Source organism: Malus sylvestris, chromosome 3 (assembly GCF_916048215.2).
Source record: "Malus sylvestris chromosome 3, drMalSylv7.2, whole genome shotgun sequence".
NCBI classification, from domain to species: domain Eukaryota; kingdom Viridiplantae; phylum Streptophyta; class Magnoliopsida; order Rosales; family Rosaceae; genus Malus; species Malus sylvestris.
In genome coordinates this window covers 13,388,893-13,533,071 of record NC_062262.1, presented here as the reverse complement: position 1 = coordinate 13,533,071, position 144,179 = coordinate 13,388,893, and the positions used below count along the sequence as shown (strand labels likewise).

At 37.7% G+C, this 144,179-nt stretch overlaps 6 protein-coding genes, 1 long non-coding RNA gene and 1 other non-coding gene across 19 annotated transcripts; 2 read left to right on the top strand and 6 right to left on the bottom strand.

Moving 5' to 3' along the window:
- Nucleotides 1-29,355: 29,355 nt before the first annotated feature.
- LOC126616466 (uncharacterized protein C227.17c-like) lies at nucleotides 29,356-34,687 on the bottom strand. 2 transcript variants are annotated; one of them, XM_050284529.1, is made up of 4 exons: nucleotides 34,663-34,687; nucleotides 34,085-34,426; nucleotides 32,415-32,533; nucleotides 29,356-29,650 (listed from the first exon to the last, which is right to left on the bottom strand). In XM_050284529.1, exons 2-4 carry the CDS (start codon nucleotides 34,140-34,142, stop codon nucleotides 29,537-29,539), a joined length of 291 nt encoding a protein of 96 aa, XP_050140486.1. In that variant the 5' UTR covers nucleotides 34,143-34,426; nucleotides 34,663-34,687; the 3' UTR covers nucleotides 29,356-29,536. The 2 variants fall into 2 exon arrangements, with proteins under 2 accessions (XP_050140486.1, XP_050140484.1); XM_050284527.1 differs by lacking the exons at nucleotides 34,085-34,426; nucleotides 34,663-34,687 and adding an exon at nucleotides 33,008-33,414.
- A 627-nt stretch (nucleotides 34,688-35,314) lies between these two features.
- On the top strand, nucleotides 35,315-42,552 carry LOC126616467 (uncharacterized). 7 transcript variants are annotated; one of them, XR_007621168.1, is made up of 3 exons: nucleotides 35,315-35,760; nucleotides 36,299-36,462; nucleotides 36,634-42,552. It is a non-coding gene; the product is annotated as an uncharacterized LOC126616467 (long non-coding RNA). The 7 variants fall into 7 exon arrangements; XR_007621165.1 differs by having other exon boundaries at nucleotides 35,315-36,113; XR_007621167.1 differs by having other exon boundaries at nucleotides 35,315-36,462; nucleotides 36,634-36,760; nucleotides 36,968-42,552.
- A 4,100-nt stretch (nucleotides 42,553-46,652) lies between these two features.
- LOC126616459 (DDT domain-containing protein PTM-like) lies at nucleotides 46,653-62,855 on the top strand. 3 transcript variants are annotated; one of them, XM_050284517.1, is made up of 11 exons: nucleotides 46,653-46,799; nucleotides 46,949-47,920; nucleotides 48,142-48,819; nucleotides 57,188-57,494; nucleotides 57,579-58,337; nucleotides 59,307-59,595; nucleotides 59,680-59,840; nucleotides 59,977-60,443; nucleotides 60,538-60,566; nucleotides 60,778-61,260; nucleotides 61,374-62,855. In XM_050284517.1, exons 2-11 carry the CDS (start codon nucleotides 47,100-47,102, stop codon nucleotides 62,306-62,308), a joined length of 4,929 nt encoding a protein of 1,642 aa, XP_050140474.1. In that variant the 5' UTR covers nucleotides 46,653-46,799; nucleotides 46,949-47,099; the 3' UTR covers nucleotides 62,309-62,855. The 3 variants fall into 3 exon arrangements, with proteins under 3 accessions (XP_050140474.1, XP_050140472.1, XP_050140471.1); XM_050284515.1 differs by having other exon boundaries at nucleotides 57,188-58,337; nucleotides 59,716-59,840; XM_050284514.1 differs by having other exon boundaries at nucleotides 57,188-58,337.
- Nucleotides 62,856-64,628: 1,773 nt separating this feature from the next.
- LOC126615359 (AP-2 complex subunit alpha-1-like) lies at nucleotides 64,629-78,089 on the bottom strand. The gene is made up of 27 exons (XM_050283184.1): nucleotides 77,587-78,089; nucleotides 74,729-74,860; nucleotides 73,905-74,030; nucleotides 73,570-73,632; nucleotides 73,395-73,492; nucleotides 73,084-73,291; nucleotides 72,345-72,416; nucleotides 72,171-72,263; nucleotides 71,487-71,588; nucleotides 71,194-71,291; nucleotides 70,941-71,022; nucleotides 70,743-70,831; nucleotides 69,778-69,883; nucleotides 69,630-69,695; nucleotides 68,512-68,618; nucleotides 68,313-68,417; nucleotides 67,990-68,110; nucleotides 67,696-67,878; nucleotides 67,318-67,554; nucleotides 66,979-67,059; nucleotides 66,680-66,844; nucleotides 66,485-66,571; nucleotides 66,259-66,384; nucleotides 65,795-65,875; nucleotides 65,641-65,712; nucleotides 65,312-65,391; nucleotides 64,629-65,240 (listed from the first exon to the last, which is right to left on the bottom strand). The coding sequence occupies exons 1-27, from the start codon at nucleotides 77,716-77,718 to the stop codon at nucleotides 65,093-65,095; spliced, it is 3,060 nt and encodes a 1,019-aa protein (XP_050139141.1). The 5' UTR covers nucleotides 77,719-78,089; the 3' UTR covers nucleotides 64,629-65,092.
- A 6,181-nt stretch (nucleotides 78,090-84,270) lies between these two features.
- On the bottom strand, nucleotides 84,271-88,814 carry LOC126616743 (protein RETICULATA-RELATED 1, chloroplastic-like). Of its 2 annotated transcripts, XR_007621247.1 has the most exons (8): nucleotides 88,259-88,814; nucleotides 88,043-88,141; nucleotides 87,628-87,848; nucleotides 87,031-87,100; nucleotides 86,685-86,764; nucleotides 85,560-85,624; nucleotides 84,529-84,798; nucleotides 84,271-84,493 (listed from the first exon to the last, which is right to left on the bottom strand). XR_007621247.1 is itself a non-coding variant. In XM_050284840.1 (7 exons), the coding sequence occupies exons 1-7, from the start codon at nucleotides 88,775-88,777 to the stop codon at nucleotides 84,605-84,607; spliced, it is 1,248 nt and encodes a 415-aa protein (XP_050140797.1). In that variant the 5' UTR covers nucleotides 88,778-88,814; the 3' UTR covers nucleotides 84,271-84,604. The 2 variants fall into 2 exon arrangements, 1 of the variants encoding a protein (XP_050140797.1); XM_050284840.1 differs by having other exon boundaries at nucleotides 84,271-84,798.
- Nucleotides 88,815-89,048: 234 nt separating this feature from the next.
- TRNAS-GCU (transfer RNA serine (anticodon GCU)) lies at nucleotides 89,049-89,130 on the bottom strand. The gene has a single exon. It is a non-coding gene; the product is annotated as a tRNA-Ser (tRNA).
- Nucleotides 89,131-92,465: 3,335 nt separating this feature from the next.
- On the bottom strand, nucleotides 92,466-97,237 carry LOC126615843 (BTB/POZ domain-containing protein At3g44820-like). The gene is made up of 3 exons (XM_050283753.1): nucleotides 96,390-97,237; nucleotides 95,247-95,316; nucleotides 92,466-94,732 (listed from the first exon to the last, which is right to left on the bottom strand). Exons 1-3 carry the CDS (start codon nucleotides 96,437-96,439, stop codon nucleotides 92,954-92,956), a joined length of 1,899 nt encoding a protein of 632 aa, XP_050139710.1. The 5' UTR covers nucleotides 96,440-97,237; the 3' UTR covers nucleotides 92,466-92,953.
- Nucleotides 97,238-100,898: 3,661 nt separating this feature from the next.
- Nucleotides 100,899-103,257, bottom strand: LOC126615844 (BTB/POZ domain-containing protein At3g44820-like). 2 transcript variants are annotated; one of them, XM_050283755.1, is made up of 2 exons: nucleotides 103,047-103,257; nucleotides 100,899-101,688 (listed from the first exon to the last, which is right to left on the bottom strand). In XM_050283755.1, the coding sequence occupies exons 1-2, from the start codon at nucleotides 103,107-103,109 to the stop codon at nucleotides 101,062-101,064; spliced, it is 690 nt and encodes a 229-aa protein (XP_050139712.1). In that variant the 5' UTR covers nucleotides 103,110-103,257; the 3' UTR covers nucleotides 100,899-101,061. The 2 variants fall into 2 exon arrangements, with proteins under 2 accessions (XP_050139712.1, XP_050139713.1); XM_050283756.1 differs by having other exon boundaries at nucleotides 100,899-101,643.
- Between the last annotated feature and the right edge of the window lie 40,922 nt (nucleotides 103,258-144,179).

The window sequence follows — 144,179 nt, the reverse complement described above, 5'->3', positions numbered from 1 at the left end:
TATTGTATTTTGTGTTCTTGCACGTACCTATTTTTTGAACCTGAAGTTTAACTAAAATTGAACATGTAGTTTCAAATTCAATGCTTTTAAACTTGAAGTTTTCATACAAAACATACACTCATGAAACCTGAAGTTTTCATGAAAATTAAACCAAACCATGTCAATAGAACTCAAAATGTTCTACTTTATGTCTATAGATCTTTATTTCTTCCCTCCATTGCAGCGTCATGTCAAACCTAAATAAACTCGACTTTACCGCCCTTGAAGTCTCTAAAAATCTACCTAAAATGGGTCCTAGATGTGAAGCTCCATCTCACCACCAAAATCCTTAGAGTTACTATTGCAAAGGCTGTGGATGAACCGGTTGATGAAACTGACAAAGCCACAACCATGATCTTCATCTGAACGTATATGCACGACACATTACAAACCGAATACCTTACCAAAAGGATTTACACAATATTTGGCTTGTTTGGCAGAGTGCTCTGATCGCCAGAAAGATATCTTTTTGCCTAAAGTAAGACAAGACTGGCGGCATTTACGCTTCCAAGACTTCAAGTTTATGAATGAGTATAACTTTGAAGTTTGTCGAATTCAACCACTTCTAAAGTTCTGTAATGCGGATTTGACTGAATAAAATATTCTGGAGAAAACCTATTCAACTTTTTATCCACTAATTTTTTCATGCAGTAACACTATAAGGCAAAGAAATTCACTATGTTTTCACATTTGATCTCTAACTTACTACTTACTAAAAAGGAAAACTAAATTTTGATGAAGAATCATCATGAAGGAAAAATTTTGTCCTAGCTAAGAACAAGTAAGAACATTTGAATACATATGCAAACTATTAACATATTAAAGTAGGCATGCATTCAAAAACAATTCATAAAACCCATGACTTTCAAAGCCTAGTATATGGTGAACCATTAAACTCTTTAACAACATTAAAGAGAAGGAAAGATTTAGAGTTTCTTTACCCTTGAAGCTCATCCTTGATTACACAAGGGATTCACCCAAGTGGAGGGCCTTCAAGTCACCTCCTTGCTTCTTGGATCTTCCTTGTGATTTTCCTCCTTTTAGTACTCCTTTGCTTCTTTGAGGATTTGAGGATTTGTTCTCCAAAACATCAAAAGCTTGATGTCTCTAAGTCTCTTCACCAAGGATGTGATGTGAAGATGAAATGGATGACTTAGGGAAGAAGAGATTGCTAGCTATTCCTTCCCTAGGTGGCCGGCCTCTTTTGAGAAAATGAGAGAAAATGTTTCACCTCATTTCACCAAGAAAAACCCTAAATGAAAATAAAGCTATAAAGTTGAATTTATACTTCATCACATGTGAGTGGCAAACTTGTAATTAATCCAAGTTTGACACTTCTCACCCTAATGGCCGGCCATATCAAATTGATTGGGCTAATAGCCCATTTTGTTTTAGTTGTCATACAACTTAAACATAATGGGCCTTGTGGACCAAAACGCTTTTGGGCCCCGAAACCCAAAACCAACATATAAGCCCAATACAAACATTTCGTATAATTAATTAACTAATTAATTAACCTTGACCATTCTTCAATTAAACCTTTAATTGCTTATCCATTTCATTTAATTTCTTCACCAACATCCTTACTCGGTGTACGATCCATTAGGTTCCATTTAGCGAGGTAGTGGGCGATTGTTACTCTTAACGATCAATTGTGAATTGAAACCACATTTCAATTCTCCCTTAAAATTAGTGTTTGCTAATCTTTAGGGTTTCCACAAACCATGAGTGACACCTAGCAGCATATCATGGTTACCCAAGCTAAGTAGAAGTGGTTGGAGAACCTATCCAGTTATAACTACAATGCAATACGGTCCTTCTCTAATACAATACTCTTAATCACATTGTTTCAGGTGATAGTTTGTTTCATGTCTACTATCCAATGTGATACTTATCTATATGATTCAATTGAATATGATTTGGAACAAACTTCCTAAGTCATATTCATATGCTTTGGCCAAAGACTCTCGAATCATATCTTAGAGTATTCTCCTTCCACCATGGAAGGTTAGAGATTCCTTGTTGTGCATTCATATGCCTACATGACTAGGTAGCTTGACCACAACAATGTCGTGGACACTCCAATGGAATGCCTTTGACATGATCAAAGATCAAGGACCTAACCATTAGACATCAATGATGCCTCAAGTCAAAGGACTACTTTGCATATTGCAACTTTCGAGTTCTTACATGACATGTATGTTCGAACTCTCTTTTGATCGTTGTTCAGTGTACTCGATCACTCTTTCGAACACCTATGTGTTTGCCTTAGTGTCCAACACTAAATGACATGAGACTAGTCATACTCACGCTTGAGTCGACATAACACATACTAACCTTAGCGGATTGTCAATGCCCAATTGGCAATCCTATGGCTAGGAACGTTTTAGGAATGAACATAAGAGAAAGGTCTCGATAATCTAACTTACTTAAATCACTTATCTCTTAGATCAAATACATTCCTTGGATTCCCTTATTGCTTAAACACATGATACAATAAATAGTGATTAACAATAAGCTTTGCCCTTCATTAAACATATAAAAGTTTAATACAATAAGTATTCCAAAAGCTATTACATCAAATGAGTGGCTTTGTGGGCATACTTCCAACACATCAAGCTAGACCTACTGGCTTCAACGTTGGGCCTAAAAAGCATGCCACCACTTCTCAAGGCCATAAGGGATGCAAGAAGCGTTATGGCTGTGGAAAAAAAAAGTCGAACCTTTAACCAGGCCCAAGGTCAACAAAGCAAAGTCCTACTAAAAGATGCCTAACCTTCCAAATACAAGAATAAGGCAAAATTCAAACCTATCAACCTTTTACTGATATTGATATATGTTACCGGTGTGGTTGCAAAGAACTTTGATCCTGCGTTTGTCAAGTTTCCCCTCAAGCTATTGCTAAGTATCATTTATATCGTTACAAGATTGAGACAAACTTTCCACGAGTGGATAATCTCGTAGACCATCGTAGAGGATTTTGATTTTCATGAGACATCTGCTATGATGGAAGATTAGGTTAGTTTTTTTAGATATGTTGGATGAGGTTCCCCTAGTGGCTGAACCCACTAATGGTCAGACCCCTTATTTTTCAAGGTTTAGTTTTTTCGAACAATTTTCTATAGATTTGGATTAATTTTTTTTATTAGTGTTTTGTTTTAAACATTTGGATAATTAATTGATTGGATGGACTTTGAATTTTTCCTTAAAAATGTGACCTATTCAATTAATTTATTTTTTGGTATATCTTGCAAATAAGATAGTTGTCTAGAAGATGGTGAAACCACGCACACCATCTTGCGTGGCCGCCACTATTTTATTAACTTCATACATAAAAAAATCACCTTTGACAATATTTTTAGGTCCATTCAACCCAATTGAGGGGTATAGCACTGCCTATATCCTGTTGTCGATTAGTATTGAATTAACCATTAAAAAGGCACTTTCTCACCCTGTTTTGGAAGAATGTTGTTGAACTTTTAAGGATATTTGAGAGAATAACTATCATGTTAAAATCACTGAAAAGAATGGGTCGGGATACATTTGTATCACTTCATATAAATATAACTATAAATGTATTCCTGAGAAGATGGAATGCATCCCAAATGGATTGTATATCACAAACATACGAGTTGTGGAGGCCCACCATGTGGTTGGCCAAGAGTCTGGGTTCCGGAGTACTTGCTTGCTTTGGCATAATCATTTGGGGCATATAGGAAGATATATGACACGTCATATCCTCAAAACATCTCACAGACAACCTCAACCAAAAGTTTGAAACTCATTCTTGAGAATATGCCATGTAAAGCTTGCTATTTGAGAAAATTGTTAACTCAATCCTCAAATACAAAGATTACCCATGACCCTCCTCCAGAGTTACTTCAGGGGATGCAAGTGGATATTTGCAAACAATTTAAATATTTTATGGTGTTGGTTGATGCAATAACATGTTGTTCACATGTTTGCTTATTGTCCACACTCAATGCTGCATGAAACTCCTAGCATAAATTATAAAGCTTAGGTGTCACCACCCTTATTATCTGGTTAAGTCAATTTGACTGGATAATGATAGGGAGTTTATGTTGCAAACCTTCGACAATTATTGTATGTCAATTGGGATTAAAGTTGAACATCATATACCTCGTTTTCAAACCCAAAATGGCCTAGCAGAAGTGTTTATAAAGCACCTTCAATTGATCTTTCGGACTGAGTCATGCACATAAGCTTCTAGTCTCTGCTTGGAGCTATGCGATTATACACACAGCCATGTTGATCAATCCAAGGCTCACCGCTACCTAAAGCTTTTTCATCGTTACAGTTGGTTACTGGGTACGAGCCTGAAATCTCGCACTTACGTGTATTTAAGTGCACCATTTATGTGCCCACAATGCTGCCACTATGTATCAAAATGAGTCATCAGATAATAATGAGAATCTATGTCGATTATGATTCACCATCAATTATTCGCTATATAAAACCCTTGACAAGGGATTTCTTTACCGCACATTTTGCAAATTGTCAGTTCGATGAGACAATCTTCTTGTCGTTAGGGGTAGATAAGAATGTTAACGTTTCTGAAGAACGCCATGAATTATCGTGGATTTACCTTACTATTTCTCATATAGATCCACACACTACACAATCTGAAACTGAAGAGTGACGTATTTTAATCTACAAATCGTTGCTGAAAACATGCCGGATGCTTTTACTAACCTAGAAAAAGTGATGAGATCACATATACCTGCTGCAACTTGGCTACAAGAAAACATCTCGCATGAAGGACGAGCCACCCCTGAACAACAGTTAGTTGCACCTGCTACTAGCCCAGTACGTTGGTGGCTAACCCATCATCTACTCCTACCCTAAAGCATGGCAAACCCATTAGTTTAAAGGATTCACAACTCGAAAGAGGATGCCCACGACACAACCTAATGAAACTAGTTTGAATATGACCATAGCCTACTCAACTGCTTCAATGCATGAGGTTATTCTAGATTATGGAAGCATCCTTGAAGAGACAAATCCACTTCCCTAGAATTGTGAGACTTCAGTCCATTATGCTAGTTTAAAATCAGAATGAGATCATAGTCGATGATGCTTTGCATACATAGTTCATATCAACATATATATATATATATATATATATATATATATATAACTATTATCTTCTTAAAATTATGAGAGTTCAGTATTTGTTCTAGTTATTCTTAAATTCATTGTTACACAAATATTCTTATAGGAGACAAATATATGAATAACAATATTCAATTATATAGTCCTTGAAGAAAAGAAAAAGTATCATATTATTTTTCTTGTAATACCAGAGGGACCAAGGAGAAAGAACATGGCATGTTTTGAGTGGGTTGTAGTGCCACTCAGCATAATATAGTGACAAGTTAAGCTCCACGCAAAATTTTCTTACAAACAAGACCTCGAAGTTTAAAATTTTGATTTAAGACTTGTAGACATTCAAGAACTCTTTCAAAATAGTATTCAATAAAAATTTTGCGGACTAATATTTTTTTTACTTTTTTTATTTTTTATTTTTTATTTTTGTGAATAGGATTAGTTTTTTGATCTGGTAAGATATAATTTATTGGAAATTCAACATGGAACAATTATTCAAAACTGATCTAGTAAGACATAATTTCCATGCCATCAGTTGCAAATATTTGCACTATGAGCCCCATAATAGGTTATGGTTTTAAGGCATGGAAATCGGTTGCATCATGACGTATTTTTTGTATCTTTATGAGACTTGTTGATGCAAAGTATTGGACCCATGAAGGTTAATCAAGAATTGCTAAGGTACGCATTGTTTAAATCTTATACTTGTAAATCTTTTCAATTTGAACTATGGTGTCAGTTTAGAGAATGAAATTTGACAACTAAAGTTTCCTTTGGACATCGAAATTGAAATGATATGAAATTGAATTTGTTATGGATGCTTAAATTCATGATAGATGCCCATAATTGTTTCTGGCAGATTACGTGACTTGATTTAAATTGGGTGAATGACACGTCTAATGGTCACCAAATGACCCTAATTTTGGATATGTTCAACATATAGATGTCTAATATGTGTCTGCAAATTTTCGTAATTTTGTACTGTGTATTTTAATTATGGTGAATTTACAAGTAACCTATGCTCGTAGACAGTTTTACTGGCAGATTGTGTTGGTCTTTTTGAGACATGACTTTAGACTACTATTTTGACCCAAAACGGCTCTATATTTTTATTTTAGAAAACTTCATTTTAATCCCTAAATAAGATTGCTTTTTCAGTAATACCGTATGTAAGATTAAAAACTAAAAATAGTCCTCCATGTCAGATTATAGTATTCCATGTCACATTTAATCATTTTTTTAATAAATTTATTGCATTTTTAGTTTCCCTATTTACCCTTATTACTCTTTAAAACCAATTAGAGAAACAAATATATAATTAATTTTTCAAGAATGCTTAATTAACTAGATCCATAATTAACATGTTTGTTATAACATAAATCTCCATGTGTTATTCCAATCAAAGAACCCAAAAAACTCAGAAACCATGATCAAACAAAAAAAGCCATAAAACTTACAAACCAAAAATCTTGTTGTATTTGGAAGAAAGAAGAAAAAAGGGGCTTTTAGATGCCAAATTGAAGGTGAATCCAGAGATAAATGAAAAAAAAATACAAATTGAGAAAATAGAATGTGAAATCACAACTTAATTGACCGTACCAAATTAATCGGACATACACTATATAGTACCTAACCGACCATACCGAATGGATAAGACCTAATTGATAGTACCTAAATGATTAAGGTACATTCATATAGGTACTATGATTTAGGTGCATTCATACAGGTACCATGATTTAGGTGCATTTATATAGGTACCATGATTTAGGTGCATTCATATAAGTACCATGGTTAAGGTGCATTTGACTTGGTACTATGATTTATGTGCATTCGACTAGGTTATATGATTTAAGCACATTAGGACATGGTTTAAGTGTATTCGATTATGTAAAATATATGATTTGGCTATTTATATTTCCTCTATGCTTTGAATGGTGATAATGAATAATTTGAATTAGGTATTTGTTAATTCTTGTAACGTATCACTAATATTTTTTTGAATTATGTTTATCATTTTAGAAAGTCAAACAATAATCAATGCCAAAAAATATGGAGCAAATTAAAATCAAATATTTAATAGGGGCATTATAGGAACCCAAAAAACGCATTAAATATTTCAAAACAAGAAAATATAAATTTTAATATTTATACTGACATGGAAATTTAGTCAAAGGACTATAATGAATATATAATCTAACATAAGGTTTTAATTGAATTTCAATCTTTATCAAGGATTAAAATGGAGAAACCCCTTTTTATTTTATGAAGATTAGTATGTCTATTTTGATCAGTATAAATTTGGTAGCAATCAAGCTTATAAATTAATTATGATTAATTCTAAAGTAAGTGTAACTCGTTGCTGAAAATTCTGTTTGACAACTTTATGTTGATTGTAATGTCTATTTTATTATGTCTAAAATATAAGGCAATTTTATTTAGGTACATACTTGAAAGAGTGTTTGCCCAAGTGGGATAATTAGTGAACAAAAATTGGGCTTCACACTCGTTTATAAACTTTGAAAACTTAGTGGGAGTTGTTCTAAAATTTTGAGCATTAAGTGGACTTGCATGAATCTATTAAAGCGTTATTCTATCTTCCATGAATTTGTGTTACTCGAATGTCTATAATATGTTTAAATTGCATGAATGGATACTTAGTATATGCGTACATTTTTCTGTTACTTGCAATCATTTAGATTTCTTGGTTGATCATTTGTTTTGAGGCTCATAAGGACTTAGCATAAATGTGGACTTATTAATACATATAAGATGGTTGTTGGATGCATGTAACAGCAGTGATTGCTTCCATGCTTAGTTGTACCTTTCATTGAGTTAATATGCATTCATTGACCAAGCAAGGCTATTCCCAAAGGCATATTTTCAAAAATATGATTTAAGTATTGACTTGCAAATTAAGTAATGATGTTGTAGATTAGTGGGAGCTTGAGTTTTGTGTTAGTAATGTCTTACATTTGCGAATGACCTATAAGGTATGTACAAAATCCATGTATTCAATTTAATCTTCAGTTGGATTCATTAAGTCACATTTTTGTGTGCTAGTCATTTATCTAATGAAACATATGTCGGATATCAAGTTGTTATCAAACTGCATACTAAATGGCATGGCATGGTCTATGCATCAATTGTGAGGATTTCCATCTGCCCGCAGGTGTTGGAAATCACCATTAAAGTAACTGGTAAAGTGCATAGATTAGTGTCAAAAAAATTTTAATTCATCTGCTTATAAGTGTTGGATTAGTTTGTTTTACGAAGCTTCTGGGTATTTTACTTGGACATATGCCTATTTGGTACTTTCAGTTGTGTCTGTTGGCTTCAAACATTGTCTGTGTGCTTGTTATTGGTCTAATGAAAGTGATGCGTGATTGTTTTGAGATGTATTCACGCCTGCAAGTTATGGTGGTTTCATTAGATGAAGGATATCTGCATTGGCAGATTTAAGGTTTCAAAGAAGCATAAAAGTGTAACTTATGTGTTACAATAAGGTGAACCTGAAATGATATAAAGTAAGACATTTTGGTTAACTTAAAGTTTATTTAAAGTTTCATCTCTTGAAGGTTCTGGATTATGTCAACCCTACAACCTTGTTAGTTCCATGTTGAGAAATGCATTTGACAGAAACTGCATTAAGGACGAGGTGTAATCATTGTTACATGGCCACTAAAGAGACATAGTCTCCAATCTCAAGTATAAACATGAATATATCATTGTATTAAAAATAGAGTTGAACACAACTCCAAACATTCCATTTTGTTCGATTTTAAGAACCGAATTGCCAAACAAAGTTTAATGGTTGGTTAAAAGGAGACAAACTTTTTAAATTCCTTCAATTTGTTGTAGACTGGGCTTGACACAAAATGGTAGCCTAACATTTAAAGAAAAAAACACTCACTTGAGTATACATCTCCAAAAGTCTAATTGTACTCAATTAAGATTTTAAAGGAGTTTATTTAATTAGAAATTGATTTTTAAGGATTTTAAAAAGTTAGTGAATTTAAGGGAATTGGAGATATTTCACTACGGATTCGGGGGTAGGGTATGGTACTAAAGGTCCTCAGACTTCCAGGCAGTTTTGTGTAGTTTAGGCATTTCAAATCTCACCGCTCCCCTTGAGAATTTCAGGAATTGACTCAAAATTTTACATAAAATCTCTAGAAATCAATAAAACTCCATCAAAATCCATAAATCCCTCAAAATCCAAATTGAATACACCCCCTTAAGTAATCGAACAAGTTCCTCGTTGCCTAATAGAGTTTGTACTAGGCACAAATATGGTATGACATAGAAGATACATCTAGAAACTCTCATATAATATAAAAATTTGTTAAATATTCGAATAGAAGGAGTCGGACATCATAGATCTGCTTATTTCCTTGATGCTAACACAGATCGAGCCTAACAAAATAAAAAAATACTAAAAAACGAAAAAGAAAATCAAACATTGACACTAGAATAGATCTTCTAAACACAAATAACAAAACAACAAAACAACAAAACAACAAAGATAAATAGAACATGCAATTAAATTCAACCAACAAAATAAATGTATATTATTAACATACCTTCTAACTAACGATGAAAGAAACTGCATTTGAAATTTTAATGCAGATACTAAGCAAATAATAGAATGACCTTAAGATCTCAAGGGAACATATGGTTAGGGTTTACAAGAGAAAGAAAAGTTGGTGGAAGAGAGATTGGTAGGGGTTTCTTGGGAAGTGAGAACAATGTTTGGCTCGGTAAGTATTTAAACTAGTGAATCAAGGGTATTTGAGGAATAACGGGGATTGTGAAGATAAGGTTGATACTTTGTTCTTCAAAATTATCGAGAGCAGGAAAATGGCGGTTGCTGGGGTTGGTGGGGTTAATGAAGGATGTATGTACATGGGTTGCAGTAGAGCAATTCTTAACAATTCAGGAATCTTTTAGGGAATTGTTATTAGCACTTCAAAAATCTTATTTGGCACTCCAAACTTTCTATAATTAGAAAGAAAAATACACATGTGAGGAGTGTAGAATGAGATTTTTTGAGTGCTAATAACAATTCTCATCTTTTAATATTAAAATTTTATTACACTTTCGCTTTTAATTTTAATTATTTCCATTTCTAATACTATTAATTAGTAATAAAATAAAATAAATTCAAGGTATATAATTAAACGTCTGTTGTAAATATAAGGTAAATAACATTTTACCTCCTTAGGTTTGGGTGCAATTGCAAAACATTTCTTTCTCATATATTTACTTATATGTCATTTCAATATCATACATCCATTAAGTTTTCGGTCAATTTAGCTGTTAAATGATAGCGTGGCAACTCCAAGTCCCACTTTTTGTTGATATGGCTGTCAAATTTGTGCCACATGGACACAGCTAATAAAAAAAATTCTAATTAACCGTTTATTAGATGAATAATGAAAAGGGTCCAGCCTACTTCTCAAGCAACCTCGCCATCTTCTTCTCTAACTCGACGATAGAATGGGCTGCTCTGGTGGTCGAAAAGAAGCTCGACAATGAAGTTTGGCCGGTTTGGAAGAAAGGGTTAACAATAAAAGTTGTTGAGCAGGTAATTAGGTCGCCATGATAGGCAAACAGCGCGGAATTTCATATGCGATTGTGAATAAAGGTGTGGCTGGGAATATAACGGTGTGGGTGTGGCTGGTAGGGTGGCCTTCGACGACTCCTCGTTCAATCAGGCACAAGTTTATGCTAAGACTTGGCATGTTATGATACAATTTAGGATGGATATGGTATGTGTGCTTTCTATTTTTTTTCTCGATTCGGCAGACTTTGGCAATTTCTGAGTTTAGTAACAAATTGTATCTTATAGGTTGTTGGTACCATACTCGACCAATCCCGAAACTACCGAGCACCGGTCAACGTTATACTGTCAAGGACCCAGAAGAGTTTCCCTCCAACCAGGAGGCCAATCACAACCCGACACGTATCGACATCAGAAGCCAATCATAACACGACATGTGTCGACATCGGAAGTCAATCACAACACGGCACGTGTCAATGTCAGAACAAGGTTAGAAACTCTCTTCAATAAAAGGAGATCATTCTTCCACAATATTTACTAATGTCATTTGTACTAAATCATTCACTAGTACTCACAAAAGGAGAGCTTGAACCTATGTACTTGTGTAAACCCTTCATAATTAATGAGAACTCCTCTACTCCGTGGACGTAGCCAATCTGGGTGAACCACATACATCTTGTGTTTGCTTCCCTATCTCTATCCATTTACATACTTATCCACACTAATGACCGAAGCAATCTAGCGAAGGTCACAAACTTAACACTTTCTGTTGTACCAAAGTCCTCACTGATTTTGTGCATCAACATTTGGCGCCGTCTGTGGGAACGACACTTATTCCCACTCTCTTCAGCTTTGTTAAGGTGGTTTCCACCATTCGTACTCTCTTTTGAACAGGCATCCCTCTCCAACATGGGGAACGAATGAAGCCACAACATGCAGAATGACACCCATCTTGCACTTGGTGCGAGGCAACGAAAGAATGAATGAAAGAGGGTTACTCTTCAAGCTAAAGTCGATAAGCTAGAAGCTCAGAACAACAAGATAGCAATGAAGAATGAGGTCCTCCAGAAGCAGTATGAGAAGCTCTTTGAGACGCTCCACGAAACTAGGCGTACTCAAACACGTGAGCTCGTTACCCCTGTGGACATCAACCATCATCTGGGTGCCCCTCAACACGGAGGGTCACCTTCCTTCGACATGGGTATCCCTAATGAGGAGCGAGCTAATCATCAGAACATTGATCAACATGAGACTTCTCTCAACCCAGCTACTTTAACCCGAAGCAGAAGAAGTGGAGGAAGACACCTCTTTACAGAAGGAGTGGAAGGATCGAAAGTCGTCTTTCACGACTATCGAGATTTCCTAAAGCAATGTCGAGACAATCTCATCCATGTAAGCTCGAAGATCAATGATCCAAGGGTCTCTGAAAGATTCGGTCTCCTTCCATGTCCCAGGCTGGCTACCAATTTAAGGAAGGGGCAACAAGTCCTAGAGAAACACGAAGGTGTAGGGAACTCAGAGATGTTCCGACAGACATACCTTGGAAGTCAGTACGGCAAGTCCAGGGAAAAATTACATGCTCTTGATCAAACCTTTATACTTCTAAGAGGAGATGGAGATTTACGAAAGAAAGCTCCAGTGGTACATGACTCCATTCAGGACCCTCTTGTCCTACAATTTCTTAAGGAAGTAAATAAGTTGAAGGCCGAACGACAAGCTGAGCTATCTGATTGGAACCAACCTAGGCATGGCCCTCTTACAAAGAGGATCCTCGACACCCGCCTCCAAGCAAAGACAAAACAAAAGCTTGGCTTGCAACTCTATACTGGAAAGGAGGACCCGATTGAACACCTTAACCTTTTTTAGTCTACCATGGCATACCGGATGCACACCGACGAAGAGCGATGTCTTCCCTTCCCTTCTACCCTCTCTGGTGGAGCTTTAAACTGGTATTGCCGTCTTCCACCTGAGACGGTAGACTCATTTAAGGAATTAAGGAAACTGTTTATTTCTCAACACATTTTCCAGACATATCGCTTACACTCTGTAAATGACTTGTACACTATTTGCCAGAAGCCAGACGAGTCATTACGTATGTATGATGGCCGCTTCAGCCATGAGTATTCCCGTTGTGCCGAGGTAGACGACAAGACTGCCTTCAAAGCCTTCACGGCAGGCTTACGTGACTGTTTCTTTAAGTACATGATCAATGCCAACACTTGGAAGACTTACTCTGAGGTGATGGCCCAGACTTATAACCATGCATCCGCCGAGGCAAGGACATATCAAGGGAAACCCCCCACAACCACCCCTTATCAGCAAGTAGAGAATGGAAGCCAGATCCAACAAAATGAGAAGTAAGGGACACTATCACGATAACCAAGGGTATCGCCATGATAATGCCCGCCCTCAGGCAGTCAACACAGTGGTCCAAACACGTGTTAGGACAAGCCCTAACCCGAGGTATGAGACATACACACCTTTGAACGCCACATGCATGGCTATTTACCCCAGCATAGCACACCTGATACCGAAGCCAATGCCGAGGTAGTTGTGTTACAAGCCCACGAAGAACACGGGCACGTTTTGCTGCTACCATGAGCATAACGGCCATGACGGCGAGAAGTGTATCACCCTTCGTGATCATATTGAAGCTTTGGCATATGAATGAAAAATTGATCAATTCCTCCTTCACCCTCCAAGGGGTAACCATAACCAACGCCAGGTGAATGTGATATATTCCATAAGCGGTGGTACACCCATATCTGAATCTTCCAATAGGGCCATGAAAAACAGCGAACGAGCTTTAAGGCCTGGCCACCAAGTGTTTCATGTGGAAGACATCAGGGGAGGTAAGTATCAAAAGCCTAACTGGGATCCAATATGTTTCTACCCTGAGGAAGAAAAAGGTATCATATACCCTCACAACGACCCACTGATCGTGGAGGCTCACATGGCCAACTTTGAAGTAAGACGAATCCTGGTAGACACGGGGGCTTCGGTCAATATCATGTTTGCTGAAGCTTTCAGGGCACTTAATGTAGTTGAACAGTTGCTCGATCGCTCAATTTCTCCTCTGATAAGCTTCTTCGGTGATATCATGCAACATATAGAGAGCATACACTTACTTTTCACCATTGGTACAGACCCTTACACAGCTACCATTACCACTAACTTCCTGGTGGTTGATTGCTCAATGGCATACAATGTCATCTTTGGACGCACAGGCATCAATGATCTCAAGGCCATAGTATCCACACATATGTTGTTGATGAAATTTCCAACCCCCTATGGCATTGGTTACATCAGAGGAGATCAACTTAGTGCACGGTCATGTTACAAAACTTCGATCAAGCAACAACACCTACCTATGCCCAAGGAAACCTTTTCTATACATGACCAAGTCATAAAGATGACTCTTTCACCCAGCAAGCATAACCCGCCGACGATCCTTGAGATGACTCTTTCACCCAGCAAGCATAACCCGCTGAAGAGCTGGAGAAGGTTTCTATCTCAAAAGATTATCCAGATCGCATGGTGAAGATTGTCACCACCTATTCGGTTGGCATGGATCTCTTTTTTACAAGAGAACACTGAGGTCTTCGCCTGGTCATACGAGGACATGCCAGGCTTCTCGCCAGATATCATCTGTCATCGCTTAAGTATTGACCCCAAGACCAAGCCAGTGAGACAGAAGTGAAGATCTTATGACGCTAAACGGTACGAGACAATGAAGGCAGAAGTTGAAAAACTCAAAGGCATAGGTTTCGTCCGCGAAGTTAATTATCCAACGTGGGAAGCAAATGTTGTCCTTGTTAAGAAGAATCCGACCAAGGAAAGTCTCCTGCTCCAAAAGGTCTTGTGGAGAATGTGTGTCGATTACACCGACCTAAATAAAGGATGCCCGAAGGATAGTTTTCCTATTCCTCTCATAGACAGACCTATAGACTTTACGGCAGGATGTGAACTCCTTAGCTTCATGGATGCTTACTCAGGATACAACCAAATCCTCATGAACCCTCCGGACCAAGAACACACAACCTTCACAACTAATAGGGGACTATATTGCTAGGGCCTAAAGAATGCAGGAGCAACTTATCAGAGACTGGTCAATTCAATGTTCACCAAACGGATTGGGAAGAGCATGGAAGTTTACGTTGATGATATGCTAGTCAAGAGCAAACATGAGGCTGAATCCCAACAAATGTGCCTTCGGCGTAGGCTCTTGCAAATTCTTAGGCTTCATGATAAGCCAACGAGGCTTGAGGCTAATCCTGAAAAGATCAAAGCAATCCTTGACATGAAGGAACCGGTAACTTCAAAAGACATCCAAAGCCTTACTGGCAAGGTGGCAGCCTTAACTAGGTTCATCTCTAAAGCCACAGACAGATGTGCTCATTTCTTCAAAGCACTTAAGGGAAGTAAGAAGTATATTACATGGACTGATGAATGTGCCGAGGCATTCAAGAACCTCAAAGACTACATGAGTAAAGCCCCTCTGCTCTCCAAACCTGAGGTTGGTGACACTCTCATTATCTATCTGTCGGTATCAGCTTCAGCAGTAAGTTTCGTTCTCATTCGAAAGAATGGTAATGTCGAACGGCATGTCTACTACGCTAACAAGGCCTTACAAGATGCAGAGACACGATACTCCAACATTGATAAATTGGCTTTAGCATTGGTCATGTCTGCTCGAAAACTTCACCCTTACTTCCAAGCACAATCCATCATCGTGCTTACCAATCATCATTTTTGAAAGATACTTCAAAGTCCTGACACTTCGGGGTGAATGATAAAATGGGCGATAGCATTAGGTGAGTTTGACATCTTCTACCAACCAAAGCCATCTGGGAAGGGCCAAGCAGTGGCAGACTTCATCGTCGATTTCACATATCCAGTTGACATTGTTTCTAAGCCTAAAAAAGTGGTTTCATTACCCTCGAAAGCTCAGAAAATAGAACCAATAGCCCTAGCATGGAGTCTATATGGTGATGGCTCGTCCAACCAACAGGGTTGTGGAGCAGGACTAGTCCTTATGACCCCTGACAAAGTGGCGATAGAGTATGCTCTTCATTTCAAATTCAAGGCGTCAAACAATGAGGCCAAATATGAAGCCCTCTTAGCAGGCTTACGTTTGGCTAAACACCTTGGGGTTAAACAAATTGATATCTACAGTGACTCCCAATTGGTGGTTAACCAGGTCACCAACAACTTTGACGCTAAGGATAGCTTCATGGCAGCATATTTGGCACAAATACAATTGTTGCTTAAGCACTTCCACTACCAGATCACCCAAATTCCTCGTGCGGCAAACAATCATGCAGATGCTTTGGCTCGCCTTGCCTCAGCGGTGGAAGACAAGATTAGGAGAAAAATTCAAGTCAAATTGTTGGCAACACCAAACACCATGGCTGTGAAAGTGTGCAACTTACAACAGGGGGATAGTTGGTTACCCCGATTTATAGATTCCTTGCTTATGGCACCCTTCCAAATGACAAAGTCCAAGCTAAGCAGATTCGATACAAAGCTACCTGTTACTTGATCATTAATGACTAACTCTACAAGCGGGGTTTTAACCTACCATACCTAAGATGCCTTACCCCAGCAGAGGCGAAAACTGTCCTTCAGGAAATACATGAAAGAGTCTACGAAGATGCCATCAGATTATCCTGCTCATGTGATAAGTGGCAACGCTATGCAACTATTCCTCACTCCCCTCCCGAGCCACTCACTCCTATGATCAGCCATTGGCCCTCCGCCCAATGAGGACTTGATTTGATTGGCCTAATGCTTGCAGGGAAAGGCAAGGTTTGCTATGCAATCATTGCAGTTGACTACTTCACAAAGTGGCCCGAAGTAGAACCCTTGGCAACCATTACTAAGGCAAAAATAGAAAACTTCATATGGAAGAACATCCTTTTGCAGATTCAGCATTCCCAATGCGATAGTCACTGACAACGGGCGACAGTTCGACAATAATAAGTTCAAGATGTTCTGCTCTAAGTTCAACATCAACTTATATTTTGCCTCCCTAGCTCATCCCCAGTCTAATGGACAAGTTGAAGCCATCAACAAAATAATCAATCGAACTTTGAAAACCAGCTTGGACAAGGCTAAAGGTTGTTGGCCAAAATTTGTACCCCAAGTTCTTTGGTCATACCGCACTTCGTATCGGACATCAACAGGAAAAACCCCATCCTCACTTGCCTTTGGTACAAAGGCAGTTATCTCAGTTGAGCTTAAGCAAGCAACGTTCCGAGTCCAGAACTATGTGCAAAGCGAAAATGACAACCAACTTACCCTCAACTTAGATCTAGTCGAGGAACACAAAAACCAGGCTCACTTAAGGAATGTCGCCTATAAGCAGCGCATCTCCAACTACTATGACTCAAGGGTCAAACCTCGTTCTTTCAAAGTGGGGGACTGGGTATTGAAGAAAATATTACTCTGCGACAGAGTCTCGAGTGAAGGAACACTTAGTCCAAACTAGGATGGACCGTTTGAAGTTGTTGTCATCAGTCGCCTTGGCTCCTACAAGCTTAGAAGCTCTGATGGCAAGACCCTTGGCCATCCATGGAACGCTAATCACTTGAAGTACTATTACAAGTAAACTCACATTGTACAAGTGTTAAGCTTCAGCCGTTCGGCATCCTATGTAACGAAGACTATTTGGCATGAATTCAATAAAGAGGTGATTTAGACAACTTAGTCATAATCCTCTTACATTCTTAGCAATGAAACACTCGGGTTCAAAGCTTCAACATGAATGCTTCCAACATGAATCAAAGTCTAAGTATATGTCAACAAGACTATACAAATAAACGAACAGCTTCACAGTATATTCGTTCAATCATACATTCTAACACATTCATATATAAGCCAACTGTGCTTCGAAAGGGTTCAACATACTTTGTGTCATTCGACACTTGCTACAATATCCCTTGACACCTTGCCTTTATTCTCACCAACTAGGTGATGAAATGTATGACCCGTACTCCAATATCATTTGGCAACTTGCCACTCACGCCACCAACCAGGTGAAGAAGGAACTCATCTTCATGCCACCAACCAAGTGATGAAATGTACAACCCATACTCTCCTTCATGCCACCAACCAGGTGAAGAAAGAACTCATCTTCATGCCACCAACCAGGTGATGAAATGTACAACCCGTACTCTCATTTATGCCACCAACCAGGTGATAAAATGTGATGAAAGGTGATGAAGGAACTCACATTCGTACCACTAACCAAGTGAGGAAAGTAACTCACCATTCATTCCACCTACCAGAAGATGAGTGGTACAACTTGTACATGTGAATTCTTAACATTCACAAATAATTAAAAACCTTCAAGCTTGACAACTCAACTAGGGGAGCACTTATGCCCAACAAGAGTTATAGTCACCAACAAAGTCTTTTTGCAAGCCAAAAAAAACTTCAGTGTATGGCATATGAAGATCAAGTTATTCAACCCTCTTACATCTACTTCAGACATTTCTCCTCTGTAAGAATGCAAACACTACAACTCGTAGAAAGCTTCACACACTCTTGATCAAGACAGTATGAAGCAAAACCAATTTATGGTGCCAACAAGAGCTTCATCAATAGAGTTCAACCACAATTCTCAAAAGCTTCACACGCTCTTGATCAAGACAGTGTGAAGCAAAACCAATTTATGGTGCCAACAAGAGCTTCATCAATGAAGGGCAACCACAATTCTCAAAAGCTTTACACACTCTTGATCAAGACAGTGTGAAACAAAACCAATTTATGGTGCCAACTAGAGCTTCATCAATGGAGGGCAACCACAATTCTCAAAAGCTTCACACACTCTTGATCAAGACAATGTGAAGCAAAACCAATTTATGTTGCCAACAAGAGCTTCATCAATAGAGGGCAACCACAATTCTCAAAAGCTTCACACACTCTTGATCAAGACAATGTGAAGCAAAACCAATTTATGGTGCCAACAAGAGCTTCATCAAAGGAGTTCAACCACAATTCTCAAAAGCTTCACACACTATTGATCAAGACAGTGTGAAGCAAAACCAATTTATGGTGCCAACAAAAGCCTCATCAAAGGAGTTCAACCACAATTCTCAAAAGCTTCATAGACTTTTGATTAAGACAATGTGAAGCAAAACCAATTTATAATGCCAACAAAAGCTTCATCAATGAAGGGCAAGCTTCATACACTCTTGATCAAGACTGTTCGAAGCAAATTCAATTTATATGGTTCATCCAAACCTTCGACCACTAAAAGGTGTGGCTTGTATCACAATCTCTTACTCAACAGTGTGGAAGCAAAATTTGCATATGTTGTCTCTTCCACATTTTCAAATTTCTAATTTTCCCAAAAAAAATTGGGGGGGGGGAATTGGGAAATTCAACAAATTTCTAGTTTTCCAAAAAAAAAAAAGGAAATTGGGAAATTCAACAAAGCTTTATCAATAGAGGACAACTTCAAATTCTCAAAAGCTTCACACTATCTTGATCAAGATAGTGTGAAGCAAAATCAATTCATGGTACCCAACAAAAGCTTCAACTCCAAAGCTTCACTTACAAAGCTTCAACACAAAAGCTTCACCTACAAAGCTTCAACTTCAAAGTTTCACCACAAAAGCTTCACCAACAAAAGCTTCACACTATCTTGATCAAGATAGTGTGAAGCAAAATCAATTCATGGTACCCAACAAAAGCTTCAACTCCAAAGTTTCACCTACAAAAACTTCAACACAAAAGCTTCACCTACAAAGTTTCAACACAAGGGCTTCACCTACAAAGCTTTAACTCCAAAGCTTCACCTACAAAGCTCCAACACAAAAGCTTCACCCACAAAAGCTTCAACACAAAAGCTTCACCTACAAAAGCTTCACCCACAATAGCTTCACCCATAGAAGCTTCACCAACGAAAGCTTCACCCATCACAAAAGTTTCACCCATAAAAGCTTCACCAACAAAAGCTTCACCCACCACAAAAGCATCACCTACAAAAGCTTCACCCATAAAAGCTTCACCAACAAAAACTTCACCTACAAAAGCTTCACCCACCACAAAAGCTTCACCAACAAAAGCTTCACCAACCACAAAAGCTTCACTCACAAAAGCTTCGCCTACAAAGCTTCAACACAAAAGCTTCACACTATCTTGATCAAGATAGTGTGAAGCAAAATCAATTCATGGTACCCAACAAAGCTTCAACCTCAAAGCTTCACCTATAAAGCTTATATATATATATTTAGAAATTCAAATATTCGAAAATTCAAAAATTCAAAAAAAAAATTAGAAAAAAAAAATTGCCTAGGCCTCCTCTTCTTTGGGCCTAACAACTTTCATAACAAATATATATGAATGAGGAGTTTTGGGGTATCACTTAGAAAGGAAATGTCTCATTCGTCAACTCCCTCGACCGAAGACTTGGGGGACTCCTACCATATGCTACTGCACCTTGATACTTGGAAGTCTCACGACCACTTAGTGACTTGGATTTTTCAAGTCTCCAACCAAGAAGTTTTCCTCACTCGGGAAATTAAGGGAGCACTACCTCAACATACATGCTTCACTCACAAAGCTTCAACATACAAGCTTCAACAAAAGAAAATATTCAAAGAACTTAGTGAAGAAAGCCTTGGTGTATTTAACACAATACGTTGAAATGAAGCAAAGCTTGTTTATTGATATCTCTGATAAGTTACAAATATGTACATATACATGAATCAAAATAAACAAACAAGAGGGAGCCTTCACAAAGGTTGATCAGAAGAAGTCTCAGCAGTCAGCAGAGCCTTAAAAAGATAAGGCACTTGAGGGTGATTATTCGGAGCCTCAGTACTAGGCAGAACCCCAGAAGGAGGAGGCACCGAAGGTTGATCATTTGGAGCTTCATTACGTGGTATATCCCCAGAAGACGAAGGCAATAAATGCCCTTGAAACAAACCCACAAACCTCTGATGATCAAGTAAAATTTGACCATCAGATTCCTGCAACTGGTTGAGCTTCCTCTTCATGTCTGTAGCATAGTCATGTGCAAGCCTGTGCAACTGATTATTCTCATGCTTGAGCCATCTGATCTCCTGTTTGAGACTTATCACTTCATCCGCCAATGATTCAACTTGGCGGGTTCGAGTAAATAGGCGTTGGGCCATATTAGACACAGAACCTGCACACTAAACATTGAGAGCCAGAGAATCCTTAACAGCCAACTCATCAGACCGTTTGGAAAGTAGTATGTTATCTTTAGGAGTGAGAAGGTTCCTGGCCACCACCGCAGCGGTCATATCATTCTTCATCACAAAGACCCCAACAGTAAGAGGACCAGTAGGGGATAAGACGAATGGGCGCCATATGTTGTCTTGAGAAGGCATGGCTGCCTCTTCACCAAAGTTCAAGTCAAAACGATAGTCGGATGGGCCAGACATTCTCAAAACTGATGAAGGAGAAATGAGGTGCAATAAATCTCTGAAGTACAAAAATAAGGGGAAAATTCCTGCAAGCAATAACTCTCTGAACGTACTTCTTGCACACAATTGGTGCCCCTATAAAAGAAATGGCAACGGGGCCATTGATTCAAAAATCGAAAAAACACCATTCTCCGGATTTCGAGAAGCAGATTTTCCTAAGTAAAATATGTCGACAATCCCCACACGCAACATCAGCTCCTCGGGTACCATAGATAACTTTGCCAAAGATCTCTAACAAAGTTTAAACACATAAATTTTGAGGGTCCAGCTACCCTACCATTACCCACAAGGGTAAAGGAATAACACCACTGCTTGATAACTAGAAAGTCCCTGTGTGTGTCAACCTCCGTGCTCCATGGCAAGGCAGACTGGCAAAAATGCCTAACCTTTACTCACATTCGAGAAAACACTCCCAACAAGATTGCTTGCTCAAAAATCAAAGAGGCACTGCTCTCCGAATTTCGAGAGCCAGACTCCCAACAGGATTACTTGCTCAAAAATCGAAGAGGCCGCCCTCCAAATCTCAAGAGCCAGACTCCCAACAAGATTACTTTCTCAAAAATCGAAAAGGCACCACTCTCCGAATCTCAAGAGCCAGACTCCCAACAGGATTACTTTCATAAAAATCGAAGAGGTACCGCTCTCCGAATCTCAAGAGCCAGACTCCCAACAAGATTGCTTTCTCAAAAATTGAAGAGGCACTGTTCTCCGAATCTCAAGAGCTAAATCTCCGACAGGATTGCTTGTTCGAAAACTGAAGAGGCACTGCTCTCCAAACTTCGAGAGCCAGATTTCCTTGGATAAAGCTTGTCTGCAATCTTCACATGCAACATCAGCTTTCCAGATACCACAGACCACTTTTTGAAAGTGCTCTAACAAAGTTAAAACACGTGAATCTTGCAGCTCCCACTACATTACTATGACCGAAAAGGGTAAAAGAACAGCGTTATTACTCGCTATTAGGACAATTCCTATATATGTCGACCTTCATCCTCCACAGCCAGGCATAAAAATGCTCAACTTTTATTCACATCCGAAAAGGCACTCCCAGCAAAGTCTCTCGAAATACTCAACTTCTTCCCCCCCCCCCGATAATACTTATGCAAACAAGCCACACCAAAGCAAGAGTATCTCATATCATCAGGGTTAAAAGCAAGAGTATCCTATATCATGTTTTTTCCCTGTCTTTTCCTTTGCCCTTGCTCTTACCTACAGGACAAGGAGAAAAAACGCAATCAGTCGAAACCTGAAATCAAACTTTCGATCTGGAACTGATTGCTCAGAATCTTTGCATGGTTGTTTACCTAACATTGCTCTCAAGTATTCATCCTCAACTATTGTCAAGGTCATGAAGTCCTTCGGCAAATACCTCAGAACAGTTGATATGATATTGATGCTTTACACTGAAGCTGCCACGCATGGATGAGTCGCTGAGAAATAGTTCTCTGAATGACCATTTAAATGCAAATGTTGCATTCCACTCCTGCATTGGGGACAAATCCTGTAAGAGATTGAAGTAGAAGATCAATGGTGAGCTGGAACATATCACTACAGCACGATGCCCTTCCTATAGAACCACACAACCCAGACAAATGAGTCTAAATCAAATCTAAACCCAACATCGTTGCCCTATCTGAAGAACTCGAAAAGCTTCAACAACCTTTTGCTGACACCATCGCCAAAGAGCAAAGCTTTGCCATACCACACCCACTACTTTGTCAACAGCAAAAGTATCCCATATCATTAGGGTCAAATGTACTCTAGATTTGATGGACTTGTTTTGACCTTCAAATTCTTGAGTCGGCCTTATACTCTGGAGGAAACCAGAAAACCCTCCAACCCAATTCAAGAATAAGCCTGTGGAAAGTTACTTCTTCAAAAGCAAAAGTATCTCATATCATCTTTTTTCCATTTGCTTCTCCTTATCCTTGTTGCTGTTTACGACACAAGGAAAAGGAGAACAATCAACCGGAAGCCAAAGTCGAACCTCCGATCCAGGTTGCTTGCTTGGAAGTCTGCTTGCTTACCTTGTCTGTTACCTCCTTCGGCAAATCTCCTAACTCAGCGACTTGGGGGACTCCTACTACATGGTTTGATCGCTCTTAACCAAGCCTGAAACTACAATTAAGCTTCAAGTGAATTTGATACATTACCTTGTGCATCTCTACCAGTTAAAGATACCACCCATGGATGGATGAAGAGTACTTCTAGAGAAGATGTCACATCTACCTATGAGACAAATAAGGCAAGTGAAGACAATACCACACTTCGATACTTAGAAGTTTTGTGATTACTCAGCAGCTTGGATCTTGCAAGTCCCCAACCAAGGAGCTTCCCTCACTCGGGAACTTAGAAGAGCACTGTTGGTACCGTACTCAACCAATCCTGAAACTACCGAGCACCGGTCAACATTATACCGTCAAGGACCCAGAAGAGTTTCCCTCCAACCAGGAGGCCAATCACAACACAACACGTGTTGACATCAAAAGCCAATCATAAAGCGACACGTGTCGACATCGGAAGTCAATCACAACACGACACGTGTCAATGTCAGAACAAAGCTAGAAACTCTCTTCTATAAAAGGAGATCATTCTCCCACAATATTTCATAGTGTCATTTGTACTAAATCATTCATTAGTACTCACAAAAGGAGAGCTTGAACCTATGTACTTGTGTAAACCCTTCACAATTAATGAGAACTCCTCTACTCCGTGGACGTAGCCAATCTGGGTGAACCACATACATCTTGTGTTTGCTTCCCTGTCTCTATCCATTTACATAATGACCGGAGCAATCTAGCGAATGTCACAAACTTAACAATTTTTGTTGTACCAAAGTCCTCACTGATTTTGTGCATCAACATAAGTGTCTTTGTTTTTAATAATTCATTTCATTTAATGGAACGGGATTTTGGTATATACTAGGAACTAGAAGAATGTCTATCAAGATTGCAAGATTAAAAGACTTCTTCTATGAGATTTTTGTTTTTTTTGTTTTTATCATTTGATTAAGCTTTCTCTCTAATGTTTTTAGGAGTGTCAGATTGCTAGAATGAAAGATGAATTGGATTTTGGGTTACTTCATTGTACTACTTTCAACTTCCTACCGTTCATTTTTGCCGCCTACAATTTCAAACACTGCATCCACTGTGTAGATGAGAGATAAGGTATGGCAACCCTTCAGAGAGAGGTAAATACAATGTAAGTTGATTCCATCCAACCAATCTCTACCCCTTGATGCAACCCACACACCCAGTCCATTCAATCCACCCATTCAAACATATGCCGCCTCTTCATCCTTCGAATAGCCATCCACCTCAAGCACCCATAGTGGCGCTCACTACACATCCACCACAAGCTACAAGCTCTTCTCCTTCACCTCTCTCTCCAACCTCAAAGACTCCCTCCCCGTCCCCAAAAACCCGATCTTCTACGAATTTTCTAAACTTTGTGCTACCACCAACAACTTCCTCTCCAAATGCCTCTTCGCCACCTCTTCACCATCTGGCGTTGCACTTTCCATGGAAAAATGTTGTCATTTTCCAGTGTAAATTCTGAGTTAAGCTCTGCGTCGATCTGACTCAAAATCAAATTTTTTATTGGTAGTGTCCACGTGGCACAAATTTGATAACCACATCAACAAAAAGGGGGAACTGATGTCGTCATGTCATCATTTAATACCTAAATTGACATAAAACTTAACAGATGCATGACATTGAAATGAAATATAAGTAAATGTATGAGATTGAAATTTTTAAAGAAGTTGTATGAGATTGTAGTTGCATCCAAACCTAATAGAGCAAACTGTAATTTACCCTTTTACATAATATGATTGTGTAAATCTGAAATAGATTTTGTATAGAATCATATGAGATCTAGAAGATCTTTCCTTATACAAGTTATATTACTTCGAAAGCAAGTTTCTCTATCCTTATCTTTTACTATAAGTAAAGGCACATGATGTGAGGAATAGCACACAAAATTGCTCAAGCCAATTTACATCTCTCCCTTTCTCTCTTTGCCACACCCCTTTATTAAAATAGGCCACAACAACTTCGCTTTATTTTATTTTTTTAAGTTTTTGCCAAATAAAAATGAGACATTTCTAGTCTAGAGCCAAAAGTTCAAATGATGCAAAAAATTATTTTGTGACTATTTGAATTGTTGACCTTCCACTCGAACAATTTCAAAAAAAAAATTGTTTTCTTGTTTAACCTATAATTGCAACTATATTTGCACTCGCATAAGTGTCTCTACCACAAAAATATCAAGTTTTTCCGGCTTTAGGGATTAAGGATTAAAACGTAGAATTTATGATTTACAAACATTCAATATTAATCTTATGTGATAAATGAAAGAAGGCATCTATTGGAACCTGACATATGTCCATACATACCCGAAAATTCTTTCACAAGTATGGAAGTTGTTGCAGTTCTAAACTCTTCAGGAATGTGATTGTGTAAATCCTAGTATAAGGGCACAATTGAGAGAGAAAATACCACCAAAAAATCACCAAATTCCACTTTTTCTTCTAGTCTTACACTTTTATAAAGTACAATTCAATATTTTATTATTTTTCCTTGAACCGTTGACATCCTTTCGTAGTCCCAAAACTACTCAATTGGGTCCTCGAAGGAACCCTAATTCACAACACTAGTTGTATATTGTATCTTGTGTTCTAGCACGTACCTATTTTTTGAACCTGAAGTTTAACTAAAATTGAACATGTAGTTTCGAATTCAATGCTTTTAAACTCAAAGTTTTCATGAAAATTAAACCAAACCATGTCTATAGAACTCAAAATGTTCTACTTTGTGTCTGTAGATCTTTATTTCTTTCGTCCATTGCAGCATCATGTCAAACCTAAACAAACTCGACTTTACCGCCCTTGAAGTCTCTAAAAAACTATCAGAAGTGGGTCCAAGATGTGAAGCTCCATCTCACCGCCAAAATCCTCAAAGTTACTATTGCAGAGGCTATAGATGAACAGGTTGATAAAACTGACAAAGCCACAACCACGATCTTCATCTGAACGTATATGCACGACGCATTACAAACCGAATACCTTGCCAAAGAGGATCTACACACTATTTGGCTTGTTTGGCACTGCACTCTGATCACCAGAAAGATATCTTTTTGCCCAAAGTAAGACAAGACTGGCAGCATTTACGCTTCTAAGACTTCAAGTTTATGGATGAGTATAACTTTGAAATTTGTCGAATTCAACCACTTCTGAAGTTCTGTAATGAGGATTTGACAGAACAAAATATTATGGAGAAAACCTATTCAACTTTTTATGCCACGAATAAAACTATAAGCATATTCCTAAGAATATGGAATGCCTCCCAGATGGATTGTATATCAAAACCATACGAGTTATGGAAGCAAACCATGTGGTTGGCCAAGTCCGGGTTCCTAAGTACTTGCTTGCTTTGGCACAATCATTTGGGACATCTAGGAAGACATATGACACATCGTATCCTCAAAACATCTCACGGACAAGCTCTACCAAAAGTGTGAAACTCATTCCTGAGAATATGCCATGTAAAGCTTGCTCTTTGAGAAAACTGTTAACTCAATCCTCAAATACAAAGATTACTCATGTCCTCCCTCTGAAGCTTCAGAGGATGCAAGGGGATATTTGCAGACAATTTAAACATTTTATGGTGTTAGTTGATGCAATAACATGTTGTTCACATGTTTGCTTACTGTCCACACGCAATGCTGCTTTTATGAAACTCCTAGCATAAATTGTAAAGCTTAGGTGTCACTTTGACTGGATAATGATAAAGAGTTTATGTTGCAGACCTTCGACAATTATCGCATGTCAATTGAGATTGAAGTTGAACATCATGCATCCTGTTTTCACACCCAAAATGGCTTAGCAGAAGTGTTTATAAAGCACCTTCAATTGATCTCTCAAATCTTAGTCATGCACACAAGCTTCTAGTCTCTGCTTAGTGCTATGCAATTCTGCACGCAGCTATGTTGATTAATCTAAGGCCCACTGTTACCTAATCTTTTTCATCGTTACAATTGGTTACTAGGTACAAGCCTGAAATCTTGCACTTACGTGTGTTTGAGTGCACCATCTATGTGCCCATAATGTCGCCACTACGTTATCAAAATGAGTCATCAGATAATAATGAGAATATATGTCGGTTATGATTCACCATCAATTATTTGCTATATAGAGCCCTTGACAAGGGATCTCTTTATAGCACGTTTTGCAAATTGTTACTTCGATGAGACAATCTTCTTGTCGTTAGAGGGAGATAAGAATGTTAACGTTCCTGAAGAACGCCATGAATTGTCGTGGATTAACCTTACTATTTCTCATCTAGATCCACACATTACACAGTCTGAAACTGAAGCGCAACGTATTTTAATCTACAGATCGTTGCTGAAAACATGCTGGATGCTTTTAGTGACCTAGGAAAAGTGACGAGGTCATATATACCTACTACAACTTGGCTGCAAGAATATATGTACCACACGTCCGTCAAAACATCTTGCATGAAGGACGAGCCACCCCTGAACAACAGTTAGTTGCACCTGCTACAGGTCCAATACATTGGTGGCTAACCAATCATCTACTCCTATCCTAAAGCATGGCAAACATGTTGGTTTAAAGGATTAACAACTCGGAAGAGGAAGCCCACGACACAACCTAATGAAACTAGTTTGAATCTGACCATAGCCTACTCAACTGCTTCAATGCATGAGGTTATTCTAGATTACGGAAGCGTCCTTGAAGAGACAAATCCACTTTCCTAGAATTGTGAGACTTCAGTCCATTTTGCTAGTTTAAAATTAGAACTAGATCATAGTCGATGATGCTTTGCACACATAGTAGTTACTAATATCATGTTGAGTGATAACATTGAACTGCTTTTCGTTGATGAATGTTAACATAGAATTGATTTGTCAAACTGAAAACAAACAATTCAGTTCGAACTTGATTCACTTGCGAAAACGTAAGGTGTTTGGGCCCGTAGTTCGAACACCTCCACATATAAAGCCCTTTGGCTGCAAGTGAGTTTTGTTAAGGAATCATAATGAGAAGAATGAGATAGTGTGATATAAGCCATACATCGTGCCACAAGACTTCTCGAGACCATAGGATTGAGTACAAAGAGACGTATTCCCCCGTAATGGACGTTATACGCTCTGGTACTTTATCTATGAGAATCTTGATACAGAAATCTATACGAAAGCTCCCAAAGGACTTACATTGACTAAATCAAATATTTCTAAACTACGTAATGTCCTCTCAATTAGATTGAGGACTTCACTCAACGGTTGAAATAATCCAAGTTGTAGTGTAACTATTTGAGTGAGTATTTGATTAGTTAGGGATATGTCAATAATACCTTATGCCCATGCGTTTTTTGCTAAAAATTGAAGTACTAAATAAACTTGAAAATAAAGCGAAGAACAATAAACAATTAAAAAGATAAATTCTAACTACTGTAGAATGGAAAGCTAGCTAGATCGATAGAATGCAAAAGTGTGGTTGATGCTTGACGTTTAACAAATGACCTAGAGGGTCCTATTCATACTATTCAAAAATACAATCAACACCGGTTACAATTTCTCCGCTTTGATTGCCTCCATTAGCCTTTGATACAATCTCTATATTTCACTCTGAAGATTTGAACTTGGAAAATTTGTTCCAAAACTCAAAAATAGGCCCAAAACATTAAATGGAAAGAGGATTTAAAAGGCCAACACATTGAACGGGCCAAGGCTAAACCGAAAAACTAACTAAAATCAAACAAAATTCTCCTAATAAAATTGAACTGACTTGACTTTCGCTCAAAATTCATAGTTTTAAAACTGAACTGAATCGAGTAAAACTCTTCGATTCGGTTCTTGGTCATACGGTCAAAGTGAGCCGAACCGGGCTGATCCGAACCTCCTATTATATTCACAAGAATTAGGGGTGGGTGAGCATAAAAATCGAGAAACCAAAAAAACCAAGATGAACCGCATTAAAGAAAAAGGGTAAAAAACCAAGTTGACTAAAAAGAGACAAAACCGCATCATGTGAGCAATACTCATCATCGGGAACGCATGCACTGATTTGCATGATTTGCAAGCGTAACAGGAAATTCCAGTCAACTTGATCAGATAATATGATATCTTTGGCATTACTCTCTTTCTACGTACTGAAAAAATATTTGATATTATTGCTACCAAAGATCAAAAATGTTTATCTGCGTCCCGTTTGTGTCTTCAAATTAACCATTTGAGTTTCCTGACAAAAATAAACAGAATTCTACAGGAACGCGCAGATCTCTCGCCGATTGTGGGGAAAAAGTTCGACGAATGCTGGACTGAATCTCAGTCATTCCACTTCATCTAAATCTCCAAATTGTTCTTTCCAGTTAACTGATGCTTCTTCTGGAGTTCGAAAAGTCCAGACGTGAGACTTGCCTTTCTCCCGAGTTTCCAAAATTTCCTGCATTAAAAAAAAGGCCAGTTTCTAATTGCCTGAAAGAAATATATATCATCGATTGACAAGCGAGACTAAATTTCAGTCATATCCCTCGGTGGCAAATAGATGTAAATTTCTTAAAAGAAAATTTTGCAGATCCTCGAACGGATGGAGGAGAGCCAACCATCTGTTTGCTTCATATTTCACTTAATGGAGGACATGGGCATGGCAAAAATGTTAACAAGCTGATCAGTGCTGGAAATGTACTTTATTGAAAACTTATGTGAAGTGATCAACTATAAACGTTGTGGACCAGTTATCCACCCTTAACGTACAAGAAGCAGGCTAGACAACAATCCACAAGCAGGTACTTAAAACTAATTTGAGTATTAAAGAACAGCTCCTCTTAATCAGTTCATATAGCCGAAAAAGATAATCCCAAAATTTAGAAAACACTGAAGCCCAAAGGAAAGGACTGCAACTTTATCCCATCACTCCATCTCAACTACCCCAATATAGTTTCCAAATATCCTTTTGACACAGCAAACCAAGAATTTTTGCTTTCTAACCACCACCCAACAAGGAAGGAACACTTTAGGGGGGGGGTCTCTACTTGAAACCAATTCACAAACAAGAATTACAATTAGCTGGAACCATCCAACTCACATTTCCTTCCCTAAACAGTAGGACTCCAGTGCACCAAATAGCCAAATCCTTTTGGTGAAACACCGTCCAGAACAAAGTGATGGTAAATTTCAATTGGCATGGGGAGAAAAATATGCAATCACTCAATAGCTGAAAATTCTGGGGTGAGTTCAGCTGTTGTGATAGTCTAGGGTCAATATTCGACTTCTATGGAGGACCAAGCCACACTGGCTCGTTTCTTGGCCCCTATTAATTGGTTTAGGTCCACAACACACAAGGAAACTACTAGTGGTGATTTACTGGCATTGGATTGAATGTTCCTCGTAGTCTAACCAACTTCAAGAACCCACAAGTCCTGCTTCATACCTTGCAATACTCGAATCTATAAAACGCTTAATTTAAAACAGTGTAATAGCCAATGTCAAGTGCTATTAAGAGCTGATTCATTTGTCTAAGGACTTAATTTCTATCAGTCTCCTATTATTTAATGAGTCTTTCAGTTTAAGGTATTCTTTATAAAGAGACTGTACAAAATAAGATGAACAAGTCCCACCCAACCCAAACTGAGATCAAATATCAAAGAGAAGAACAGTCTAGAAGAATCACACTAAGGGTAATATCATTCAATGTTTTAGACCTAGAAGCCCACAAGGAAGGAAAAAAAAATGATTGTCCTAAGGTGAAGCCACAGTGTCTTCTTTATTCTAAAACATTCCCTATTTATACTTCACCAAACCACCAAAAAGAAAAGCCAAAAAAGCACCAAAAAGAAAAGCCAAAAAAGCACAGTTTCACAAGGTGATCAATATCTTGTTAAAACCATTAACCAAAAAGAAATTGCAGAGCAAAGAGTAAAAGTTTCTTGGAATCACCCTATCCACCCCAAAGGAAGAAGCACAATGTACCAAATTTGAGTCGCAATGGAAAAAATGTAAGATGTGATCCGAATATTCACCATTAAAGCTGTATTGTATACACCAATGAAGAAACAATGAAGTGTAGGGCTTTATTTTTTTGAAACAAATCCAAGGTTTTAAGTTTTTCATGAAATCAACCAAGCAAGAATGTGAACTTTAGTAATCTTATAAGGACAAAGGGCGTGAAGGAAAGGAATATCAAGGTAAGAAAGGAAGGGCAACTAGCCCCCTGGCTAACCCAAATTCTTTTATCAGGACAACAAGGAAGAAACACAACATTGCTAATGCACAACACACTGATGAGAAAACTCATTAAACTCCCTCTTACTTATTTTGTTTACTTTCCGATAAGTCTTTTAGGATTTTAATGAGCCATTTAAAATTTCTAGCCGCCATTGAGAATTCTATTTCCCTGTAACTAAGGCTATTCCTTATAAAGCAAAATCAATATGGTTTAATGAAAAAGTATGTCATGTTAAAGGCTAGCTACACCTCCTCCTTTACTTTCTTCTCTCTGTCCTCCCTATTATTTTCTATTTTTCCAATTTCTTTAAAATCACATTGACCCTAAACTTTCTTGCTTTAAATCATATCTATTACTTAGTCCACCATAATTATCGGCAACACCCACCTTACAATGTCCTACATCATCTAGACAAACAAACACTTAGTAATCCATTAAGTATGCTAGAAGTGTATTGTTTAGTTTTAGATAGTAACTTATGCAGATGGTAAGGCTTTATATGAGGATAGCAAACACCTCAAAAATCCTTGAAACTACAACCTGGGATGAATGTATAGCTACATGCACAGAGATTTAGCAGCAGTTACCTACTAGTCAGATGATCAATTAAAACTACTATAGTGGCATTGGCATGAAGCCAAAATTGAAGGGAAAGAACAATTTATACAATAAAGTGAGACCAGTTTCAACAATGTGTCCATGTCTATGCTCTCCTACTCCATTTTGTTGTTGTGAGTGCTTGAGATTTTCTACGCAGGATGTCACACCATCAGTCCTAAGTATTTAGATTTTGGTAGACATCAACTTCTCAAAATAGGCCTTAAATTAGGGGAAACCCCAATAAAGCAATCTGATTTATAAGCCAAAGGAAAATATCGAAGTGCATGTTGTACAATTACCAATGGAAAGACACAGAAATGAAGCGGAATACATTAACGCACGGAAAAAGGATGGAAATATATAGCCAAACTCAAAATCAAACCTGCACTTCAGATGACCGCTTCGTCTTCAAAACCAAGCAATCAACCAGAGAAGTCCATTTCCCAGAACAGTTATCAAGTGACCCAAGTCTATAATACTGCTGCATCTGATGCACCGGAGCTGCCAAACACGAGTACCCATCAGCAACAATTAGCAATAAGATTTAAAGATGTTTGAAGCTTCACTGACACAAAGAATCATCCACAAAATTTAATTGTCAAAAATAAAAAAATAATAAACCCACCAAGAATTTGCTTTTATAAGCTTGTAAGACTATCAAGTTTGAAGCTTTTTTAAGTGGGCAGCAATGAAATTGCCAGAAATTACCAAACTTCATTTGTGGGCAGGAATTAAATTGGCAGTAAAACCATTTCACCAGAAATTCAATAAAACCAAGTTGAAATCGACCATATATAAAACATTTTATGAACAATTATGCAAAACCCATGTTTCTGTTGAATTAAAATTAAGTTACAAGAGCCGAAAAGTACACAAATTTGAAGGAAATCGTAGCAAAAGCGAGCCGTACAATTGTGAAATTAATTCGACCGAAATGAAAGAGGAAGAGAATGCAAAGGAGGAGGAGGAGCGTACAATAGCAAAACCAGAGGGCGTCGAAGTAGGTGGCGCACGACAATCGACGCTTTGGCGGGGAAGGTGTTTCTTCCATTGAAGACATAACTGGCTGTCTCGATTGAGGGATTACGAGGGCGCGCTCAACTGATCCCGACGCTCTCACACTTAAACAAGACAACGACCAGATCGGCCTCTTGTTTTTGCAGTTTTGTTCTTTTTATCCCGGGGAAACATTTCTGAGTCGCTTTGAATAAGTGAACAAAGCGGCCAACTTTGTCGCGACGTATTACGGATCGGAGATGAGCGAATCAGTACAATAGATCAATAGACCTTTATATTCGTTAGTGATTTTGAATAAGGAAGGACTATCATGTCCTCCTCCTTTACGCAAATGATTTAGCCTCAACTAAACATGTTGATATACTACTTGCTTCCCTAATTGATTACGAATGTGCAGCGATAATAATTCTATGAAAGTCAACTACATTTTACACCTACCAGGTTTAGAGTGATTTTTAAAATAGACCACGTAATTTCCTACTCTCCCAAAAACCCCCCAAAGGGGTGAGGACCATTACACCCAAAAACTCCTCTCATGTCCCTCATCCACCAAATTTATTGATAACAAATAAAAATAAATGAAAAAGATATGAGCAAGGGACTATGCTAATACCCACAAAGACAAAAAAAAAACGATCAACGAAAACGATAATAAAGACAAAACAAAATGTCACGAGTATGAGCAGATGCTACAAAATCTGGAATCATAAACCATAGTAATTTGCACAACTAATTGCCCCAAACGAATCTAAAGCATCTACAACCTGATTTCCTTCTCTATAAAATGTGTGTACACATAAATCGCATTTGACGAAGTTGCCAAAGACAATTATTCCAATCCACCGTAACAAACCACGAACCACTTTAGGAGCCTTAAAAAAGATAGTGAATAACCAACTTGGAGTCTATTTCAATCCATAAATGTTTCCAATCTCCGACCTAAGCTATACGCATAGCCTCAATGAAAGTAGGAATTTATGTAGCAACTGAACTTTTGAATTTTTTTGTTTGATACAAAAGCACCAAGTACCCTACCTTTCAATGAGCGAAAAAATCCCCCAAAATCCAACACGTTCATTGGCACAAGATCCATTGATGTTAACCTTGAGCCACCCAACCATTAGCAACCTCCAGATGACTAGAATAAAGGATGGAGCCACAATAGAAACAGCGAGATACCCATATTGAGAAAATAGGCAACACTAAAGAGGATGAGCTACCACTTGAAAAACACACTAGAGCCAAGTCACGAAACCGAGTAGCTAGCCACGCATAATCCAAGAAAGCAGACTTGCCCTCAAACCGAATTTGATTGCAAAGAAACCAAAGTCCCCAATAAAAGTACAAGCCACTATAATCCAAAGTTTTCAAGTAGAACTAGGAAAATATGTAAGAAAAAGTTTCAGAAATGATATTGATTGAACCACTAAAGCTATAACAACCAAGACCAAATACCAACAGTTTAAGAACGTTCCAAAAAAAATGTGAGATAGAGACTCAACAGTTGAATTACAAAATGAGCAACGAGAAACTATCGAAACTCCCATAAGTTGAGGCACTGTATTAGTAAGGAGCCAACCATGTAAAAACTTTCCAAAATAGTTAGGCTTTACCTTGGTTGAATATGATGAGACCTTTTTCCCAAAGGCACTTGGATATTAAAGTTAAGCAAGTGAGAATAAGCCTTTTTAGCTATAAGAATACCAGAGAGAGATTCACACCAACATAAAGAATCGGAAGATGTCTGAAACGTTATAGGAGTAGCTATAATTAAAGCAGCAACTTTAGGAAAAAAATTAATGAAATCTGGCGGCAATTCAATGAGAACCACATATAAAGTCTCTCACTCGTGCTTTGATTGTATAAGCAAGAGCATGAGAGGTGTTAAGATAGGAAATCAAAAGACTGCCTAACCAATTATTAGATCAAAAAGAAACTTGAGAACCATCACCTACAATCCAAATTGAATGTGAAGAAATTATAGGGAGAACCTTTTTAAAACCCAGCCACACCAATCCAGTTCGAATATGTCACGATGTGATCTTGTATAGAGACCGGATCATCCAATACATGAAACCCACACAAACTGATGCCAAAGATTGATGAAACTTTTTGAATTTCACAATAGAGTGAAAAATTTTAGTATTCCTATTCCCTAGAGATAACCAAAGAACTCAAGATTTATCCTTCAAATGCGTTTTTTGTAACCGAAGAACCTCATGTACAAGCCCTCGGGCTTGCATTTCTCGTGCAACTCTTGTTGACATGTGGCTCGATATAAATCTTGGTCAATTACTTTGTATTGGTTATCCTTGTTTTTCTCTCCATCACAAACTTGTTTATGGCTTTACGTATTAGAAGGCAAACCATTTGTTTTGTAATAAAAGGAGCTCACGTAGAAATAATTTGTGTGAGCCAATTTGTGAGATTCTTCTTTGTACATTTGTTATCTCAATCAATTAATAAATTGAGAGTTATTTCTTTCATTTTATTTGTTCCATTTGGTGCTCAAGCACAACAATTGGTATCAGAGCCACTAAGCTCATCCATATCAAAGTTTGTATTTGAAATCTGCTTAACAAAGATGGATGATCAATCGGGATCCAGAGGCGCACATCCTTTGCCAGAAACACACGCTTCGCGTTTGGCAAAAACGACAATCCAAAATGCAAAGTTTGAAGTTGAAACGTTCAATGGAACAAATAACTTTGGTATGTGGAATGTGAGGTTAAAGATGTGTTGGCTCAACAAGATTTGGATCTGACGTTAGAAGATAAGTTAGAGGATATGGAAGAAGTTGAGTGGAACAAGTTAAATCGAATGGCTTTGCTCTACAATTCACTGTTGGAACTTGTGATTTTGTGGGACTCCCAGTCCCACATCACCCATTTCCCTAATTTAAGTCCTCTTTATACGTGTGTTCTCACACTTATGGTTTGAAAAGAATTGGGCCAAAACCATGGACCTTAGGCCTTAGACTTGAAGGGTGTGGGTGTATATATTAAATGTCAAATATGGGTCTTGGGCATTGGGGCTCTTGGGCTCGGATGGACGAAAAACAAAAGTTACGTTTTTTATTTTTGGGATTCAATTTTTCTAAAATGATAAAACTGATTGAACAATTATGTCCATTTTATAACTGATAAGAATGAACGGTTACATTTGTTCAAGTTATGTCATTATATATATGGCAATAAGATCAGAAACTTAACAATTAATTTCCAACGTTTCCTTTTTCATCTTACACAGAGAAACGCACAACCAATTCACCAAGAATCCAAGTTCGAGTGCAAGAACTTGGATTAGATAGTTGTATCCTGCAAGATAGACGTCCATTGAACTATTGCATGGGTGTAGGGGCGAATTTCTGTCTTAGGTGATTGCATTTGCAAGCCTCTATCTTCAAAAAACAAGTCAGTGATTTGTGATTTTATATGCAATTTACTTAAGTGTTTATATTTTGATATTTATTGTATCTGTTGTTAAATTTTTCATTCGAAATAAACTGTGCAAATTATATATATTGTATAAGTGACATTTGATTGGTTTCTAACATTCGCTTATGTCTTGCAAAACCTCAAAAGTATTTTGTCATGCGAGAAACGTCAGCTAAGTCGCTATGGCAAAAATTGGAGGACAAGTACATGACAAAGAGCAACGAAAATCGCCTCCATTTGAAAAAGCAGTTATACCAATTCCAATACCAAGAAGGTATGAAAATGATTACACACCTCGATTCATTTAACAAATTAATCGTTGATTTGTTAAATTTAGATGAAGATGTCAAGGATGAAGATAAAGCCTTGATTTTGTTAAATTCATTACCTGAGGCGTATGATCATTTAGCTACTACTTTAATTTATGGTAAAGACACCATAAATTTTGAAGATGTGTCTAATGCATTGATGAACCATGAAGTTAGACATAAAGATAAGCAAGTCCAGAATACAACATCAGATGCTTTGTTTGTTAGAGGCAAAATGAATGAAAGATGGAGATTCAATAACAAAAGAAGATCTCAGTCTCGACCATGAGGTAATTCACAAAATAGAAAATTATTAGACAAAGATGAATGTGCATTTTGTCATACAAAGGGACATTGGATAAAGGATTGCCCTAAGTTGCAGAAGAATAACAGAAACACCAATGCTAATATTACACTTAGTGATGATGAATCTGATTATGCTTTGGCTGTTACTTCTACTTGTGATTCTGATGTGTGGATTTTGGATTCTGGTTGTTTTCATCATATGTGTCCAAATCGAGATTGGTTTACCAATCTAGAAGTTGTAAAAGCGGGAACTGTTATTATGCATGTGATAAAAAGGGAGTAGGAACAATTTAAGTTGAAACACCATGATGGCATCGTTAGAGAATTGTCTAATGTGTGGTGGAAAGTAATGGGTTTAATGTAAATATGTCAGATGGTGTTCTAAAAGTTATTAAAGGTGCTTTGGTTATGATGAAGGGAATCCGAAAGCAGAATATATATTTCATGCAGGGGAAAACAGTTTTAGGTGGTGCAGCCACAATTTCTGAAAAACTAGATACTGACACACCAAGTTATGGCATATGAGACTTGGACATGTTGGTGAAAAAGCTTTTCAAGCCCTTGTGAAACAGGTACTGCTGAAAGGAGCCAAAACTTGCAAACTCGACTTCTACGAGCATTGTGTCTTGGGTAAGCAAACCAAAGTTAAATTTGGTACTGTTGTGCATCAAACTAAAGGAATCCTAGATTATGTGCATTCAGATGTTTAGGTTCCTACCAAGATTGCATCATTGAGTGGTAAGCATTGGTTTGTAACTTTTGTTGATAACTACTCTAGAAGAGCTTGGGTTTATACAATGAAACACAAAGATGAGGTGTTAAATATTTTCTTAAACTGGAAGAAAATGGTTGAAAACCAAACTGGTAAGAAAATTAAAGTTTTGAGGTCAGATAATGGTGGTGAATACACCTCTAATCCATTTTTCAAAGTTTGTACAGAAAAATGTATAATAAGGTATTTCACTGTTCGTGGTACTTCTCAACAAAATGGAGTTGCTGAAAGGTTGAACAGAACGTTACTCGAAAATGTTAGATGTATGTTGGCTCAATTTGGTTTAAGTAAGGCATTTTGGGCATAGGCAATTACATATGCTTGTCACATTATCAATCGTTTACCTTCGTCTGCAATTGAAGGTAAAACACCTATTGAGAGGTGGACTGGAAAACAAGCTTCTGATTATGATTTTCTTCATATTTTTGGTTGTCCAGTTTATTTCCATGTGACTCAAAGTAAGCTTGATCCAAGAGCCAAGAAGGCTATTTTTGTGGGCTTTAACAACGGTGTCAAAGGTTACCGTTTGTGGTGTCCAGATTTGAAGAAACTTGTAATCAGCAGAGATATGACTTTTGACGAAACTTCTATGTTACAAAGCAACTCAAAGACAAGCATTGATACAACTCAAGTTCCTATGAGAAGTTTTCAGGAGGTGGAGTTTGAAAAGATTGCTACCAATACTCCATTACATGTTTTGACTGAACAAGAAGTAAATGAAGGTTAAGAAGATGAAGACGCCTTTTCCCAGGATGAAGAAGAGGCTCATACCCAACAGCCTCCAGTTATAGAGTGCATTGCTACAAGCAAAGGCAAGAGAAACACAAAGAGACCAGCAAGATATAGTGATTATGTTACTTATGCTCTTCTTATTATTAATACAGAAATCCCAGAAAGTTACAAGGAAGCTATGAACAGCTCTGAAAATACAGAGGGGTAAGGCTATGGATGAAGAAATGAATTCTCTTGTGAAGAACAACATTTAGGAGTTAGTTCAATTGCCTTCCAGCAAGAGAGCTATTGGCTGCAAATAGGTGTATACTAAAAAAGAAGGTCATCCAGAAGAAAACAATGTAAGATTCAAAGCACGAGTTGTAGCAAAAGGATATGCACAAAAGGAAGGTATTGATTATAATGAAGTACTTTCTCCTGTTGTGAATCATTCATCTATTCGTATTATGTTAGCCTTTGTTGCACAATTTGATCCTAAACTAGTGCAACTTGATGTTAAGACAGCTTTCTTACATGGAGATCTTGATGAAGAAATTTACATGTCTCAACCTGATGGGTATCAGGTAACTAGAAAAGAGAAATGGGTTTGTAAATGATGCGAAAATAACTTAACACACAAATTAAACCCTCTTGTTGTCAATTGTAGTAAAGAATGTAAGTAGGGATCGTTCTAGGCCAGGGATTAGGAAGGATTGCTAAAACACTTGAAACTGACTTAAATATGTGAAAACAAACTTAAAAGTATGAAATTAAACTTACAAGACTCAAAACAAAGTCACAAGACTCAAAACATAATATAAAGACTCAAAACTGCCTAAAAACAACTCTAAGGCAGTTTCTGCCACTAACACAAAGTTTGGACGAAAATTGATTTTATCTTAACTCAAAACACTTAAAAACACAACTAGGACAGATTCTAACTAATTAGACACTCTAAAGTAAAGGGGAATTTGGTTTTGGATGAATTTAAGTAAAAACAAGTAACTAAAGACTTAAAACAAATTTTGGACGAATTTGGTGATTTTAATGGATGATGGGCAAGCTAGAAGGTCTTTCTCAACACATGACACACTTGCATATAAAACGATTTCCAGTTGCTTTTCAATAAATCGTGAACCTCAACACCCCAGATTAATTAGGTACGCTTAAATTAATCCTCAGATTTTCCTAATTTCATTGAATTGGATGATTGCATACAACAACCCAAAGCATTCCCCACAAGTTCCCTACATGAATTGCATAATAGAGATACAAGCAAGAATCATTAAGTTCTATGAAAATCATAAGCATTGACGAAACACTTGTAACTATGAATTGCATGAAACTTATGCCAAGAATTTACTTAACATGGTTGTGACGAACAACCTTTACTACTTGTGAATATAAGTTCATAACGATTAGGTGAAACTCCCTTATATCCTAGCATCATATTTATGCATGGAAATTAAGTGTGCACTCTCAACCAACATACATAAATCAGTTTTAATTCAAATGGATAAGTAAATTGAATTCACAACTTATGAATCACAACTGAAAGTAATCAAATCATATTGCAAGCATGAACAAAGTTTCAAATTCCCCCCTAGCTAAGGGGGGTTTAGTTTCTCATACTTACAAAGCAAAGATAAACAAATTTAGACATTGAAAACAAAAGAAAGAAAACACCTAAATGCTCCAACGATCCAAGTTGGACAGCAAGCACATCCAAGCACTTTCCTTTCCTTCCTTTGCTACAGCACAAGGTGTTGGTGAGTGTTTGAAGGTTTGTTTGTATGGAGGAATGGATGTGAGGATGAATGGAAGTGTTTGGATGAAAGTTGTATCGAAATAGGGATGAATTCTCTAGCAAAAACTGAATGTAATGGCTGCCACATACACTTCCTTTTATAGAGGAAGTGCATGGCATGGAGGGATAGATGGTTGTGTTAGCAATGATTCAAAGGTGAAAGTGAAGTAATGATGCAAAGCATAGGGGGGTGAAATGGAGTGGTGTTGCAGCTATGAATGCAAGTGGGGAACATGAATGATTGTGCACATGGTAGATAAAGGAAAGGGAGGTGGAATGGTGCAGAAATGAGTCATAGGTGCAGGTGGATTCATGATGCACGGCATGGGCAAGGAAAGTGAAGGAGTGGTGCATCAATGAGTGCATGTAGTAGAGGTGAAAGTAAATGAAATCTGATGGGTGAAGGGGACAAGGGATGCGCACCACTTGAGTGTAATGATTAAATGTAATGGTGCATGAAAACAGAAATAATGAAGGGGACAAGGGTGAGTGTTGTGGTAATGAGTGAATGTAGTGGTGTATTTTTTGCCCATGCCATGCCTTTCCTTTGCCCATGTGTGTGTGTTTCCTTTGCCCATTTGCACACACATGTTCCTCATCATTTCAACCACAAAACAAACACATTTTCTGCCCTCCAACCTGTCCATGCCAAGTTGTCCATGTGTGCTTTTCTCTTTGCCCATGTGTGTGTGTTTCCTTTGCCCATTTGCACACACATATGCTGAATTCTAATCTTCCCAAAACGTCCATCCTCATGTCTCCAAGTGCATGCAATCCATTTCAGCCCAAAATTGCTCCAAATTGCACTTTTCTTGCCAACTTTGTTATTAGGACCTACAAACATACGAAAATGATTTAAAACACTCTTATAAGCAAAAACTAACTAAGTAAGTGCAAGAAAACATGTTAACTAAGTCACATAAATATGCTCCTATCAGTAAATTGAATAAGTCTTTGTGTGGATTGAAGCAATCTCCAAGACGGTGGTATTTGAAGTTTGACGAATTCATGAGAGGTCAACACTATTTAAGAAGTCAATATGATCATTGCGTTTATTTCAAAAAGTTGCAAGATGGGTCTTTCATTTATTTATTATTGTATGTTGATGATATATTAATTACATCGAAGTATGTTAAGGATATTGAAAAGTTGAAAGCACAAATGAAGAACAAGTTTGAGATGAAACATCTTGGTGAAGTGAAAAAGGTACTCGGTATGGAAATTACTCGTAACCGAGAAAAATGCTTGGTGTATCTTACACAAAAGCAATATTTGTGTAAATTGCTTCAATGTTTTGGTATTAATGATGCCACCAATCCTATATTGCTCATGCCGTTGGTTTGGTTAGTCGCTACATGCCCAATCCAAGAAAAGAACATTGGCAAGTAGCTAAGTGGATTCTAAGATACCTACATGGGACTAGAGATGTCAGCTTATGTTTTCAGCGAAGTGATAATAGTTTTGAGAATTTTGTGGTTGGATATGTTGATTCTGACTATGATGGAGATTTGGATAAAAGAAGATCGACTACTGGCTACTTATTTACCATGGCCAAAGGGCCAGTTAGTTAAAGGTCCACACTACAATCCACAGTCGCTTTGTCAACAACGGAGGCCGAATATATGGCTATTGCAGAAGCTGTAAATGAGACCATTTGGATACATGGACTGATAAAGAATCTAGGAATTTATTAAAAGCAGCTACATTGTGATAGTCAAAGTGCTATTCACTTGTCAAAATACCAAGTTTATCATTCGAGGACAAAGCATATCAATGTTCAGTTTCATTTTATTAGTGAGATTTTGTCCAAAAGAAAGATTATTCTTCATAAAGTTCCAACTGCGGACAACCCAGCTGATATATTAACTAAAGCGCTCGGACCTGCCAAGTTTGAGCATTGTTTGAACATAGCTCATATATGTGCCTGAATATGTTTGTGATTACGAATCTCGCCAAGGTAGAGATTGTAGACATGTGGCTCGATATAAATCTTGGTCAATTACTTTGTATTGGTTATCCTTGTTTTTCTCTCCATCACAAACTTGTTTATGGCTTTACGTATTAGAAGGCAAACCATTTGTTTTGTAATAAAAGGAGCTCACGTAGAAATAATTTGTGTGAGCCAATATGTGAGATTCTTCTTTGTACATTTGTTATCTCAATCAATTAATAAATTGAGAGTTATTTCTTTCATTTTATTTGTTCAATTTGGTGCTCAAGCACAACAAATCTATCATCAAATGACCAAGATAAGCAATTTCCTCCTGTATTACTTCCAAATCATGCAAAGAATTATCGACAACAGAGATAACATCTCTAAAAAAAAGACTAGTTCCATGCCCGAAGCTTACCTTTAAGTACTCGCAACTTAGCTGCTAAGGATGACATTAGATCACCCAAAAAGTGAAGCCCAACTTATGTGTTAGAAACCAACAGAATAACATTTGAGCTTTCTAACCACATTATCTGAAAGGGAAAATGAACTCTTGGCACCACAGATACCCGACTAAAAGACATAAGAAGCGGGCAATGATATGAAGATATACGAGACAAAGTAGTGCACTCAGAAGAACCCCAAGAATCAACCCAATTAAATAACCAAATTCAACAACCAACACATCTATTCAAACTCATTTCAACACTCCCTCATAGGCCTCGTTGTACCCAAGTGAAAGGGAGATCTTTTTGTTGGAAAGTGAAGCAAACCACATTCAGTAAAACATAGTTTGAAATTTCAAGCAAGGGTTAGGGAGAACACATCCTCTTTTTTTCATGGGCACCCAAAACACAATTAAAATCTCCAAGCACAATCCAAGGTGTGTGACCATGAGAATTAAAGATGGCCCTGAGTTCCTCCAATAAAACATGTCGCTTAATATAGGTGATCTTGGCATATATATATACCCATGAAAATACACAAGAAATGGAATCTAAGTCACAAGAGATGGTCAGCTGTTATGAAGAAATCGAAATAACCTGTACTGACAAATTATGAACACGTAAAAGCCAAAGATTGGGCTCCAAAGGACCCGATTGTTAGTAGCCACATGGAATAAACAAAAAGAATGCCAAAAAGAATGATAAAGAGCTGACAGAGCAATAAAAGGTTCTGAAATACACACCATCATTGAAGCATGAGACCACACCAGTTGGTCTTGGCATATGACCAACTAATCTTCCTCCTCCACCCCATGAACCTTTAAACAACATATATGAAATAAAAAAACTTCTTGCCCTTGGATTCCATACAGGCATAACATAAATGCGTCATTTTTTTTTAACAAACAATATATCTACACTAAGGAGAAAGGCTAAGCTAAACCTTACAATGGGCTATTAGTTTCTTAAAAATCACCATTGCATAATGATAGGAAATTATTATTAACCATTCTTGCTTAGTTTTCACTAGGAATTAAGTGCATGGTTACTTTTTTGAAGTGTTAATAACATCTCCATAATTATTATACTAATGAGATTCTAATGACTTCGAGCTCGTTTGGAAACGCTTTTAAAATGATAGAACGCTTATAGTGCAAATGTTTTTGAGTTCCAAAAACCCTTGAAATACATTTTGGAAGAAACACCAATTATGTCCTTTTTGCAAAAAAACACTTAAAGTGATATTTCAGGATTCACTTGTACTTTGACTAAGGATTAGTTTCAAGAGCACTTTCATTAAAATTTAAAAGCGCTTTCAGTCATTTTAAAAACACACACAAACATACCCTTCATCTTGGTTCCGATTAAAAGTCTCACAACATTCCATGCCAACCTTTTAAACAAGAGAGAAAAAAAAACATTTGTAATATGTACTTTTATTTGGATATTATGTTTGTATAGTAACAACTACCAACTACATTTGAACTATGCATTCAGTTATTTGAAGCCTTGAAGAATTTGGTAGGGAATTCCACCAAGGGAAATTGTTCCCGCCATTTTGCTCAACAATGTGCTCCTCAGCAGTGAAAAGAAAATGACGAAATGTGTGCCATTAAGCTTCTATTGCATGGATCGGATTAACTTACTGAGTTAACTCACCACGGCTCTGAGTCAACTCTGCGTCTCTCGTGTACACGGGTATTGGGGTTTTGAACTTATTTATATTTATTACGTCTAAGTTAGTTATGTGGGGATGGATTGCGTATCAATACAAACGTTTCTTTGTTGTGCAATTGTTTTAATAAACTGACAATTGGAAAAAAAATCAACCAATACCAAACCTCATGGGATACTTAAGTTCGTGGGTGGTGGGGACAATGTAGAAAATATAAGTTTTGGTTTTTTTTTTATAAACAGTAATCTCCATGTGGTCGAATATCTTAGTAGATATGGTCTTGAGTTTTCACTTATGGGTCTCTAGTTCGAAACTCTCAATCTCCTAAATTAATTATAATAGTTTCGAGCTTTTCATTCCCCTTTCCTTAATAATAATATTTGTTTTAAAATGAAGATAATAATTTGCAAAGTCTCTACATAGATTTGAATATTTCACTTCATATACTTGAACATGTTTTTATAGTTTTATTTATCTATTTATTGTGATAAAAGAACATGATTTTATTTATTGATTTTTATTTTGTTTGTTATAAGTGATGGTTGGAGGTGAGAGATGCAATGGTGATTATTTACAAATAATATCTTACAAGGTTCATATTATGATAAAGTTTACAACGTTGAATTTGACATCTGACACTAAAATTAATAATAATAACTTTACTCATGCTTACAAAAAAAATTCTTTGAATTGCTTGATAGTCAAGAATTTTTTTTTTTTTTTTTACAAATGTATATCAGTTTGAATGTTTTCTCTTCTCGTATTAATGAGAACATCGTATTTTCTTTCAAAAAGTAACATTTGTTAAAATGTTAACTATATGTTTTATTTTCTTTCTCTTTAAAGCTTATACTCAATTGAGATTTTAAAAGATCTTATTATAATTTGATGAAAGTTGCTTTTTTTTTTCTTTGTTGGTGAAGATGCATGATTTGTTAATACCTAAAGTATATTGTGATATAGCTCCAAATTTATCAAAATCCTTCACTTTTTATAATTATTTAAAATCAAATTCTGATTAAATATACTACACCTTTTATAATTCTGTTTAAATTATGATATCCTTCATTTTTTTAAATTACTTAAAATCAAATTTTGATTAAATATACTACACCTTTTATAATTCTGTTTAAATTGTGGAGTAAATTGTAGCAATGGTCCTTCAACTTTAATCAAATTGAAGCAATGATCCCTCAACTAAAAATCCATTACCATTGGTCTCTCAACTTATCAAAATGTGTAGCTATAGTACTTTTCATCAATTTCGTCAAAATTTTGTCAAAATAAGTTATGTTGGAATAACTATTTATATAATTAGGGTTCCCCAACTCATCAAAGTGTAATTATGATCATTTTCGTCAACTACGTCAAAACATTTGTCAAAACAAGTTATGTTGGAAAAACTATTACTACAATTGGGTTAAAGTTAATGGACCATTTCTCCAGTTGAATTAAAGTTGAGGGACCAATGATAATGAATTTTTAGTTAAGGGATCATAGCTGCAAGTTTTGATGAGTTGATGGACCAATGGTAATGGATTTTTAATTGAGAGATCATTGCTCCAATTAGGCTAAAGTTAAGGGACCATAACTACAATTTACTCTAAATTGTGATTGAATACTCACCCTTCAATTTACCAAAATGGGGAAGTGAGGGTTTACAATTGTTACATAAAGCCGCCCCACAGGGTATCACAGAGCCGCAGCACACGAAATACCACACTACGGAATTATTTCAATTTTTGGTAAACATTGCCACGCAATAATCTGCGCCACAAAAAAAAATTGTATAAAACCAACTCGTCCGAGTTCAAACTGGCGACTCGTGAAAAAAACTAATTTGTCATCGGATAGTACTGACTATTTAGTCGAGTGTACTGACTATTTAATCGGGTGTTTGGTGCAGTACCGGATTAAAAACTCAATTCATCAAAGATTATCATGTTCATTTACTTCCTCAAAAGGAGATTAAAGAACATTTGGCACTGAGTTTCACAATTTAAAACTAGCAAGAGAGATGGAAAAAGAGCCAGCTTGATTTTGTTTTCAGCGACCCGACTAATTAATACCGACAATTTGGAGTGTATAAGTTATTCGGCGTACGTCCTATAAAATAGGGCGGACCGCATAAAAAATCCGGTGATAATTTAATATGGAATGACACCAAACACCGGATAGTATTAGATAGTACTATCTGTGTTATCCGGCATGCCAAACACGCCCTTAGTTCCGAGTTGGTTTGTCCCAATAGGGCTTCTCTCTCTCTCTCTCTCTTCCCCCTCTCTGTGTGGCTCTCTATCTCTCTCCCGAAGCTCCCAGAGGCATCTCCAATGGTGGTTATCAAACCCTAACCAGGTATCGTCGTTGCACATATATATTTATTCCACTTCTCAATCAGCAGAAAAAGCACAATTTTCGAATCTGAATGCTTCTTTTTTTATTGGAACTAAGTTCAAACAATTTTATATTCACTCCTCGATTGTTTTTGTTTTTTGTTTCGATAGGATCTGCCTGAACACACCTGGAAGCATTTTGGATGAATTGTTATCCAAATCTTACTACTTAGCGATAGTCTAAGACGCTTTAATTTTGGGGAAAAGCTTAGGGCTTTTGCGGCGGTTTGATTTCGGGTTGGGATCCGATCCGATTGGCTATATGGACAATCCGGTGGTCAAAAAGAGGGGTCGCCCTAGGAAGCGTAAAGCAGAGGATGAAAAGGACCTGAAATTTGGTCCGGAAGCTAAGAAACGGGCTGTGGAGACAAGGTTGATTGTGTTGGTGGGTAGATATGTGTTGAAAGACTTCGGAAGGAGTGGGATTTTTCTTGGGAAAGTTGTGTATTATGGTGCCGGGTTGTATAGAGTTAATTACGAAGATGGCGATTGTGAGGACTTGGAGAGTCGCGAGATTCGTGGCATCCTTGTTGGTGATGATGATTTTGACACTGGTTTGAATGTTAGGAGGAAGAAATTAGATGATTTAGTGTCGAAATTGAATAGGGAAACTGCAGCTGGGTTGGATAAGAATGTTGTAAACTCAGTCCAGGAGGTGGATAGGATCGACTCACCAGCATTGAGTGATTTGGGCGGTGGAGTAAAGATCGAGAGTGATGAGACTCAAATTGAAGGTGACGATGATTCGTCTAGTGATTCAAGTGAGTATGCACGGGATAGAGATATGGGTTTTGATGATAAGCCACCCCCTGTCCCACCACCACAATTGCCGCCTTCTTCAGGTACCATAGGCGTGCCAGAGCAGTATGTTTCACATCTTTTCTCCGTATATGGTTTCTTGCGATCATTTAGCATCTCCCTGTTCTTGAACCCCTTCACACTGGATGATTTTGTGGGATCGCTTAATTGCTGTGCTCCAAACACACTGTTGGATGCAATTCATGTTGTTTTGCTGCGTGCTTTGAGGCGTCATCTTGACACACTCTCATCTGATGGCTCAGAGGTAGCACCAAAGTGTTTGAGGTATACATACAACTCTCAGTGCATTAGTTGATTGGATCTTTTACAATATCAGTATATTGCAGGAGCCATATTAGCTTCAAGTGCGTATGGTAGTAACCTAGCTACCCTTCTACAACCAGAAAAATGATTGCAGTAAAATATTACTATATACACATATCTGATGTTTTTGTTTATAGTTCCATTACTAAACTTTCAGGATTATGTTTATAATTTATTTGCAGGTGCATTGATTGGAACTTGATTGATACATTGACTTGGCCAGTTTACTTGGTCCAGTATTTGACAATTATGGGATATACAAAAGGACCCGATTGGAGAGGCTTTTATAATGATGTTTTAGGCAAGGAGTATTATCTACTATCAGTTGGTAGAAAGTTAATTATTTTGCAAATCCTTTGCGACGATGTCTTAGATGCTAAAGATCTGAGAGATGAATTAGACATGCGTGAAGAATCAGAAGTCGGAATAGATTATGATGCAGAAGTAACGAATCCTCTTGTAAGTGGGCCAAGAAGGGTCCACCCGAGATATTCTAAAACTTCCGCCTGGAAGGACAGAGAAGAGGTGGAAACTAATCACACATCTGGTAATGCTAATTCAATCAGTTCCAAAGGTGTAAAAGAGGACATGGATGATGTAGATCACAACTCTGATGAATGTCGGCTTTGTGGCATGGATGGAACCTTGCTTTGCTGTGATGGGTGTCCTTCTGCTTACCACACAAGGTGTATTGGTGTTATGAAATTGTCTATACCAGAAGGGTCCTGGTATTGTCCTGATTGCACAATTGATAAGATTGGGCCAACAATTACAATGGGAACATCTGTTAAAGGAGCACAAATATTTGGCATTGATTCCTACGAGCACATCTTCATGGGTACTTGCAACCACTTACTGGTGTATGTTTTCAACATCTTTGGTTTTTAGTTCCCCCTTCTTGTGTTTGCTATGTATTTTAATTACTGACGAACCTTTTTCCTAAAAAAAAATTCATTATTATTGGTTCGTGGAGATACCTCTGTCTCTGCCTTGGACTTTGATTTTTTTCTCCAGTTCTGTCTATATGTCTTGCTAACTCCGCCTATGTCTTACATGGCCGGTCCCAAGCCCGGATAAAGGAGGAGGGGGAGGGCGTCAGGTAGTCGACAGCCGGCACTCCATGATCACGTCGAATCCTTATGAAAATGAATCCAGAACAAAATCACGCTAAAGCTAGGGCGTCACCCGTAAGTGGCGCGCTGTGTGGCCCGAGCACAGTGATAAGTGAGCAAGGGTCGCTGTATCTCCATCGGCACCCGGATGCAGTGTTAAATGAGCAAGGGGGCCATAGAAACTTCTTTTCGAACGACTCCACTCAAAGTTGTTTGGGAGCATATGCTCCTATCAACTTTACCCGGGACACACAAAAGAAGTACTTTGATCCTATTAGACGGGGGAGGGTGAAGAAGCTAGGACAGAAGGGTAGAGTTCAAGAGAGCAAAATGCGTTTAGGAACGTGGAATATAGGAACCTTAACGGGAAAATCTATGGAAGTAGTGGAAGTTATGGTGAGGAGAAGGATAAATATTATGTGCCTACAAGAAACTAAGTGGGTTGGTAGTAAGGCAAAGGATCTAGAAAACTCAGGGTTTAAACTTTGGTATTCGGGCACAAATAGAACGAGAAACGGTGTTGGCATCATCGTGGACAAGACCTTGGTACAAGATGTTGTAGATGTCAAGAGGGTAGGAGATAGAATCATGGCAATCAAGATTGTAATAGGACAAGAACTTATCAATGTGATTAGTGCGTACGCACCTCAAGTAGGGTTGGATACGAGTTCGAAGGAGAAATTTTGGGAAGATCTTGGAGACTTGGTGCAAGGAATTGCTCAGACGGAGAAGTTATTTATAGGAGGAGATTTAAATGGACACGTGGGCAGGGAGACAGGCAACTATGGAGGTTTTCATGGTGGCCATGGTTTTGGGGAGAGAAACGAGGATGGGGAAGCTATCTTGGATTTTGCAATGGCATATGATCTCTTCTTAGCCAACACCTTCTTTAAGAAGAGAGAAGAACATGTGATCACCTACAAGAGTGGGTCGTCAAAAACACAAATAGATTTTCTTCTAATGAGGAAAGGGGATCGTATAACTTGTAAGGATTGCAAAGTTATACCAGGAGAGAGCGTGGCTAATCAACATCGCTTGTTGGTGATGGATGTACATATCAAAAGAGTAAGACAAAAGAACAAGACTTGGAAGTGCCCAAGGACTAGATGGTGGAATCTAAAAGAAGAAAAACAAGTCATTTTCAAAGAGAAGGTAATCACCCAATGTGTGTGGGATAGAGAGGGGGAAGCTAGCCAAATGTGGGATTCCATGGCTAGTTGTATCCGAAAAGTAGCAAAAGAGGTATTAGGAGAGTCCAAGGGCTTTGCCCCACACCAAAAGGAATCTTGGTGGTGGAATGAGGAGGTACAAACAAAGGTGAAGGCTAAGAAGGAATGTTGTAAAGCCTTATACAAGGAGAGGACCGATGAAAATGGTGAAAGGTATAGAAAAGCGAAGCAAGAGGCGAAGAAAGCTGTCAGAGAAGCTAAGTTAGCGGCTTACGACGATATGTATAAACGACTAGATACCAAAGAAGGAGAGTTGGATATCTATAAACTATCTAGAGCAAGGGAAAAGAAGACAAGGGACCTAAACCAAGTGAGGTGCATCAAGGATGAGGATGGAAAGGTTCTTGCTACAGAGAACGCGGTTAAAGACAGATGGAGAGGTTATTTTCATAATCTTTTCAATGAAGGACATGAAATGAGTGCTTCTTTAGGGGAGTTGAGTAACTCAGAAGAGTGTAGAAACTACTCTTTTTATCGTCGAATCCGGAAGGAAGAAGTGGTTGTAGCTTTGAAGAAGATGAAGCATAAAAAAGCAATAGGCCCAGACGATATACCAATCGAAGTGTGGAAACTTTTGGGAGAGACAGGTATAACATGGCTCACTGACCTTTTCAATAGGATTTTGAAAACGAAGAAGATGCCAAATGAGTGGCGAACGAGCACTTTGGTGCCTATCTACAAGAATAAGGGCGACGTACAAAATTGCATGAACTATAGGGGTATTAAGCTAATGAGTCATACAATGAAGCTCTGGGAGAGAGTCATTGAGCATAGATTGAGGCAAGAGACACGGGTTTCGGACAACCAATTCGGGTTCATGCCAGGGCGCTCAACCATGGAGGCAATCTATCTCTTACGAAGATTGATGGAAAGATATAGAGATGGGAAAAAGGATTTACACATGGTCTTTATAGATTTGGAAAAAGCGTATGATAGGGTCCCAAGAGACATTCTTTGGAGGATTTTAGAGAAGAAAGGAGTACGAGTAGCATATATCCAAGCTATAAAGGATATCTATGAAGGAGCAAAGACTGCCGTAAGAACTCATGAAGGACAAACCGAAAGCTTTCCCATAACTGTAGGATTACATCAAGGCTCATCCTTAAGTCCTTACCTTTTTGCGTTGGTAATGGATGAGTTAACAAGACATATTCAAGATGATATTCCTTGGTGTATGCTTTTCGCAGACGATATAGTGTTGATAGATGAAACTCAGGAAGGGGTAAATGCAAAGCTTAACCTTTGGAGAGAAGTGTTGGAATCTAAAGGTCTTCGCCTAAGCCGATCAAAGACAGAATATATGGAGTGCAAGTTCAGTGCAAATGGAGGCCAAAACGAGTTAGGGGTGAGAATCGGAGATCAAGAAATACCAAAGAGCGACCGTTTTCGTTACCTAGGATCTATCTTGCAAAAGAACGGAGAATTAGATGGAGATCTCAACCATAGAATACAAGCTGGATGGATGAAGTGGAAGAGTGCATCCGGCGTGTTATGTGACCGCCGTATGCCACTGAAGCTTAAGGGAAAATTTTATAGGACGGCAATAAGGCCGGCGATGCTGTATGGCACAGAATGTTGGGCGGTGAAACATCAACACGTACACAAAATGGGTGTAGCGGAGATGAGGATGCTTCGTTGGATGTGTGGGCACACAAGAAAGGATAAGATTAGGAATGAGGATATCCGGGGTAAAGTAGGAGTAGCCGAAATTGAAGGAAAGATGAGAGAAAATCGGTTACGGTGGTTTGGACATGTGCAAAGAAGGCCTACTGACGCTCCGATTAGAAGATGCGACGATGGGACAGAGGTTCAGGGCCGAAGGGGTAGAGGAAGACCTAGGAAAACTTTGGAAGAGACTCTAAGAAAAGACTTAGAGTACTTGGATCTAACGAAGGACATGACACAGGATCGAGCACAATGGCGTTCTAAGATTCATATAGCCGATCCCACTCAGTGACTTGGATTTTCCAAGTCTCCAACCGAGAAGTTTTCCTCACTCGGAAAATTAAGGGAACACTACCCCAACCTACATGCTCCACTCAGAAAGCTTCAACATACAAGCTTCAACAAAAGAAAATTCAAAGAACTTAGCGAAGAAGGCTTTGGTGTATTTAACACAATACGTTGAAATGAAGGAAAGCTTATTTATTGATATCCCCGATAAGCTACAAATATGTACATATACATGAGTCAAAATAAACACACAAGAGGGAGCCTTCACAAAGGTTGCTTAGGAGAAGTCTCAGCAGTCGGTAGAGCCCCAGAAAGAGAAGGCACCGGAGGGGGATCATTTGGAGCCTCAGTACTGGACAGAACCCTAGAAGGAGGAGGCATCAGAGGTTGATCATTTGGAGCTTCATTACGCGGTACAGCCCCAGAAGACGAAGGCAATAAATGCCTTTGGAACAAACCTACAAATCTTTGATGATCAAGTAAAACCTGACCATCAGTTTCCTTCATCTGGTCAAGCTTCCTCTTCATGTTTGTAGCATAGTCATGTGCGAGCCGGTGCAACTGTTTATTCTCATGCTTGAGCCCTCTAATCTCCTGTTTGAGACTCATCACTTCAGCCGCCAATGATTCAACTTGGCGGGTTCGAGCAAATAGGCGTTGGGCCATATTAGACACAGAACCTGCACACTGAACACTGAGAGCCAGCGAATCCTTAACAGCTAACTCATCAGACCGTTTGGAAAGTAGTCTGTTATCTTTGGGAGTGAGAAGGTTCCTGGCCACCACCGCAGCGGTCATATCATTCTTCATCACGGAATCCCCAACGGTAAGAGGACCAGTAGGGGAGACGAAGGATGGGCGCCATATGTTGTCTGGAGAAGGCGGGGCTGCCTCTTCAACAAGGTTCAAGTCAAAACGACGGTCGGAGGGGCCAGACATTTTCAAAGGTGTTGAAGAGAGAAGAGGTCGGACAAATCAAGATCTTAGAAGTGCAAGAATGAAGCTTCTACTGGTGGAGATTCAAGTGTGCTTTGGAACTTAATGTCAGCCCTTATAAAAATCTGCACTCGACGGAGCTTCAGAAATCGAAGAGGCGCCTGCTCAGAAATCGAAGAGGCGTTTGCTTTCTCAAAAGCTGGGCTGCTTAGAGATCACGAGGGTTGATCTCAGAAATCTAAGAGGCGTTTGCTTTCTCAAAAGTTGGGCTGCTCAAAGACCACGAAGGCTGGTCTCAGAAATTGAAGAGGCGCTCGCTTTCTCAAAAGCTGGGCTCCCCAGAGACCACGAGGGCCGATCTCAGAAATCGAAGAGGCACCTACTTTTCCAGCCTTGTCAGCACCTGTCACGCGCACACTCAGCTTTGCGGAAATTATGGGCATTCTGTCGAAGACTTCTGGGGAAGTAGAAAACACATGAATCTTACTGTTCAATCACCCACTTCCCACACGCAACAATAGCTCATGGGTACCACAGAAAACTTTGCCAAAGTTCTCTGCCAAAGTCGAGCACGTGAAGCTTGCAGCTCCCACTACATCGCTCTGACCAAGAAGGGTAAAAGAATAGCAAAGAAACAGCACTAACAAAGTTTAGACCCATAAATTTTGAAGGTCTAGCTACCATATTATTACCCACAAGGGTAAAGGAACAGTACCACTGCTGTGCTTCGTGGCAAGGTAGACTAGCAAACATGCCCAACCTTTACTCACATTCGAGAAAACACTCCCAACAAGATTGCTTGCTCCAAAATCGAAGAGGCACCGCCCTCCGAATCTCGAGAGCCAGACTCCCAACATGATTACTTTCTAAAAAATCGAAGAGACACTGCTCCCCGAATCTTCGAGAGCCAGACCCCCAGCGTGACTGCTTTCTCAAAAATCGATGAGGCATCGTTCTTCGAATCAATCGAAGAGGCGCTCGCTTTCTCAAAAGCTGGGCTGCTCAGAGACCACGAGGGCCGATCTCAGAAATCGAAGAGGCACCTACTTTTCTAGCCTTGTCAGCACCTGTCACACGCACACTCAGCTTTGCAGAAATTATGGGCATTCTGTCGAAGACTTCTGGTGAAGTAGAAAGCACATGAATCTTACTGTTCAATCACCCACTTCCCACACGCAACAATAGCTCATGGGTACCACAGATAACTTTGCCAAAGTTCTCTGCCAAAGTTGAGCACGTGAAGCTTGCAGCTCCCACTACATCGCTCTGACCAAGAAAGGTAAAAGAATAGCAAAGAAACAACACTAACAAAGTTTAGACACATAAATTTTGAAGGTCTAGCTACCATATTATTACCCACAAGGGTAAAGGAACAGTACCACTGCTGGATAATTGGAAACTCCCTGTGTGTCAACCTCTGTGCTTCGTGGCAAGGTAGACTAGCAAACATGCCCAACCTTTACTCACATTCGAGAAAACACTCCCAACAAGATTGCTTGCTCCAAAATCGAAGAGGCACCGTCCTCCGAATCTCGAGAGCCAGACTCCCAACATGACTACTTTCTCAAAATCGAAGAGAGGGTAAAGGAACAGTACCATTGCTGGATAATTGGAAAGTCCCTGTGTATCAACCTTTGTGCTTCGTGGCAAGGTAGACTAGCAAACATGCCCAACCTTTACTCACATTCGAGACAACACTCCCAACAAGATTACTTGCTCCAAAATCGAAGAGGCACCGCCCTCCGAATCTCGAGAGCCAGACTCCCAACATGATTACTTCCTCAAAAATCGAAGAGACACTGCTCTCCGAATCTCGAGAGCCAGACCCCCAGCATGATTGCTTTCTCAAAAATCGAAGAGGCATCGTTCTCCGAATCTCGAGAGCCAGATACCACAGACCACTTTTTCAAAGTGCTCTGACAGAGTTAAAACATGTGAAACTGACAGCTCCCACTACCGTGCTATGACCAAGCAGGGTAAAGGAATAGCATTACTACTTGTTAGGGAGACTCCTATATATGTCAACCTCCATCCCCAACGGACAGGCAGACCTGCAAAAATGCTCAACCCTTCATCATATCTGAGAGGGCACTCCCAACGAAGCCTTTCGAAATATTCAGCTTTCTTTCCCCCCGATAATACCTCTGCAAACAAGCTATACTAGAGCAAGAATATCTCATATCATCAGGGTTAAAAGCAAGAGTATCCCATATCATGCTTTTTCCCTGTCTTTTCCTTTGGCCTTGTTTTTACCTGCAAGACAAGGAGAAAGAGAGCAATCAGTCAGCACTTGGAATCAAGCTTCCAGCCAAGAACTGACTGCCTGGAACCCCTTACCTGATTACTTACCTGGCATTGCTCTCGAGTACTCATCTTCAACATCTTATGTTTCCAGGGAAGATTCTGCATCTGCTTGAGGAACAGATAGGGCAAGTGCGAAGGATACAAGGAAGCATGTGGAGACAAGCGTAACAGCACACGTGCCGATACATCCATTACTCTGTCAAAAGCAAAAGTATCCCATATCAGCAGGGTGGAACGTACTCTAGATTTGATGGACTTGTTTTGACCCTCAAATTCTTCAGTCGGCCTTATACTCTGGAGGAAACCAGAAAACCCTCCAGCTCAGTTCAAGAATAAGCCTGTGGAAAGTTACTTCTTCAAAAGCAAAAGTATCTCATATCATCTCTTCTCATTTTTCTTCTCTTTATCCTTCATGCTGCTGCAAGATGGGGAGAAGGTGAACAATCAGTCGGAGCTCTGATTGCTTACCTTGTCTGTCACCTCTTTCAGCAGACCCCCTAGCTCGGCGACTTGGGGGACTCCTACTACATGGTTTGTATCGCGCTTGACCAAGCCTGAAACTACAAGTAAGCTTCAAGTGAAATTGATACATTACCTTGTGCATCTCCACCAGTTAAAGATACCACCCCTGGATGGAGGAAGAGTACTTCCAGAGAAGATGCCACATCTACCTATGAGACAGATAAGGCAAGTCAAGACGACTCCACACTCCGATACTTAGAAGTTTCGTGATTACGAGATCATTCTCCCACAATATTTCTTAATGTCATTTGTACTAAATCATTCACTTGTACTCACTAAAGGAGAGCTTGAACCTATGTACTTGTGTAAACCCTTCACAATTAATAAGAACTCTTCTATTCCGTGGACGTAGCCAATATGGGTGAACCACGTACATCTTGTGTTTGCTTTCCTATCTCTATCCATTTATATACTTATCCACACTAATGACCGGAGCAATCTAGCGAAGATCACAAAAAGCGACCGTTTTCGCTACCTAGGATCTATCTTGCAAGAGAACGGAGAATTAGATGGAGATCTCAACCATAGAATACGAGCTGGATGGATGAAGTGTTAGAATGCATCCGGCGTGTTGTGTGACCGTCGTAGGCCACTGAAGCTCAAGGGAAAATTTTATAGGACGGCAATAAGGCCAGCGATGTTGTATGGCACAGAATGTTGGGCGGTGAAGCATCAACACGTACACAAAATGGGTGTAGCGGAGATGAGGATGCTTCGTGGGATGTGTGGGCACACGAGAAAGGATAAGATTGGGAATGAGGATATCCGAGGTAAAGTAGGAGTAGCCGAAATTGTAGGAAAGATGAGAGAAAATCGGCTCCGGTGATTTGGACATGTGCAAAGAAGGCCGAATGACGCTCCGGTTCGAAGATGTGACTACGGGACAGAGGTTCAGGGCCGAAGGGGTAGAGGAAGACCTAGGAAAACTTTGGAAGAGACTCTAAGAAAAGACTTAGAGTACTTGGATCTAACGGAGGACATGACACAAAACCGAGCGCAATGGCGTTCTAGGATTCATATAGCCGACCCCACTTAGTGGGAAAAGGCTTTGTTGTTGTTGTTGTTGTTGTTGTTCTGTCTATATGTCTTGCTCTTAATGTCTTCTCATTCATTTGGAATGTCATTCAACCTATCCGCTTGCTTGTTTTAATCTCCTGGCATGATTTTTGCAGGATCAAGGAAACTATCAATACAGAACCATGTGTTAGATATTACAATCAGAATGATATTCCAAAAGTCCTTAAAGTTTTACATTCATCTGGCCAACATACAGCTTTATACTCGGATGTGTGCAAGGCAATTTTACAATATTGGAGTATCCCAGAAAGTATCTTATCTTTTCCAGAAGCGACTGAAACAGAAATTCCATTGGAATATACAAAGGAAGGTGCAAAATCTTCTACTCGGTCACTTCCTTTGCCTGGCAAGGAAAATCATACAGTTACAGATCCGATCAAGGCTGAGAATTATGTGACTAGTGTAAGTGATACCAATTTAGGTTACACGGCAGCTTCATCTCTCAATGCCTCTGATAAGATCCAAGCTGACCTTCCTAATTTTCAGAGCAATGGTGGCAGTGAACCACAGGAGCGCCGGCCTTTGATTATCAAGATACGTACAAGGCAGAAAATGGAATTTTCTGATCCTAATGGTACTGGTAGCCAGCAGGCTGATCCATCTCATCTGACCCACCAAAGTTCAGTTGAGAGACCGCTTGCAGTAGCCCGTAGTACATGCACCTCAGGGAACATCAACAGTTCTTACAGTGAGCATGCATGCATGGGGGCTTTTTATAAACCTCAGGCATACATAAATTACTATATGCATGGAGAGTTTGCTGCATCTGCTGCTTCCAAACTTGCTGCAATATCATCAGAAGAAACTCGGGTCTCAGATAGTCAGGCTTTAGGCAATCCCAGGAAAGTTGCGTCTGCAAACATTTCATTGCAAACAAAAGCCTTCTCATTAACAGCCTCACGATTCTTCTGGCCAAGTTCTGAAAAGAAGCTTGTGGAGGTTCCAAGGGAGAGGTGTGGTTGGTGTCTTTCTTGTAAGGCTTCAGTGTCAAGCAAGAGAGGATGTATGCTAAATCATGCTGCTTTGAGTGCCACCAAAGGTACTATGAAGACCCTTGCCAGCCTGCATCCAATAAAGAATGGGGAGGGGAATCTTGTAAGCATTGCAACATATGTTTTATACATGGAGGAGAGTTTAGGTGGCCTAGTAACTGGACCCTTTGTAAATGAAAATTATAGAAACCAGTGGCGCAAACAAATTTATCAAGGATCAAGTTTCCGTGCAATAAAAGCGCTATTGCTTGAAGTAAGTTTTTAATATCCTGACGTCTGTTTTTTTTGTGAAGATATTAGTTGGTCAGTATGTTTAGTGAAAGGGGCCTTAGTTTCTATCTTCCATGAGCTCCACCACATGAAACTTAATGGCACTGTTTATGATCTGGCCTTCATCATTAAACTTCCTATGTCAACTACTGACAAGTGATGCCTAAAATGATTTTGGTTAGATTAAATGGACTACTGAAATCAGAGGACCAATTTCAAACCACTCATTAGGACAGTTGCAGGATTATAGGGACATTTATTGCCATTTATGTCTTAACTTTTGCGATCTGATTTGAGTTTCAATTTGAATTTTTGAGTTCAGTAGATATATTGAAAGCATGAGATTTGAAATTTCTACTAATTGGCAATTATGCAATTTTCTTTGAAGTTGAAGTTTGCCAATTAAAATTTTAATTTCATTGATCAGTTTCATTTTGCTCGTCTTTTGGTAATATATATGCTATTTTTTTTCTTTTTAAGTTTCACATGACTTGTAAAGATTAGTGAGAAAGACCAATGCCAGCCAAGTTATACAAATTTACTAATTTAGTAGGAATGAGTGCAATATAAGTGCAATCACTTCATTATTCTAGCATAGTGAAAACTTTTTAGTTATTCTGTTGAATCTGTACTGGAATATTTTAGTGAAATAATCCTCTTGTATTTTATGACTACTTTGGTTGCAGCATAGTGCTTACTTCTCTGCTTTTCGTTAGTTTTTAAACAATATTTATAGCAGCAGTGTGTGCATATGTGTGACTCAAAAATGCATAAGATGCCTGGGTAGGTTCCTTGAAACGAGTTATGCATCTCATATTATTTTCTTCCCTAAATTTTGACCTGCGGTTTATTTAATTCCCTTGTATATCCTATATATGGGTGTATTATTTTGTGATATATATTTTCATGCTTATGCATTTGTTCTGATGGATGATGTGTCTCTTATCTGCAGCTTGAGGCAAATATCCGAACCATTGCTCTATCTGGGGAGTGGATTAAGCTGGTGGATGATTGGTTGGTTGAATCTTTGATGATTCAAAGTGCAACTTGCTCTGTTGGCCCTACACAAAAACGTGGACCAAACAGCAGGAGGGGTAGGAAGCAGAATGCGATTCATGACGATAAAGATGATGATTGCCGTGACCAGAGTTTTGTCTGGTGGCAAGGTGGGAAGCTATCAAAGCTTATATTCCAGAGAGCAATTTTATCATTTTCACTGGTTAAAAAAGCAGCTCGCCAGGGTAACTTCTGTCTTTGCCTTTCCACAAAACTAGCTGTTTTCCTCCCCTATGATATCTTTGAATTATTGAAGGTTTTCCTTCCAGGGATCTGTACTAAAGGCTTTTTTGGTGGTCCGTTAGGTGGTTGGAAGAAAATACCTGGTATATCTTATGCTGATGGTTCTGAGATTCCTAAAAGAAGCAGGCAGTCAGTATGGAGGGCTGCAGTTGAAATGAGTAAGAACGCATCACAGCTTGCGCTTCAGGTTTGTTATTATCTTGCAAATACCTAAATTCCTTGCTCTGTTCACCCGTATATCTCTTGGCCTGGCAACATATTAAGTTACCTGGTGATGTATGTAGTTGATAACTTAAGAAACTTCAACTGTAATATTTCACCAGGTCAGATATTTGGACTATCATCTGAGATGGAGTGATCTTGTTCGTCCTGAGCAGAACCTCCCTGATGGGAAGGGTGTGGAGACAGATGCATCTGTTTTTAGAAATGCAAATATATGTGATAAAAAATCTGTGAAGAACAGTACCATATATGGGGTTGATTTTGGTAGTCAAAAGCATCTGCCTAACCGTGTAATAAAGAGTATCATTGAAACAGAGGAAAGTCAAGATGGATATAACAAGTTTTGGTTTCCTGAACTGCGCATTCCTTTATATTTGATTAAAGAATATGAAGAAAGGGTGGGCAAAGCTCTTTTGCCATCAGCTGAGGAGCCTTTGAATATGTTTCGCAAGTTACAGAAACAGCAGTGGAAGGTTCCCCGCAGGGACATATTTTTCTATCTTGTGTGCAAGAGAGAGAATCTGGACTTGTGTTCCTGCTCTTCATGTCAACTGAATGTTTTAATGCGGTAACTACAAGATATGATTTATTCTTTTTAATTGTTAAGTTCTCTATACTGCTATGTCAAAAACTGAGTCATTATTTCTCTGTTGTAAATTCAGGAATGCATTCAAGTGCAGCATCTGTCAAGGTACATTGACACAACCTTCTTTTAGTCTTTACGAATGCAGTGTTTTAATTAGGAATCTCTTAAAAAATGTGATTTAAGCAAGAGTTGCCAAGTAACTACCTTCTTTTTTAAAATGCAGGATTTTGCTAATTATATGATCAAATACCAACTTCTTAAACGTATTTAAAGTTTTTTTTACCAATGTTTGCAATTTCTTCTGTATTGTTGTCAGGTTATTGTCATGAGGACTGTACTATGAGTTCAACAGTTTCTACAAATGAAGAGGTTGAGTTCTTGATCACTTGCAAGCAGTGCTACCATGCAAAGGCTTTCACTAAAAATGCAAACTTGAAGGAGTCTCCAACTAGTCCTTTGCACTTGCAAATGCAAGAATATCAAACTCCCATGACAGTCACCAGTGTTGCACGGACCAAAAATTACAATCAACCAGTAACACATGTCAAAGGACAAGAGACGCGTTCCGAGAAGAAAGCAACTTCAGAGTCTGCTTTGGCAGCAAAAAGACGTCGCGGCATTTGTTCTTGGGGTATTATATGGAAAAAGAAGAACGGCCAGGAAACTGACACTGATTTCCTGCTTAATAACATACTTCTTGCGGATGGTTCAGAAGTGCATGGGTTGTATCCTGTTTGCCACTTGTGCCATATGCCATATCAGTCAGATCTGATGTATATATGCTGCGAAACTTGCAAAAGTAAGTGTGCTCCCATAAGTGGTATTTTTGGCAATCTCTCTCTCTCTCTCTTTCTCTCTCTCTCTCTCTGAGTGTGCGTGTGTCTAAGGTGGATTATGTTTGTGGTGATGCAGATTGGTACCATGCTGAAGCTGTTGAGCTCAACGAGTCAAAGATTTCTGAAGTGGCTGGTTTCAAGTGCTGCAAGTGTCGGAGGATAAAATCACCCGTGTGTCCTTACACTGATTCTAAAAACATAAAGATGCTTGAGAACAAGAAGGTTCACACTAGGCGTTCAAAGCAAGAAACAGTTGGAGAGGACTCTGATTCTGCAACCATTTCCATATCTGATTCTAAATTGTACGAACCTGCTACTCCAATATTTCCCATGGAGGAAGTGCCCATGCAGGATGGTGATCCTCTTCTCTTTTCTCTCGCTAAAGTTGAGTTAGTTACAGAGTACGATTCAGAAGTTAATGCTCAATGGAATACTGCTGAGCCAGGGCCTAGGAAATTACCAGTGAGAAGGGGTATTAAGCGTGAAGAGGATGTAGATGGCTTTCATGAGAGTAACATATCTCATCCTGGAATATCGACACATGGTGAAATGAATTACCTGTCAAATTCCATGGACTTTGCACCATCCCATGTTGAATGGGATGCCTCCATGAATGGATTCGAAGGTGAGATGGTGCATGACTATGAAGATCTGAACTATGAGAATATGGAACCGCAAACTGTCTTCACTATCAATGAGTTGCTTGCACCTGATGATGGTGACCAGTTGGATGGATTCGAAGCATTTGCAGATGAATCAGGAAATCTGGAAAACCAATATACAGTTTTCCAGGATGGAGGCCCTGATCAATATAACATAGCTACTTTCACTGATGAAGTAAAGTCTGCTGTTGATATGATGCAATGTCAGGTATGTTCACTTCAAGAACCATCCCCCGATCTTTCCTGCCAGAACTGTGGGCTATTGATACACAATGAGTGTTCTCCTTGGACTGAATCATCACCGATGAATGGAAGCTGGAAGTGTGGCCAGTGCAGAGAGTGGCGGTAGCTGTTTTGCCATCCTAAGGCTTCAGGCTTTGTTCTGTAAACAATTTTTAGAGGGAGATCTCCTGGACGAGATTTTGCAAGGTAACGACTCTTGATGGTTAAATTTTTTGATTTATGAGAAGGGCAAGATATCAAATATGGAAATTTCAGTTCTCTAACCCCGGAGGTAATTTGTTAATGGTACTGCTTGTGACGGACTGATGACACGGTTATTACCTTCCCCCGGCATTTCTCAGTCAGATTCAGTTACATTGAGAAGTTCGGGAAGCTGAATTATGACTTCCCAGTTAAATAGTGAGGCACCACAATGTTGTAGTAGGGGGTTTGGAGCTCTAACGTAAAGTGGCCGATTTTTCCGTAACCGGAAAATGGGGTGTTATTGTTTCACTGCCGTCATATATTTTTTTTGGGTCTGAATAGAGAGTTCAGACGATAAGCAGGTTTTTTGTGCTTATCTGATTGAATTGCTTGTGTAAATGAAATCCCAACCACAGTTTTCTTGTTATGAAATCAGGTCGTACTGAGGAAGCTTTTTGGTATTGTGGAAAGTTGTTTGTGCTATTTAGTTACTTTTCTCGTTCAACAAGTTGTTTTTAAAGTATTTTCTCAATTATTTTAATTCCTCCAAGTCAGCAAGATGTACCTATCAGACATTTTTTTGTGCAAATAAAATAAATGAAAAAAATATAGCACCAAATTATAATACGAAAAAGGAAAACAAAAATCAATTTCCAAATCAAAACCATGAAATTTTTGTGTCTAACGAAACAATCACACTACACTCATATTATTTTTAATTAAAGAATTAATATCTCTTTAAACCCAAGTTTATTACCTAAACTACCTTCTCAAACCCAAATCAAAATGTGAAGTTATCTTTACACCCATTTATAAAATAAAATCCCAAATTGAATTGGACTTAACAGAAGAAAAAACAAATATCCCCTCATAGCTAACTAGCTTGAATTTGGGTACATAAGAAAACGTTCTATATGTTATTGGCTTATTGAACGTTAATAATTTGAAGAACTGATCAGTTTAATTTTTCAGTTGAAGGTATATCTGTATATCTATCTATACATCATGTCCACAAGAACCCTAAAATTATAATTATGACAATCGAGACTTAGTTGAACTTTATTTAACGTGGATCTGAAGTGTTGGTTTTGAATTCTATACGTACATTTACTGATTCGTGAGTGATTGACTCGCCAAATGCATTTTTGCCAAATACAGTTACGTCGCTATTTAGCATAAGCAGTGTTGTAAACCCTCTTAATGGTGCATAAATTGAGAATGCCCAATAGCTCGTTGTTGCTAGTGCATATAGGGGTCCTAAACTGACTCGTTGCAAACCCATTTTTTATGAATTGTTCCCAAATTTTCTTGAAAGTTCCCTTCTCCACAATTCAAAGCTCAAGAGGGCCGATCGAATTGCTTCTCCTCGAGACCACATAGCAATGATCCAAAAATGATGCATCCATTTCTCTACAACATTCACTAAGAACTCTCTCTTCAACTTTCCCCTTGATCTCCCAGTATATTATGTAGTGGCCTGGTTGGGACTTGCTCAGTAGTTGATCAACTCGGCTTTCGACTTCTCAGTGGTTGATCAGACCCTTTCTGGGCCACCATTTGAAGGTCATTTTCAGTGTTTTTGTCAATGTTTACTGTCAATATTGATAGTGTTTTGTAAAAATGGTGATTTTGTATGGTAGGGTTTGAATATTAGGTGTGGGTCTATTGATAAATTTTAGTTTTAAAGTTAATTTTGTTTTCTACTTGATGGTAATTATGTGATAGGGTAAAAAATATAATTTTCATTTACAATTTAAGTTGGGTGTAGAGAGAGGTTATATGAGTTAAAATAAAATTTCTCTAAATGTTATTATAACCCTTTTTTCTCGTCAAATGTCTGTAAAAAATAAAATGAAAGGCCGCAATGTCTTAACAGTTTATCAAAATATATTTTTGAAAAGTTTTAGACAACATATCTCATAAGATATATAATTTTGTCACTACACTTGTTCCTTAAGACATTAGAGGAAACTAAAAAATCCTCGCAAATTATGGCCTTTCGAGATGTAACCTACCCTTCCTCCTTCCAGACTGATCAACTTGCACAAAGGCAATTACTGTTTGAAATGAATGATAAGAGCAATTGTTCTGCCCTGGCCTTCTAATTACGATTGCCAATGCTCTTATAATCTTGCAAAAGTCATCCACCTAAATTATTACTCCCGTACAAGGACAAGTTGTGGTAAATCTATAGCTTACAAACTAATTTGGGTTCTACAGAAAGAAACATATCACACTGCACATCACCCAATCGTTTGTATTACTGAGAAAAACAAATTTATGCATCAACAACAAACAAATACAAGCTTCCACTACAACTAATCTACTTCATGTTATCTTACATTCTCCTGCCAAGTCCCCGTAACTACAGAAACCAATCCGCTGCCGCTGGGAAGGGGAAAAAATGTGGAACGAGAACGAAAAAAGAAAAATAACCCTCACCCCAAAACCGAGAAAATTTCTCACGCAGGCACAATTGCATTGTACATAAAGAATCTAAAAACCCCGACCAACCACCCGTGGAGATATCCACTCACACTAAAGCTGCCCGCACAAATCAGCTCACACTTCAATTCCGCCAGCCCTTGCAGTGGGATTTTCTTTATCCACCACTTGAACTTTGCGCAAGAGAGACCACTGGGCGGGTTGTATAAATCAGATTTACGAGTGTATAATGAACAAATCCTCACACATCACCTTCACTTTGTCACAGCAAGCCGGCCAGCATAGCCCCAGGGTCCGTTAATGCTGAAACTGGACTGGTAGGTTGAGCTACTGGAGGTGCTGGTGGCACCGGTCCAGGTGCGCGAGCTGTAGGCATGATAACTAATTGTTCCTTGATGAACTCCTTCAACCTACACATCACTCAGAGGTCAGAGGATTCTATCTTCCAAAAGCTGAAAAATTTAACGTTAGCAATACATACTCGAGCGTTAATGTAGGGTCCCCTGAAGCAACTGTCATACGCAACTGTGTTCTGTCTGCTGGATCTGTTTCTATTCTAACCTGAGGAGCATAAACAAGCAAATTTCAGTAACCTGTTGCAATTCTAAAGTGTCATTTTGTCATAAAGTTATGGATAATTCCTAAAACTTAATAAAATTCCTATACAAGGGAAAGGCCAAGCAACGTAGTTTTGTATCTATAACAATAAACCGACAATTGGGGTTTCAGCTGTGCCATAATAGCGAAAGTGGTGGAATCAAATCCACCAATTAAATTCTATAGTCCTGGAAACAAACATAAAATTCTTACCAAGCAAAGCATGGCCCGTGTACTTTCTGAGTAAAACGTTGTACTTGCAACAAGATTATTTGGATTTGGGTCCTAAAATAGAGAATAAATTAGCCACCACCTTAAATAACTGGCAGACTAGCAAGTAGAATTTAAACATAGGAAGGGAACTTACAAGTGCCGGACAAACCATCAACCGAAAACTGTTAAGTAGATTCGCCATTTCTACAAGTGGCATTGGTTTGACACCTCTAACCTGCACCGTTTACTGGAAAATATCACCACATTGCTAAATAAAGTAGCTAGCCAATGTATAGGAATTTAACCTCAACCTGGGATTAGCGATAAACCGACTGAACAATGCTAAAAATTTACTACAAAATGGTTAGCATGTGTTTCCTATTCTGATGTGTAACAGTTAACAGGTTCTATCATCCTGCTTTCCAGTAGATTATGACACTTCACCATAAACAATTATATTAATTATTCAGAAAAAGATGAACTGAGAGAGACTAATAAACAATTATGTCATCAGAATTCACTCTGTCAATAATGGTTGTCAATCATTTTCAACAAGTAAAAGGAATTTCTTCTTCAACACAAATATAACAAAATTTTACAAATCCCCGACAGACATACCACTTCTTGAAGCTTCAGAGGTGGCCCTGAAAGTGATCTCCACTGAGGAAAGAACTCTTCAGCAGACACTGGAATAGGCTGAAGAAATTTATTTAAGACAGCTGGGAGGCGAAGCTTGACATTGACCTACAAAAGGGTTACTATAAGTATCCACAACAAATATCATACGACCTATGGTCTGCTTCATAGGACACTAAAAAACACAAGAAATTTTTAGTGTAAGTACCATATTGTTACCAAACTTGTAGGAAAAATCAAGAACTGCTACATCCCTGCTAGGTCTGAGATTCACAAGTTCAAGCGGGCATTGTACCTACAGAACCGGAAAAAAAAAAGAAAAAAATAAATACACAAAGCTAATAAATATGAGAAAGAGAGAGATCAACCACCAAAGCTTAATTACAAGAGTAACATTTAATACCTGTGCCCTGGGAGGAATAGTATCCGGTACTAGTGAGAGCTCCATTTTCAAATGAGAGGGAGGTAATATTATAGCCTGAACTGACACAAGTGGTGAAGTATTTTTGTTTCCCAAGAAAAGAACAAGACATCCTTGATGTAGCCGCCACTCGGCTTTAATTCCAATCTGGCATAACATCACACGAATGTCACTATAAGCCTAATAAGGTCTTGATGAATTTTCATAATCTCTCTTGAAGAAAAAGTGGAAACTATCACATCTATAAACAAGAAAAATAAGGTTATAATTTGGGGGAAAACCTGAATATTAGGATCTTCGTATAGAACACCACTATCTTTCAAGCAGAGAGCATGAAACCTTTCAGCAATATTTCCTATTGGCTGCATTTAAGAATTGTAAAATTAGTTACACGTATTAGAAAATAAGTATAACCGACAAAAAACAAGAATCAAAGGCAAACACATTTATCTAATAGTTAGCGCATTAAGCTACTCACAAAACACAATTACTGATTGATAGTCCAATTTAGAGAGCATAATACACTGCATTTGGAACACTTTCAAGTTCCACCTACATCTTAGAACTTAAAAGAAATACAGCACACAGAAATGATTGCAGACAATGTTTACAGAAAGTACCTGAACAGAATTTTGCTCCTCGCCAACAGGCACAATTGCTGAAGCATCCACGGCATCTGGATCACCTCCTAATCCAGGGATTACATTCTGCTGAGGCTGACCAGCAGTAGCGGGAGGGCCTTCAATAGCCAGGGGACCCAATAGATCACCAAGGATATCTGCTGAAGGTGCCTGAGGATCAACTTTACTCAAAGTACCATTTTCCTGAGACGACCCTTGGTCAGTTGAATTGTGATCCTGTAACAATACCCAAACATGCATCAATATTCACTCAAAATAAGACATAATATTTGTATGTGAAACTACAATATGCATACCTTATATACACAGAATGAAAGAAAAATCAGAATCGTTATTGAAAAGATAAACAATACTAACCGCATTACTGCTCATGCTGGGCATCTTGACAAGATCAAACTGGTTGACAGGCGGGGTCCCATTAGCAGGGCGTTGGTCGGTCACAACTAAAGCACTCGATGTTTGCTGCTGGGCCCGCAACTTGATAGCACTTTGTTCCGCTGTATCAACTTCTGTATCTTCAGCCTTCTTGATCAATGCAGACTACATATTAAACAAAAATACATGTATTAAAGTTTGTTTCAATAATTTCCTAGAAATTGATAGTGTTGTGAACTAGCTGATCATCTGAAGGAAAGTGCAAAACAAATGTACCTGCCGCTCAGGAAATTTAGGCATTTCAGCCAAAATATCCACCAGAGCTGCACCTCTCCTACTTAAGGCAAGGTATTCAGCAGCTCTTTGTTGTATCTCAACATCAATGCAACTCTCATATCTGAATGGAAGAAATTATGAGCCAAGGAAAAGCATAGAATTTAATAGCAAAAGAGAACCAAGTCATGAAAGTAAAGATGCAAAATACAACCCCACTTGTTGCTGAATATTGCTCAAATCAACCATGCAATAAAGAAAAACACAGAATTTGAAAACAAAAAATAACCAATTCATGAAAGTAGAAGTGCAGAGGGCAATCTCACTTGTTGAAAATTGACCAGATCTGATTCTGTAGTTCCTGATCTGGAGGTTGAGTGTGCATAAAGATCTTAGCATATGTTGAAAGAAGAATAGGTACCGTAGATGTCCTGCAAATACATCATACAGTCTGTAAGATATATACATAAATGATAACTGGATTTAGCAAGACTAAGAAACAGAGAAAAATTTAAGTTCCCTTACGTCACAGCAGGAAGCTTCTCATGTATGACGCTAAATAATTCCTTTGGACTGCACCCAGGCCGTCTGGCCAAAAGGTGGCCAAATTCTCCAATGATATATGCACTGACCTGTTGCATGTGTATTGATTCCAAGCAGATCAAGACATTTATTTTATTTAGATGGTTAAATTTGGTAGAAAAATATGCAAGAGAAATAATGAACACTAAAGATTGGAACATTGAAATTGAAATGATACTCTTGAAAATCATGTGTTACATATATATTCTGCCCCAAGACGAATTTGCAACTTAGAACCCAAAACCATAGGACTCTTTTTAGAACATAATGAGAATCTCCATCAAGAACGATCTTACAATTCTCAACCTCCCTATCTTTCTATTTTTTTATATAAGACATGCTAATTTTATTTATTACAGAAAGAGAAGTAAAAAAGGTACAATATCAGTGGACAAGTAGTGACCTTAGTAAATACCTATTGGCAGCAAGGCGTATGACATCATGCCAATGAAATTTCTAATGTAACTCCTAGCAAAGCCAATTCTAACTTCCTTGTGTAAGCTAAGCTCTCCCGTATGACATCATGCCAATGAAATTTCTAAAGAAACTCCTAGCAAAGCCAATTCTAACTTCCTTATGTAAGCTCTCTCTCTCTCTCTCTCTCTCTCTCTCTCTCTCTCTCTCTCTCTCTCGTATGACATCATGCCAATGAAATTTCTAAAGAAACTCCTAGCAAAGCCAATTCTAACTTCCTTATGTAAGCTCTCTCTCTCTCTCTCTCTCTCTCTCTCTCTCTCTCTCGTATGCCAGAAAATATTCTTTTTCAAGACTGAACTTGGGACATCGATCATGTTGATTTTGGCCAGAATGTCAATGTGTAGTCCAGACTCTCTCTCTCTCTCTCTCTCTCTCTCTCTCGTATGCCAGAAAATATTCTTTTTCAAGACTGAACTTGGGACATCGATCATGTTGATTTTGGCCAGAATGTCAATGTGTAGTCCAGATTCACATTCTGACAGCACAAGTCTTACAGAGAACATGTTACTTAACCCAGCATACAATAATCTCTTTCGTATTGAATTAAAGCTTGTCTGGAAAATCAAATCATAGTCTATACGCACCTTAACCATAGTCTCATGTATAGCAGGTTTGTCTAGATACTCCCTAGCTTTTGCTGCTGCATAAGGCTGATCAAGTGAATACCATGTCAGTCATATAGTTACTAAGATGAACATATGTATAAATAAAATTGCACTAAAGCACTCTAACCTGTAAGTCTTCGTTATTTGTAACAAATTGCACAACACGAAACCATATATCATCACTAACAAAGTCTCCAGCCTTGTCAATTAATTGAAGAATCACATCTACATACCTGGACAATATCATTATGCAAACCATTGGCAAAGGTTTACTTCCCATAATACATTTACTTCAAGAGTCCACAATTGACAAAGGTTTACTTCCCATAATACATTTACTTCAAGAGTCCACAAATAACAAAAGAGATGCCCAGAATGAACCAGAAGAATAGAAGTAATTAACAGAATCAACCACCCAGTCAAAAAATTGATTGATACTAACTTTTCAAATATATGTGTGTGCGCATGTGCGTGTGTGTAATAAACTCAATAAAGCCTAACCCTATCTAACCCGAGTAGCAAAGTAGAATACAACGTAAACAAGAAACAAAGAAGCTAGGTAAATTGATCTGATTTCACCATTCAGTCACATCTTAGGTCATCTTAGGTATATTTTGTACTAGACATTGATGGAAATAGTAAATGTAGTTTCAGAGTAAAACGTCACATAATGAGTCAAAGATATGTCAAAACAAAAACGGAAACACATTTTCAAAAGGTCATGAAAATCACCACTTTTATAACAGTAACCTACATATCTCATATATCCTCATAAGCAAAACATGAGTTTAAATTAAAACAAGAGTCACCATACATGTTATGAACCTCATGCTTCTCTGTCTCTTCACCTATTATTCCCTGAGTATCTACTCATCTTCTCTTTGTTTTTCACTGTCAGCTGCCTACCAGGTTCTACATCACATTGGATATTTTAGTTAATTCTATCCCCAGTTGCTTAATAACTCAGAATCATAGACCTGTTTTCAGATTTCTTCACGCGCGTATTTATCCAATATCGTATTCCTTTCAGAGAAGGACCATGCTTTTCAAACGAATTGGATATATGAAGAACAAAATGAGATCGACTCTTACCAAGAAAGATCAGGGGCAAACTTTTCTGCAAGAATGGCAGCCTTAAGAGACAATTCTTCACGCATGGCAAAATCTGCTGTGCTAAGATACTGAAATGCAAATGAAATTTAGAGAAAATAAATGCGTGCTAATATACACAAGAGACAATCTACCAAGATCCTATAAAACCAACTAGACCACACCAAGCATTGGATGTACCTGCAATAATTCTTCGACTATATCTTTTGCATTTGAAACATCACACATACCATAAAGCAAGTCTAGAGCACGCCTACGTATACTGAGCATATAATTCAATGTCAGTAAGCAAAAATGGTTTAAGATATAGAAAAAGGGAGCACTAAAATAAGAGCGGGTACAAAACAAAACAAAAAAAAATGATGTTTTTTACAGAAAAAAATCCAGATATCTAACATGTTCAGCAAGTATCCAAACAGATAACAATTGAAACCTGATATCTGGATCCTTCAATGAGGTGATGATCTGAGCCTGATGTCTCTTGATGATATCTTGCACATCAGTCACCATTAACATGCGGGTCATATTTTCCTACACAAGCAATGTGACTTCAAATCATGCACATATCCAGCAGCAACATGTTTACTCTTCTAAGCTATAGTCACAGTTTCCTTTGTTTTCTTCAGTCAAGGTTTGCATTAAAATGAATGAAAAAAAAATGTATTATTTATCAATTGATAATTTTTTAATAAGAATTAAGAAACCATAAGTGTTTTCACCACTTACCAAACCAAGATATCGGATATTTGGTTCTCGGACAGCAATAAATTTTCCAAGAAGGGCAACACACTGAGACATCATCTCCTTTTCAGCATCAAGATGCATGACCTAAAATTGGGCAATGATAATGCAAAGTACATAAGAATTACTTGTCTTTAAAAAAATAATAGATGAAACATGTGTTGTGTGTGCTCTGGAGAAAAGGAAACAGAGTTGCAAAGATAGCTAGCAAAGAAAATATTCTGAACTAATTTAAGTAAGAGTGTCATAATCTCGGATGACTGCACAAACGCAAATTTATAAACATTTAAAAAATATTGATTAACCTTCAAAGGGGACGGGAGGAATAATCAAGAGTAAACCAATTTTACAAATTTATAAGGGAAACTGTTCATATGATTCCACACACATACATGCATGGCATGTCTGCAAATAATAAATGCTTTATAGACGTATGCACACAGACTCATTTTGTTGCTTTCACTTGCAGCACAAAAGGCTTGAATTTAGTGGAAGTCAATGCCAAAAACAACCAGACGATACAGGAATTACAAAGGAATTAAAAACAGTCAGTCAAATAGGTGTACCTATATGCAAGTATAACTTTCTAAGCACATATTAAAAGGAAACTCTCAATAAATGGTGCCTGAATACCACAATCATATATAAAAAGTACCGCAGAAAGCTTACAAGAGCGAGGGCTTCAAAGAGAACAGCATGTGATGCATTGTTCTTATTAACATTTTTCACAACATCAGTACCCATCAAAATCCGCTGTAAGACCTGAAATCACCAGTACAAGGTTTAATAGATGCAAAAAATATAACACCACAACTGATAATAAGTTATTGACAGAAAATGGACCTCAAACAATGATCTTCTGGTATTTGGATCTTCGACGGTTGGAAAATACTGAAGAGCCCTCATTGTCCTGACCTGTCCTAACAAAAATTATAGTATAACACAAATTCGTTTATACGCACCCAATGCTACAAACTACTGAATGCATTACATTCCAGCTCACCATTTCACCCGAGCAATGCCTAAAGCCAAGCCTTATGGGGTGTAGTGACTATCCAACAAAGTTAAATGATAAAGACAATGCCCCAGTAAATTGTCCAGGCACAGCAAGAAAATAAAAATATTCTCAAGTACTGGCCGATGTCACTTAAAGATGATTCAATATCATCGGAGTTTTGAACCCCAGAAAAAGCTTTTGCCTAAAAAACTACAATTAAATCCGAAGAAGACAAAATGATGCCACATCTGCTAAATTTTTCTTTTATTAGGATGCTCTAGAAGTTTAAGCTGTCAGGCTGGTTGAGTTATAATCTAAAGTAGCAAGGATCATGCTGGGTATATGGTACTCTGGCCCATGCAAGAAGAAAATGACAATGTCCACTGTAATTGGTGGAAGGTTCAACAACAAGAGGAGATGGCACAGAAAAAAGACATAAAGAAGAGGTAGCTACAATCATTTTAATAAAATAGATTTGACAGGATAAATCAGAATCAGAAGGATAGGCGGCTGAATTTATTTGATATCCAGTACATGCAAAGAAGTCTGACAAATAAAACAAAATAAAATGTATATATTATGAACCTGAAGCCAGGGAGATGGGATGCCATAGTAGGTGTACTCTTGTGGAATATCCTGGTTCCTAGCAAGTCGTTCTAATATTTTAACGCATTTTGGCAGACAACTCCAGTAAGCATCATAGTGGTTTGATACAAGGGCAACAAGAAGGCTCATAGATGATGTTAACACACCAAGATCACGTTCATCTAAAAGTTGTGCCATCCGGTCAGCCCTAAAATAATAGAAAAAGAGAGACCCATCAAATAAGCTCAAAAGGCAATAGTATTGGAAATTGGAATAAATCCTGTAGTGAAGAAAATCCCATGTTCACGTACCAGCCATCTACATTCACAACATCAGGATTTTTTCTATACAAGCGCAATAAACATAGTGCAGCCTTTTTTCTCACAAGTGGTCTGTAGCTGCTAGAAATCTGAATAAAAAACACTTAGTCAACAGCATCATTTTCTATTAATTTCAACCAAACATAAAAAATCCACTTCCCCTTACAAGCAATTTTTGAACATCAGGTGCTAATGACTCCGCAAATTCTCGGCCACCAATATTCCCAACCTACAGAGCAGAATACAAATGAAATAATGATTGGTACATTAGGGACACAAGAATAATAAGACAAACAAAAGACAGCATGGAAGCAATAGGTTCAGAAAAAACCTACACAAATAAAATGTGCAAGATATTACTCAAAAAATACTTATTTAAATTGTATATTATTATGGAAGACAAATAGAAGATAAAATCATATCTCATCATTATCACTAACAATTTCAAAATAAAATTGATTAATATGTTCTGAACACCTAACAGAATTTCTATGGCCATACCATAGTCAACGCCAAACATTGGAAAGTCTCATTCCGACCAATGATGTCATTGCGCACCGTATTTATCGCTATTCTCAGAAAATCATGGTTCTCATTGAGCAAGCATGCTGTTACAATGTACCCAACCTGCAATAAATGTTCGCATAATTGAAAGTCAATTAGAGTGTGAGATTAACATTTTTTTTTGGGAGACGGAAGATAAAGCAATATAATAGAATTAAAGGTTTAGGTTACTATCATTGAAAATTAATCACATGAGAATAAAACTATGCATTTTTTTAAAATTTTATATTATAAAAAAGGCATGCAGAAGTACCATATAATACTATATTCTTATAAGTATAAAACTGGACATGGGAGTCCAGGTCAGCAGGTGAACTTTGAGCAGCATGGTGTTCACAACGTTAACCCACTCGGGGTCTTGGCATGAGAGCAAGAGGTAATATTGTAGAAAACAATTCATAGCACCTCAAATTCAAACACCAGACCTACTTGGTATATGAGTGACGAATGGTGACATTGAAACACATGTCTATCACTGTTTCCATTGGTTAATATACAAGAAAAGAAAATGAAGAGGATGGGTTTACTTCCTAGACTTGCAAGCTATATTTCCATACATGCAAGCAAAGTGGAAAAATAGTGCTGGAGCTCGTTTGGGAACAGCTTTTAAACGACTTAAACTGCTTTTAATCCTGGAATAGCACTTCAAGTACTTTGGGAACCCAAAAATATTTTCTCTAAAAGCGCTTTCAATCATTTAAAAGCACTTCCCAAACTAGCCCCTAGTCTATTTTTAGATTAATATGAAAAGAATGTATCACCTGCTTTTCTGGATACTTAGGCGCAGATATTAGAGAAACTGCTTCCATGTGCCCAAAATCCACATCATAGCCCAGCATATAAATGTAAAGCATTTTCCAGACATATTTCTTCTTTTCATAAGGTGTCAAACCCTGTTGATAAAATTAAAGATAATTTTCATTAACCAGTCACCCTTTTGGTTAGCTAAATAGCATGAGCACGCAGTAAAAAAACAGATACAGTGTTGAGTAATATAGTGATTTTCATATGGAAAAAGACCTCTACCAATTAAGAAAAAGATACAATATCGATCTATGTCCCAACCTATGCCACAGAATCTATGCAAAACCAAAGAGAAGACAGTATAGGATTTGTGTTGCAAGATAACTAATGTCAAAAACATTATCGAGAGAGAGACAGAAAAGACAAAAGAGAACAATGTATTTGCTATTTTTTTATTATATAACATTAAATTAAAATAAAAAGGTACAAATCAGAGCAAAAGATAATTGATGTCAAATGACCATTGACAAGACAGAGAGAACAGTAATTTAGCAACTTTTTATGAGCAACGAGTAATTAAAATGAAAAAAGTACAATGCAGAGGACAACATAACCACCATATAAAGATCCGAAATCCACAAACTGCCAAAAAACATTTTAAAACAACATTAATCCACCTAATTAACAGCACATAACAGTACCAAAAGACAAACTTAATCTTCAGCTCCTCTTCCCCAAATGTATGAAACACCCGCCTATGTCCTCCATGCAAATTGCCCAAAACACAGTCATCACACAACATCTCCCTTAACCTTCACTCTTCTTCCTCTCACCAAAAACTTGTGTCATTCACAAAAAAAAAATGATGTACAGGGAGCTGGAACAGCAGCACCAATAGCTAACAGAAGTCGTCAACAAGGCAGTACAATAATTGTTCCCAAACACAGAATAATAACTTTTGATTGACACCATGAAGAAAGAATCAGAAGATAGAAAAATGCTTCAAATTTTCATGAGTTAAAAATGAGTCAATATAAGTGCACATCTTTGCTGGCCAAACCTAAAATCCACAGATGGTGCGACAATCTTTGGTATAAGGCTAAAACAGACAACATACAACAATTAGCTGCTCCACAGCCGATGATTTAAGTTGCCAAATTTACAGTCCAAGAATAGATCATTAAATCTATGGTAAGTTGAAAAAATGTAGAGAAATTATATTGCTCACTGACTCAACAAAAATACAAGAGTGGTGGTGACACATAACATATGACGTGAGTGTGCAGAACTACTAGAAAAGGTCAACAACAAATCAAAATCACTTCAACCATAGTCAATATCCAACCACAATTTTGAATTATAATAGACAACCCAAGAAGAAGAAAAAAAGACAGTAAATGCCCCCTGTGTCATATCATCCCTTGAAAAAAGAATAACAGATGCATTAACATAACTGACTGTTTGGTCATGCAAATGAACTTCAATAGAATCTATGACATGGTACTATATAGAAGGGATGAATGAAGATCAGGGAGTGTATTCCGGAATAAGACATGGATACATGACACTTTCTAAGACTAGCCCATGTACAGCGGTACCCTTGTGGAATACCACCCCATGGTCCCTCACATTTCTTTAAACTTTAGGGTCTGACAACATATTGATAACATTTTATCTTCAACACAGGAAAGATTAAGCTTTAATAAAAATATTTATATCTCTGATTTAATACAAACATCCATTTTACCGTGATAGTAGTTTAAAGATGACAGGTGACATTTATCTACTTTTAAATCCTTTACAGTATATTTGCCGACACGTAAAAGATTTAGTCAGTCATCAAGTTCAGTTCAATGGATAGAAACAATTCATGTTCTAATCACAAGGGTACCAAAATGTGATTACAGATTGAGTCTTAAATTCAGTATAAGAACAACAAGGTATACGTTATTAAATGGATGAATTTCAATCCAACTTGACATTTTCAAAATGGATATTGTGTGACCTTAGAACTACAAACAATAGAATTTAAATGAGGGAACACAGACACATTTTAGCTGAAGCAATGCCACAAAACGTCAAGACTATCCCCATGTGTTCTCCAATCTCCCTAGGCACAGACTAGGTTTCACTTCCCATCTTATTCCCTCTCACAACAAGAATTCAGTTTGAGATTACAAAACCTATCATATTAACTAGGTAAACATTAACTAAAACTCCATAAGGTTCTATGTTATTCATCAGAAAGACTAAAAGCAAAGCAAGTGAAGGCGAACACCTCTGGATTTTCATGCCTATCATTTGAAGCCCATCAACTGCAACTCTCCGGCTAGCCGACATTCACCTCTCCCAGACCCTGCGTAAAGCGGGAGCCTTGTGCACTGGGTACGACCTTTAATGGAATTTATAACACCAAGGAATATATGCGGTACAAAATTCCTATTGCCTCTCTCGAATAACGAGTCCACATCAAAGCTATTTCTAAATAAGTTTGAAAGCCAAAAGGGGAATGCCGATGCCACCAAATTCACCGCAAACGCCAATAATTGTATACACTATGTAACCCTTATTTTGGAATCAGAATCCACCTCAAGCTCACTTCACATTTTCCCTTCCACATACTAATAGAAACCCAAAATTGCAAATTTTAAGTTTCCTACCCAAAATTCCAAAATCTCAGTTTCCTTTCATTTCTCAGACTTTCTCAGCAGCCAAGCAAACACCTAGAAAAACCCAAATACCTAATTCAAGCAATGAACCAATTCCTCCATGCCCCAGATCAAAATCCTCATTCGTTTCCCAAGCCCCGACCTTAACAAGAACGAATTTTGCAACGCAACAATACATTCGAAGAGTGAAAACCTAAATGACTAACCTTTTCGTTTTTGAAGCGTGTACGGACATTCCCCAGCTCCTTATCGACCCGGAGCCTCTCCTGCTCTTTGTTCTGACAATTCCGAATGTCGCTGATGAAAACAGAGAGGCCTCGCATGCCTGACAACGCCATGGCCGCCCAGATCCAGCCCTACCGATACGCACCCAGAGAGAAAGCCGCCACTCCTCAGCTCCCCCAAATCCAATCGAGATCCTCCTGGGTCCTGCTTTGGATCAAAGGAGCAGCAGAAATCGAACACTGTCAGGGAAGATCAGCAACTCCTCCAAATACGAAATCGGAAAAATGGGTTTGATCTAATTGTATGTGCTGGTCTTTTTAGATAGAGAAAGTGGAGGGAGTGAGAGAGAGAGGGAGAGAGAGAGGGAAGGTGGACTGAGAGGAAAATCGAGAAGAGAAAAGCCGTCGGTCAGTGCTGGAAGGGAGACGACTTTTATTCAGCGTTGCCCAATTGAAATCATTTCAGTTATACCACCTAATACTTCCATCTTCTTTCTTCATTTTTCCCCATTGCAATTACTTTTGCCCAAAAACAAATATGCAATTACATAATCAGTTTATCAAAATTCTTTGTTTTCTAGTATCGCGATAATGCTAGAGTTAAATAGTTAGTTGTTAAAATAAAGAAAATCGGTGAAGATTGAATTAACAAAAAGGTCTATAAGTATGATCGTTTTTCGTTACAGTTGTAAAACATCACCGGCATTTAAATTCTTTTTTAATTATTCATCCTAAATTTGGGTTTTTATAATTTTTTTTTATAATTTTGGAGGTTTTTTTTTTTAACACTTTTTGCTAAATGCCCAATTATGCATGTGATTCCTTGTAGGGGCCTACAACCGCAAGGTTCAAACTTATGGGTATATTTTTCCAAATCTGACACGACATCGAATTGTCTAGTCCAAATTACTTATTAATAGCTACTTAGTACTACAGTTTAAAAAAATATTATTAGGTTACAAAATAAAATCATAGACAATAATATAATTTTGCACTAACTATTTTGCGGTTTGTTTCTCTCATTCACATGTTATCATAGCATATTTTCACTTTAGAAAATAAAATATAAACATCTTCCACATTCTCTCTCTCCCCTTTCACATTTCTCTCTTACATATATTTTTTTCCCATCTAAATCTTTTATATTTACTCACACTAAGAAAATTGCTCAAGACTTAACTGCACTAACAGATAAGTTTTTTATCCATCAATTTTTAAATTAATTTTCTCTTTTCTCTACTGGTATTGCTTTAGACCATCTCCAATCCATGGGGTTAAAACCTAAAATTTTTAACCCATAAACAATTTTTTGCTTCAACCCTTTTGGGTTAAAATTTCAACTCGAGATTTAAAAAAAAAAATTAATACTTTTTTTCTTAAAGTAACTTTCAAAAAATATATATATGTGGACTCTCCTAATTTAATTTATGAACATTTTAACGTAAAAATATATAGATTCAGATAAATATTGAAAAATCACTAATCCGACAACTATGAAATAATATGGAACACATGAAGAAAAAAAAATTAATTATTTAGCTGATGGACATAAATTTGGACCGCTAGATTTTTTTTTTTATTCAATAAATATATAAATATAAAACTAAAACAAAATACACATATATGGTGGGTCGGCCCATTAACCCAGGAAGAATTTTGGGCTAAATTTGCCCCAAATATGAGTTTGGGTTAAAACTCATATTTGGCCCAAGGATTGGAGCAAGTTGAGGTAGATTTAGAAGCTTAAATTTGAGTATTACTTCAAGGGTTGGAGTAGGTCTTACAAATGCTAACTTGGTAACTAAAGGTATTCGCCGATTACTCTTTAAATTTGTAAATTATTTTCAATTTTATCCTCAATTTTTTATTTAGCCAATTGTGCCTTAAACTTATATAAATAGTCAATTTCTTCCTCACTATCATATATTAAAAAAATTTCACCTATTATTTCGTCCCTATTTATCACGTAAACAACAAACGTAAGCCACTAAAGAAGGCAAAATGACTTTGTTTCCCTCACCAATGCCCACCACCGCAAACAATTCTATTTTCCCTCTGAGTGATATAGGTCTAATAGCAACTACTCATCTAAAGTACGGCAAAGTGACGTTCAAATTTTGTCCACATGACGAATAAAATTTTGGATGTAATTTTGAGTATTCTAACAACAAGGAGATAAGTGGCTATTTATAAAATATCAGGGATTAATTGATTGAAAAAAAATAGTTATGGATAAAAATTGACAGTGTTTCACATTTCCAAAGAGTAAATTGGCTAAAATTTGTTTAAGTGAGACTCAACTAGAAATGTTACTAAATTAGGATTAAGTACAAAAACACAATTGAGACTAGTTGAGTTTTATAGGGATGTTGATGTAGTTAAGCCTAAAAATTAAGGGCTTATTTGGAAATACATTTAAAATAGTGATACCATTTTTTGTGAATATGTTTTTGGAACCAATCCTTAGTAAAAATGTAAATGATCGTAGAAAAGCACTTGAAGTGTTTTCTGGAACCCAAATTCTTTCCTTTAAAAGTACTTTTAATCATTTTAAAAACACTTCTCAACGAGCCTTGAGACCTTACTATATAAATAATTTAAAAAAAGTTACAAATTCTTGCAATATTGGTGCCTCTATCAAATCTAACCCTCAAATCAAATCTAGCCCTCAGGTTAACTTTATATTTTTGACTTAGCACTTAGTCGGCCCATTTTTTGCACGCATGTATAGGATTAAATGGACAAAAAATGCCATATTGATAGCGAATACAAACTTTTGTTATGGCAAAACATAGTGGTCATTTAATAACTACTCGTTTTTAGTTTTTGGGTTTTAGTTTTCACTTTTTCCTTGTTAAAAACTAAAAACTGAAATATTGTTTGTAACTACTTTCAGTTTTCATTCAATAAAATGAAAATTGATATCCAAAAAGTGAAAATTCAAGGCCAAATTTTGAATACTCAAGAAAGTAGTATTTAGTTTTTGGGTTTTTTATAACTGACTGAAAATAGTTACCAACAAGATTTCAGATCTCAAAAAAGTGAGAACAAAAAAAGTGAAAACGTAATTGTTATCAAGCGGCCCCTAAGAAAGTAGATTTTGTTGTAGCTTTATTTTAATGTGACAAGGGAGAGAGGGAGCATGGCAGAGAGAGTAGAGAGAGATGTGTTTGTAAGGTTGTGTAGAGGATGTATTATTTCTCCTACGCAATGCCTTTATTTATAGTAATAATGGGGGAAGAATCCTTCTCCTCCAAAGAATACAAGTCCTAATAGGGAAGAATGATTAGTATCGAATCTAATATAGGATTTACATAAACACACTTAAATACAATGTTTATAACACTCCCCCTTGAGTGTGTAAATACTCAAGTAGATTCGGCATCATGTAGAGTTGTCGGCACTAATTATGGGAACACGCTAGTCTCAAAGTAAAGTAGGAACTTACACATGGAACTAAGTCTCACAAAAAACCCAATGGCTATGGTAAAACCCGAGTAGGAAAAAAAAATCCATAGTCTAAGGAAAAATGCATGAGTAATGCAAAGTCAAAGAAAACGTCTATGGGACGTCATCAGGGATATGATCAACCCAAGGTGGGTGATTCATCAAAACCTCATTAGGTAGCAAAAACCCAATGGGAAAAATGCTCCTAAACGTAGGGAAAAATAGTACATTAAGATCAAGCAAGTATGTTTCATGATACTCGTTTGAGACATAACTCGTTTGAGAACGCGCCTTGTGCGGATTAGATAAGTATCCTACATTGGCATAACCAAAAAGGCGAGGTTTGACTCGAGATAAGGGGGTGTAGCATCATTCGAGGATCTATAGAGATAAAACAAGCCCAGATTTGTAGTACCCTTAAGGTAACGGAAGATGTCTTTAACACCAGTCCAGTGTTTGCGCGTTGGTGCATTACTGTATCTTGCCAAAAGATTAACATCAAAGGAGATGTCGGGTCTAATGCATTGAGCTAAGTACAATAAAGTGCATATCGCACTTAGATAAGGAACTTCAGGCTCCAAAATCTCTTCATCATCCTCTTTCAGACTAAAGGGATCTCGTTCCGCATCTAGTGATCTAATGACCATAGGAGTACTCGAAGGCTTCGCTTCATCCTTGTTAAAGTGGCTCAACAACTTCTGGGTGTAGTTCGATTAATGTACTAAGATTTCATCTGAACAGTGCTCTATCTCAAGATTGAGACATTATCAAGTCTTTCCTAGATCTTTCATCTCAAATTCTGACTTTAGGTGCCCGACAGTTCTCTCGAGATCTTCAGGAGTTCTGATGAGGTTCATGTCGTCGACATAAACTGCAAAAATCGTAAAATCGGAATGTGACTTCTTAATGAACACATAAGGGTATAGTTCATTGTTCACATATCCCTGACTAGTCAAATACTCACTTAAACGGTTATATCACATTCTTTCGGATTGCTTCAAACAATAGAGTAAGTGTAAGTCATTCGGAAACTTTCATATGAATTTCCGTATCAAGATCCTTATAAAGATACACAGTTACTACGTCCATCAGTTGTATACTTAGTTTTTTAGAAACTACCAAACTGATAAGGTAGTGAAAAGTAATCACATCTATAACAAGTGAATAAGTTTCTTCATAGTCAATCCCATGGCATTGTGAGAAGCCTTGCGCAACAAGACGAGCTTTGTAACACACAATTTCATTCTTCTTATTACGCTTCTAAACGAAAACCCACTTGTAGCCAACGGGTTTGACATATGGAGGAGTATGAGCTACAAGTCCAAACACCTTATGTTTTGCAAATGAATCGAGTTCGACTTGGATTGCTTGTTTCCAGTTTGACCAATCAATTCTACGTCGACATTCATCAACGAAATGAGGTTCAATGTCAACGCTTAACATGATCTCAGTAGCTACTGCATATGCTAATGCATCATCGATGATCATCTAATTTCTACACCAAACATCATCCAAGCTAGCATAATAAACCGAAATCTCACAATTTTCGAGAAGTGGATTCATCTCTTCAAGGACGCTTCCGTAATATAGAATTTCCCCATGAGTTGGATAAAATGAGTAGGCGACAGTCGGATTCACGGTAGGCTCAGCAAGAGCCTGTGCCTTGGGTTTTCTCTTATGGGAGTGTGAATCCTTTAAACCAAGCGGTTTACCACGCTTTTGTGTAGGGGCAGAGGATTGGCTAGCTGTTAATGTACGTGGATTGACCAAAGTGGCATCCCAGGCCTCCAGGAGGGAAGTTCGTCGTACATTTGGTACATCTATCTTTGCAAGCACATTCGCAGCTAGAATATGTGATCTTGTCACTCGCGCTAGATCGGTGAAAGCATTCGACATACTCTGAGCTACGCTCTGAAGATCTAATATGTGCTACACTTCAGTTTTAGACTGAATGGTGTGAGGTTTTAAATGAGACAAAGTGGGAATTGTCCATGATAATTCGCATCAATCTTCAAGAACGGTGACGTTCTTATCTCCCTCTAACGACGGGAAGACTGTCTTATAGAAGTAACAATCCACGAAATGAGCGGTAAACAAATCGTCTGTCAAAGGTTCTAAGTAACGAATAATTGAAGGAGAATCATATCCGACATAGATTATCATCATTCACTAAAGCCCCATTTTTGTACGTAAAGGCAGTGAAATCGGCACATAAATTGCATAACCAAAAACGCGCAGATGCAATATGTCAGGTTCGTATCCGGTAAGCAACTGAACGGCGTTATACGGTTGGGTCGCAACAGGCCTCAGGCGGACCAACATGGCTACGTGCAATATTGCATGGCCTCAAGCAGTGATCATGAGCTTGGTATGTATGACCAACGATCAAGCAATCATTTGTAAACGCTTAATGAATGCCTCTACCAGGCTGTTCTGGGTGTGAACATGGGGTATTGGATGTTCAACTTCAACCGTAACCGACATGCAATAGTCATCAAAAGTTTTAGATGTGAAATCTCCAACATTATACAATCGAATAGATTTGATTAGATAATCAGGGTGGTGAGCCCTGAGTTTGATAACATGAGTCAACAGTTTAAAGAATGCATCGTTCCTTGCAGACAACAAGCACACGTGTGGAAGCGTCAACCAAAACCATAAAATATCTAAATGGTATGCAGGGAGGGTGAATTGGTCCACAAATGTCCTCCTGAATCCTTTGTAGAAAAGTAAAAGGATTCGAACGAATCTTGTCATAAGAAGGCTTAATAATAAGCTTTCCCATGAAGCAGGTTTGACATGCGATTCCTATGTAGAAAAGCAGGGGAAATGGGCTTCACGTTTGAGACTAGGGTTTTGAAAAGGATGCATAAATTAAAATGAAGACAAGAAGGCAATAGAAGAGGAAATACGACGATGGATGCCGAATTCCCATGCTGGCGGCTCTCAAAACGATAGCTCGAGCGAAGCCAAACCAGATTTGAAAAGGGGGCGAGGGAAGGAACTCTCACACAGGAGAGGAAAACTCTCACAAAAGGCAGTGGTTTCCCGATTGTTAACCAGTCATCATAGATACAAAGCACAATAGCACCATTGTCAAATGAAATTACATCCTTCAGTCGCCTCCACATGCATCAACTGTAAAAAATCGCTCAAAAATCAGTCACTCATGGGGTTGAGCATTACCATTATTTAATAAGATAGTAAAAGATCATGTAGTAGACGAGAGGCATGCCATTGCTAGCACGAGAATTCTTATATATGGATGCTGCATACGGCAGCCCTTTCACAACTTATAGGTCCACTCATGTGGGTCCCACTATCTGTGAGAGGGCAGCCATATATGAGTTCATTACCACTAACATTACCAAATCAAGTACTAACAAAATGTTTTACTTTCACATTAAATCACTGAAATTGCCCGGAAAAAAGATCTATCCCCCTATTGAAATGATCTATAGCTGAAAAAATCTGAGCCAAATTGTAAAAGAACGTATCGTCCGATTGACATTTAAAAACTGGGGAGCATGTTGGCAATCGGTATGCATTGCTGCTATTGCACTCCACTCAATTTAGCCCAGTCTACAAATTGCATACCACCGTATATATTGTTGGCGAATCGTACACCTATAGTGAATGCCATTGCAACAGGCGGAATGCGCTTTGCCAAAGGTGATGCTTCAACCAGCCCTTCCAGACCATTTACAATCTGATATCGAGTGTTGGACGAGACAGCAAGGAACACACCTGATTAACAGATCAAAACAGTTGGTGTAAAGTCAATGGTTATGTGTACAATAATATCCCCCTAACCACAACCTGACCCGGTTGTTACATTCAAACTACCGAGATGAACCCACATTTGAATTGCACCATACAATCAACACACTTGACATAACTAATCAGTTTAATCACTGAGGTTCGCAGGTTGCACATGCATTCATATACACAAATAATCAAAGTGACAAGTGCATTAGTGTATCCTATGAATAAAGCGTAAACAACTTGCAGTGACAAGTACATTAACATATCTTTTAGGTTTGGGACAAGAATACACATCCGCTCTATTGACGATCTCAGAAACAATTGGTATAGCTAATATACTATTCTTTCAGCTGCAAAAACAAAAGCTGTGTCCTCAAATCTCACATTATTCCTATATCATAAGATTCCACTTCGTATCAGATAGAAAATGTACCCTATAACCCATATATTCTGAGCCTTTTTTTCTTTCTTGTAGAACTGTGAAAGTTACAGGCTCATTATTTCAGTTTCTTTACAGACAAAAAAAAAAAAAAAAAAAAAAGTTCCACACAAATTTACACCAGTACCAGGAATTAATTTTGTGAGATAGCATTTGTTAAAATAGTATTTATGCATATCCTTTAGTTTACATTTATTCCATGACTTCACAACTAAGACACAGGGAAACTTGCTTAACAGATACACAGTAGTACATGGTACAATGAGGAAAATAATTGAAATCTGAACAAGAGAGCAGGACCTACCCCAAAGAGCAGCACTTTTCACAAGAGGAGGCACGGGTATGTCCCCTTCTGACTTTTTTACGCTCCTGATGACACATAAGAATAAGAGAGTGAAGAATTATCATTAATAAAGAAATCTTTTCTTTTTGGTTTTGGTTCGGTGGAAGTTTTTGGCGATCCTTATATTTGATACTATTCAAAACACCCAATTCAGGTTGTCAGTACCAATTAAAAAAGCAAAAGAAATAGAAAACACACACACACACACACACAAATTTTCACCGTTGTGCCCAAAAACAAATTAACAGTGGAAGGATCTTTATGTTTAGGCAGGCAACTTGATCAGCCTTTCATCAAGGAACTTCATGGTAAGATGTACATTCATGCATGATTCCAGAGGAAGTTCCGTTTAATGCTTCCTAAAGTTCACAAGATAATCAATCTGTGTAGCTATAACATAGAAGACTTAAGCCCCCTTTCCCTGCAGGTCAGGGAAAGACCTTCATCTAACCACCTGACTCTCAATTTAAAATATCATTACATATGTTTCCAATGACATCAAAGTTACGTAATAATATAAATTTCATTTTCTGCTCAACCTGGAAATGTGGTAGATGAAACCTCCTCAAATAAAATAAAATAAAATGTAGGTCTCATGTTTCATGTGTTTTACTTTCTAATGAGTACATAACTATATAAGTATAAAAAGTTAGGGACAGTTTGACAACCATTTCATTTTTCTGTTACAAATAGAGAAGATATTACATGAGAGAAAGGAGAGATGGAGACGGGGGGGAGGAAGGATGACAGGAGAGATGTGGAAGATATGCATATAGAATGGTACATAAAATGAAAACTCAAAACGGAATACACATTCAAGTTGTTTTCACTTCAAGTTTTGTTTCATACACTCCTTCATTGCTCCCTCCTCTCTCCCTCTACCCTTCTTCGTCCCTCTTTTCACCATATGCTTTCCCTCTACCTCTCGCACAAAAAGAAAAAAAAAAGAGACAACTATACCCTAAAAATGAAAGGGATATCAATGGGCCCTTAAAAACACATTTAATAGCTGATATCCAAACAAGAGGGAATGACATCAGACAAAGAAACTGAAATAACATGAAAATTATATAGATAAAAGCATACCTTTTGGCATTCATGATCATATTTGCAATTCCTTGTCCAATAAGACCACATACAAACCCAACTGATCCGTACAACACACCCTGGACCAACATGTTCCAATCAATTAATGAGAACCAGAACCCATATTTTGGTCTAGAAAATTAAAATAGTACAGCTGGTAAAGAAACCTAATTTGAAGAGAGAATAGTTAAAAAGAACCACATTTGAAAAACTAAAGACAGTGAAAAACTCCACCCCTTCTCATCTTGATGAAGCATTTGTCATTAACATTTACAGTCCAGAGGGCAACTACCTATCTATCCGTTACAAGAAAAAACTTAACAACATCACTAATAAGATGTTGTACCTTGTAGAAGTATGTGGCGGTTCTCTGCTTAACTGTGAATTTACATCCTGGCCTTTCGGCTTCAAAGACGCTGCAAAAGAGGAATGGTGAATTTCATTGGAGCCAAAAATAGATATCGTACATGTAAATGATGATCATGACCTCTTAAACAAGAGAACCTAACTAACCTAAAAAACGAATGATAAGAATAACTTTTACGCTGGTCAACCTAAATGGATAAGAGACTGAAATTGATAAGAAGATATGGATAAAAAAATACAGATATAGAATAAAATAGATGAATACAGGCAGAAATAGTGAAACAGAACATGATGTTAAAGGTTAAACATTTCTAGCTATCTAAGAAGAGCAGAATGATGAAGAATTATGTTTCCTAAGAATTTAGCAGTCCTTCTTACCCTGACTTGAGTAACAATGAAACAAATTAAAAATATAAACAGAGATGACTGGAAAGATGGAGTACAATCAGAGTAAACAATACGAGTACTTGTTGAGCTCTTACCAAATGCAAATTTAACGCAGTAACTACTGATAGATAACATTAAATGACCTACAGCAGAATACGAGTATCATAAAATGCTGCGTTGTAGTGCTAACCTGCTAGGAAGAGCGGCACAAGCCTTCTGCACGCTTCCTAATAAACCCTGTGATACTGACGGCTTTCCAATCCGAGCATAGGGTGCCAACATGCCAACCAAAGCAATGTCAACCACTATTCCAACCAAAAGATCAGCAGCATACAACTCAAACTCAGCCCAGAAATCCTTTCCTCTTTTCTGAACTTCTGCAAATGTTGCACAACAAGAATCTATGACTATCTGCATTACAAAGGTGGACGAGGAAAAATCTATTCAGTAGTTAACAAGAGCAGAAATTGTAAACCAGTCCAGATTCAACGCAAGGTATACATGTAATCTAGCTCATAGAATTATCACCAACGCCACCAATCACTCAAAATAATAAAAACCACTCAAAAACTATAAACCGAAACGGAAAACGGACAAAAACAAACCTCTGTCCCAACTTTGAAAAGAAAGGAAGGATCAGCCATCATCCGATTACGTAGCATTGAGCAGTACTTCATCAAAAAACCCAATGGCCAAACTGACCCCTGAATTTCAATTATCAAAACACAAAATAACCAAAATTCAATCACAAACCCGATAAAAATCGTAGCGTAAAAGATTTTTCAACAGAAATGACGACCAGATTAAGCAAAAATTCAAACCTGCAAATCCAAGTAGCGGAGAAGAAACACTTCCCGGAGCCCGGTAGTCTTTGCAGCCTCAACCATGTCTAGAGGGAGCTTCACACCCCGAGCTTCGCTCTCCTTCATCACCTCATCAAACTTCAGCAATGGCCCAAACTCCTCTTCCTCTCCACCATCCTCTTTACCCCCGCCGTCTCCTTCTCCTCTTCCTCCGCCACCAAATGAATCGCCGCCATCACCACCGTCATTTCCTCCGCCCGAACCGTCGATTTTCGGGTCAAAAACCATCGCTTTCGCCTCCGTGAAATCACCATTTTTTCCCGCGACGGAGGTAGTCTCTGATCCCGCGCAATTGAGATGGAAACGGCGGTTGCGAGACGGCAAATGGTGCGAAGCCACCAGCTTTAACGAGTTTGTGAGTTCGGAATGGGATTTAGGGTTTTGGAGACATTGCAGAGGAACTCTGCCTTCGGAGGCGGAGCTGGAAACGACGGCGTTTGGGAGGTGGGCATGCGATGGTGGCGAACAAACTGACATTCTGTGTAACTGGCACAAAGGGAAGTCGCAGACTCACTGTTCCAAAACAACTTGACTGAAGGGATCGTAATCACCTGCGGATGAGAACGTGAAAACGTAATAGGTGGCAGAAATTGATTGGCTGTAAAACAGTTTGGGAAATATAAGAAAATAGAGGATAAAACTCAGGCGGGCAATCTATCCCAGGGGTTTATTACGTGGAAAATAACCACGTGGCAGAAAGTGATTGGCTGTAATACAGTTTAAAATATCAAAAAATGAAAAAAATTCTCGACGCCTGAGAGATTCGAACTCTCGCGGGGAAACCCCATGTACTTAGCAGGCACACGCCTTAGCCACTCGGCCAAAGCGTCGGCTGATGTTATGCTTGCTTCGGCTTTTTATTTACTCTAGTAAAATAAAGTTAGATAGACCATTGCCAACGCACTCAAGATTGAATCTGTCTTTGTTTAGTTTAAAAGGAAAACTAATGAAAAGGGCTTGAAAACTTTGAGTTTTAATGATAAGGACAAAATAAAGGGTAAAGTGAATAGTAACATGATTGACTTTTTAGTGTAAAAATGTGGTTTTTCGTTAAAGTGAACAGTACCGGGTGCTTTTCGTTAAAGTTCCCTAGTTTAAATGAATTTAGTGTAATTATTGTATTGTGAGATTTTCTATAGTGCGCCAGAGAATTTCAAGTGTTTTACTGTTATATTTTTGTTTAAAAATACAAAAACGAAAATCTAAACGTTAAAAAGCTAGAAATATTCTATAGTCCATAGGACTATAGATTTTTGTCGTATTATTTGTTAGGGAAATACCCCAAAATGGGACAATTCTTTAATCTTAGGACAGAAGTAGGACAAACCGGCCATGCACAAAATTGAAATTATTAACCACATATAAATACAAAAAATCATCAGCTCATTTCATCACTGTTCTCATTTGGAAGAGGGGGATGTCAAGAGAGCTCTGTGAGCCCTAATTTATGGGTTGAGCTTAGATCTCTGAGCTCCAATTTTGAAGAGAGGAAAGTTCAAAGAGAGGCGAGAAGAATGAGCTGGGTTTTGGGTTGACCTCATACCTCTGATTTCAAACAAATGGATGCGAGAGAGGTGAGAAGATTGAGCTGGATTTTGTACTATATTTTTTGTTTTGGCCGGAAAGTTTCATTTTTTCCGACAACTAAAGCTTCGGCAGACATAGTAAGGTAGAGTATTTAGTTCCAAGTGCCTTCATCAATGATTTATGAAATAAATGAGTTGTTTGTAAGATGAATTAATACTTAGAAGTTAAATTACAGTTTGTGTTTCATGATGGGGGATATAGGTTGTGGAATAAATTTCAAGTTTTGATGTGCAACAAAACAGGGATGGAACAATTTTTGGTTCATGTGCTCAATCGCAGAAATTTGTGAAATTTTTTCCGTAATGTGCATGTGATGTGCATATGGTCTACGAGAATGTTCACTAGTTATGATGCATGTATGTTGTGCTATGAAATTTAGCGAGTATGACCATAACCTAGTTGGCCTCAATGAAAAACAAAATTAAGAAAAAGATTAGAAAGATTAGAAGACGTTAAGAGTCATGCGTGTCCATGAAATAAAGATAACGAGTATCATGTTTTCCACGTGCACGGTTAGATGGTGGTTGATATACGTAACAAGATTTTTCAAATTGTCACTGTAACCTTATATGCGTAACAAATATGTTTTAATTGTATCCACTATATCAATATGTTGCCGTTAAAGTTTCTCCAATTTTGTGCATATCATGTGCATGTGGTGTGCATATAGTGTATATGGTGCGTATTTACATCTTGGATACTTTTTGCATTAACTTTGTTTATTACTTTTTCCTTTGATTCAAAAGCAGGCCCTCCAAATATGAAAAAAGCGAACGAGTTCGTGAAACAACTTCCTTTGATTCATTTGGGTTTTTTGTGCCCATTCAAACTGCAATTTTCAAATCCTTGAAATATTTGAACACAATCAAATTTGATACCAAATTCAAATTAATGAATCTTCAATTTTCATATAAAGTTTAAGGTCATTTATTTGATTGCGTCATTTTTTTCTTCTTCAGATTTTGAGGAGAAAGTTGTGAGCTATGAGTTTTGGGGTTGAGCTTAGATCTGTGAGCATTACATGTGCATGTCGTGTACATACAGTGTATGAGCGAGCTTAATACGAAGAGAGCAAATGAGTACGCGAAACAATTTTGTGCATATCCTTCTCTCTTCCTTCTTTCCACTCTGATTTCTCTCTCTTTCACTCAAATTTATCTTTTCTCCAAAAGGCAACTGACCTTCAATACATTTTTTCATTTCATTGTAGTAAAAGCCAAATCCTATTTTAGTGCTTGTAAATTTGGATCGAGAGAGGCAGCAGAGGAAGGGAGAAGACATAAGAAATGAAAATCCACATATAAGTAAGAGAAATGATAAAAATAAAATAAAAAATAAAAAATGAAGGATTTGAGTCTTCTCCAAGAAACACCAAACCAATCACTTCAACTAAAAAAATTCATCAATCAAAAAGCAAAATTAAGCAAATCCAGTTCACAAAACCTACAAATGAAAAAGTAAAAATCGAAGAAGAGGGGTGGGTTAGAGAGAGAGAGAGAGAGAGAGAGCTTGGATGAAGAATATGAGTGGGTTAGAGAGAGAGATCTTGGATGCAGAAGATGGGTGGGTTAGAGTCCTTCAAACTGAAATTGGGTGAGAGAGATTTTTTTTTTCTATCTCTCTCCTCTTTGTTTCTCTCTCTACAAAATGAAAAATTAGGGTTGGAACTTCTAGATAACCCATTTATATGGGAGGACAATTTGGTCATTTCAAGATGTATGAAAAATTCTATTTCTGTTGGATTGTTATGCAAGCATGTGCATATTCAAAATGTCCTATTTCTATCACAAGATTAAAAAATTATCCTATTTCTAAACATTTTCCTGAAAAAATGACAACCGGATTACATTTCTTGCCAAATTTCACTTTGTTGCTCGAATCACAAATTTAAAGAAACACTTCAAACTCAACAATTAAAAAAAAAAAAAAAAAACTCCAACTGAAATGATAATGGGAGAATGATTGAACAACTATATCCATTAGAGCATGAAAAATTAACAGATGACGAGCTATACTTATAATAACAGGAAATGCGATGGAGGAAGCCAAGTTGAAGAGGCGCAAGGGGCAGAGACGCGAGCAGCAGGTAGGAAGGGTCAAGAGGAAAGAGAACGCAAAAGCAAAAGTCAGTTCTAATAGTATTTTAAATTTAACTTCTGCTATTTTTTTTTATCTCCATTCAGGCTACATTTATCTAGCAACTGTTCATTTGCCAATTTGGAAACAAATTTTTGTCATTTTTACGCTAAAGTAGCTATAAACAGGCTGGGCCGGCCGGCCAGCCTAGCAAAAACGAAACATTGATAAATGCTGCCCGTGCAAACTTTGTTGTCTATGCAGAACGATGAAACTTTTGGCTCTCTGCCTAGAATTTGAATGAATTAGCTCCACAATATTTAAACAGAAGGATGTAACCGGTTATTTCTCCTTTTCTATCTCTCACATCACGTAACATAGTAGAATCCCCCACTTAAAAGAGACTCGTATATTCCCTATGCTTTCCTCGATTACAATCCTTCATTTACAGATACTCTCCACTGTTTAATGAACAGAAATTCAAAATCAAGACACCTCAAAGGAAGGCAAACAAATTCAAATTCATATATTACCAATATTTTCCACTATTTCACAACCTATAAGTTACAATTCGGGTCATAAACATGTACATGTATAAACCCATAAACATGCTAACTGAAAAAAAAAAAATCCGTGTAAAACAAGGTGTATTTACGTGTAACAAACCTCCGTATCAAGATGCAGAGCACAGATTTCTGATTTCGAATCTCGGATGGGACTAGCATCCTGTAACAGGTAAGGTAAGAGTAACTTCTTAAAATATAATGGTTCCTCCTGATATTGGCCAAGTTCCAACCGTTGCCCTATAACTCGGAAACTATTCTGGTTGGTTAACAGAAATATGAAGAAAATAAACTTTCTCAAAAACATGGAATTGTTTCGAGGCTGTTGAGTACGCATGAACTATCCATTCCTTGCTCGGGTACTTTCTGTTAACCAACCAGAGCCTCTACGTACTGAGGCAGACTTCAATTGCTTATAGACTGGCTCTCAAAACAACGAGGAACTTTTTTTGTGTCTAATATGCAAGGTCGAAGGGCGTCCCTGCTCAACTGATGATCTTGGGGAGGGCCGCGTACTTTGAATAGCATCTGGTTTAGCATCAGATGGTTGTGAAAGAAGACTGCACCCAATTCTCCTGCCAACCACACGAGGAGAACTGAGGGAGCTGTGTGATTTGCTCACCTTTTTCATCTCTTGCTTTATTTGACTGAACTCTTCTTCGAGTTCACCGACTCTAGATCTCATCTTTTCCATATCCACCTTTAGAACCCGGTTCTCACGCACCATAGTCACCCACCCATCCCTCTGTATAATCTGGCCAGTCATGTCACCTTGGACAGTCGTAGGACCTGCAGGGCCACTATGAGTTTCCAAGCCATGAAGACAACCAGCTAGAGCCGTTCTCAAATGCATCTGCTCAAAGAACAGTACTTGAAGAACAACTCTGAGTGGCAACCTTTCATTTTGGGATGCATGGGAACAGGCATCAATAGATAGCTTCTGGAAGTCGACAATGCTGCAGAGATCTTCCTTCTCTTTATCTGTGAGCCAAGGGTGTGCCTTGAAGTATATATCCAGCGACCTATACAGCCCATCATATAAAGTTCTTGAAGATTCCGGGAGGGCCTCTGCAAGAGAGCGTATCTTTCCTGGTTTTAAAGTCACATCTGAAGCAACCTCCGCAATATAGCTATCTACCAACTTCGCAACTTTCTGTAAAGGTCTTGACCAAGGTGATGTTTCCATGTTGACAGATGACAGAGAAAGTGGAACCTTTGATTCTGACGACATAAAATGATGGATTATCCGTTCAACACAGTCAGTATCGTACAATGCGTCAGCATCTGAATAAGTAGGAATTAGAAGACCATCTAGGGTTGCCAATTCCAGCTGCATCCCTATTCTCCTCTCCAAAGCATCCTTGCAGGTTTGACTGACACCCAATATTAATGCAACACGAAGAAGACCAAGTAGAAAACGGCAAAACGATTTCCCCTTCTTTCGGGGAAGAAGTTTTTCAATGCTTTCTAAAACTACCTTTTGATCAAGGGCAATGGGTGTCAAACTGAAACTTGTAACTGTTCTGGGTATACCATGTTGTCCACCCTGCCATCGTCCTAGGCCAGGTAGGTACTTTCTGGCATAGTGCATTACAGCACCCACTAGGTTTTCAGGTCTAATGCCCCTTGTTTCCATTGCCTTCATAAGCCTCTCAAACAAACTCACACTGAGGTATGAGATGTCTTCAAACCACCAGTCAGACTCAGAGCTTCGAATTCTCGCTCCGGTGTTAATTCCGTTCCACAGGATGCTTCCACCAGGACTCTGTAAGCTACCATACATCATCATGGGCCATCCAAACAAACTAGGATCTGTACAAACCATCACTGATATAGCATTTACACACTTGTTTACTATGTGAAGCTTTTCTGCCCAGTGGATAACAGGCTCGCAACTTTGAAGAGCCAAGATAGAGTCTTTCCAGTTGTGAAGTACATTGTTATGGAAGAAACTCTCCGACTTTGAGAGCAAGTTTCCTTCTCCATACTCATCTGTCATTTCAAGGTAGTCCGCTGCACAGTACACCATCACTACATTTCTTGGAGTCAATTCCACTCGCATACCATAGCAGAATTTAGCTGCAATCAGGAACATGTCAGGGCCACCAGGAAGTTCCTCCAGAACTGCAGTGAAAATGCTCCTGCTTGTGCTTTCGAACTCTTCATACATATGTGATATCTTCCCACATTTTGATATGAGAGGAAACTGGAGAGTAAAGAATTGTCATAAGTAATAATTCCAAGAATTCACCATAACAACTGTGATATGATTACAGAAATATCCTTAACAAAAGTGACAACAATGAGAGCAATGCCAGAACAGACACAAATATAGAAAAAATCCAGAATATAAATCTACGAAACATGATAACTACTATTAGTGAAATGAAGCAATAATGCTCAAAGCTTTGATTTCAGAATACAGACATCCTAACATATTCCACAGTCCACATTAACGCGGCTTTCATTAGAAAAATACCTTCTTTCGTTATAGAAACATATATTGAAAGTTTGTGAGTTATGATGCACCACCAACTACCAGGGAAACTGAAATGCTTTTTACAATCTTAAAAAGCCAGTCAACAATTAATTTCTGAGTTTTGGGAATAACCTAAACCTTGTTATTAGTATTTACCCAAAAAAGAAACCTTGGTACTGGTTTATATCCACTTTTAATCACAAAATTCCATAATCCACCATAGCAAATGATAGGCGCATACCTTGTGAAGGTGGAAGTTCACGCCATCCACCACGACAGTTATATCACTCAGCAATCGCGCTTTGCAAAACCTGACAGAGAAAAGAAGAAAACACCACATCAATTACAAAGCCTCTCCAATTCCATACATTAAGTCAATGAAACAATCAATTTCCATTGTACCAAAAAAGGGTTTGTAAGAACATCTCCAATGGAAGATGCAAAATACCTTGAAATTGCGTTTTACATATTTAATTGGCCAGAAAACACTCCAATGGCGGGATGTAAAATATCCATCTTTGCCAGAAGATATAGATAAAAATGTAAAATTACATCTTGTATTACATCTGTTAGATGTGGGCCCCACCAATTAAAGGGAGAACAATAAATGTAATCCCAAATTTACATCTCTCCCAGTGGAGTAGAACTAACATTTACACTTCCCCGGAAATGTAAAATGGGATGTAAATGAGGCTTTTACATCTCAAATTTGCATCTCTCCATCAGAGATGCTCTAAGAGATTAAGTTATAAAACTCTATCTGAAGTTCTGAACTGAATCATGGAATTGAAAGCTGTAATTTAAATATAACAAATTCTGGCCCCCTGTCCTTAAAGGCCATAAATTCGATATCGCATTAAATTTAAGTCCCAAAGGACAATAATTGGGAGGATTAAACTTAGAAAACTTAGAAAAGGGGTCATATTACTGTTCATGAAAGTGTACATACACCAATGAAATAATCAATTTGAGCTCTTACAAATAGGGTCTATTTACTATTGAATTATAAAATTCTATCTGAATTCAATTATGCAATTGAAGGCTATGGTTGAATATAATCAGAGTCTGATTAAGTCCCAAATTACTGTGAAGATTGAAATCTTGAAGAAAAGGGGTTGTATAGTATTACTGTGTTCATCAATTGTATAAACCAATGAAATAAACAATTTGCAATTTAACAAAAAGGGTATTATTTGAAACTGATTAATAGAATTTTATCTGAATTCAAACTGAAATATAATAAGAATTTGGCCTTAAAGGGTCATGAATTCAATCCCAAGAACAATAATTTAGAAAGTTGAAGAACTGAAGAAAAGGTGTTGTACTTCTGTTCATGAAACTGGTGTGGGGTGGGGGGGGGGGGGGGGAGAGAGAGAGAGATTACCAATCATTGCCTTCGCTGCAAAACTCAGAAACCTTCCCAGGTGGAGCCATGGCTGAGGTGGGAAGAGAGAACCTTCCACCCTCTCTCTGTCTAGGAAAAGGAAAACAAGAGCTTCATGAAATCGGGTGGAGAGAAGAACACAGACACAGACACAAACTAGTTGTTTAATCAAAAGTGACAAAGAAGGGGATAAAGATGGCACCAATCAACGTAAGTAGGAATCCAAGTCCAACTTATTAGTCAAAACAAATGCCGTGTTGCCCTTTATCTCTCTCTCTCTCTCTCATCAATTCACAAAACCCCAAAACCCCACACCCACCACCACCACACCACCAAACACCATAAGATGGGATGATAAATAAACAAAAAAAAAAAAACCAACACAAATTCAAATTTAATCAAACACCCAGAAAAGAGTGCACAGATCACGACGCCCCCAATACGTGCGCAAAGCAAAGGATATATAAAACTGGGACACCCAGAAGAGGCCGGCATGTGTGGGAACAATTCCATGGGGTAGAAGCAAGCAAAAGCATCAGTCAGTGATTGCAGAGGGGGCCTTCTTTTTACTCTTTAGCCGGTCGAGTAAATAATTGGGTATTTTTTTTGTTGTTGGAGACGGGATAATTATGTGTTTGTTTACTCTCTCTCTCTCCGAGGCTTTTTGTCAAACACCTTCCCTGCAATCATTCTCCGAGACGCGTGGTGTCTGACCGTCGTGGTAGCTTTTGGATGCGATCGATTTTCATTAGGGTTATTTAGTAAACTTGGGTTTTTCAGGGAGACTGAAAATTTGAAAGAAAGGCGAAAGAACAGTGAAATAAAGAGGGATGGGATTAGCAATCATTTACTTTTTGGGGTCTCATTAAGACCGGCTGGCGAGACATTTAGTTGGCGTGAGTCTCTCGTAGTCTCATTAAAACTAGTTCATATATACATAACGAAAACGAAAGTACCTAATCCTTAGTCTAGTCAGTTCAATCTAGTTCAGTCCTATCTAGTAAAGCCTAGTGATATTTTTTGTACCATCCAATGTTACATAATATTGAAAAAAAAAGTCCCTATATATTATTTACACATTAATTTTCGAGTATTACTATTCTTACCATAATTTTATAGCATATTTCTTTACCGTTTTAAGTGGTAGATGAGTTGGACAAGTCATATCATTTAATTTTAATTTCAATTTTCTCATTAATTAAAACACTTAAATAAGGAAACTTGCAGGCTTCAAGATCTCCTTATGGCGTTAATAACTTAATTGGGTATGAACTCTATTCCGATAGACAAATTTGATTTTGACTCCTAATTCTCATGAAAGCTAATAGGCTTTATTTAGTGAAATAATCAGATGAAATCCTTCTTTTAAACCACCAAAAGAAAATTTTGAAAAGAAAAAAAAAATCACGAGATGAACAACCATGGAGTACCAATGAGGATTGGAGACAGAAATACTTGAAGGGGAATGAGTATTGGGGCTACGAGGCATGAGTTTGGAGATAGAAGTCAATGGTGATTGTGGTATACGAGTGAATTCTATAAAGTTTGATCATAATAATGGAAATCAATAAAAAAAATTGGCATGAAAAAGAAAGGGAAAGGAAGAAGAAGCATAATTGAAGGGGGAATGAAGGAGGAGACTCTTTGTATACCGTAATCACCATTTAATTAACCATATTTTTATTAATTATTGATTAAAATTTTAAAATTAAATGCTAATTAATGTAGATAATATGGTTGTCCACATCAGATGCCACATAAGAGCATCTCCAAAGGAGATGTCAAATATAGTATCTCAAAATTTTATTTGATAGCTGATGTAGCAAATTGAATACAAATGCTAAATTTTCTTCTTTTCTAATGGATGTGTCAAATATTTATTTTATTGAGCCTAGAGTTACATTAACTATTAAAAAATAATCTAAATTAGTTTTAATTTTTATTCTATTGGTTGTTAATGGGACCGGACCCGTGCATTAAAAATTAAATTAAACATATTTGACTCACTATTTGTTTGCTGTAAAAAAAGGTAGCTATAAAACATGGAGAACACTTAGATCATCTCCAAAGGAGATGTCAAATTTTAAATCTAAAATTTAAATTGGAAGGCTTATGTGGCACTTTGACATTTTTTAAAGTTTTGCTCTCCAATCGATATGCCAAATTTTAAACATAAAATAAAAATTCATATGTATTTTATTTGCATTGGGAATGAAAAGAAACAAAAGGATAATGCTTTAAACCAAAAAAAAAAAACTAATAAAAAGCATTTAATAATTAATTAAAAAATCTAAAGGTGCTGTCAAATTTGGCAACAAGGAAAAGAGATGTCATTCTATGTCATGCCACATCAGATTTGACTTCTCAATTGGAAAACATTAATGCTGTCTTTTGTTACAATTATTGTTGATTTGGACATTTTGATATCTCCATTGGAGATGCTCTTAAATGTCTTTTAATCATATTTGACATATTTGACATCTCATTTGGAGATGGTGTAAAGTGATAATGGAAGAAAATATCGCCGATATTTTCGTTTTTTTGAGTTACCGATATTTTAATGAGTATCCAATGAGTTTTCGTCAAATTTTAAATCTAAAATTTAAATTTATAGGCTTATGTGGCACTTTGACATCTTTTAAAGTTTTGCTCTCCAATCGATATGCCAAATTTTAAACATAAAATAAAAATTCATATGTATTTTATTTGCATTGGGAATGAAAAGAAACAAAAGGATAATGCTTTAAACAAAAAAAAAAAAACTAATAAAAAGCATTTAATAATTAATTAAAAAATCTGAAGGTGCTGTCAAATTTGGCAACAAGGAAAAGAGATGTCATTCTATGTCATGCCACATCAGATTTGACTTCTTAATTGGAAAACATTAATGCTGTCTTTTGTTACCATTATTGTTGATTTGGACATTTTGATATCTCCATTGGAGATGCTCTTAAATGTCTTTTAATCCTATTTGACATATTTGACATCTCATTTGGAGATGGTGTAAAGTGATAATGGAAGAAAATATCGCCGATATTTTCGTTTTTTTGAGTTACCGATATTTTAATGAGTATCCAATGAGTTTTTGTCAAAATATCGTGATATATTACTCCTAAAATTCCTGAATCCTATTTGACATATTTGACATCTCATTTGGAGATGGTGTAAAGTGATAATGGAAGAATATATCGCCGATATTTTCGTTTTTTTGAGTTACCGATATTTTAATGAGTATCCAATGAGTTTTTGTCAAAATATCGCGATATATTACTCCTAAAATTCCTGAATCCTATTTGACATATTTGACATCTCATTTGGAGATGGTGTAAAGTGATAATGGAAGAATATATCGCCGATATTTTCGTTTTTTTGAGTTACCGATATTTTAATGAGTATCCAATGAGTTTTTGTCAAAATATCGCGATATATTACTCCTAAAATTCCTGAAAATTTAGAAAAGTCTCAATTTTGAGCATAGCGGGGTTCGAACCCCTCCCACTTAACTCCTTAAGGCCTTAACCACTATACCACTTGTGTTGTTGTGATAATATGCTACAATATTTATATATATGGTTTTGTCTTGAATTCTTTTTACAAGAAACAAATTTGCACATATTCCAAATTTTTTGTGGTATTATATTTTAAATTGTGTCAATTAATTACTTAGTCAATGGCATGTGGTTTTTAATTTTTCTATTTTTTATTTGGTCACTTACATGGTAGGGCTGGAAAAAATTCCGAAAAATCCCAAACCAAACCGAAAAAGTCCCAAACCCAAACCGAAAAATCCCAAACCAAAACCATTCTGAAGTTTGGGAATCCCATCCCGAAAAATACCGAAATTTTCGATATGGGATTGGTTTCCAAATCCCATTTGTTTGGTAATCCCGAAAAATACCGAAGTATTCGGTTTCCTATTGACTTTTGGGTTTTGGTTCTTGAAAACCATTGCCATGGTTGCTCTACTCTTCAAAATACACTCACTCTACATATAGAGATGATGAAGATAATGAAAATTTTGAACCTCATAGGAACTCTATGTGGTACTAAGTCACTCATGTATCTTACCATGCAATATATAAAGTGTAAAATATTGTACTAATTCATTATATATAAATGATTATTGTGTGTTTAGACTTCTTTCATTAATTTCTACATATTTTCTACACTTACAATGTTTGTCAGCTCGCTATATAATCAACTTGATAATGTTAAATCCATCATGCAATGCATTTCCTTCCAATTTTTTGTGATAAACTAATAGATAATTGACTAAATAAATATCATACAAAGTTTCAATAAAAATTTCCAAGTTTTTCTTACAATTTCCGTGGTTTCCATGTAATTTTTATCGATATCGATATTATCCCGATATTTCCATCGATATTTCCGTGTTTTCGGACTACCGATATTTCCGATATTACCGATATTTTCTTTCTTGAAAGTGATATACAATTGTGATACAAAAAGACATCATAATTCGTTTATAATTAACAATGGGTTGTCAAAATGTGCAATCAGTGCAGATTTGGTAACAACAGCTAGAAAACTCTGGCCGTACTTTCAATCATTCTAAATCATTTACATGACAGAGTACTTGCTTCGATCTATCCTACATAACATCCTCCAGATTGACCAAGTGGGTCATCGAATTAGGATAATACGAAATCATCTATAGGTGCAAGATTTCAATTAAAGCCCAAGCACTTGCCGACTCAGTCACCGAGTTTACTCCAGCTAGACAAGATGTCTCATCCTTCGCAGATCCACAAAAAAAAAACACTCGAGAATCCTCGTTGCTAGAAAATCCATGTGGATGGATCATCAAATGTGAACAAAGCAGTGTCAAACTGAAACTTGTAACTTCAAACCACCAGTCAGACTCAGAGCTTCGAATTCTCGCTCCGGTGTTAATTCCGTTCCATAGGATGCTTCCACCAGGACTCTGTAAGCTACCAGACATCATCATGGGCCATCCAAACAAACTAGGATCTGCACAAACCGTCACCAATACAGCATTTACACACTTGTTTACCATGTGAAGCTTTTCTGCCCAGTGGATAACAGGCTCGCAACTTTGAAGAGCCAAGATTGAGTCTATCCAGTTGTGAAGTACATTCTTATGGAAGAAACTCTCCGACTTTGAGAGCAAGTTTCCTTCTCCATACTCATCTGTCATTTCAAGGTAGTCCGCTGCACAGTACACCATTACTACATTTCTTGGAGTCAATTCCACTACCATACCAGAACTTAGCTGCAATAAGGAACATGTCAGGGCCACCAGGAAGTTCCTCCAGAACTGCAGTGAAAATGCTCCCGCGTGTGCTTATCATACATATGCGATATCTTCCCACATTTTGATATGAGAGAGTTGAATATCAGAGTGCGCAACGAACAAGATTAACAAAATAGAAAGAATATTATTAAAAGAACAAGAATGCCAAAAAGACTACAAAACCCTAAGAGACTACATTGTGATTAGCTTGATTCTCAAACTAAATTACAAGCTCTATTTATAGAGCAATAAACCTAAGAAACCCTAATGCGTAAATGCCAAAAATACCCTACTACAAAATCAAATCAAATCTCTAATTAATTTCCTAAATGAACCTAATAAATTCCAACACCCCCCGTCAAACTCATGGCAGTACACGTCATGAGGTTGCCAACAAGCAAATTTAGATGCAAGCTCCGGTACGCGGACACGACAAGACAAGCTCCGTTAGGTGGACACGACAAGACAAGCGGACAATCAAGCGAACAAACGAACAATCCAAGCGAGCAGGCAAGCAAACAAGCAATTCTAGCAATTAACAAATTCTTATCACTCGAGTGGTCACAATTCCAAGCAGGCCAACCAACAATTCCTGCAGGCCTAAAACAAACATCTAAAAATAATTTCTTTTTTCTTTTTTTTTCTTTCTTATTTTTTTTCTTTTCTCCTTCTTCCTCTTTTTTCTTCTCGTGGTTTTTTTTTTCTTCTTTTCTTCTTCGTCCCCTTTTTTTCATTTGCTGGGTTCTCCTTTGCAAGCAAAACCTTTTCTTTCTTTTTCTTTTTCTCTTTCATTTTTCTTTTCCTTACAAACAATCAATACCAACTAACAAATCTAAAACGAACGACGACAGAGGCAAACAAATTGATACCAACGAGAACGGATTGAACCCTAAGGATCGAACCCGTTCTGATACTAAGTTGAATATTAAAGTGTGCAACGAACAAGACTAACAAAATAGAAAGAATATTATTAAAAAAACGAGAATGCCGAAACGGCTACAAAACCCTAAGAGACTACATTGTGACTAGCTTGATTCTCAAACTAAATTACAAGCTCTATTTATAGAGCAATAAACCTAAGAAACCATAATGCGTAAATGCCAAAAAATACCCTACTACAAAATCAAATCAAATCTCTAATTAATTTCTTAAATAAACCTAATAAATTCAAACAGAAAGGAAGCTGGAGAGTTAAGAATTGTCATAAGTAATAATTCCAAGAATTCACCATAACTGTGATTTGATTACAGAAATATCCTTAACAAAAGTGACAACAATGAGAGCAACGCCAGAACAGACACAACTATAGAAAAAAAATCCAGAATATAAATCTACGAAACATGATAACTACTATTAGTGACATGAAGCAATAATGCTCTAACCTTTGATTTCCAGAATACAGACATCCTTACATATTCCACAGTCCACATTAACGCGCCTTTCATTAGACAAATACCTTCTTTCGTTATAGAAACATATATTGAAAGTTTGTGAGTTATATTGCACCACCAACAACCAGGGTAACTGAAATGCTTTTGACAATCTTAAAAAGCCAGTCAACAATTTATTTCTGGGGTTTGGGAATAACCTAAATCTTGTTATTAGTATTTACCCAAAAAAGAAACCTTGGTACTGGTTTATATCCACTCTTAATCACAAAATTCCATAATCCACGCTTTCCAAAAAAAAAAAAAAAATCCATAATCCACCATAGAAAATGATAGGTGCATACCTTGTGAAGGTGGAAGTTCACGCCGTCCATTGTACCAAAAAAGAAGAAAACACCACATCAATTACATAGCTTCTCCAATTCCATACATTAAGTCAATGAAACAATCAATTTCCATTGTACCAAAAAAGGGTTTGTAAGAACATAAGATGCAAAATACCTTGAAATTGCGTTTCACATTTTTAATTGGCCAGAAAACACTCCTATGACAGGATGTAAAATATCCATCTTCGCCAAAAGATATAGATAAAAATGTAAATTTACATCTTCTATTACATCTTTTAGATGTGGGCCCCATCAATCAAAGAGAACAATAAATGTAATCCTAAATTTACATCTCTCCCAGTGGAGTAGAACTAACATTCACACGTCCCCGGAAATGCATGTCCTCGGAAATGTAAAATGAGATGTAAATAAGGCTTTTACATCTGAAATTTGCATGTCTCCATTGGAGATGCTGTAAGAGACTGAGTTATAAAACTCTATCTGAAGTTCTGAACTGAATCATAGAATTGAATTTAAATATCACAAACTCTGGCCCTCTGTCCTTAAAGGCTATAAATTCGATATCAAATTAAATTTAAATCCCTAAAGAACAATAATTTGGAGGATTAAACTTAGAAAACTTAGAAAAGGGGTTCATGAAAGTGTACATACACCAATGCAATAATCAATTTGAGCTCTAACTAAGAGGGTCTACTTCCTATTGAATTATAAAATTCTATCTGAATTCAAATATGCAATTGAAGGGCTGTGGTTGAATATAATCAGAGTCTGATTAAGTCCCAAATAAATGTGAGAATTGAAGTCTTGAAGATAAGGGGTTGTATTAATGTTCATCAATTGCACAAACCAATGAAATAAACAATTTGCAATTTAACAAAAAGGGAATTATTTGAAACTGATTAACAGAATTCTATCTGTATTCAAACTGATATATAATAAGAATTTGGCCTTAAAGAACAATAATTAAGAGAATTGAAGAAAAGGTGTTGACTTCTGTTCATGAAACCGATGTAGGGGAGTGGGAGGGAGGGGGAGGGAGGGGGAGAGAGAGAGATTACCAGTCAATGCCTTTTATGCAAAACTCAGAAACCTTCCCAGCTGGAGCCATGGTTGGTATGGGAAGAGAGAACCTTCCACCCTCTCTCTTTAGGAAAAGGAAAACACGAGCTTCATGAAATTGGGTGGAGAGGAGAACACAGACACGGACATAAACTAGTTGTTTAATCAAAAGTGAAAATAAGGGGATAAAGATGGCATGGCACCTGTTTGGGTTGAAATTTAAACTTTGGGCTTAGAAGGGAGTTGGCCCAAAAAGAGAAGGAAAAGCCCGAAGCTCAGCCCAGACCTAGAAAGCAGAAAGGGCCTTTCCCGACTAGGTGCAGATCATTTGCACCACTTGCTCACCTACCCAAGGGTCAAGTTATATAGACCAGCCAGCTAATCAGCCTAAAAGTACTTTATGATGGCAGTACAAGTAAATAGCTGATGAGTCACTATCCTTCAAACTGCATTCGGGCAAGATTATTTCTACAGGAGGCCAAGCTAAGGTGGCTATAAAAGGAGAAAGAGAAGTCAGAATCAAAGACACTCAAACAAACAAACAAAAGCACAAACTCTGCTCAAAGCCAGATTTGCCTTCAAAACGAAGCTGTAGTCAGCCCAAGCCTTCATCCCTTTCGGGACACTCAAACAAACAAACAAAAGCACAAACTCTGCTCAAAGCCATATTTGCCTTCAAAACGAAGCTGTAGTCAGCCTAAGCCTTCATCCCTTTCGGGACAAACCCTTTGTAATAGCTCTGCTACCCTGTTCAACGCCTGCTGTAGTATCGATTTTCTTTCTACAAACTCACCTCCCAACCCCTTTTCTAAGCTTTCAAACCTTCTGTTAACCCACAAAGATAGGAAGTTGCAAGACGATCAGCCTTGCCCGACAAGGTTAAACCTTGCCCGACCTTCTTTGTTTTTTGTCTTTTCATTCATTAGCCTAGCAATATGTTGTATACTTCAAGTGGTATCCAAGTTATTTCTAGTAATATGGCTATTAAAAGACTCTCTCAGCGCTTGAATCCAATTTGAATATGTCTTCACAGTTTAAGCCAGATCTAAGTTCTAAGCCCTCGGGCATATAAGATTTGATCACCCTAAAAAGTCCTTGGCTTCAAGGCATAAAAAAGAACCTGATGTGGACTTAACCCATCCACGACAAGCTTTGATAAACAAGAAGTCCGAAGTTACTTGGGGCGCAAGTAATCGACCTGCCACTTAGTTTTATTTCTGTTATATTATGATGACCATATAACGTTCGAGTACGAGATGAATTCTGATGGGAAGCCTCAAGGCCTATTCAAGGCCCCACAAAGGCACCTATTTGGATTCATCCTATTTCTCGGGCAAGAACATTGAGTATAGAAGGGATTATGATGGGAAGCCTCAAGGCCTATTCAAGGCCCCACAAAGGCACCTATTTGGATTTATTCTGCTCTTTGAGCTCAGGTAATCAGAAGTATGATGGTTATAAGACCCATATAACCAACAAAAGGAACCTTATGTGTTTGAGTACTAAGTTAGTTATTTATGGGAAGCTTCAAGGCCTACACCTAAGGCCCCACAAAGGCACCTGTCAATAACTAACATAGTCTCTCGAATATATATAATTAAAACTCAAACATCCGTTCTACATCTGTCATGCTGAAGATGGTAGTGGCACGCCTGAGCAATTCAAAGTTAATCTTGATCGTGAGCCTCAAGGCCTACACCTAAGGCCTCACAAAGGCACATTTCAAAGTTAACTCTGTCCTTCTCTTTCAGCCTTGCCTGACAGGCTTTGCCCGACAAGCCCGCCAGTAATGCAGAAGCCCGACATAAAGCATCAACTGGCGGCAACCTCTCGGGGAGCTGTGTGCTCGTCGGCTAGGAAGCATTCCCCACGGAAATTCCCGCCACGAACAGCACCAAGCAACGTAAGCAGGAATTTAAGTCCAACTTAGTCAAAAAAATACCGTGTGGCTCTTTCTCTCTCTCATCAAATGACAAAACCCCAAAACCCCACACCCATTCCCACGACCACCACACCACCACACCACCAAACACCAGAAGACAGGATGAGACCATAAATAAACAAAAAAACCCAACACAAATTCAAATTTAATCAAACACCCAGAAAAGGGTGCACAGATCACAACGCCCCCAATGCGTGAGCAAAGCAAAGTATATATAAAATTGGGACACCCAGAAGAGGCCGGCATGTGTGGGTACAATGCCATGGGGTTGAAGCGATCAAAAGCATCAATCAGTGATTGCAGAGGGGGCCTTTTTTTTACTCTTTAGCCGGCCGAGTAAATAATTGGGTTTTTTTGTCGTTGGATACGGGATAATTATGCGTTTGTTTACTCTCTTTCTCCGAGGCTTTTTGTCAAACACCTTCCCTGCAATCATTTTTCGAGATGCGTGCCGTCGTGGTAGTTTTTGGATGAGATCGATTTTTATTAGGGTTATTTATTAAGCTTGGGCTTTTCAAGAAGATTGAAAATTTGAAGGAAGGGCGAAAGAACAGTGAGATAAAGAGGGATGGGATTGGCAGTCATTTACTTTTTTGGGGTCTCATTAAGAGCAAGTCCACCCCCACACAATTTAGCCCAGTACTCAGTCCAAAAAGCAGCCCAGCACTCAGTCCAAAAAGCAGCCCAGCACCCTGTCAATTTGGTCCAGCCCGCAAAACAGCCTGGCACCCAGCCCAAGCTAGGCAACAGACTAGCCCATTTCGGACAGACCCAGAGGCTGGCCTATTTGGCTGGCGCGTGCAGCACACTTGCGACTGGGCGCGAGTAGGAGACAAGGGTGCAGGCGGCGGGGCCAGCTTGTCAGCCCACTTGTGTTCACCCGGATTAGGGCTACGTGGCGCTCCTTAGTGCCGTTGGATTTCCAACGGTTATTTTTTGTAGATCGCTGGATTTCCAACGGTAAAAAAAATTTAAATTTGACTTTTAAAATGGACCGTCTGATCACAAATCAACGATCCACATTTTTTTTCACAAAAAATAAAAATAAAAATAATAAAAAGGCCCAACGGTCAGAAATATGACCGTTGGCCATGGGGCAACTCCTTGGCTCTTGGACTTGAATATTTTTCAAATCCAACGGTCCAGATTAATTAACTATATTAAAATTTATTAAAAATTATAAAAAAATACAGAAATTTTTTAAAAATGTTAATTTTTTTTCTATAAATACCTAACCCTCATCTTCCACCTTACACCACATTTCAATATTTTCTACACTTTCTATTTTATCTACATTTCAATATTTTCTATACTTTAAGAGAAAAAAATGTCTTCGTGGAAGCTCATTGAAGATGTTACGTTGTGTGAATGTTGGGTTCACACTATGTTGGGTTCACACTACTCATGACCTGATTATGGGTAATGAGATGGATAAGCGAGAAATGTGGAGTAAAATTACAAAAGCGTTTTGCGATGTACATGGAAAAGACACCGAAACTAGTCAAGGTCTTCAAGGTCGTTGGAAAAAAACTCAACGCATCCTTTACTTGTTGGAAAAACGCCATCTCTCATGCTTCCGGTAACCTCCGTAGTGGGACAAGTTTAGCGGATCATGTGACAATATTTTTATTTATTTATACGCATTCCACCTACATCAATATTTTAATTTATTTAATTTCATATGTAATTTTTATGTTATTTCTTATGTAATTTTTATATGCATTCCACCCGCATCAAAATTTTAATTTATTTAATTTCTTATGTAATTTTTATTTAATTTCTTATGTCATTTTATGTAATTTATATGCATTCCACCCGCATAAATATTTGAATTTATTTATTTGTGTTACACCCGCATTTTTTAACACTATCTTATCCCACATTTTTATAGACACTACAAGCTCAAGCATTCTACAATTCAAAGAACCAGAACAAATCATTCAACAAATGGGAATGTTGGGAAATTGTCAAAGATTGCTCTAAATACAAAATTGTGGCAACCGGTCCAGAAGTTGTCATGCATGGCTTGGGTCTACATAGTTCGCCAGAACCAGACATGGTTGAACAAGAAGCCGACACATTTCAAGACACGGAAGGGATGCCTAAACAAGTGCCCGAGACCCAACCAACTCGTCAGTCCCTCAGGCCTCAAGGTAAAAAGGCATCAAAGAAAAAAGGTAGTTCTTCCAAAAATGACTACACTAAATATATGGAGGAACTTGCTCGCCAAGGTGAACTGAACATGGAATGGGAAAAGGCTAGAGATGAGGAACAAGTTGCTGCTATGGCAGCAATAATAGTAGCTAATAAGGCCCGTGATGCGGCGGTTGAAAGACAAAGAGAAATAGTTAATCGAGAGAACGAGCTAGTTAGACAAGCACTTCATCGAGAAAATGAAATGCTTAGAGAAGAAAGGATGGCTCAAGTAGATCGTGACACTATGAGCAAGTCTCTAGTAGGACTGGCTCCGAATTCAAAATATTTTTGGACATCGGAAAAAAGAGATGTCGTTCGAAGGAGGTGTGCAAGAGATGCGGAAACAAGTCAAGGGGGTTCTAGCTACACAAATCATAGCAACCAAGATCCTAGCACCACATATCCTAGCTCCAGAGACTTTGTATAATTTTTATGTAATTTCTTATTTTTTTAGAATTTTATTTAATTTCTTATGTAATTTTTATGTTTTTTCTTTTTTTTTCTTTTGAACTTTATTTAATTTCTTATGTTTTTTCTTTTTTTTTTCTTTTGAACTTTATTTAATTTCTTATGTAATTGTTATGTTATTTCTTATTTATTTTTATTTAATTTATTATGCAATTTTAATGTGATTATTTATTTATTTTTGTACTTTATTTAAACACATGAAATAAGATTACATAAACTCACCAAATAAGATTACATAAACTCACCAAATACACTTAAAAACAAAACACACTACATAGAATTACATAAACTTAAAAAAAAAAAAACACTTTATTCTTCAACCACTAGCCTCATTTTAATTATCTTCGCCTTCATGCAATCCCCACTAGTGCTCAATCAAGTCATTCTGGCGGGTTACGTGCCAGTATGGCTTTTGCACATCAGTGTACCGCTGAACGATCAATTCATTGTAACGTCCATCGCGTTCCAATGGCTCTTGTTGCACAGGATCTTTGGTCCGGTCATGAGCACAGTAGATACGTGTTCTTGAGTTGTTCATCGGATCCGGCTCATATTCATCGATAACATCATAATCATACTCATCTTCAACAATCATGTTGTGGAGAATAATACACATCATCATGATGGATCGAAGAGCCTCGACATCAAACATTCTAGCTGCAGCCTTGACAATCGCCCAACGAGCTTACAGGATACCAAAACAACGCTCGACATCTTTCCTACACCCTTCTTGACATTTTGCGAAGTGTTTTTCCTTTTCAGTCTATGGATGTGGCACTGTTTTGACAAATGTTGACCACCTTGGGTAAATGCCATTTGCAAGGTAGTATGATCCCTCGTATTGGGTACCATTAACCCAATATATGCATCTCGGCGATTTTCCTTGCAGCATTTCGTCGAACACTGGGGATTGGGCAAGGACATTTAAGTCATTCTGAGCTCCTGGAACACCAAAAAAAGCATGCCAAATCCATGTATCAAATGAAGCCATCGCTTCCAAAATGATGCTTTTGGCTTATTTTCTATCGCCATAAGCTCCATGCCACGCACTTGGACAGTTTTTCCAAGTCCAGTGCATGCAGTCGATGCTTTAAATCATGCCAGGGAAGCCTCGCATCTCACCTTTCCTCAGAAGCCTTCGCATGTCCCTTGGCATGGGTGTCTGGAGGTACTCATTGGTGTAGAGGACTTCAATTGTAGAGCAAAACCACATCAGGGACTCCAAAACAGTTGTTCTTCCCATCATTGCGATCTCATCCACTTGATCTGCAGATGCTCCATATGCAAGCATTTGCAAGGAGGCCGTACTTTTTTGCTCGGGAATAAGACCTAGAACATGAAAAGCATCATCTTTTTGCACAAAGTATGGATCATGGTTGCAAATAGCACTTATGATTTTGTCAAACAAATTTTGTTGCATTCTAAAACGACGTCTAAAAACATGATCAGGGAATATGCTGTTGGGAATAAAATAATCTTCCAAGAGATCTTTACCTCGCATTTCCCTTTTTCTATTGAGGTTTGCAGCACGTCTTGGTTTGGCTATCTAGCCCACGGCTTCCATGACACGGCGGGAATGTGAGGCCCTCTGCCTTCTATGGTGATCATCTTCATCCTCCTCCATGAAGAAAGCCTCATCTCCACCTCCACCTTCCTCGAGATTGGCCAATTTTGCCTGTTGTGCCAACAACCTTTTCTGTTGCTCCTGCAACTGTTTATACACTCTCTTTGAAGAAGACATTGTAATAAGAACTCAAGATTTGAAAACGATGAACAAGGATTTTGAGCTAAAAAGAAGGATTGAGCTTGGTGTGAGGATGAATGTAGGGATGTAGGGTTTATATGGAAAAAAAAAGAAAGGATGAGATTTTGGACAATGCCACGTGGCATTACGTGATTGGTTGAAAATCTTATCGAAATCTTGGCTAAATTATTGTAAACCGGAAGTGACACGTGGCGTGTCGGGATTGGTCGAAAATATTATCGGAAATCTATCCACAAAATAGTACATTCGGATAATGACACGTGGCATGACCTGATTGGTTGAAAATCTTATTGAAATCTTGGCTAAATTATTGTAAAATGGAAGTGACACGTGGCACGTCGGGATTGGCTGAAAATCTTAGCGGAAATCTATTCACAAAATAGTACGTTCGGATAATGACACGTGGCGTGATGAGATTGGTTAAAAATCCGAAATTAAAACTATTTTAGTTTGTTTTTATTCTTTTAGAAAAAATTTAAAAATATTTTAAATGGGTTGGGTGCCAGCACATTTTGTAGGGGTGGAGATCGTTTGTGCAAGCGTATTTTTTTAGGGGTGGAGATGCATTGGCTTATTACTATTTATTGGAGTATGTTACTGTTCAGTGGAGTGGATAAATGGGCTGGGTGGTGGCACAAAGTCCTTAGGGGTGGACTTGCTCTAAGGGAGGCAGATTGTCCGCTCTCTTGTTATGGTGTCATTCTCATCCCCTTCTATTTGTACAGTTATAGTTAAACCACGTTAACATTTTATATTGATTTTTTTTTATAGAGATAATAAGGCAAAAAGCAATAGGAATATAAAATATTGACGTGACTTAATCGTGACCGCACAAATAAGAGGGGATGTGAATGACACCATAACAGGAGGGCAGACAATCTGCCTCCCTCATTAAGACCGGCTAGCGAGACATTTAAACCATCTTCAAATGAGATTATAAATTTTGAACATAAAATTTGATGACATTTTTTAAGTTTTATTCTCCACCTGATATGTCAAATTAAATTATTATTTTATTTATATAACATAAATGGTTAAATTAATAAAAAAATTAATAAATGACATTTAATTAATTATTAAATTGGTAGGAAAACTAATGAAAATGACTTGAAAACTTTGAGTTTTAACGATAAGAACAAAATAAAGGGTAAAATGAATAATACCATGATTGACTTTTTAGTGTAAAAATGTGGTTTTTCGTTAAAGTAAACAGTACCAGGAGCTTTTCTCCCTAAATTGGCACCAACAGGAGAGATAGGATCTAAACAAATGCATGATCACCATTCAACATTAATTACTATAATGATTAAATCAATAAAAAAAATTAATAAAAGATATTTAATAATTAATTAAAAATATTTGAAGCTGCTGTCAAATTTGACAACAACCTCTTTGCTGCTACTCCATGTCAGCGCCACATTGGAATTGATATTTCGGTTGGAGAATATTAGTGTGGTCTTTTATTACTGTTATAGTTTATGTGGACATTTTGACATCTTCTTTGGAGATGCTTAGGTGAGGCTCTCCTAATTTCATTAAAGTTAGTCCATATAGATAACGATTACAAGATTACTTATGGCTCATTTGGATGTTGTAACATCCCACATCGCCCAGGGGAGTGATCCTTAAATGTATATTCCCATCCCTACCTAACACGAGGCCTTTTGGGAGCTCACTGGCTTCGGGTTCCGTAGGAACTCCGAAGTTAAGCGAGAAGGATGCTAGAGCAGTCCCAGGATGGGTGACCTACTAGAAGTTGCTCGTGAGTTCCCAAAAACAAAACCGTGAGGGAATGGTAAGCCCAAAGCGGACAATATCATGCTACGGTGGTGGAGCGGGCCTGAGAAATGATCCGCCCCGGGCCGGGATGTGACAGATGTGCTTTTAAAATGATTGAAAGCACTTTTAGAGAAAATATTTTTAGGTTCCAAAAGCACTTGAAATTCTTTCTGCAATAAGTACTAGTTATGTGCTTCTTTCATGAAGCACTTAAAGTGTTTTTTTAGTATTCACTTTCATTTTTACTATGAATTGGTTTCAAAAATATTTTCAATAAAAACGCTTTCAGTCATTTCAAAAGCACATCCAAACGAGCTCTTAATCCTTAGGGCTAGTTTGGTATTGCTGTGTTTTTTTAAAACTTCTTTTGCTGTGTTGTGAGAATAAACAGTTGTAAAATAAAGTTGTTGAGTGTTTGGTAAATTCTTTTTTTTTTGTAAAAATGTTTTTAATAAAAAAAACCAATGTCTTAGCGTTTGATAAATTTTTATATAAATTGTATTGAATATGTTAAATGACTAAAAATGATATGGTATGTAATGTGATATAATAATTGTCAAAGACAATAATGTAGGGGCAAAAATTGTAATTTAGTAAAACATGTGAGGGTATACTTGCCATTTGAAAATTTTATTAAATGAACATTGATTACGATGCTTTGAAAAAAAAAGTGTTTTTTTAGAAGCATGGTAGATCCCATTTCTGATTTTCTACTTTCATTGACAGTAGTTTTTAATTTTTTTTTGTTTTACCAAACATAGTTAATGTTCAAGATTTTTTAATAAAGTTTTTTTTTTTTTTTTTTTTTTAAAGCACTACAATCCCAAACCAAACCTTTAGTCTAGTCAATCCAGTTTAGTCCAGTCCAATCTAGTAAAGTGCAGTGACATTTCCTGTATCATTTAATGCTACATAACATTGAAAAAAAATGTTGCTCAAACTTCCAAACTTCCAAATATTATTTACACATTAATTTTCTTGATATGGCATTGTGAGAGGAAAAAGACATCATGAATCGTTTATTATTCCATAATTGGAATTGAAGTAATTTGATGGAGAATGAATTGAATTAAGGAAAATTAGAATCTAGAAAGCTGCTTACTAAAATTTCTAAAAATTAGAGTATGAGTTAGTTTGAGATGAGGTCAATTGAGAGCATTACCACGTCTAGAAGAGAGAACGCGAGAGTCCCACTTTAAGTTGAGAAATTAACAAGACTTGATCTACCTTAGCAAACTGTTCTTGTTCTACCCATTCTTGTTCTTGTGGACATAGTCACACGTTACTAAACCATGTTTTTTTATGAACAAACGATATTATCTATACTGTGTTACTAAGGGATGGGGGAGTGGGCTATTAGGAAAATTATCCTTTCATTTCATTACTTCAACAAGATTACATAATGATGTCTTAGATACTAGTTACTCACTAGTATTAGATAACTAACTAATTACATCTTCATCAACTAATCACTCACTAATTACAAAACTACCATAACAACCTTAACTGTTTACAGTTTTACCCTTATTATTAGGAAAATTATCCTTTCATTTCATTACTTCAATAAGATTACACAATGATGTCTAATATACTAGTTACTCACTAGTATTAGATAACTAACTAATTACATCTTCATCAACTAATCACTCACTAATTACAAAACTACCATAACAACCTTAACTGTTTACATTGTCAAGGTACCATGCAGAAAAGCATTGCTAACATCAAGTTGATTGAGAAACCAATCAAACTTGGCAGCCAAAGTGAGAAGTAACCTAATAGTAACAGGCTTGGCAACTGGACTAAATGTCTCAGTATAATCAATGCCGTGCTGCTGATGGAAGCCTTTGGCAACAAGCCGAGCTTTGTACTTATCAATAGTACCATATGGTTTTCTTTTGATTCTAAACACCCATTTTGCACCAACCAAGTTCTGAGTGGGATTAGCAGGAACTAGAGACCAAGTGCCAGTTTGAATGAGAGCATTGAAGTCTTCCTGCATTGCTTGACGCCAATGATGATGTTTGGAGGCTTGAAGATAGGTAGATAGGGTATAATCGGGAGAGAGATCAGAAGAGATGGGATACTTGGTTGCCAGGAGTGCTTTGGGTTTAAAAATGCCCGATTTGGATCTGGTGTGCATGGTATGAGTATTGAAAGGTATTGAGGGTCCAGAAAGTGGATGAGGGAGAGAGGGATGAGGAGGGTTAGGTAAGGCAATAGAAGAGGGGACATGAAGAGATTGGGATGGAGAGGGTGAAGATGGAGTTGGAGATAAGATAGAAGATGAAGAGGGAGAAGGCTAAGATAGAGGAGGAAAAGTCAATGTGGTTGGAATAGAATTGGATGGCTGTAAATGAGAAGAACTAGAGCTTGAATGTGATGGCTGAGGATGGTCATTTTGAGCAAAAGGAAATGTATCTTCATAAAAAATAACATGCCTCGAAAGATACACTCTGCCATTGGAAGGATCAAGACATTTATAGCCTTTATGGTTCAAACTGTACAAAAAAAAAAAAAAAAATACACATTCCTTGCTTTTGGGATCAAGCTTGGAAGTTGTATAAGGTTTCAACCATGGGAAACATCGACATCCAAAAATTTTCAGTGAGATGTAATATGGAGATATGTGAAATAGTAGTTCCCAAGGTGAGAAGTTGGTGGTTGTTGGCATCCGATTGATGAGATAGATAGCTGTGGCAAAAGCTTTAACCCAATAGGAATGAGGAACCTTGGATGCTGCTAGGAGAGTTCGAGCAGTTTCAACTAAATGCTTGTGCTTGCGCCCAGCACAATCATTTTGCTCAGGTGTGTGAGGGTAGCTTAACTGATGGGAAATGCCATGTTCTTGAAGAAACTTGATAAACTTGAGACTAAGAAATTCCCCACCAGAATCAGATAGCAAGATAACAATCTTAGTACTGAGTAAAGTTTCCACCAACACTTTGAATTGCACAAATGTATCAAAGACATCAGATTTAGACTTGAGAGGAAAAAACCAAGTATACTTGGTGTAGTCATCAACAAAAATGAGATAATATCGATATCCATTAACAGAAATGAGTGGTGCAGGACCCCATACATCAGTGTGCAGGAGCTCTCGAGGCCTACTGGATGTACAAGAAACAGAAGCAAAAGACAATTTGGAACTCTTGCCTAGAACACAACTGGAGCACACAGATTTATTTAAAGCATTAGAAACTGAAATACAAGACTGAGATGCTAGTTTATTAAGTATTTTGAGTGCAGGGTGACCCAATTTGTGATGCCAAGTCAGCTGTGAAGCTTTAGCAGAAGTTGCAAATGCCTTTTGATTACCAGCAATAGAGGATGCATGAAATGGATAGAAACCAGCTCTCACAGGACCTTTAAAAAGCGTTTTCTCCGAAGAAAGATCTTTCACAATGAAGTGAAAAGGATACAAATGAATAGAACACCAATTATCAAGAATAAACTGATTTGCGGAAATCAAATCTTGCTTAAGATGAGGAACATGCAAGACATTTTTAAGATCAAAACAATGAGAACCAGTATTAAGTGTAGAAGAACCAAAATTGAGTATAGGCAAACCTTTGCCATCACCAATATACACTTGCTCAGGTCCAGTGTAGGGTTCAGGATTCTGAAAATTTGTGGAGGAATGAGTCATGTGTGAGCTAGCACCAGAATCAAGAAGCCAAGGAGAAGGGGTAGAGGCATGATAAGAAGCTGGAGAATTCTTGTTACCAAAATTGGGATTCATGCGCTGAGGACACTCAACAGTTTCATGATCAAATTGGCGACAAATTTGACAAAAGATCTTTCTGTGAGAATTATTGTACTGAGAACGAGGACCACGATTGTAACGATGATTACCCTGATTACCGCAATTGAATCTTTGATTACCCTGAAAACTTTGATAATTCCGCTGGGAACCACGATGGTGTAATTACGAGATTGAGAGAAATTGCCACGATTCGGAGGACCATAGGATTGTGAAGAAGATCCATTATGAGTAAAGAATGCTTGAGCACCAAAATCACCAAGAGGTGTGGGAAGAAGACCAGCAGAAGCATCAGATGGTGAGGTTTTCTTGCGAGCAGTCAGTTGAAGCTCCTTACTCAAAAACAGCCTATGAAGTTCATCAATAGTGGTTGAACCCAGGCGAAATTGGATTGCATCAATGAAAGACTCATACTTAGAGGGCAAAGCATGTAAAATTACAAAAATCAACTCAGAATCTTCGATTGGGGCGTCTGCATTTGCAAGAGCATCTGCGATTTCCTCAATTTGTTAAAGATAGAGCGCAGTAGTAGAATCACCCTTCGTGATGCTACGAAGACGAGAACGAAGCTCATGAATGTGCGATTGCGATGCAGTTGCAAGTCGCGATTCCAATTTTGACCAAAGCTCACGGGCCGAATTAACTCCAACAGTGTACGGAATTAGGGCATCCGATAGGGTAGAATTAATCCAAATTAAGATATTTTGATCATTTTCAAACCAAGTAACATATTGAGGATTGAGAGTAGAGGTTTGATTACCCGATGAGTCAAGAAGGTATTTCGGCGGAGCAGACATTGTGCCGTGAATGATTCCGGTGAGATTGTACCGAAGAAGGATGGGAGCGAACAGAGAACTCCAGGTGAGATAGTTCGTCGATGTGAACTTGATTGGCACCATAGATCCAATATTTTGGATCTTAATCGACGATGTCGTCGAGGAGAGAGAAGAATTAGGGCAAGAAGCAGAGCCAGAAGAAGGAGATCTAGCCATGGCGATTGCTAGGTTTGGAAGAATTGAAGATAAGGAAGCGGGAGATTTCTAGGGTTTGAAGATTCGAAGAGGAAGAAGCGAGAAGCAGAGGAAGAGGATCAGCTGTCGTAGGACTTAGGCGAGTGATACCATATTAGGAAAATTATCCTTTCATTTCATTACTTCAATAAGATTACACAATGATGTCTTATATACTAGTTACTCACTAGTATTAGATAACTAGCTAATTACATCTTCATCAACTAATCACTCACTAATTACAAAACTACCATAACAACCTTAACTGTTTACAGTTTTACCCTTATTATGGGCTAAGCCTTACAATTAGCAAGCAATAATGTGGTTCAAATTCGCCTTTAGCGAAAATCGAACCTAAAACCTATCATTTACAAATGAAGATTAATACCATTAGACAGTAGAACTAAGTGGCGTTACTAAACCATGTTAATCCTTAATCTCCATTAGTTATTGTACTTTGTTTTCTCTATTATGATATTACTCGTGGATCCAAACACTCAAAACTACATTTTCAAAATACCAAAAGACAATCTTCCACTCTCCCATGGATCAATACGACACAAATGAGTGCCGGACCACAAACAATTATCTCTCCTACCATATATTTTCTATTCGATCCATTGGCAAATCCAAAAAATGCACTCATGCATGCACGTTACGCCCATATCAATATTTTTTTCCCAGTTAGACAGGTCACCTATTATAAACTAACTCATAGTTTAGCGATACTCATCTTCTCAATGCCAGTAGAGAATCTCCATATTCCGTCGATTAAAAAGAAAAATCCAATAATATACATATATAAATTTGAGCACTATATTGCATCATAATGTTGGACAGAGCCTACGTTTTGCTAAAAGCATTTTTATTACTATAGTTTACCAAACACTTACCTGTTTTTTTTTTCACAGCAATTTATTCTCACAACATAGCAGAAACAGTTTTGAAAAAAAAAAACATAGTAACCCCAAACTAGCTCTATATTTAATAGTCTCTCCCCCTTCATGAAAAAAGTAATTAATACTTTCATAAGAAAAATTTATTAATTTGTTCAAATTTTATATATAGTTACGTGATGGGGAAAATATGGATAAATTTAAACCTAAAGGTGCCTAAATATAAGAATACGCATGTGAGCGAGATTGAACCCAATTCACACATGATGCAGAACATAAGTAAAGTACAATAGAGGTAGGATGAGAATTATACCATCGAAGGTAATCTCCAATACCAAGATTTTCCAAGAATCCTCGTTGATACGAAAGCTCAACTACTAAAGCCTGGAGGGGCAAAAAACAAAGGTGAGTGGGCCTAAAAATAAAGCTTTGTAAAACCTTTTTAAAATGTAATAACCCTTCACTGTAAAACAAGTATAGCTTCCAAATATAACGTACTACATATAGTATTAAAATACTTACCATAAACATTAATATCACCAAATGCAATCATTCTCAAAGTTTTCGTATATAAAACATATGATACCCGAAAAGCACAATATCTCGTATAAACGAACATATCATATCGAATGCTCATCGACATATGATGACACACGAGTTCATGCAAAGGTATTCTGACATGAATAGGACTGGGTGTAAAGAAATGATTTATGCTATAGTACTACAATCACGTGAAAACTGGCACTATGTGCATCACATATGAGTCCTAATTGCCAATAGCAATCTAGGATAGGACTGACACCTACAATGGATCCAAAGTGAGCATACGGTACGATGTGAACTTACACGTGAATGACTGGCCCTGGCCCCGGGCGAGTATTAACATTGGTGCAGCATACGATGAGCAGGTAACGTAATATGATCATGCCACAGTAAATCAATACTTCCATAATTCTAATCAATTCAATAGTATTCATGACCATAAATCCACATTAAGGCATCAATATTAATACTCATACATGTGCATCATGTAGGACGTAGCATAATTTCATAAATTCCGTTAATACGCTAATTCTTATAAACATTAATCTAATCTAAGCATAACGTGGAAAGTTCTTTATCAAATATATGAATGGAAACAAAACAAATATGTAATATTTAAAAGCAAAGACCCACTCACAAATCATGTCGTTGGGTCGAACCCGCCTCGCGGGCTTCAAAGATCCTTGCGATGCGTTTCACCTAGAAATGAAATCATTTATGTAAATATATAATGAACTAATGTAAATACACGTTTTCATACAAAGTACGACTAATAAAGAAACTATTTTAAAACGGCCGAATTTTGGGAAACAGATAGCTGATTTGGGTTCGGCACGTTAAGAAACCTGAGGTGAGACCTTGGGTTGCTCCACATGCCGTCGCACGCGCTGCAACGCGTCACCATAAGGTGGTTGCACTAACAGCCAAGAGCCGGCAATCAACATGAGCCCACGCGCCTGGGAGTACCATTATACTCGCCTTCTTTGCAAAGGCCTGCGTTTGGCAAGTTTTAGCTCCGACTTCCAGAGCTCATTTCGAGCTCAATACTCAACCAAAATCAATGATTCAAAAGCCATTTTAAGCAAGAAATGTAGAGAACAACTTCATACCACAGTGGAGCCAAATTATGGTCAGCGTTGGCCGAAAAAATGATCTGAATGTGGCCAAATGGTCATGGGTTCTTGCTGGAAAACTGGAGAATTTCTTTCTCCGAGTCATTTCAACATCAAACCTTCACCAAAACACCTGAAATAAGTCACACATCAATAGTTTCAATGAGATGAAGCTAAATTTAGTGTTCTCAAACCTTACCTTTGCTGAAATCGACGGGATTTTTATTTGGAAAACCACAGCTCTTTGTTGAAGCTCCTTGGCTCAATGGCAGTAGTTGGGTTTTCGGGGAGTCTAGAGTGATTTGGCTGTCTAGGTTGTGGGACTCGCCGGAGTAGGTGAGGTGGTGTTACTGTTCAACCAAGTACAAAGATGGGAATGATGAGAGAGCTAAGAGAGAAAGAGGGAGTTTGAGATGAGGGATGAGAGATGGGAGGGAAAATGAGAGATCTCAGCATGTGGGAGAAAAATTGACATATGGAGGAGGATGAGAGATGGGCGTGGAACCCATAACCAAAAATTTGAAAAGAAAATAATAAAATAACTGAGTTCAAATTACCTAAAATAGTAAATTGACTAAATTGCCCTTCATCTTCGTAGCTCCGAAAAATCTTCATCGTAGCTTTGAATTCGGTTCTACTTGCGCCTACACGTTCATACCATCAAGTACTATAAGGATACGCTAAAAGAATGTTTCGTACATCTCACTATACACTGGTTAACGAAGGTCAACAATCTCGCCTCTAGGGGCATTTTCGTCAATTTATTCTTTTAAAATGAATAAAATCATAAAATTAGGGACAAGTTGTTACATATGGTACATTTGAAAATAAACGTACCATGATTCTAGATGTACCAAAAATCTAAATGTACCATAAAATCAAATGTACCAATATTATAGGTAATCAAACGTACCAATATAATCAAATAGGGATGACAATTTAACCCGTCAAACCTGATCCCCTTAGGTAACCGATTTGAACGGTTTGATTTCGGGATTAGATTTTGGGTATTTTATGGTTATGGGTAACCGTCGGGTAAATTTTCAGTTTCGGGTTTCATTATGGTTATTGGGATATCTGCTCTGAACTCATACTAGAAACTGAACTGTTTTCATTTTAATAAAAAAAATATAAATATTTATTACATGGAGAAGAGAGTTATCAATAATCATGCATCATTAAGTATGGAAGTCCGTACTAGTAATTATATGCCTCATATAATTAATAATATAAAATATATGCTTATTGTTGTAGGCATAATTTACTGAATAATTATGGAGGCCAGAGAGAGAGGGGGTGCATCACATAAAGAGAGAAGATAGATATGTGTAATTGTGAGGAGGTGTGTTATGTCGCCCTATTGTGCCTTTATTTATAGTAGTATGGAAGGTAAATTCCTTACCCCAATAGGATTACAACTCTAATAGGATAATATCTAACTTAGAGAATATTTCAAGATATCCCTAGATAAACTAAGATTTACACAATCACATTCCTAGTCTAATAGGACTGCAACCCCCTTGAGTGTGTAGATACTTAAACAAATGGCGCATCATGTCTTCTATGATGAAGTAAGTTCAGTTGATGAAGTCATTGGTACAATGAGTGAATATGAATCTCAAATCAACGGAAAAATGCATAGAAGGTAAAACTCACAAAACCTTGGTATGGTAAAACCCAATGTGGGATAAAAACCCATAAACTAAAGAGAAAGGTGAGAAGTTGCATTAAGTCAAAACTATACGTCTTCTGGACACAAGAGAAGAGCTCACAAAGGAATGACTAGCCCAGGATGGGTGCCTTGTCAAAGTCTAGTTAGGTAGCAAAAACTCAATGGGAAAAATGCTCCTAATCCTAGGGAAAAATAGTACGTCAAGATTAAGTGAGTATACTTCTTGATACTCCCCCTGAGTTTGATAAAACTTTCAAATGAGAACTACAAACATTGCATATGAATACTTAGGCATACTTAATTCCTCGGACAAGTTTTTGGAATGTTGACTTCAACAGTGACATTGTGTAGAGGTCTGTAAGATTGTCTGGGATTGGATTGCATGACCTCAATCTATTGATGCTTTGTTGATGTAGGTGTAGACGCAATATGTCTTGGCGTTGACTTCGTTGATGTATCATGTCTTGGTCGAGTTGATACATGCGACATAGCCTTCATGGATTGTCGTCGAGACTCGATGATGGATGAAAACATCAAATACTTCGAATATGCTCAATAAAAGCTCTCAATCACGTCTCGTATGTAGCATAGTGAAGTAAGGTGAGTCTTGGAATGATTCGAATATTTCGCAATAAAGGTCATATCGTGAACCTCTAAGATATTGCGATATCCTTAACGGTAAAGACATAACCATTTGGGGACATGCCTTGTGCAGGTTTGATAAGTAACCAACATTAGCATAACAAACAATGCAAGCATCATTCCCAGGATCAAGGGGGGTCGGTCGACTCGGGATGCGTTGGGATTAGCTTAAATTGTAGTACATTCAAGGTAGCGGAAAAACGTCTTTAATACCAATTTAATGGCTGCGTATGGGCGCGGTGCTGCATCTTTACCAATAGATTAACAGTGAATGAGATGTCATATCTAACGCAATGAGCCAAGTACAACAAAGCACAAAGTTGAACTCAGATATGGAATTTTGGATTCTATAACCTCTTCAAGGGTCTTATTTGCATATAACATATGGAAGATCATAAGTATACTCAACGCTAACACCTTTGGGGTGTAGTTTGACTAGTAGATCAAAATACTGTCATAAAACGCTTGAACTTTAGGTCAAGGTATAAACAAGTTTCCCAAGATCCTTCATCTCAAATTTCGTCTTTAGATGAAAGGCAGTATTCTCAAGCTTTTCCAGAGTCTTAGTGAAATTCATGTCAATAACATAAACTGTAACTCTAATAATTTGGAATAAGACTTCATAGTTTTAACATGTAAGAGCATAATTTCATATCCCTTATTGATCAAATATTCACTTAGATGGGTATACCACATCCGCCAGATTGCTTCAATCCGTAAGTGAACACCTCAAAACGAGTTGAGAAAGTGTTTCATGGGTTGGAACTATTTGGACCAATCCATGTAATTCTTCAGGAACTTTACATGTAAATCTCCGTATCAATATCCCCATGGAGAAATACTAACCACATTAGTAATGATGCAATCAATCATAAGGTGTTTTGAGAGAAACCTTACGTCGTAAGGCGTGCATCATTGTGCACTATTTCATTCATCTTAGTACGTTTCTTTTCCGACTTGTAACACAACAGGGTTACCTTGGGTAGTGTAGGAACTACGAGTCCAAACACACTTTGGTAAGGAATTTAACCTAGATTTTAATTTCTGTTGTCCAATAAGTTTTATGTTGTCACTAATCAACGGAACACGGTTCGATATCGTCGCTTTCATTTATGTCGATAGCTACCATATAAGTGAAAACATCATTGATGATAATCTCATTCCAATTCCATTATTTTATCCAAACTAGTATACTAGACCAAGAACTTCAAGTCTTGGGAGTAATCCGGATAAATCTCAAGAGATAGAAATGATTAGCGATCAAGTATAGATTCATTTTGTGCCGTGATCTTCCTCTTTTAAGGAAGTAAATCTTATGAACCGAGTGATCTGTTATGCGTTAGGCTAAGATAGATTGATCAGCGATCCGTCGGTGTACCGGGTCATCCAACCGAGGCAGCCAAACCATCCAATAGAGGCGGCATACCTTTCGGGGATGTTGACTTGACGTCCGTTAAGTACGTCTATCTTTGCAGGTATGCTTGCAGCTGGTATATGATCTCTTCACTTTACCTAGATCAGAGAAATGCGTCTGGAGCAACATTCTGAAGGCTAGAATTCATCGCACTTGCTTATCACACTTGTGCAGTACGGGGATCGAGATGAGACATAGTGGGTAACGTCCAAGCAAATTCGCACCGTTCTACAGTAACATTAACGTTTTTATCTTCCCCTAATGGTGGGAAGACTGTCTTATTAAAGTGACAATCCGCAAATGAGCGGTAAAGACATCACATATAAGGGCTCTAAGAAAGCTAGTGTGAAGGAGAATCATGATCGACAAAGATTCACATTCTTCTTTGAGGACCCATATTGGTACGTTACACAACTTGGCATATGGAATGCACACCCAAAATGCGTAAATATGAAATATTAGGTTCATATCCAGTAACCAACTGTAATGTTGAATAGGTTGGGCGGCAATGGGCCTCAAGGCAGACCAACATAATTGCATATAAGATTGCATAGTCCTAGGCAGAAACCGAAAGCTTGGTGCAATCACCAATGTCCAGGTGATCAATTAAATTGCACTTTATGATCACTTTGCAAGGCTGTTTTGTGGTGAACATGGGAATTTGATGTCCAATTATAAACCCAAGCGAAATGCAATACTTATCGAAAACCTTCGATATAAACTCTCCGACATTATCTAGTCTTCCAGACTTTATGGGATAAGTAGGGTAGTGATCCCTTAAAATCAGCCAGGAGGGTTAGCAATAATGTGCGTGGACAAACATGTGACCAATTTGTCGATTCATCAACCAAAACCATAAAGTATTTATATGAAAAGTATTTTAGTTGGATAAGGCCACATATATTCCCTTGAACCCACTATGAAAAGAGGGTCATTTCATATCTTTGCTAGGGATGATTTAGAAAATCAAATTCCCTAATGAGTTGGCTTAGGAAAATGTGCTTGTAAGCACGAGATCCTTACTTCGGGTAAGGAGATGCGTCATGGCATCATTGTTCGATCTAAGTGTCCCAAATGGTTGTGCCAAAGCAAGTAAACTGCTCGAATCACTCGGCTATAGGCTATCCATATATGGCATGTTCCCAGTTGGGAGGCAGCCCATTAGCCTTAAAATAAAGCTTCAGGCTCATTTTTGAAGGTGGTACAAAGATATTCCACTTTATTTTCTTTAGTGGTTTCATTCATGATCATTGTTCTCTCGAACATCCTTAAAACTCAACGATGTTCGTCCAGAAAGGGGAGAATATAAGGTATTTTAAATGGTAACGTGGTAACATTCATATAACGAGGAGTGTGCCAATGTTCTTAATTAGGTTTGATAGACCTAAAGTCGTTGCTAGAGATGTGATTTAGGTATAAAGTTAGTGTGCGTAGTATCCTATTCATCCAGACAACTAACTTTCCCACAATCGTACCTAATCACGTGTTTAATTGAATTTGGTCACATGTATTAGAAGCATGATTCAATTAATTCATATTCGAGAACAATATCGATAGGATTATCCACAACTAAAACAAACACCAAAATGTTCACAAAGTAAGAACTAGAAAAATGTTCACAAATTAAACCAAAATTTACTTAGGTGGATTTGGCCAACATGGCATTTCATGTCAAAATTCTGCTTTTCCAACGATGTTTGGTGGAGCAAAATTAGTCTCACATATTGACTACGAGAATGGTACTCCTTAATGACATTCATAGGGGAACGAACAGGTGCATAACAATGATCTCTTCCATCGAGACGGAAGTAGATTCTACAGGGTTGAGGTTTGGGAATACTATCCCTATTCATAAAGTTTTAGGTTTTAGGTGCCAAGGATCACGCTTCGGGCGTGATGCCACACCTTGACAGGCCCTGATTCTACCATATGTTGTAAAAATAAATCCTAAAGTGAGTGAGAGAGAGACAAACTCAGGTTTGAAAGGTTTCAGTCGAACCATGCGAGTTTGTTTGGTATATCCCTGCCGAAGCAGGACATGCCATTTGGTAAGCTTTGACTGAACTGTGTCTATGCCATTCGATAGACTCCAGCCGAAGCTAGGTCTATACCTTTCTCTCACATTTGTGGTAGTAATAAGATTCGAGAATTTGGTAATCTTCCACTCTTTATACTACTACTTCAAGAGCGAGTTAGAAACAAGGAAAGACGGGAAAGTATTCTCCAGTCAAAATTCGATTGGAGTTAAAAACCCATTTTTAAAAACCCCTTTTTCTCTACATTTATATTTGGCTAGGGTTTAAAAACCCTTTTTCTCTATATATTTTTTTGTTTTTTGATTTTTTAAAGGTTTTCCGAACCTAAAAAAATAAAAATTTACTTCTATTTTCTTTTGATTCTTTGACTCACAAATTCCACATAGCGATTTATAATTGCGTAATGCATGAACATATATATATATATATTGACAAATATATGAACATATTATATATATATATATATATATTGGAAGGAAAATATAAATGTAGGGGTTCATGCATTGTGGGGAATGTTTTCAGGCTTCATGGTCATTTCAAATATCTTCCTTTATTTTAAAAGAAGTTGATCGATAGAAAACAATTGAGCTTTTGAATTTGTAGAAGATCCTTCTTGAAAAGTCGTGCATCTCCAATGCATTGTATCACGTTCAATACATAAAAATTAAATTGAATCAATAACATGTAGATTAATTCAATAAATAATAAATTAATTATAAAAAGAATGATTAAAACGTAATACTCCCCTGATTGAAGATCAAACTTTCTTTAGCGCAGCGTCAAGAGTGTGCTGATAACGTGTTGTAGGCATATTTTACTGAACAATTATGGAGGCTAGAGAGAGGGGTGCGGCACATAGTGAGAGATGTGTAATTGTGAGGAGGTGTGTTATCTCATCCCAGTGTGCCTTTATTTACAGTAGTAAGAAAAGTAAATTACTTACCCCAATAGATTTACAAGATAATATCTAACTTGGGAATATTCCAAGATATCCCTAGATACACAAGGATTTACATAATCACATTCCTAATCTAATATGACTGCAACACTTATCAATTATTAATAGTATTAATCTCGTTTTTAATAATATTTATTACATGCATTGTTTGTATCAATTGTATTAATAACACTATTTAATATTTAATATTTAATCTTATCTAATATTTGCATTATATGCATTGTATCAGTAGTCTATTTAATTTTGTTTTATTTAAAATTTCCTATTTAATTAATAATATAAAAATATGTAAATACTATAATAGGGAAAACTGTTGTCCGATAGAAAATCCGTTACCTTAACGGGTTCGGTTATGGGAAAACCTGTTTGGGGATTCTACGGTTTCGGGTTCGGGTATGGAGATGACACATCCGAACCTGATTCGCCCCGTTGCCATCCTTACAATCAAACATACCTCTAATAAAATTGTAAAAGAAAATGTTTAATCAAATTTTTAAAGAGAACAAATGTTTAATCAACAAAATTTAAAAAAGAGACGCCTATATTAAAACCGACCACTTGGAAAACTATTTTCTAGAGACCAGAGTTCTTTCAGTTCTAGCCATTTGCCTTTAGTTTTGGAGGTGATTGACCCAAGAAAATGTTGGAGGTGAAGTGCCATATAGACCATTAAAGAATACATTTGTCTCGAAGATTGACACACAAGGTGCCATACGATTGTGGGTTCAAGTCCCACCTGGTGTGACCATATTTTGTCACTGCCTATCATTTTCTCATGAAAATTCACAAGGCCCATTCTTTTTCGTACAACGGGGACCTGAGGAGCACAACTATCTCGTGGAAGAGGATCTGAATCTTAGTGTTCGGAACCTCCTTATCAATTAATTTCGTCCGTACAAATTAAATCCAACGGTGTTCATTAATTCATTTTCCTGGCTCACCACACACAACCAACGACCCTGATTTGACTTGCACACCAATCAGCGGCCTAAATTGATTGATGAGGAGGCTCTGGATACTAAGGTCCAGAACGGATCCTCTTCCCTATCTCGTGCCCGTGTGTTTTGAAACATGAGAAGGAGAGGTATATATGCTGAAAATGAAGCCAATTTCTAGCTGCAAATATCTGCAACATTATTTTATTAATCTATATAATATATACATATATATACAAACTCTTTAAGAGATGGATTTTCCATTTTTAACAAATAATGGTAGTTGTGGGATCCATGCCACATCGAACTTCAACGATCCGAGTAATTTATTTTGTAAGTCTCAATTCATAGATCATCTTAGCAAAAATTCAATTCAATTCGAAACCATTTGTTTATTTAATTATCATAATGAAATTTCAATCTTAGAGAGCACAATGTTTGTCAATTTCTTTGAACTCAATTAGATGCCTCAAGTATTTCCGATTTGGCTAATATTTGTAAGGATGATCTATGAGGTGCAATTTAAAAAATAAACGGTTTGGATCATTAAAATTCGATGTAGTGTGGACCCCACAACTAATCCTCATTTTTTTTTATAAAATGGCGTTCATTTCCCATAAAGAGCTGTATAATATTTATTTATTTATTTATTTATCCAACAAGTCAAAATAGTAGGCCTGACAATTTTTGATACGATCTGTTAACTCGACACGACACGACATGAAATTAACAGGTTATCGGGTTGTTATCGAGTAACCTGATAAGCACCTGTTAAGATAATGGGTTGGTCCGGGTATACACGTAGGTAACCTGATACACGATAAAAAAAAATTAATTTAATAATTTTATACCCTTAAAACACTATCGAGTACCCCTAAAATACTATCGAATACCCCTATTATATAATATTTTTATATTAATTTAATTTAATAATATTATATATATTAAACTAAATTTAGAAAATTTGGAAAAAAATGAGGTAATATATTTTTATATGGTATAGTACTATTGTTTTATTTATTTTCATAATTATTTTGTAAACTTCTCATAATTTGAATGATTTATAATGTTTGATTTTTTTGTACTTAGTTTATGCGAAAAAAGAGTTCTAATGTGGAAAACCTTATTGAAAACATCATCAATATAACTTTTGAAGGCAATAGATCAAGCCAAAGTTCCAATACAATTTCCCCATAATGATCGATAAAAATTGTAAATTTTTGTAAAAGGAAAAACATGCAAGTTTTGAGTTTCATTGGCAATGTTTTAACTTCTGAGAAAGGCTTCATAACTTTGAAAACAAAAAACTCATTTATTTTTCATATCCTTGCACATTTGATATTTTGTAGTAGACTAGTAGTGTATTGGTGTTTTTTTTTTATTAAACTCTTATTTTGGAGTGTAGATGTCGTACTTAACGACAAATGTGTTTTTATGTTTTAAAATAATATTTATGTGGCAATGTGGTATGTGCAAAATTAAGATTTTTTTGTTCTTAACGGGTCATAACGAGTCGGGTCATTTTACCTGTTCGGTAAAGTGACCCGACTTGTTAATGATCCGTTAAGATAATGGATATGACACAACACGACCCGTTAAGATAACAAGTGTTACATGAACACGATACGAAACACGACAAACACGACCCGTTTGCTAAACCTATTTGTAGTGGCAAAACCCCAACAGTGAAAACCTCAATAGCAATCAGTTAAATATATTAAGGACAATTAAGTCATTTTAACGGCAGTTTGAAACTCCAAAATGCTTTTAGTTAATAAAATCTTAACTCTGTGCCATTTTGTCTTTCAATTTTTTTTACCGGTAATTGTCATTTGGTTTTGCTTTCAGTAAATTCGACCAAAAAGACACGTTGCTCTTCTCTTTCAATTGAAAAGTTTTTTGTTTAAATAATTTTTCTTTTTGTCAATGCAAAAAGATTTTATTTTAATTCCTTCTCTTCGTATATAGACCCTCAAACTAAAAAGCAAATTGCACACGCCGCGTGTGCGAGTGCATAGTTACTATAACAAATGTATCAGCAGATACTAGTTGAAGGAATAAACGATTTATGTATTTGACAAAAAATAAATAAATGATTTATGTAAGAGAAATTTTATTTGGACCTATGTAACCTTTTTCTACACTCAACTTAAAATTTAAATGTGAATTGTCTTTTTTATTCTATGGTATAATTACCATCAAGTATATGATAAAATTAATAATAAAATTAAAATTTATTAATAAACCCACAACCAATAATCAAACCCAAACATGACATCAAAATCCTACCATCACGTAATATTTATCGTACGTTTATTCTAACTAAAACCGTAAAACGTTTCATGGAGAAAACAAGCTTTTTTTAGCCAATGGATGACAATGTTGTGCTACAGTGGGGGCACTTGACAGAAGAACATTTGGGGGACAATCACTTTTGGTCCCTGGTAGCACTAATCTTTTCAAACACACTAGTGATTATTCCAGATCTTCAAGAGGAAGATCGACTTCTGTTTAAGTCCGTTCTTAAGTAGATTATTAGCAAATTCCTTTTTTTTTTTTTCTGGCCTTAAGACATTCCAACCAATACTAGTTTCCAGAATGTCCTTTGGTGCTGTACTTATCATTTCGATGAGCTTAGGCATAGGCGTACAAGTTGTTATACCTACGGTCAGTAGAAATATTTTCCCTAGAATTAATGAAACCACGTAACGAGACCAGTTCCTTACCAATTGTCTGAAACCATCCACGCAAGTGGGCTCTAATATGTAATCAGCCTATTGTTGCATTACTAATTGACAATACTGTCTGATATCCAGAAGCTGTCAACTAGTATTTAGGTGGCATGATTTCTGATACCGGACATATGCTAGTATCTGGGAGTGATACCTTTATGCCAAAACACTGGTTCATAGTTTCAGGGTAACGAACAATATCAAAAATTTCAAAAGTATCATCTATGCGTTAATTAGCGGCGCCATTGATAGATTGATGAACATCGACTACCTGAGTTGAAGAAACTAAATCATGGAAACATAGGGGCAAGCCTTTTAAAAGGACAGTAAATTCACAGTTATGTTAACCATATTACCCATCTAGGTAACCAGAACATTCTCAACCATTCATCCTTGTGGTCACCTTCACAGACAAATATTAGAGTTGAGGCACAAGTTATTTTCCCGTTGTAAGAGCGAATTGAGTAACGAGAAAGCTGTGAAGACTTATTAGCATGTGGTGTAATGAAAGGAAGTAGTATGGTACGTTTCGAGGACGTATATCTTTGGCGCCATTTCTCACAAATTTTACCTAAGCTACCATTGAAGTGGGAAGTTGAATGCACCATTGATCCACTTTCTTGTTTTACACCAGTTTCCCTTACGCCTTTTCGAACGACTTCTTTGACATTGAGAAAACTTAGTTGCGAAAGTTTACCAATTAGAAATTTATCCAACAAAACACCTTATCTAGGAAACCTCAAACCTATCCACGAGGCGAAAGCCCGAACCTTAAGATCGTACCTAGATTTTAGCAACTTAATCGAGTAATGATTAAAATCGTTGTTACCCATACCTCGAATTAATGGTCTACTTGACCAACTTTTGGAACTCAAGTTTTCTTCCATAGCTTGTTGAATTCGTAGTGGTCTTACCGATGACTTTCTCACCTACCCTAGCAACGAGAGTGAATTTTCTAAACACCGATAGTCAGCTCTATATCGAATTCTTCAAATGTTAGCTTTGTTTAGATTTGTACTTTTCTTGGGAGAGGTAATCTTAGCAGACGACATTCTTGTCAATTCCCAAAAAGATTGCAAATGTAGAAAATTTCATATTCTAAAAATCGTTGTGAAATATGCAATATCCTTGGCCTTATTGATTGTATCAGCAGTTTATTTGTGACTTTTCAGCTATAGTGCTTTCTTTCCAAGTTGGTTGAAGAAAAGTTTATTTAGTTGAGATGTGGAATATGATCAAAGTTGTGACAACTGCAGTGTTGTCTATTTCCTAACCTTGTTCGTACACTTTTCGATAACGTCGATAATTATGAAATCCAAGATGATGTTTCTTTGAATGATTCGGCAACATACCGATGTAGTATAACGAAGTATTACTTATGTTTCCCAACGGTTAAACCGTTCAAAATGAACCATCTTATTCATGACCTAGAGTCGATAGTTGTCACCTTCATTTGAAAACCAAATGACATTCCTCTGTGGAGAAACATGTCAAAAAATCTTTACCAACCTTAACTTCTCAAATACACCTTTTCTTGAAAAGAGCTAAATTTCTGACAGCGACGATGGAGATACCAAATCAATGTCTACGATTGCATTATCATGTATTACCCCAGTTGTGCATACATAATTACTGTTCACCATAGTAAAAGATGTATCTACCCTTGAACACTTTCTGTTTGTCCTACTCTAATTCAGTTAGAATTTACAAGTATTGACATGATGTTATTTGCAAATCATCAAGAAATCGTTTGAGTGGTTATACTCACTTCTTGTATCCAAATGCAATTGGGGAATATCACCATAAATTCCTAGTGTGAGATATCTTGTACGTGTGGAGATTATGATGATCTTTCGGTGATTATAGATCAACTTGACAAATCAACTCACTTTCCATTGGTCCAGAGGGACTACATATTTTTTGACCATTTCGTAAAATTTACTCATTCTTGAATTTATTGGATTTTATGACGTATCGATCAGTATCTACTTTAATTGTGATTCCATATTCACCCCTTTGTGCCAGAAGGCATTCTAGTCAACCTTGGGTATGTGTCTACCCTACTGCACTTCGTATTAGTTTGAAGCCGATGGACTGTCTAAAAGAACTGCTGACATGAGAATTGCAGTTGTGACCATTAATTTCTCAATCACCCAACAAATACTCTACTAAGTGAATTTTTATTGTTGGTGATTGAATATTCCAGAAGCTACCATTGTAGCAAGATGTCATGCATTAATTCCAGTTACCTTGTAATCTAGATTTGATGGACTTGTTTAACCCTCAAATTCTTGATTATTCTTCTCAACATTGTCTTCGTTAATCCGAAGGAAATTCACAATGAATCTGCTCGCCAAGGTATTTGTGAATTACAATGTTCGGTTATATAGTGTGCATGACACTACTGTATCTTAATGTGATGCACATTTCGCTTCCAAGTCTTGGGAAGCCTTCTTGAAGGCCATGTGTATTAAGTTTTGTCACATACCATGTTTCATCCTCAAACTAACGACCAGTCTGAATGAACTATCTGGACCATAGAGAACATATTTCTTTCGTATGTTTTATAGATTTAGCCAATTATATAAACACCTATTTCTGCTTATGTCGTGTACGACGATAGTTATTATTCTAGTTTGGCTATGATATTGTTTGAGCCGTGGTATAGAGATTTTACGGATGGAACATGTTGACAGATGAGTATTGTGAACAGGTATTAGAATGATCAAGATTACGATATAGAAAATTGTATAATATTGATGATGTTGCCCGAAAGGGTAGTGCATGAGCACGATCGAGGCTTTGATCAGACGATGTATATATGTTTCCCAATGAGGGGCAAGATGGTAATATTGCACATTCAGGAATTATTTGCTTGCTTATCATGACAACAGTGAGTGGTCGGTATTGCGGGTTGCAGACCATAATATTGATAACTTATTTGTTGGATTTGTTAAGCAAGTGGACAATTAGGCCATTTACGTTAGTTTATTTATTTATTGTTTGAGCTCAACCCAAGGTTACTACACACATATCTTCGGAGTACGTTACCCAACGAGTGTGTAGGTTAAATTTTTCTATGTTCAGTTTTGATTTCAGTGCAATTATTTTAACTTTATGTTATTATATATATGTATTTTGACGTGATGCTATATACATATATAAATATTTTTGACTTTATGTTTTTATAAAAAAATATTGTATTATAGTATTGTGCTGAAGGAGAAGGAAAGTATGAGTCTGGAGGCATGAAAGAGGAATCATTGCACTCCGATCGCAACAGAATGACCTTATCTATCATGGAATCGCTCTAACTAGATATCTTCTTTACTTATTTATTTTTCTGCTGTCTTTTCATTATTTTTGTATAACAAATGATTTTAAGGGCATGATGCTCGGCCTTTAGCCTGTTCACCTCATCGAGGAGATGTAGGATAAGAGGGTCCTAAGTGAAGTCAGGCATCATTAGAACTCGCATTCGCAAGTTTTCCTTACCCATTGGAAGTATGGAAGTTTGGTCAAAGGCATGTTGCTTTTTCTTAGATTCACCGTACTGGCTTTCGAGACGTGCCATTTGGAAGTCCCCCGAGTCTCCTTCACCTTCTTGTCCCTTCAAGGCATATGGTTCCTTTCTTGGATTAGGCGTTGGCCTACGTTGTGGTAGAGGACTGAGCCCTTTGATGACTCTTGGGTCTTTGATCATTGAGCCTATGTGGATAGAATTTTTTCTACACTGTCTTAGGAAGTCTCGACAGTCACGGTAAACGGCTCTTAATCATTCCATTCCTTATGCAAGAAAATGCCTTCTTTCACTTCTCCTACTTCGGGTTGAAGCAGATGGATTGAGAGAAGTCTTATGTTGATCGATATTTTGATGAGTAGCTCGCTCCTCATTAGGAATACCCATGTCGAAGGCAGGTGACCTCCATGTTGGGGGGCACCTAGTTGATGGTTGACTTCTATGGAGGTGATGAGCTCATGTGTTTGAGTATGCTTAGCCTTATAGAGCATCTTGAATAGCTTCTCATATTGCTCCTGGAAGACCTCATTCTTCATTGCTATCTTGTTGTTCTGAGCCTCCAGCTCTTCGACTTTAGCTTGGAGAGCGAACTTCATTCGTTACTTTTTTCACTGCCTTACACTAGGCGCGATAAGGGTGTTGTTCTGTGTGCTGTGGCTTCCTTCGTTCCCCATGTTGGAGACGGATACTCGGTCAAAAGAGAGTGTACGAATGGTGGAAACCAGCTTGACAAAGCTGAAAAGGGTAGGAATAAGTGCGTTCCCACAGACGGCGCCAAATGTTGATGCACAAAATCAGTGAGGACTTTGGTACAACAGAAAGTGTTAAGTTTGTGATCTTCACTAGACTGCTCTGGTCACTAGTATGGATAGGTATGTAAATAGACAAAAATAGGGAAGCAAACACAAGATGTACGTGGTTCACCCATATTGGTTACGTCCACGGAGTAGAAGAATTCTCATTAATTGTGAAGGGTTTACAAAGTACATAGGTTCAAGCTCTCTTTTAGTGAGTTCTAGTGAATGATTTAGTACAAATGACATTAAGAAATATTGTGAGAGAATGATCTCCTTTTATAGAAGAGAGTCTCTAGCTTTGTTCTGACTTTGACACGTGTCGTGCTGGGATTGGCCTCTGACTTTGACACGTGTCATGCTATGATTGGCCTATGATGTTGACACGTGCCACATTATGATTGACCTTTGATGTCGACACGTGTCGTGCTGTGATTGGCTTCCTAGTTGGAGGGAAACTCTTGTGGATCATTGACAGTATAACGTTAACCGGTGCTCAGTAGTTTCATGATTGGTCAAGTATGGTACAAACAGTGCTCCCCTAAGTTCCTGAGTGAGGGAAGCTCATCGGTTGGGGACTTGCAAGATCCAAGCCATTGAGTAATCATGAAACTTCTAAGTATCGAAGTGTGGTATCGTTTTCACTTGCCTTATCTGTCTCATAGGTAAATGTGGCATTTTCTCTGGAAGTACTTTTCCTCGATCCAAGGGTGATATCTTTAATCGGTGGAGATGCACAAGGTAATGTATCAATTTCACTTGAAGCTTACTTGTAGTTTCAGGCTTGGTCAAGCGCGATACAAACCATATAGTAGGAGTTCCCCAAGTTGCCAAGCTAGGAGATCTGCTGAAAGAGGTGACAGACAAGGTAAGCAATCAGAGTTCCAACCAATCAGTCCCAAGTTAGAAGTTTGATTTCGAGTTCTGGCTATTGTTCTCATTCTCCCTATCTTGCAGGCAGCAAGAAGGATAAAGAGAAGAAAAATGAGAAAAGATGATATGAGATACCTTTGCTTTTTGAAGAAGTAATAGATGAATCGGCACGTGTTCTGTTGCGTTTGTCTCCACATGCTTCTTTGTATCCTTTTTACTTGCCTTATTTGTTCCTCAGACAATTGTGGTATCTTCTTTGGAAGCACAAGATGTTGAAGATGAGTACTCGAGAGCAGTGCTAGGCAAGTAATCAGGTAAGGGGTTCCAGGCAATAAGTTCTTAACTGGAAGCTTGATTCCAAGTGCTGACTGATTGCTATCTTTCTCCTTGTCTTGCAGGTAAGAGCAATGGCAAAGGAAAAGATAGGGAAAAAGCATGATATGGGATACTCTTGCTTTCAACCCTGATGATATGAGATACTCTTGCTCTAGCATGACTTGTTTGTAGAAGTATTATCAGGGGGAATGAAGCTGAGTATTTCGAGAGACTTCTTTGGGAATGCCTTCTCGGATGTGAAGAAGAGTTGAGCATTTTTTTCAGGTCTGCCTGGCCGTGGAGAATGAAGCTCAACATATATAGGAATTTCCCTAACAGTAAGTAGTAATGCTATTCCTTTACCCTTCTCAGTCATAACAATGTAGTGGGAGCTGCAAGCTTCACGTGTTTTAACTTTGTCAGAGCACTTTGAAAAAGTGGTATGTGGTATCCGGAAAGCTAATGTTGCTTGTGAAGATTGCAAACAAGTTTTATCCAAGGAAATTTGGCTATCGAAGTTCGGAGAGTGATGCCTCTTCAATTTTCTAACAAGAAGATATGTTGAAGATCTAGCTCTCGAAATTCGGAGAGCATTACCTCTTCAATTTTGGAACAAGCAAATCTGTTAAAGGTGTGTTCTTGGATATAAGGAAAAATTAGGCATTCTTGTGAGTATGCTTTGCCATGAAAGATGGAGGTCGACACATCTAGGGATTTGCCAATTAGCCAGTAGTGGTGTTGTTCCTTTACCCGTGTGGGTAATAGTAGGGTAGCTGGAACTGCAAAATTCACACATCTTAATTTGGTCAGGGATCTTTGAGAAAGCTACCCATTGTACCCGAAAAGCTGATGTTACGTGTAGGTAGTGTTGACAAATTTTATCTAGGAAGATCTAGCTCTCGAGATTCAGAGAGCTATGCTTCTTCGGTTTTTGAACAAGCAGCCCTGTTGCCTTTTCTTTTACAGGGGTAAAGCATTTAGGTTGAAATAATGCTCCCTAGGTTTCTCGAGTGAGGAAAACTTCTTGGTTGAACACTTGAAATATCCAAGTCACTGAGTAGTCGTGAAACTTCCAAGTACCGATGTGTAGTAGTATATGGTAGGAGTCCCCCCAAGTCTCCGATCGAGGGAGTTGACGAATGAGGTGTTTTGCTAGTAGCCAAAGTCTCCAAATTAACAAAACTTCACCATTTTCCTTTCTAAGTGGTAGCCCAAAACTCCTTTTTTATGTATATTTGTTATGAAAGTTGTTAGGCCCAAAGAAGGGGAGGCCTAGACTTTTTTTTTGTTTTTTTTTTTTTTTCGAATTTTCGAATTTTAAAATTTTCAAAAATATATATATATATTTTTATACCATGAATTGATTTTACTTCATACTATCTTGATCAAGAGTGTGTGAAGCTTTTGGCATTTGTAGTTGCCATCCATTTGTTGAAACTTTTGTTGGTGAAGCTTGGTAGATGAAGCTTTTGTGTTGAAGCTTTTTAGGTGAAGCTTTGAGGTTGAAGCTTTGTTGGGTACCATGAATTGATTTTGCTTCACACTATCTTGATCAAGAGTGTGTGAAGCTTTTGTTGGTGAAACTTTGTGGTGAAGCTTTGTAGGTGAAGCTTTGTGGTGAAGCTTTTTGGTGAAGCTTTGTAGGTGAAGTTTTGTAGGTGAAGCTTCAAGGTTGAAGCTTTGTTGGGTACCATGAATTGATTTTGCTTCACACTATCTTGATCAAGAGTGTAAAGCTTTTGGCATTTGTAGTTTCCCTCCATTTGTTGAAGCTTTTATTGGTGAAGCTTTGTGGTGAAACTTTGTTGTTGAAGCTTTGTAGGTGAAGCTTTGTTGTTGAAGCTTTGTAGGTGAAGCTTTGTTGTTGAAGCTTTGTAAGAGAAACTTTGATGTTGAAGCTTTGAGGGTTGAAGCTTTGATGTTGAAGCTTTATAGGTGAAACTTTGTGGTTGAACTCATTTGATGAAGCTTTGTTGGCACCATAAATTGATTTTGCTTCGCACTATCTTGATCAAGAGTGTGTGAAGCTTTTTATGAATTGTAGTTGCCCTCCATTTGTTGAAGTTGTTGAATTTCTCAATTTCCCTTTTTATTATTATTATTTTTTTTCGGGAAACTGGAAATTTGAAAATGTGGGAGAGACAACATATACACATTTTGCTTCCACACTGTTGAGTAAGAGATTGTGATGCAAGCTACACCTTGTAGTAGTCGAAGGTTTTGATGAACCATATAAATTGAATTTGCTTTGAATAGTCTTGATCAAGAGTGTGTGAAGCTTTCTACGAGTTGTAGTATTTGTATTGTTACAGAGGAGAAATGTCTGAAGCAGATACAAGAGGGCTGAATAGCTTGATCTTCATATACCATGCACTGAAGCCGTTGTTGGCTTGCAATAAGACTTTGTTGGTGACTATAACTCTTGTTGGGTATAAGTGCTCCCCTAGTTAAGTTGTAAAGCTTAAGGGTTTTTGATTATTTGTGAATGCTAGGAGTTCACATGTACAAGTTGAACCATTCGTCTTCTAGTTGGTGGAATGAATGGTGAGTTGCTTTCATCACTTGGTTGGTGGTACGAAGGTGAGTTCCTTCATCACCTTTCATCACATTTCATCACCTGGTTGGTGACATGAAAATGAGTTCCTTTTTCACCTAGTTGGTGATAAGAGTGGCAAGTTGCCAAATAATATTAGAGTACGGGTTGTACATTTCATCACCTGGTTGGTGGCACGAAACTGAGTTCCTTCTTCACTTGGTTGGTGATAAGAGTGGCAAGTTGCCAAATAATATTAGAGTACAGGTTGTACATTTCATCACCTGGTTGGTGGCATGAAGGAGAGTATGGGTGTACATTTTATCACCTAGTTGATGGCATGAAGATGAGTTCCTTCTTCACCTGGTAGGTGATAAGAGTGGCAAGTTGCCAAATAATATTAGAGTATGGGCTGTACATTCACCTGGTTGGTGGCACGAAGGTAAGTTCCTTCTTCACCTGGTTGGTGATAAGAGTGGCAAGTTGCCAAATAATATTAGAGTACGAGTTGTACATTTCATCACCTAGTTGGTGGCACGAAGGTAAGTTCCTTCATCACCTAGTTGGTGAGAATAAGGGCAAGGTACCGAGGCACATTGTAGCAAGTGCCGAATGACACAAAGTATGTTGAACCCTTTCAAAGCATAGTTGGCTTATGTATGAATGTGTTGGAATGTATGATGTTTATGTTGATTGATATGAGTGATACTTATGAATGTTTTGCTTTGCATGAAGGAATCCATGCTTTCGATATGTGAACCATGTTAGTTGTAACACTTAGTATCACTTACTTTGTGTCAAAGTACGCATGTTGGAGCTCTAAGTTAGAGTATAGAGGTAGGTCAGCGTAGGCCAAGTGTTCCAATGCTAGGAATGTAAAAGACTCAGAAGAAGTTGTCTGAATTCTCTCTTCTTTAAATATTTGCCGAATGGCTTGTGTGAAAAATATCTTAAGCGGTTGAGGGTCAAAACATTTGCAATGTGTATGCCTTCTTATAATAACATTTCTTTCAGTACCTAGTCCTCCACTTTGAAAGAGTGAGGCTTGACCCCATAGTCATAATAGATGACGGTACATTCACCCTTAGTTGTCTTGATACGAACTTTTATCTCTCTTATTGTAATGAGCTTTATGAGGGTAAAAATTTTTCCTCTCACCAAAAGACGAATATGTTTAATGACTTAGCGAGTAGCTAAATGAGGCAGGAGATGATGCAATGGGTGTCTGAATGGCCAATATCTCCTCACTTGGTAGAACTTGACTTCCACTTCCCACTTGTTGATAGAGGTTAACCATATGGGGGGTTCCCTTGGTATGTCCTTACCTCGGCAAATGCATGGTTGTAAGCTTGCATTATTACCTTAGAGTAAGTCTTCCAAGTGTTACCATTCATCATGTACTTGAAGAAGCATTCATGCATGCCTACCGTGAAGGCCTTGAGTATTGTTTTATCATCTGCTTCAGCACAACGAGAGTACTCATAACTGAAGCGACCGGAATATTCACGTAATAACTCATTTGATTTCTGACGAATAATGTATAGCTCATCAGCAAAGTGTACGCGATCAGCTTGGAAGATGCGTTAAGCCACAAAAAGTCTCCTTAGCTCAGCGAAGGAATCCATAATATTTGAAGATGACAATACCAATTGAGAGCTCCACCAGAGAGAGTTGAGGGGAATATGAGACATCGGTCCTCATCATTGTGTATTTAGTATGCCATGGTAGATTCAAAGAGGTAGATATGCTTAATCGGATCTTCCCTCATAGTATAAGATTGCAAGCCAAGCTTTTGTTTCGTTTCTCCTTGTAGAGGGGTGCCAAGGATTCTCTTTGTCAAAGGGCCAGACCTTGGTTGATCCCAGCCAGGGATTTGGGCATGACCCTTGACCTTTAGCCTGTTTACCTCTTCGAGGAGATGCAGGATAAACGGGTCCTGAGTGGAGTCCGGCATCATTAGAACTCGCATTCGCAAGTTTTCCTTATCCTTTGGAAGTATGGAAGTTTGGTCAAAGGCATGTTGCTTTTTCTTAGATTCATCGTACTGGCTTTCGAGACATGCCGTTTGGAAGTCCTTCGAGTCTTAGATTCACCGTACTGGCTTTCGAGACATGCCGTTTGGAAGTCCCTCGAGTCTCCTTCACATTCTTGTCCTTTTAAGGCATATGGTTCCTTTCTTGGATTAGGCGTTGGCCTACGTTGTGGTAAAGGACTGAGCCCTTTGATGACTCTTGGGTCTTTGATCCTTGAGCCTATGTGGATAGAATTTTTTCTACACTGTCTTAGGAAGTCTCGATAGTCACGGTAAACGGCTCTTAATCCTTCCATTCCTTCTGCAAGAAGGTTCCTTCTTCTACTTCTCCTACTTCCGATCGAGGCAGCTGGGTTGAGAGAAGTCTCATATTGATCGACATTTCGAAGAGTAGCTTGCTCCTCGTCAGGAATACCCATGTGGAAGGCAGGTGACCCTCCGTGTTGGGGTGCACCCAGTTGATAGTTGACTTCCATGGGGGTGATGAGCTCATGTATTTGAGTATACCTAGCTTTATGGAGCATCTCGAATAGCTTCTCATACTGCTCTTGGAGGACCTCATTCTTCATTGCTATCTTGTTGTTATGAGCCTCCAGCTCTTCGACTTTAGCTTGAAGAGTGAACTTATTTCGTTCATTCTTTCGATGCCTCATAGTAAGCACGATGAGGGTGTCGTTTTGTGTGTTGTGGCTTCATTCGCTCCCCATGTTGGAGATGGATGCCCGGTCAAAAGATAGTGTACGAATGGTGGAAACTAGCTTGACAAAGCTGAAGAGGGTAGGAATAAGTGCGTTCCCACAGACAGTGCTAAATGTTGATGCACAAAATCAGTGAGGACTTTGGTACAACATAAAGTGTTAAGTTTGTGACCTTCGCTAGACTGCTCCGGTCATTAGTATGGATTGGTATGTAAACAGACAGAAACAAGGAAGCAAACACAAGATGTACGTGGTTCACCCAGATTGGTTACGTCCACGGAGTAGAGGAGTTCTCATTAATTGTGAAGGGTTTACACAAGTACATAGGTTCAAGCTCTCTTTTAGTGAGTTCTAGTGAATGATTTAGTACAAATGACATTAGGAAATATTGTGAGAGAATGATCTCCTTTTATAGAAGAGTCTCTAACTTTGTTCTGACTTTGACACGTGTCGTGCTGTGATCGGCCTCTGATGTTAACACGTGTTGCGCTATGATTGACCTTTGATGTCGACACGTGTCGCACTGTGATTGGCCTCTTGGTTGGATGGAACTCTTGTGGATCCTTGACGGTATAACGTTGACCGGTGCTCAGTAATTTCAGGATTGGTCAAGTATGGTACAAACAAGATACAGCAAAATTAGTAAAAAAAATAAAAAATAAAAAGATTAAGTACGAGACAATACGTGAGAGCGACCAATTTTGAGTTTTTATTTTTTATATAGGTGTATAGATATATTTCTATGTTAAATTAGTTTGTGAGGGTAGTATAGGTAATATGGGTTTAAAGAGATAATGATAGTTTAATTAATAATAGGGTAAATTACACAAAATTACCTCAACTATGCGTCGAACCACAATCTCATACCTCATGTTTTAAAAGTTACAATGTCATACCTCATCTTACAAGTTTGTTGCAATGTTAGACCTCTGTTAGTTTTTTTGTTAATTTTTCTATTGATTGCTAAAGTGGCTTCAGGTGGACCCCACTTTTTAGCCCAACTGGATTAAAAAATTAATTAAATATTAAAAAATAAATAAATTATGAAATCATTTATTTATTTTTTTAAATGGGGGGCCTACCTCTACAAACTCATCACCCTCACCAAATTAATCTATGTAACCAAACACTCCCTAAATCTCCATGCCAATTTCAGAAAACCCCAATTCCCCCAAACCCAAACCCTAAATTTCAAATCTTAACTCTAATCATCCCTACAACAATGTCCACACCACCACAGTCGTCGCCCATGGCCTTAGTCTTCGCCTCGCCCAAAACCTCTACTAAGAAGCCCAAACCTTTGCCGTAGACCCAAGAGCTGATCCGGGCCTACAAGGAGAAGTGGCACGCGCTGAGGAGGGGGCTAGCTAAAGTCGAGCCAGTGGGAAGAGGTGGCGATGACCATGTCGGCCAGGTGCGGCTACTAGTACCATGAGCTGTAGAAATTCACCACGTAGTGCGGCCATAAGATGGATAAACTCCAGTAGCAACACCGCACCGTGAAGAAGCGCATAGGCCAAATAACCAAGTCCGGCTAGCCCTTTTTCGGAAAGGACTTGTTTTTGCAGGGATGGCGACGACATCAGAGTTAAAGAGTTGGACAGGGGCAATGGGGGACAACATTGATGAAGGAAACATAGAGGTGTAGAGTGGAGATGGAGAAAATGAGGATTGTGGGAGTCTTTGGTTACCGAGAGTACTTTGATGAGGGTGATGAGTTAGTAGGGGTGGTCCCACATTTCTTTTAGAAATTTTTTATTATTTTATTATTTAATATTTAATTAAAAGTTGGGCTAGGGAGTAGGGTCTGTATTAAGACACGTCAGCATTTAACAGAAAAAATGATAGAAAAATTGGTGGGGGTCTGACATTACAACAAATTCGTAAGATGAGATATGACATAGTAATTTTTAAAACATGGAGTATGAGATTGTAGTTCGACCCATAATTAAGGTAGCTTTGTGTAATTTACCCTTAAAAATAATATGGGTGTAGAGAGTATGTTGGGTGTAAAAATAGATTGTATGTGTTCAAATAAAATTTCCCTTTATGTGTCCATCGTCAATCATTTTGGTAATTTTGTGAATCTCTGTTAAATTGAAGAAACCACTAGTTCAAAATGAGGTGTTGATTTGACAAAAATACCCTCAATGTAACAAAGATTTCTCACAGAATGACCAAAATGATTGATAGTGGACAATCTCAGGGACCACTTCTATCGATTTTAAATTTCAATGACTAAAGCAAAGAGTTATGCCAATCTTAGAGATTATTTTGGATAGAAGGCCTACAATGAATGTATAATAAGGTGCAACCTTTGAATAAAAATGTTATACCTTTTACAAGGCTTACAACAACCATTCAACAACGGGATTCTTTTGTAAAAGGCTACCTTATTACCAACAACATAAGAAAAAGCCCAAATACAACGAAAACAAACAAAAATATGGACCTCTATAGTGACCCAAGAGCCCATACCAAAATTTTGAGCCCAATACATAAAAAACAACAAAGCAAGCCCTAGCAGCTTCCTCCAACTTCACTGTCGGAAATCTGCTTGCCAAACAACCGAAACGAACATCCCCAACACACACCTGAAATCAAGCTAAAAAGAGCCCCAAAACTGGATGAAGCTTGAGTGAACACAGATCCCCAAAACAGATCCTTAAACACTGCCATCGAGCACCACAATAGTAGCCCCACAAATTGAAGGAAGCTAACAAGAAGAAGCAGCCCACTAGCAATAGTGCCAACAAAGGCAAAACAAACGAAGGAGGTGGTGTGAACACCTTAGCCAGAACTCCACACACCTTCTGGGTGAAATGTGAAAAATTGCGGTAAAGAGAAGTAGAAGCCGAACTAAATTGCACAATCGATGATGAAAGATGGAGCCGATTGGGATGGAGAGTGAAAGGAAGGGGAAACGAAAGAAAACAAGGAAAAAGGTGGTGGATAAAAGGTGGAAGGAAAGGGTAAAAAGGAGAAAAAAAGGGGAAAAGGAGAAAAAGGGCAAAAGGGTGGAAGGAAATTGGACGGAAGAAAGGAAACAAGTACCAGGAAGCTGGAGGAAGAAAACAAGGGTAAAAAAGTTGA

What these genes read in the sequence shown, in the direction of transcription:
- LOC126616743 (XM_050284840.1), bottom strand. Translation starts at nt 88,777, where the DNA reads ATGTCAGTTTGTTCGCCACCATCGCATGCCCACCTCCCAAACGCCGTC. An exon ending in TGTGCCGCTCTTCCTAGCAG is followed by an intron (nt 87,101 to 87,627) that starts GTTAGCACTACA and finishes CCTCTTTTGCAG; the next exon opens with CGTCTTTGAAGCCGAAAGGC. An exon ending in GAAAAGTGCTGCTCTTTGGG is followed by an intron (nt 84,799 to 85,559) that starts GTAGGTCCTGCT and finishes TCTGTTAATCAG; the next exon opens with GTGTGTTCCTTGCTGTCTCG.
- LOC126616459 (XM_050284514.1), top strand. Translation starts at nt 47,100, where the DNA reads ATGGACAATCCGGTGGTCAAAAAGAGGGGTCGCCCTAGGAAGCGTAAA. An exon ending in ACTTGCAACCACTTACTGGT is followed by an intron (nt 48,820 to 57,187) that starts GTATGTTTTCAA and finishes TGATTTTTGCAG; the next exon opens with GATCAAGGAAACTATCAATA. An exon ending in TAAAAAAGCAGCTCGCCAGG is followed by an intron (nt 59,596 to 59,679) that starts GTAACTTCTGTC and finishes TTTTCCTTCCAG; the next exon opens with GGATCTGTACTAAAGGCTTT.
- LOC126615359 (XM_050283184.1), bottom strand. Translation starts at nt 77,718, where the DNA reads ATGGCGTTGTCAGGCATGCGAGGCCTCTCTGTTTTCATCAGCGACATT. An exon ending in AATGTTTGGCGTTGACTATG is followed by an intron (nt 73,633 to 73,904) that starts GTATGGCCATAG and finishes TCTGCTCTGTAG; the next exon opens with GTTGGGAATATTGGTGGCCG. An exon ending in TGATGGTTTGTCCGGCACTT is followed by an intron (nt 65,713 to 65,794) that starts GTAAGTTCCCTT and finishes TCTCTATTTTAG; the next exon opens with GACCCAAATCCAAATAATCT.
- LOC126615843 (XM_050283753.1), bottom strand. Translation starts at nt 96,439, where the DNA reads ATGGCTCCACCTGGGAAGGTTTCTGAGTTTTGCAGCGAAGGCAATGAT. An exon ending in TGCAGCGAAGGCAATGATTG is followed by an intron (nt 95,317 to 96,389) that starts GTAATCTCTCTC and finishes TTTCTCTGTCAG; the next exon opens with GTTTTGCAAAGCGCGATTGC. An exon ending in TGAACTTCCACCTTCACAAG is followed by an intron (nt 94,733 to 95,246) that starts GTATGCGCCTAT and finishes TTTACTCTCCAG; the next exon opens with TTTCCTCTCATATCAAAATG.
- LOC126616466 (XM_050284527.1), bottom strand. Translation starts at nt 33,092, where the DNA reads ATGTCTTCAATGGAAGAAACACCTTCCCCGCCAAAGCGTCGATTGTCG. An exon ending in CGCCCTCTGGTTTTGCTATT is followed by an intron (nt 32,534 to 33,007) that starts GTACGCTCCTCC and finishes CGTGTTTGGCAG; the next exon opens with CTCCGGTGCATCAGATGCAG. An exon ending in AGCGGTCATCTGAAGTGCAG is followed by an intron (nt 29,651 to 32,414) that starts GTTTGATTTTGA and finishes TTTTTAATGCAG; the next exon opens with GAAATTTTGGAAACTCGGGA.
- LOC126615844 (XM_050283755.1), bottom strand. Translation starts at nt 103,109, where the DNA reads ATGAAAGGCGCGTTAATGTGGACTGTGGAATATGTAAGGATGTCTGTA. An exon ending in CTGTATTCTGGAAATCAAAG is followed by an intron (nt 101,689 to 103,046) that starts GTTAGAGCATTA and finishes TTTTCACTGCAG; the next exon opens with TTCTGGAGGAACTTCCTGGT.